The sequence below is a fragment of the Pseudorca crassidens genome, chromosome 9 (assembly GCF_039906515.1).
Source record: "Pseudorca crassidens isolate mPseCra1 chromosome 9, mPseCra1.hap1, whole genome shotgun sequence".
Taxonomy (NCBI): domain Eukaryota; kingdom Metazoa; phylum Chordata; class Mammalia; order Artiodactyla; family Delphinidae; genus Pseudorca; species Pseudorca crassidens.
Genome location: NC_090304.1, coordinates 37147400 through 37262211, shown reverse-complemented (window position 1 = coordinate 37262211; position 114812 = coordinate 37147400). Strand labels below are relative to the sequence as shown.

The 114812-nt window shown below is 44.1% G+C and overlaps 2 protein-coding genes and 1 long non-coding RNA gene across 7 annotated transcripts; 1 reads left to right on the top strand and 2 right to left on the bottom strand.

Annotated features, from left to right (window-relative positions):
• Positions 1-7239: 7239 nt before the first annotated feature.
• Positions 7240-26892, bottom strand: CSRP3 (cysteine and glycine rich protein 3). 2 transcript variants are annotated; one of them, XM_067749658.1, is made up of 6 exons: positions 26737-26892; positions 17636-17775; positions 13226-13394; positions 11368-11500; positions 9178-9271; positions 7240-7569 (listed from the first exon to the last, which is right to left on the bottom strand). In XM_067749658.1, the coding sequence occupies exons 2-6, from the start codon at positions 17745-17747 to the stop codon at positions 7493-7495; spliced, it is 585 nt and encodes a 194-aa protein (XP_067605759.1). In that variant the 5' UTR covers positions 17748-17775; positions 26737-26892; the 3' UTR covers positions 7240-7492. The 2 variants fall into 2 exon arrangements, with proteins under 2 accessions (XP_067605759.1, XP_067605757.1); XM_067749656.1 differs by lacking the exon at positions 26737-26892 and having other exon boundaries at positions 17636-17794.
• LOC137230368 (uncharacterized) lies at positions 14616-49436 on the top strand. Its single transcript, XR_010946114.1, has 4 exons — positions 14616-16211; positions 20128-20253; positions 20783-20973; positions 49301-49436. It is a non-coding gene; the product is annotated as an uncharacterized lncRNA (long non-coding RNA).
• Positions 48826-66697, bottom strand: E2F8 (E2F transcription factor 8). 4 transcript variants are annotated; one of them, XM_067749651.1, is made up of 13 exons: positions 66446-66697; positions 64573-64700; positions 61890-62168; positions 61387-61543; positions 59149-59463; positions 58768-58929; positions 56980-57117; positions 55284-55487; positions 54892-54979; positions 54112-54643; positions 50442-50574; positions 49930-50324; positions 48826-49573 (listed from the first exon to the last, which is right to left on the bottom strand). In XM_067749651.1, exons 2-13 carry the CDS (start codon positions 64585-64587, stop codon positions 49391-49393), a joined length of 2601 nt encoding a protein of 866 aa, XP_067605752.1. In that variant the 5' UTR covers positions 64588-64700; positions 66446-66697; the 3' UTR covers positions 48826-49390. The 4 variants fall into 4 exon arrangements, with proteins under 4 accessions (XP_067605752.1, XP_067605753.1, XP_067605751.1 ...); XM_067749652.1 differs by lacking the exon at positions 66446-66697 and adding an exon at positions 65884-66141; XM_067749650.1 differs by lacking the exon at positions 66446-66697 and adding an exon at positions 65023-65422.
• Between the last annotated feature and the right edge of the window lie 48115 nt (positions 66698-114812).

The window sequence follows — 114812 nt, the reverse complement described above, 5'->3', positions numbered from 1 at the left end:
TTACAGTCTAGAGGGGAAGCTAAGATACATGAAACTATAGTATAATGTAGAAAATACTAAAAGCTATAAAAGGGGTGCAAATTAAATACGGTTAGAGTTTAGAGGTTGGGGAGAGCCTCGGTGGGTGTAATCAAGGAAGTGTTTATGGATGATAGGGCATTAGAAAGGGTTTTCAGTGATACTGAGTTTGGAAATGGGGAGTTGGAAGTGAAAGGCATTCAGATGGAGAGAACTCTATGAGTAAAGACAACGGGAAAGTCTAAAGTATAGTCAGAACAATGACAGCCTGGGTCTATAGGATGTTGGAAGTGGGGAGCTTGGTTAATAAGTTGGAAAGGTGGACGGGGGCTAGATCACCAGGGGCATTGAACGATGTTAAGGGAAGGAACTGTAAGATTAAAGTGAGCAATAAGGAACTATTTCTTTACCCTTGTAGGTAAAAGTTCTTGAAAACCTTGTCAATATCTCCAAGTCCTCTCTCCCATCCTCCTCCTAACCCATCTGCAGTCAGGCTTTCACCTCCAGCACCTCATGGAAACTGCTCTTGTCAAGCACACCGGTGTCTTCTGTGTTGCTAAATTGCGTGTCAGCTCCAAGTCCATCGTACAGAACCCACCAGCAGCATCTGACAGGTGCTTCCTTAATATACTTTCCTCACCTGGCCTCCAGGAGAGCACCCCTGAGTTTCCTCCTCCTCTCGCTGGTTGCTCTTGAGAGCCTAACATCTCCTTTGCTGTTTTTCCGCCGCCCCTACCATTTAATTGTGGAATGTCCCAGAGGCGACTCCTTGATCTTCTTGCCCTTTATCTAAACTCACTTCCTCTTCCTTTGTAATCTCATCGGATTGTGTAGTGACGTATACCATCTATGTGCCCAAACGCACCAGGTTGTTAACTCCAGTTCGGACTTCCTTCTCAAACTCCAGACTGTGTACTTGACATACCCACTTAAACATCTATAGACATATTAAATTTAACTTGTCCAAATTGAAACTGAACTTCTGATTTCTACCCTAGCCCCATGTGCACAAATAAAACATAGATTTTAAAAATCGATTAAAAATAAAACATACAATACATTTTAAAGTAAATGAATAAAAAATACACAACCCTGTTCCCTACCCTCAGTGTTCCCCATATCAGTTGATCAGAAACTCCATCCTTTCCATTACTCAGGCCAAAACCTTAGAATCTTTTCTTGATAACTTACTTTTTCTCGTAATACCACAGATTCATTTCTTTGAGAAATCCTACTGGCTCTGTCTTCAAAATATATCCAGAATTGAATCCTTTTGGCCACCATTGCTGCTGTAGTCCTGAGTTACCAGCGCTTCTTGCCTGGATTACTACAGCTTTCTTATTTGGTCTCCTTGCTTCTACCCTCACCCTGTTACAAGCAGTGGGGTGATCCTCGTACAAAGCAGATTGAATGACGTCACTCCTGGGCTCAGGAACCCTCCAGTGGCTCTTCATTTCACCAGAAGAAGAGCCGAAGCCCTGACAGTAGCCTGCAGGACCCTATAGGATCTGACCGCTTCTCTTGCTTTTCGCCTTGCTGATCCCACATACCTCCCAGGCATGCTTCTGCCTCAGACCTTTCCCTGCCTGTTCTCTCTGCCTAGACTGCTGTAACCCCAGAAATCCATAGTGCCTTTCCTCACAGCTTTCTTTGAAATGTCGGTTTCTCAATGAGGCCTACCCTCATCCACATTTTGGAAGTTGTAACATCCTTTTCTTTCTTTTTTTTTTTTTTTTTTTTGCTGTATGCGGGCCTCTCACTGTTGTGGCCTCTCCCGTTGCGGAGCACAGGCTCCGGACGCGCAGGCTCAGCGGCCATGACTCATGGGCCCAGCTGCTCTGCGGCATGTGGGATCCTCCTGGACCAGGGCACGAACCCGTGTTCCCTGCATCGGCAGGCGGACTCTCAACCACTGTGCCACCAGGGAAGCCCGTAACAGCCTTTTCTTGCCCTTTTCCTCTTCTTTACCCTACGCTACCTTTTCCCCCATAGCACTTACCACCTTCTGACATACTGTGTGATTTATTTATTGTCTACTGCATACTGTCTCCCTCTCCATCCTGTCAGATTATAAGGTCCATGAGGGATCTTTGTTCTGTTCACTGATGTATCCCAAGCACCTAAAATACTGTCTAACGCGTAGTATGTGTTCAATAAATATTTGCATGAATCTGCTGAATAAGTCTGTTGAGTGGAATTGAGGGATTTTAAGCAGAACACGATGTGATCAGAGTTGTGTTGAAGGCTGATTCTCAGTCTGGGGGCAAGTGGACTTTTTCAAGTTATATCCTCTCTTATTTTCTCACCAACCCCTGCCAAGTTAGTGTTCTCAAATTGTGGTCCACAGACCATTCACATCAGAATCAGGGGCTGGGGGGTGGGTGTGGAGGGTGGTGTCCAGGGATAATGTGTTTGCAATTCAAATTTCTCATCTCAGACCTTTTGAATCAGTCTCTCAGAAGAGAGTCCTGGAGTCTGAATTTTGTCAGGTTCCCCAGATGCTCTTACATGTATGTGCTACAGTTTGAGAATCACTTACTTTGGGAATTGCACTCCCATTATTCTATTGTGGCTTTTCCCTCGGGTATATGTAGGTTTGAAAGGCACCCTGGGTATGCATCCTGGATATGTCAGTTATAAGCTACTTTCATCTCTGGGCACATGAGTTAGCTTTCTGGTGCCTCCGTTTCCTTATTTGTATTGTGGGTAATATTGTGGGGTGTATACACCTCCAGGTGCTGTTAAGAGGATTAGATGAGTTCATACATTGAAAGTGCTTAGAATTGGCACATAGTAAGGGCTCAATAAATGCTGGCTATTCAGAAATCTTTGGAAAATTGACCAGAGAGAGAGAAGCTAGTGGTAGGGAAATGTGCCACATCTTCCCCTTCTACTCTGCGTTGTGTGTCTGGGCTAGGACTCCGAAAATTACAGTCTCCTTGTCAGCCGACTTTCCGTTAAATTCTGCCAGTAGACTGGAAGCAGGAGGGGAGAAGGGACTTACTCCATCCTACTTGCCAGCTGTTCCCCTCAGTGCTCTTCAAACAATGGCCCTTCACCCCGACAATGACAGTTGGAATCAGTGTCCAGCTATTTCCCTAGATCAGCTCCATGGTGCCCCTTAGAAGCACCAGCAGTTAGGCAGGGCGCTTTCCTCAGAGGTCTGACTCCTAGCCCCCCGGAGAGCTGTCCTTGAGGCATGTAAATGAGGGTACCCCCATCTCTTCTCTTTGTTTCCCCAGCCCCAGGGGTGGTGTAGCTACTTGCTGCAGTTTGTATCTCTGTGTTAAGTCAGTGTGTCCCTTGTTCCTTTTTCAAAAATTTTAGCACCAATTTCCTCTATTATTTTCTCTCTTAAAAAACAAAACTAGTGTGATTTCTGTTTTTCTGACTGGACCCTGACAGATAAAAAATGTTAGAGGTAAACTTTTAGTTGTGGTCTAGGCAACCAGTAGTGAAGGCACAGGAGGGAAGGGCAGGCCCCGTTGCTGACTGAGGCAGAGGAGGAGTCAAGGATGGCTTTGCAGTGTTGAACCCAGTGAATGAGGGGGCGGTGGTGCTGTTCTGAGAAGTAAAGGAAACAGTGTGGAGAGACTGGGTGGTGAGTTTGGTAGTTGGGGCCTGTTTGAGATACTTAAAGCTATCCAGTGGAACAGTTAAGACAGCTGGAAGGAGGCCAGGGCATGGATGGGAGTCACCGGCACAGGGATGAGATTGTCACAGGAGACACCTAGAAAAATGAGATGAAAATGAAAAGGGAGTTCCCCTCCCCAAATGGGAAGATCAATTCTAAAAATAGACCAAAGATGAAAACCAATGCAAACAAAAAAAAAAGTGAGAGAGGAGAAGGGCAGGAATGTGACCTTATGGAACATGGATCTAGGGAGCTGGAGAGGAAAGGGAGGGGGCTGGGAGGAGGTTGGGTATGAGGGCAGTCGGGAGACGGAGTCATAGAATTCAAGGAGAGGAACTAATTTCAGAGAGAAAGCAGTGGTCAGGAGTGAAGGCAGGGCTGAGAAGAGCAACTGAGGAGAGACCGGAGAGTTTGTGCTCAGGAGGTGCGGCGGTGTGGCGGCATGGGGGGATCGGAAGCCAGATGCCGAGGTGCTAAGGAATAAATGGGACCTAGTCTTACAGTTTGGCTCTGAAAGGAGAGGGGAGAAGGCAGTAGCTTGGAGGTAATAGCAGGGCTTTGTTTCTGTTTTGTTTTAAAGTCAAAGCAAGCCCAGTCGTGTGACTCGTATCACCATGCCGTAACTTCATTCCTTTTCCCAAATGCCTGTATCGTCACGTTGGAGAGCACACATTTGAATTGATCTCACAAACAGTAGGCAAAATCCTGATGCTGCTCCCTGCGACTTAAATGAACGGGATGGACACTGATAGCAGCTCTCTTGGATGCAGCACATCCACTATTTCAGGTGCACGTTAGTCAAGGAAGTTAACACGATAGTAAACATCCCCCAAATCTTGGTGACCTAACACAACATCAGACTTATTTCTCCTTCTTGTCACAGTCCATTTAGAATTAGCAGGTGTTCTTCCATGCAGGGACCCACGCTCCTTCCCAATTAATGGCTCCACCATTTCCTAAGGCCTCAGTGTCCACTGGGCCTTCTGTATCCACAGATGTGCAAAGAGAGAGTGGAGATTTTTCTGGGGGTCTAGGGGGCCGGGCCTCCATTGGCCAACTCAGCATGTGTCCTGGTCACTGGTAGGGAGGCTGGGAAATGCAGTAGAAGAGTGTGCCCAGGAAGCAGAGGAGAAACACAGACACTGCTGAACCACAGTAAGGTTCTTTGTTTTGTTTTTCATTTCCAAGCCCCTCCACTCCAGTATATAATAATCTCTTCTTTTATATTCTAGTAGAATTTGCGTTTAGTCCAGCCTACAGTCTCTCCCCCTTCACTCACTCCACAAATGTTTATTAAGTGCCTACTATTTTTCGAGCACTGTGAATACAAGTGTGTCACATTCTAACAAGGAGGCAGATGGGGGTTTAAAAATTTAATGCAATGAGATAAGTGCTGTGTTAATTATGTACTGGCTATGAGAATACAGAGGTGGATTAATTCTCCTCAGGTAGTTCAGGAATAGATTTTGCAGAGGAGATGGCATTTGACCTGTGACTTGATTACTAGGGGTTCACCAGGCTAAGGAGTTGGGAGGAGGTTCCATCTTCCTGACATTCCAGGCAAAAAAATAGCGTTCACAAAAGCATGATGGGGTGAGGGTACTTGTAGTATTTGGAAAGCTTCAGGTCTTTGAATGTAGCTGGGGCTTGTATGGAAGAGATTGTCTAAAGCTAAGTTGAATGGGTTAAGTCCAAGACCAATTCGTGAAAGTCCTTATATGACATATTGTTATGGGCAGAACTGTGCCCCCCATACCCCCAAACTCCTATGTCCAAGTCCTAACCCCCAGTATCTCAGAATGTGACTATAATTGGAGATAGGGTATTACAGAGATAATTAAGTTAAAACGAGGTGATTCAGGTGGTCCCTAATCCAGGATGACTCGTGTCCTTATAAGAAGAGGTAATTACAACACACACACATACAGAAAGGGAAGACCATGTGAAGACACAGGGAGAAGGCAGCCATCTACCAGCCAAGGAGAGACTTCAGAAGACAGCAACCCTGCTGACACCTTAATCTCAGATTTCTAGGCTCCGGAACTGTGAAAAAACGATTTGTGTTGTTTAAGCCACCTATTCCGTGGTACTCTGTTATGGCAGCCGTAGCCGATTGATACACATACCGAAGAGTGGGCGTGGAGGAGTCAGAATCAGGGAGGCTTGGGGAATGAGGCAAGGGGGGATGTGGGAGAGGGCAGAGCTAAGGATGACTGAAGTTTTTTGCTTGTCTCCTGGGTGTGTGGTAAGTGGGGCTGGTAACTGAACTGCAGTGGAGGAATAGGTTGCACTGTCTGGTAGTCATTTCACATGTATCTTACCCCTCAGCAAGCCTGGAAGTCCCTAGTGTGGGGGACTTCCTAGTGAAGGGCCAAGGTAGCATATTGCTTTTAAAGTCAGTGCAGGTTAAAGGGGGTTTGGTTTAGTTAATTCATTTCATCCCTGGTGTTATTAATTGTTCGATCGACAATGATGGGATCTCTTATATAGCTCTGGGAAAAGGTTTACAAATTAAAAATACGTTGTCCTAGGCTTCCTTCCCCAGAGATGTGGAATGTACAATATTTCCATCCTCAGGCCGTTTGAGTGGAACTCAGTGGCTGAATTACCCCAGCGAGAGTCTCTAGGCAAGTAAAGCATATTTGTATATTATCTCTTTGAAAGTGGGATGGGACACAACCTCTGCCAGCTGTTTTTTTGTTGTTGTTTTTTTCTGAACCATTCTATTAATGCCAATCAGAGAGAGAAAATGATTAAATGTAATTGCATTTTGAGCATCAAAAAATAGATAGATAGATAAATAATGAAGTCAGTGCAAGGCCTTGTCCATGACAGCAAGTAAGCAACCCTGAATAAACGCTCATTTTAAAGAACACCTTTTTGGGACTTGGAGCATAGAAAAAGCCACGGTTTAGTCAAGTGTTTCACAATTTTTGTCAGTAGATTTTCGTTTGCTCTCATTTTCTGCAAATAATGGAGAAGTGCATGGTGGTGGGAGAAATGCTGTGGTTGTTAAAAGCAGAGGCGAGAAAATACACACGCTTGAGCCGTTGAGATCTCGCCGAGGAGGCAGAGGAAGACATTTTTAATTGGCTGCGTTTCATTCGTGAGTCAGGCAATCTGATGGAGGAGAAGTTTTAAGACAATTGCTAAACCTTAGGGAATTGTCCCAGAATAAAAGGAGATCATCCTCATGTTGTTTATAACACAGAAGCAAACTCCACGTTTTGTTGCCATTTCTGAGTTTTCATGAAATGTGTAATATTGCAAAGCCCATGATACGGACAGAAGGATCAGCTCGTCAACAGTTTTATTAGTTTGATTTTCCTTTGAGAATTTGCTACCATGTTGTCTGTTTCCTCCGGGACCCCCTGTTTTCTTCTCCATTAGCGCTAACTAGAAAGAAGCTTAGCCAACAGATTCTAGGAGACGCCTTCCCTTTGCCCGTGGCTTCCTCCTCCTCCTCACTCTTTCCACAGCTGACACCAAAATTCGTTACATCCTCTGCACAATTTTTTTTTAAACTATCTCTCTGTTTTTTTGAAAATTTCCCCCTATTTGAAAGAAAAGATCCAGAGACGTAGAAGTTACCACTTAAACTTTTATTTATGGCCTCTCCCACCCCAAGTATCGTAAATAATAAAGCATTTGTTACGGATTAGACTTTTAATAATTTTCTTCCAAAGATCTCTTCTAACTTCAGGTAAAGACTGTGATCACTTCTGAAGAGAAACACTGTCCAACTACCAACAAAAGGATGTTTGGGGAGGGGTTTCCATCTGGGTAGGATACTTGGCAAGTGCTTTAGGCCGATGAGAGACCTGAGAAACGGTGCACTTTTCACTCTTTCTTTTCCACTTGATGTGTAAGGCCCCCAAACCCAATACCTGTAGGGCCAAAATTTTTGGCATAGCAAACTGTGAACGAGAGAGAGGAGGACAGGGGAGAGAAGGGGTTGGTCAGCACCATCATTTCAGTTCCCTCTGTCTGAGCACAGTCCTTTTACCTGGGAGAGGCATCCTTTTGACAAATGTGTTTGTAAGTTAACTTTCAAACACATTGAACTGTATTTATTTTAGATCTGCTAATAAAACTGTTTATACTTCTTTGCACTTCCCTAGGTGTGTTCAGAGACATTTTCTCATTTGAGTCAACATAATCTGGCTGCCGACTGCCTGCCCAGCCTCATCCCCTCCTGCTTCCACCTCCGCCTCCGCCTCTGCCTCCCTGCCTGCCCTTCAGATACACAAAACTGCTTGCAGTTCCTGGAACGAGCCATGATGGCCTGGCCTTGGTGCCTTTGCACTCACTGCTCCTTGTTCCTGGAACGCCCCCTCCCAAACCCACGTTCACCCTTCAAGGCCCAGAGGAAGCTTCTCTTCTAAGAAGCTTTCCCGACACCCCCAGCCAATCACTTGCCCCCTTTTGCACCCTGCATTGGGTAGCATCCTCTCCTAGAGCTCGTACCACTTGAGAATGCAATTACTTCTCTATAGGTTGATCTCCCTACTGGCTGTGGCAACATTTTAGAATTTTATAGCCTGTGAATGCTGAGAACCCTCTGTACCCTCTACTGCCAGAAGAAGGCAGCCCCTGTCAGATAGTGCATCAGTTTCCATCCTGTCTCATCCTGGGAGAAGCTGGACCACCTACAGTCTTGATTAGTAGCGTCCTCCCCCTTGCCTCTCCCCAACTCTTACACACATTTGGGGATCCTGAGGCACCATCATTGAGTGAAAGGGTGGGAGGACCCCGCTGAGAAACAGAAAAGGCCTGGGAGAGGCTCTGAGGGTGAGGACACATTGCCCTGGCCCTAAAGCGTCCCTTATTCTTTGTAGCATCAGGAAGGAGCTAAGCCTCTATTGCCTCTCTGCAAGACAAAGGGATGATGGAGGCAGTTAGGGGCAGAGCTGTGAGGACCAGAAGGGAAACCAGCTTGTCAGTTCGCTTTCTGTGATCATGAAGTGATGTGCAACGTCAGAAACAGAAATGTCAGAAAGGAAGGAGGGAGAGAGCAAGGGAGGGAAGGAAGGGGGCTGGGAAAGAAGGAAGGGAGGGAGGGAGGAAGGAGATAGATGTGTCTTGATAAATTCAGGAGAGGCAGAACACAGTTCATCCGTGCACCCCGCAATGCTGTCACCCTTATCTGCCAGTCAAATGGACAGAGTGTTCAGGTTTTTGAAAGGAAATGTGATGTTTTTGTCCAGACCTAAGGCCTCTTCCAAGGCCAGTCAGGACACTGCTTCCTCCTTGTCCTCTATCCCCCCAGGTGCTCAGGAACCACTGGGCATCTATAAGTATCAGGTCCCCCCAGATGTCCCTATGGAGGGGATCAGAGCTGGGTCAGGCGGGAGGTTACTTTCCCTTAGGTGGCTTTGCTCCCCATCCTGTGAGCTCAAACCTGGCTCAGGCTGAGAAGCCATGCCTCCGGGCAGACACAAGCCTCTCGGCAGGAACACAACTTCCCCTGCCAAGAACCCTCCCTGGGAAAACATCTCAAGAGAGTCTTCTCTGGAACCACTCACCTTTGCAATAAAGTTCCCCATCTTTGTCAGTAACGTTCGTGGACTCTAGACTCTTCCCACAGATAGCACAGCGAAAACAGGTCTTGTGCCAAGGCTGCAGGGCACAGGAGAACAGGCAGGTGGATATTTAGTAGGGCAGGCAGGGCATTTATTTCCGTGTTAAGTCCCCTGACCAGCAGCATGTAAAGGCATGCCCTTGTCTTAACAGTTCACCCACGTAATTGGCCCCCGGAATAATTATTCTGGCTACGGGCTTGGCCAGCGACTCTTAGGACCCCTAAAAACGAATAGATCAAGGTGATTTCCATATGTATTCCTTCAGAACAGACTAAATAGAATAGGGCTTCCCATTTCTAGAAGATCCAAAATACTGAAGAGAGGGGAACTTGGACTTGAGGCAGTGGGTAACATATTGAATATAAAATGAAAAAAGAAAAAAGGTGAAGAAATGGGCAATCATCCAGGGAATTCAACTTCATTTTAATTCTTTGTGTATTTGTTTTTAATTGAAGTATAGTTGATTTACAATGTTGTAGTAGTTTTGGGTGTACAGCAAAGTGATATATATATATATATACTTTTTCAGATTCTTTTTCATTATAGGTTATTATAAGATACTGAATATAGTTCCCTGTGATATACAGTAGGTAGGTCCTTGATGTTTAACGTGTGTATACGTTAACCCCCAACTCCTAATTTATCCACCCCCCCCACTTCCCTTTTGGTAACCATAAGTTTGTTTTCTATATCTGTGACTCTATTTCTGTTTTGTAAATAATTTCATTTGTATCATTTTTTTAGATTCCACTATTAGTGATATCATATGATATTTGTCTTTGTCTGACTTACTTAGTACGATCATCTCTAGGTCCGTCCATGTTGCTGTAAATGGCATTATTTCATTCTTTTGATGGCTGAGTAATATTCCACTGTGTGTGTGTGTGTGTGTGTGTGTGTGTGTGTGTGTGTGTGTGTGGTATATATAGCACACACACATTTATATACACCACATTCTTTTTTTAAATTTTTTTTGGCCACACTGTGTGGCATGTGGGATCTTAGTTCCTTGACCAGGGCTTAAACCTGCACCCCCTGCAGTGAAAGCATGGAGTCTTAACCACCGAACTACCAGGGAAGTCCCTATACACCACATTCTTTATCCATTCCTCTGTTGATGGACATTTAGGTTGCTTCCATGTCTTGGCTATTGTAAATAGTGCTGCTATGAACATTGGGGTGCATGTATCTTTTTGACTTAGAATTTTCATCTTTTCCAGACACATACTCAGGAATGGGATTGCTGGATCATATGGTAACTCTATTTTTAGTTTTTTAAGGAACCTCCATACTGTTCTCCATAGTGGCTGCACCAGTTTACGTTCCTACCAGCAGTGTAGGAGGGATCCATTTTCTCCACACCCTCTCCAGCGTTTATTATTTGTAGCCTTTTTGATACTCTTCCTGTATTTCTGATGGAAGAGAGTTGTGTGACTTGGATCATCCAGAAGACTGTCTGCTTTCTTATCTGCGTGTCTTCTAGGCACAGCCCGGGGTCCTCACCTGTATTTAAATGGCCTGTCCTGGGGTGGAGACTGCGCCTATATTTGGAGTCAGACACTCTCTGTGGGCTTCCTCCCCCTACTTAGTATAAACAGGATTTTTGTCTTTCTTCAGGCTCAGATCCTTTGGTGAACACCTTGGCTTCAGGCCTGAAACTGGAGCTTGTAGACAGTGTGTGTTACTGTCTCAGACATCAGATGACTTTCCCTATTGCCAGGACATTTGTGAGCGAGGATGCTTCTCACTGCTGTGGGGTGTTTGCTGTGTGCATCAGTGTGATGCCAATATCAGGCTGAGTTATGCAGTGGTGACAGCTCCCAGGGCTGACACTTTTCTGGAAGGACTGTGGACACAGGATAGGGGAGCCTGTGTGCCTTTGTTTCTCCAGAGCTCCTAGCTGGGTGCCTCCCCCTAGTGGGTTAACGCTTATTGCATCGAATTCCATCCACCAGTTCCAGTTTCCTAGGGCACTGCAGGGTGACAGTCACAGCCCAGGAAAGTGGGTAAGGATGGGTGGCTCCTAAGTGGTTCCTGGGAGCTAAGGAGGGTCTGGCCTCCACCCGCCCTCAGTTCCTACTTTCTTCTCTCATTCCTCCCAGCATCCCATCTGACTCATATAGAAGTCCTTACCTTGCCACCTCCCATCACCTTCTCAGCAGCATAGACTGACTTTCTGCATCGAGGGCACTTCTCCGACTCTCCGAACTTCGAAGTGAACTTGGAAGGGTTGCTGGTGGTGGCAGAGCGTGCTGGCTTTGGGGACCTGGTGGAAATTGACAAATGAATGAAACCTATAGACTTCCCTTGGCAAACAGTACTAGCTGTGTGACTTTCAGCAAGTTACTTAACTTCTCTGTGCCTTAGATGCCTCATCTGGAAAGTGGGGGTAGTCAAAGTACCTTCCTCACAGGTTGTTGAGAAGGTTAAATGAGGCCACATGAGTAAAGCACTTAGAACAGTGCCTCCCTGGCCTGTTGTAAGGGCTGAGGAATGTTAGCCAGAATTCACTTACCTCTTTCCTTTCTGTTGTAAAGCACTTCACAAGTGTTCCACATATGTTAGCTTGTATAATTACCCTTGTCTTGTTGTTATATTGCTGTGATTGTTCGTTTAGGGTTTTCTATACCATCTTGAAACCCACGGGTCTGCTTTCCAAAATGAGTAAAAATATTACAGGGCAAGATGGGATCTTGACAGTTGATACTAAACAAACCATAGTCCAATGAGCTGATGCTTATCACAGTTCAAATTGTCACCCTGCATCCAAAGGTCCCCTGTCCTCTTGAGAGCAAAGTCTAAGAAAGAGGCACAATAATAACCCTGTGATTCCATATCTTTTGGCGTTTCCTTGTACGTTTATCGTTTGAGCCTCACCATAACCCTCTAAAGGAGGCAGGGCTAGCTGGAGGAGAGCATGGGCCAGAGGGGTAAGTGCCCAAGGTTAGCAGCTCATAACTGGTGGAGCTGGGATGAAACCCAGGTCTCCAGACTCTTCCTGGCTGTGCAGCACCACAGGAAAGCCCTAACGTAGAAGAGTGAGCTTTGGGTAATGTGAGACAGAGAATGCAGCTGGTATCATCTTTCTTTTTAAAATAGCATCTCCAGTTGGGCTTGAGTAGTGAGAAAAATTTATATGACTAATCACACATCCCTGCAGTTTTCCAGGCTCTACCATGGGCTACTCTCTTTGGAAGGGACCAGATGACTCTTCAGATGCTCTCACTATTCTCTGGGGGACACTGCCTCAGTTGGGCTGGGCCTTTCTGCCAGTCCCGCCACAGAGCTGAGCCCGGGTACCAGCTGGCCAGGCAGCAGCTGCAGGCCAGTGACTGTCAGTGTATATATTCAGTTTTGGACTGGAGGTCAGCCTGATCATCAAGTAGAGCAGACTGGTAGATGGAGGTGGCACAGTGTGAAATCCTGGCTTCCCTAGGATAATGTTGGGGAAACCTCAACATTGTACTGGCAACAGGCAGCATGGGAGACCTACAGAAAGTTATAATTGTCTACTTCTGAGGCACGGCCCATCCCCACAGAGCCACTCCCCACTGCGATGCACACGTTAGTTATCTTACAACCCAAGGGAAGAAATCTTTCAGTGACAAGCACACAGAGGATGGCCATTGCGTCCCTGCCATATTTATGTGATTTACACAAAAAATGCTCAACGAGGAAGAAAAGAGACTCCATGCAGTTTTGCGAAGGTCAAACAATAGAGCATCTGTACATTCTGGGTTTTCTCTTGACATGCAAACCAAGAGCCATGGTGTAAAAGTAATTGCCCTTTTGAAAGGCAGATAATTTAAAGAGAGTCTTCTTCGGAGAGATGACACATTGTTAGAACTTGGTCAGACTGAGTATTCCTATTGTTGGCAAGTCAGCAATAGAGTCCATTCTCCCACTTCCAGAAAACGTTGCCATGGGAACAGAATGAACTGTCCTGATAGCTGGGGCTCTACGGGCTGGGAGAAGCGGGACAGTAACTCACTGTTGGAACTGGAGGCCCAGGTGTTCACCCGTGTCCGTGCTGAGGCAGCCGGCACCTTGCCCATACCCGATCCCCTTGGGGCCGTACTTGCGCCCGTAGCAGACCTTACAGTAGATCTCTGACTCGTGAGCTGCCACTGTGGTGCTGTCCAGAGCCTTCCTGCAGGCCACTGTTGAGGAAAGGATGGTCAGGGGGTTAGCATTGAGATTCCTCCCCGCCTTCCCTGCACCCCCAATACCCTGACTGGGGCCAAGGGACTCAGCACAAGGGCCCCCCCCACCAGCCAAGAACACAACTTTGATTCCTGACCAGAGCATCTGTCCTGAGTCGTAGATTCCAAGGCAGTCCTGTTTCACAGATGAGGAAATTGGAGCACAGAGAAGGGAAGTAATGTTTTCAGTGGTACCCAGCTAGAAAGAGGTGGAGGCCAGGACTGGAACCTGGTGTGTGGTCTTGGACCAGCTAAGAATATTGTCCCTGAATGGGGACAACATGCACTCCTGAGTGTCTCACCACAAATGACATCGGGAAGTGTGAGTGTATTTGTGTGTGCGTGAGTAGGGGGTGAGGGGCTGAGGCAGGGGAGGAACTTATTTTTTTCTTAATCATATCAGAATCAGCATTGAGCAGTTTCTCTACTTAAAATGGATTTTGAAAAGCACTTTGATATTCAAGGAGGTAATTATGGCCGAGACTTCTTTTGATCCACTTTTGGAAGCAGGGGAGGCAATGAAGACCTGCTGTTAGGCTTATATTGGCTCAAGCCCCTTGGTTACTGTATCACCTAATGTAAAGTACCCCCCATACTTTACCCTAGTATAGTTATTATACACATGTTGTGTATATACATTATACATAGTATGTAAGACAATCGCCTATTTTTCCAAAGAGAAGATTAATAGAAAATCTTCTATTAATTAGATTTTTCTATTAATAGAAAAATTTTTGCCAACTTGAATAAATAAACGTTTAAGGATATAAATGAAAGTGTCAAATATCTGCTTGTAACATTTAATTTAATAATATAGATCAACAATATATGGATTTGGAGATGTTACTTTTTTCTAATCTGACACAAATTCAGGAAACAATTGTATCCAAATTATTCCTCTGCATCTTCAACATCAGCATCTCCCTTCTCAACAGTGTCTTTCTGAGGCAGCTGACTCAGCTCTCCAGAGCAGCTCATCCCTACTTCTGTCTGTGTCTTTTAGAGGCAGCCCTGTTTACCTGAGAAGGAGGCTGTCACCTGGAAATTGTATCTCAGCAAGAAGTACCTATTAGCAATAATATTAGGGCAGCATTAAAAAGTATGTAGGATCTCCACAGCCTAATACCTTGCTATGTCGCTTTGTAATGATGATCCTTAAAGATTGTTTAGGGTGCTACTTAGTGCTTGTAATAGTGAGGTCATATATCCACAGGAATAATAATATATGGCCATTCAATTTATTTTCTCCTTTTTAAAAAAGCAGTTCCGTCAAGTGATCTCTATAAGCCATCCAGCTTTGAATGAGGTTGTTTCAGTCTAATATGCCTTTCTCAAGTGGTTATTTATTTTTTTTTTAAAAAAAGTGTTATTGAATACAAGAGTGGGAGAAGAAGATAAGGTTGTAGATGAGGTAGGATTGGCCAGAGGTTGATGGTTATGTGGCTGGGGAAACAGGCGTATGGGAGTTCATTAAATAATTATGTCAATATTGTTTGTAAGAATTTCTATTAAAAAACAGTTTAAATAAATGGAGTAATTGAGAGACTGTCCTGTAGCATGAGAGACTTTATAAGACTCTGAAGCCAAGGCAAACCCTTTTTATGAGGAATAATTTTGGGGGGAATTTGCCTTATATTTGAGCATGTAAGGTATATACCTGTCTCTGCCCTTCCTGTAGCTGTCAGTTACTAATCTCCAGAACAACTTGGTTTTCTTTGTTTTTTTTTTTCAGAACAACTTGTTGACTATTCATTTGTGTTCTATACTCTGAGTTCTTTGAGGGCAAAACAGTTTTAATATCCCCAGAATGTAGCACAGAGCCTAGCCCAGAGTTAGTCCTCCGTAAACATTTGTTGAGTGAATGAATGAATGAATGCATGCATGCATGCATGCATGTGTGAATGAAGATCAGTGACTTGTCCACGATTATACAGTGGTAAATTGCAGAGCCATGACTGGCCTCAGGTCCTTTGACTCCTACTCCAGTGCTCATTCCCATCATTCCAGGACTGCCTATACCTTGTCTTGTCCTGGCCAATTCTATAGCCACTCCCTGGCTTCTGACTAGCTTTCACACACACAGGCACAGCAGAGCTGTGCTGTGTAATACCATAGCCACTCACCCGCCACATGATGTTATAATGTGTATATTGGTGACATGTTGAAATTACAATTTTTTGATATATTGGGTTAAATGTTTTAAAATTAATTTCACCTGTTCCTTTTCACATTTTAAAAAATAAGTTTACTAGAAAATTTAAGTTTCCATATGTGGTTTGCATTATATATCTTTTGGACAGCACTGGTAGGGGGGTTAAGATTAGTATAGAAGTTTGGAGAACACTGGCCAGGAGACAAACTAAGGTAGACTCTGCCTCTCTGAACTCTATTTCCAGCAACTACAGGTTGACCTGTGGACAGACCACTGTTGTGACGATACTACAGAAAATCACGCTCCTCTCCAGGATCCTTCTGTCCACCACTGCAGAAACCTGTACTGCTCAGACCCCCATCCCACCCACAGGTTCTAAGGAGAATATCCAGGGGTTGAAAGGGATGCAGCAGCAAATGCTTACATCGTTCTTCCATGGCTCCGTTAAACAGGGCATCCTCCTGCTGCCTGGGAAAACAAGACACCCCTCGCCATGGAAAGCATCCCCACCGTTGCCTGTACCCACTCAGACATCCAAGTTGATGAAAGGAGAATAAAGGCCTAGAAAACTGGATCTCAGATGAAGAAACCCAGCTTTCTTCTTACATCAACTTGTGTGGCAGGTATAACCATCTCTATTTTATAAATGGGGAAATTGAGGCTCACAATGGTGACTTACCCAAGGTCACACAGTTAAAGTGCATGGTAGAGCCCATACTCAAACCCTAGTCATTTTCACTCCAACTCCAGCGTTCTTTCCAATATTCCTTTCCCCCACTCTTTTTAAAGAGCACTAACTATATTTGGACAAGAGCCAGAGGGTTATGGAATGAACTCTCTTGAGCAGTGACTCTGGATCATTGTGATGATAGTGGTGAACCTGATGAATGTGTATGATGGCTTAAAAAGAATTACGCATCATTAAAACCTAAAACATTAGTAAATCCACACACCCAATCACTCACAGCAGTTTCCCCCTATTGCTTGGTGACAGTTATGTTTGTTGTGGGAGGTAAGGGATAATGGAAACTCCTGCAGCAGAGAAAGTGCTACTATTTCTGGAGGATGAAGTGTCTCCATGCCCTAACAGATGGAGCCCAACCCTTGAAGTTCTGTTTGAAACAGCTTGAGGCAACGTGATGCCTTGCGGCTGCTGGGCTGAAACATGGGGGCGGATGGGTCACGAAGGGTTGGGGAGCGCGCATCTGCGAAATGTCCAGTAAAGCTAACCCTTAAGCCAGACCTACTGGAGGGGAGCAAAGAAGGCAAGTGGCCAAGACAGAACTGCTCTCCTAAAATAGGATTAAGCTGCTAGGAAACTCTAGAATGCAGTCGTGTTGAAGAGACTGGACTGGGAATCTGAAGGTACAGACTCTGCTCCTGGCTCTGCTGCAGATGCCAGTGACCCAGGCTTAGAGACGAGAAATGACTTGTCCAAAGTCACGTGAGTTGGGTAGAGCCTGACTCCCAGGTGGACCACGGGGTTTTAAATGCCCCCCTAGTTTTGACATTTGTGAAACTGTGTCCAGCAGGGGACGGTAAAGATTCCCCTTGTCAAGTTGATGGTGCCCCAAACGCTTCCCTTTCCGACGCTTCCAGAATTGTCATCTGTTGCCCCCCAGCCTGACACAGGTTCTTTCTTAGGAAAGACCAGTTGCAGCTGGCTTCAGTGACCGCTGGCCTGTGGGGACAGCACATCAAGCCAAGTCCATCCTGGCTGCAGATAAGTGATGGCTTTCTTACTCTGTCAAGTCACACTTTGTAAATGTCGCCACTGGGTCAAGTTTTCACCACTGGGAGCTTGTTCTGACTTTGAGCTTCAGGGAAACGGCCTCTGAGCTGGACAAGTGGTTGGAGAGGGGGTGCTCAGGAGAGCACCATCCCTTCTGTAGGTGGGGCCCCAAAGTGATACTCCTAACAAGTTCCCAGGGGATGCTGATGTTGCTGGTCCCCAGACCATACTCTGAGAACTACTGATACACAGTATCTGTGACTAAGTGTGAACTTCGAAGTGCTGAGGGGCCGTCATGGCGTTCACCCAACTCACTGCAGTGGAAACAGGTCTTGTGGAAACTCCTTCCGTTGCACTGGATTTCTTCCGCATGGTAGACGGTCTTTCCGCAGGCTCCGCATTTCGCTCCTCCGCCCCAGTTTGGCATCTTGAAGACTCTCTGGTCAAGGTCAAGTCTAACAGGACATAAAGCAAATACCCTAAATTTAGGCAACCTCCAGAGTGAGCCAATCCCAATCGACATATACACACTAATATATATAAGATAGGTAACTAATAAGGACCTACTGTATAGCACAGGGAACTCTACTCAGTACGCTGTAATGGCCTAAATGGGAAAAGAATCTAAAAAAGAGTGGATATATGTACATGTATAACTGATTCACTTTGCTGTACAGCAGAAAGTAACACAAAACTGTAAATCAACTATACTCCAATAAAAATTTTTTAAAAAAAGAGTGAACCAATCCCTAGTAGTGCTGTGGTCTGAAGGCCAGGATCCAGCCCCAGTTTGTTGGTGGTTCATTCATTCCTTCAGCAAATGGTTATTGTGTGTAAGTCACTGGATAAGCTCAGACACTCAGAGCAAGCTCTGAGCAAGTTACTTTACCACTTGGGGACTCAGTTTCCTCTTTTGTTAAATTTCAATAGCCCCTGCTCCTGTGTACCTCACAGGGTCCTTAGAAGGAATGGATAAGCTAGTTTTGTGTATCTGAAATTGTATGCAAATATTCAGTATTGTTATTTTCTTCCACCTAAAGTTTTAAAAATTATTCCATCAGAAGTGGGAATAACCTATGAAAATGGTATTCTTATCTAGCTCAGCGCTGCTTGAGTCACCTTGGGTCTTGTTAAGAGGCAGATTCTGGTTTGGTAGATCTGGGGAGAGGCAGGAAATTCTGCACTTCTAAGACTCCAGGCAGGGCTGTTGCTGCTAGGAGGGCACCACCCTTCGGTTAGCAAAGCCTTGGCTCATCTTGCTGATAAAAATACATAATATATAAAAACTCTATTCAGATTTATTTCATCTATCCATTCATTCCTTTTTAAGAAATATCATTGCCCAGGCAATGAGCTATGTTGGCACTGCACTAGATCAGTGGTTTGGAAGCCTCCTCCTGCTTTCGGGGCTACCAGCAACTTGCCATGTGCATCGAGATGAACTTCAGAGCTTCTGTTTACCTCTGTTTTCCCACCTATGATATGAAGAGGGTCATTCTTTTCCTTGTTGCTTCACAGTGGAGTTCAGAGGATGTGCAGGAAGGTACTCGTCAGAGCTCACAGGGACAGGTGATGCTCCTGCAGGTCCTTGCACACCTTCAAGCACCCCCTGCCGCCAGAAGCTGCTGATAGCCAGCCCCAGGCCATCCTTGTCTCCCCACTAGAGAATTATGTTTGAGAGATACTAGGCAAGGAGGGACATCAAGAAACTTTTTTCTCTTTCCTCTGTGTCTGTCTGTAAGTATGAATCCAGTTTTCAGTTTCCCCAGAGCGGAACTAAAATAAGTCATCAGTACTCAGTGAAATCTGAAATCCTGCCAGTCCCAGGGGGGCTGAATTTTCTCTGAGATCCTTTGGTTTCTAAGAAGCCTGGTGTTCATCTTGTCATTGACACCAAGCACTATCAGACAATTCCAAGTGGCTGCCTCTGACCTTCTCTTTCCCTTCTGGGAAGCTAGTCACCTTCTTATAATAGTTGGCAATTAACACTAAGCCTCCTGGGTCACCTGGTCTGGATTGTGTCTCCCAGCCTCGTAAGAAAGACAGGTTTTGCTAAGAAACAGAAGGTAAATAGCAAACAGACCATGGAAACCGATACTAGGACCAAAGGGAAACGCTCCACCTAAATGTCCTGCAAGGAGATTTTCCTGCTTCCAAAAGCAGGTTAGGTTAGCCAGGAACATCCTACCCTTCTCAGAGAAGCAGGTTCTTCTTTCTATTCAGTAAAATCTTAGGAAATAAGTTTTTTAAAAAGGAAACATTTAGTGCTACTATTTCTATAGTTCAGATTGCTTAGTTTAATGGGAAGCGTAATGGATTTTGAATTGAAAGGCTTGGGATCAAGTCTGCATTCATTTACTCATTTATTCATTTAATCACCATGCATTTACTACCTACCTATCATGTGTCAGACACTGCACTAATTACTCGGTGAGGAATGAAGGAGAGGAAAGCTTATAAAAATAGGTAATTTGTGTCCTGTCCCCTAGCCTTGAGAAGCCTACATTCTAGTGAGAAAGATAGGCAGGAACCAGAATACTCTGTACCAGAAAAGAGGCTTATGAGAAGTGCTATGCAAACTCAAAGGAGGGCATGGCTACCGACATTAAGATTGGGGAGGAAAGCAGTGAGTTATTGGAGGATCACAGAAAACATCACATCTAAATGGGGTTTTGAAGGGTGAATAAGAGTTCACCAGATAGAGAAAAGGGAAAAGGATATTTCAGGCAGAGAAAAGAGCACACAGAAAGGCATGGAGAACTTAATATGCCCTAAAAGAGCCCAAATTGTTTATTTTTTACTTTCAGGGGCAGAATAGATTTTCAAGATTGCCATCTCATGTACAAACAAGGTGAGGCATAAAAAGTGACATTTGGGGGTAATTTTTTACCCAATTTCTTTTTCCAAGATCCACCCTTCTCTGACTAAAGATGGTATGTTTTTCTGGAAAAGGGTAGAATCATAATTTTCTTCGTGTTCATTTTGGTCCTGAGTTTCAACATAATGTAAAATAGAGGAGAAATGCAGTATATATCCAGGAATGTGACAGTGACACTTGTGAAATTAATGATGTGAAAATTTTCAATGAAAACAACCCCAGGTCAAATTTCTCATTTCAAATCTTCAATGGAGATTTCATTGGCATGTCCTGCAAGTTAATGGGAAAGAGATATGCTTCTTAGGGGTGTGTGTGTGTGTGTGTGTGTATTCAGCAATTGTCCACACATGATACTTTCCAAAGTGCGTATAAGATTACAGATAATAGCTTTTTCACAAGGTAATGGAGCCTGGCACAGGTTGTTATTAAGTGACCATAAATATCTGACGTACATTTATCAGGACTTGAAACTCAAAATAGAAATCCATAAGCATTCAATTAAACAGGTGCTCAGTTGCACTTCTAAAGATGGAAATGTAGCTATGGGGGCCTAACACAGACGACGTCTCTGATTTCTTCTTCAGATGCTCAAAGGCCAAAAGGCAGCGTGTGTTGTAAAGCATCCTGAATTGGAAGACACAGGTTCTAATCTTGACCCTGCGGCCTTAACGTGGGTCAAAAATGACGATTATGTCCTGCACTTTCCTCACAGGATCACTGTGAAGGTCATGGAAAGATGATGGAATTCAAAGCAGCACTGAGAAGCTGTTCAAAGGTAAGTCATTGTTCTTCACTTTATTTCAGTTTACTCAAATAGCACCGATCTGCTAATTAAGTCACTATGATTTGAAAGCACACATAGGTCCTGGCTTACATATCTAACCTTCTCAGCCTCCTGCATTGCTTTGGAATTCCTGTGTCTCAACACTCCCCTAGCCAGGCCTGGAATGCGAGTTTACGCAGGCAAGATACCAAGGGGTGGGCCATTTGTTTATCAGCGTTGCCTGACACAGGCAAGGGTCATTGAAGGTGGGACACCAAATATAGGCTTGCCCGTCACTCAGCCCCATTTGTCACCTGGATCACAGTCTCCATCACATCACCTGGCACTACTCCCTGGGCCAGTCCCAGAGATGGCTGTGTTGTCACAAAGTCGTGTGTCAGGACTGAAAGGGGGGACAGTCGAATTTAGGAGGATGAAACGGAATGCAGGACCCTGTGATGTCAACTAGGGAGAGGGTGGACTCCAGACTTTTAGATACCAGATCCCAGTGAGAGACTTACCTGGGTGGATTTCGTAAGGAGTAGTGCTGTGGAAGAGATTATACTGGGAATGTGCTATAGTAGGGGCTGGAGAAGGCTGTAAACCAGATGCAGGAGGCCACAGTTCTAGTTCTGTCTTGCCTCTGCAAAGCTGTGTGATCTGAGAAAACCATGCAGGCTCTCTGAACTTCAATATCCTCTCTATAAAACAGGCGTCCTAGTCCCATCTATTTCACTATTGCTGGGAGGACGGTAGCTGTTCGTGTGAGTAAAATCACTTTGTAAACCGCAGAATGTTATAAAACGTAAGAGCTAATGAGTTCTGCCACAACTCTAAGTTGTCACGTATCAGTCTGAATTTTTAAAAGTATAACTGTACTGTGTAACTTGGGCACATTCTTCCTAATCCAACACTCTGTTTTTCTTTTTTTAAACTACCAACTGTGGAGCTGAAAGGTGATACCTTAGGGCAAAAGTGGGTGGTGTAGATAAAATGGGTGCTCAGTGATTCTGTTCTTTCTTTGTTAGGGGTCCATTAAAGAACCAGGGAGGGAACCTTAGGCTATGGCTTTGAGCAGAGACCTCCAGCGACAATGCTGTTTTCATCTCAGTGTTGGTTTATTTGGTTGTCCTATTAGGTGCCTGATTCCACATAGTGAGTTAAATTGTCTACACTGACTGAGGCAAAGATTTTGGATCATAGAAACACATATCTGGAATCTACGTGATAATCACAATTATTACTAATATAATAATATTGTTATAAAGCCATGGCGTCTGATGCCCAGCCTTTGGGCCAGGCCCTATGGTAAATCTCATTTAAGCTTCACAACAACCCTTCAAGGTAGGTGCTTTTACAACATTCACTTTAGAGATGGAGACATGGAATCTCAGGGAAATTACATTGCCCAAGGTCACGTGGCTAGTGTGTGTCACATGGCTAGGTTGGAATTTAGGTCGCTCTGACTCCAAAGCTGTGTTCTTCTGTTAACATTAGCTTCTATTTATTGTTTACTGTGTATCAGTTGCTATAGACATACTATCCTTAAATACAACAGCCCTGCGTAGCAAATTTTGTTATCCCCATTTTGCAGATGAGCAAAATGAGGATCAGAGGGCTTAAGTGACTTGTCTGAGGTCCTACCACCAGTAAGCGGCAGAACCACAATTCAAACCCCAGTTTAAGCTGGTTCTGTGTCCCGTGTTCCTGCTTACAACACGCTCGAGAGGGCACAAGGGTCAGCACCTCCATTAACCAACCTTCCCAGCTGATGGGAATTGGGATCTGATTGACCCATTGTCTCTCCATGGGACAGAGAGAATACTCATGGGTGGGAGTAAAAGAGGGAGGCGGAATTCAGTTCAGTAAAATAAAAGACTTTCTCAGAGTCAGTGCTCTTCACACATGGAAAGGGCTCCTTTGGGGCTGGAGAGTTCTTTCTCACTATTGATTTAGCCTGGCAGGGGATGGGTGTCCAAGTGGCTGTAATGTAGTGAAGGCCCCTTCAAGGGTCCTTCAAGCCCTGAGACAGGTTTAGGGATCTGATCGCTGACTAGAGCCTCACCTTGCAGAAAAGCTGCCCAGTAGTGTCTCCTCTCAAACACTGCCTCTTCTCTAGTCTCTTAATCCAGGTAGAACAGATGATGTGGGGAAAGAAGGGCTTTGGAAAGAACTAAGCCAGGTTTCAAAAAACACTATCTGGGGCTTCCCTGGTGGCGCAGTGGTTGAGAGTCTGCCTGCTGATGCAGGGGACACGGGTTCGTGCCCCGGTCCGGGAGGATCCCACATGCCGCGGAGCGGCTGGGCCTGTGAGCCATGGCCGCTGAGCCTGCGCGTCCGGAGCCTGTGTTCCGCTACGCGAGAGGCTGCAACAGTGAGAGGCCCGCGTACCGCAAAACAAAAACAAAAAAACACTATCTGTTCAACCACGGGCAAATTACTTAAAATCTTTGAGCCCATGTCGTCATGCACATAAAGAGAGAATGAGAAGACTTGCCTTAGAAGGTTGTTTTCAGTTAAATGAGATAATAATAGCTAACATATTACACATCAATGCTTATACGTAGCAGGTGTTTAATAATTTTAGTTGCTTTCACTATTACTGTTATTATTTTATCTCCAAAATGGTTTTAAAATCCATTTTCTTAAAACAAGTAAATCTTTCCAACTCCTTCTCCATGGCCCTTCTCTTCAGAGTGTGAACCAACTCTGTGTCTCAGCCTTGAGAGTGTGCTGTACGCAAGAACAGATGCAGCCAGGCCAGGGAAAGAGTCAGCCTCCTTGGGGGGATCGGGGTGCCTGGCACCAGGGACGGCACATCAGGCAGGGTCCTGAGCCTGTGCCCCGGGACACCCGCTTCCTCACTTTGGCGGCTCTGGTGCCTACCACCATCTGACCTCTCTGGTGCTCTGGACTTTGAAGGGAAGCAGTGAACCCAAACAGAGTCACTGTGGCCCAGGGAGACCATGGCCTTCAGCTCCCCGGTGTAGGACATTCAAGGTCAGCGGCTTCCTCCTAAGCTTCTGAACAGATATATGAAGTCCCCCTTCCAGAGGCCCTTTCACAAAGCCTGGGGAGATAGGTTGCTTAATCCCAGCACAGAAATAAACCCAGCTCTCATCGCTTTAAAATTCAGAGTAGACACACCTGCCCCTTAAACTAAGGCTGTAATGCACAGGTCATATTATATCTTTCCTGAAATTATCTCTGAGGTGTGGCTGACTTTTACTCTCAGAAACTCACTTTGTTCTATCCTGGCCTTTATAATTGTTTTTAAGACCACGTTGCACCCTGGTTTACATCCTGGCTCTGCCACTTCCTAGCCGTGTGATCCTGAGTAATTACTTTGCTTCTTTGAACTTTCATTACTTCCTCTGAAGAATGACTTCTTGCAGGACTTTTGGTGACAGTTAAATAGGCTAATTTTGTTCTGAGCTTGCACAGGGCAGTAAACGACCAACAAATCACGATCTACGCTTTCCCGTGATGAGGTCCGTGATGAGGCTCCGAAGCTTCCATCTTCCTTGGTCCCAGTAATAAGACAATTATTCTCTCTTCTCCTGAATTCCTTCATTGTGATGAATAACTGAAGTTTTTCGCATTTGAAGGCATCACATTTCTCTTTGGCCATGAAGGCCAACTCTGGATATAGTATTCCCAGACATCTGAGTGGCACAGTTATGATTGGAAGTTTGCCTGCCTCATGAGTTATATTCCCTGTGTATTATATTCCTTGTCTGTGTCCTTCCTCTTGTAAAACAAATTAATCATCTTCTAACTCCTGGTCAGCTTGTTATTTGCTCTGACCTCTGGACTTTTATCATCACATTTGTACTTAGCAGGAAATCCTCCTGCAGCCCATCAGGTTTGGCCCTGTGCCTTTTCTCCAAGGCCTTGAATATTTGTACAGTTTTATTAGACTTACAAAGTACTTTCTTATACTTTATCCCATTTGATTCTAACAAATCCCTTTGGGATAGGTGGCCTTACTTTAATTTTACTGCTCAGAAATGGAAACTCAGAGCAGTGATGCTCAGAGCTAGAATTTGAACTGCCTCTATGACTGATGCTCTTTGCTTTCTCCTATTTCCTTCTTCAAGTTCCCAGGATTTCTGAATTTGTATTCTACTGAGAGTCTGTCTCCACTTCTTCCAAGAAGTCCATGGCAATTTGCCTGTTGAAGGACCCTGTTCGCTCTTTCCTTCTCTCTCCCCCCGCCTCCTGGCCTGCCCCCTCCATCTCCAATGGACGGCTTGTGCAGGGGCTGCAGAGCACCTGTCTGCCCGCTGAGAGGGCGCTGAGCCTGAGGGTCGGCTGTACGCTCTGCCAACAGCCAGGGCTCATTTTATTTTTTTATGTTTTTTGACCGTGCTGTTTGGCGTGAGGGATCTTAGTTCCCCGACCAGGGATTGAACCCACGCTCCCTGCAGTGGAAGCGCAGCATCTGAACCACTGGACTCACAGGGAAGTCCCCTGGGCTCATTTTAATGACTGAGTTGTTCAGAATGGAACCAAAGCCAAGCCAGAAGAATCCCGGACATTTTCTGGATCAGAAAAAGCAGTTTTACATAAATTGTAATGAATTGGATGTACCCAGCATTGAGATTCAGTCCCAAAAGTCAGCTGAGGACACAGGCTCTTCCCTATTTTCTTGTCCTGTCCATGTTGATGCCCAACCTTCCCTGCATTAGTGATGCCTCTACTTCACACCAGTTCCGACACATGAGATGGTCAGTACAAGCTCATTGAATTGCATTGAGTTGTACTACAGAGAGACAAGGTTCCTCAGACCTGTTCCCCAACCCCTCCTTCTTGGGGAGTCACTTCCCCAGCTCAGTGAAGGGAACAGAAATTAGAGGCAGTGGCTTTGATCTGAAGGCAGCAGCTCCACTCAGACTATTGTTTAAAACCACTTCTTATTATCAGTCACACTCATGCCTGTCATTCACTGGGATGTAAAAAAAAAAAAAAAAAAGTCCTTTACTGAAACCTAGAGGAAACACTGGGAATCACCCCTCAGCCCCGGCTTGGAATTATCTTCCCGGTAAACAGAGCTTTTAATGGGTTTTCAATACAGCAATGTCTGTTTTGGGTCTTGCTTTGATTAGTTTCAAATTATTAAAAGCAAGCCAGTTGCTGAACACCCTTGGGATATAAAATCAAGTTTAAATCAACAACTCCATTGAGTATTACCTATGTGAGAGACAGGGTAAGGTGAAATATAGACATGAGTCATTCACCCACACCTTTGAAAAGAACAAATCCTTGTATTTTGCGCATTGGAAAGCTGGCTTCTGCTGTATCGTATCTATTGCAACCACTTTGTAACTGTGCAGTGCTTTACAGTTTAGAAAACTGTCACCACGTCCACATCCATCATTGCAGAGGAGACCAAGACCCTGAGGGCAGGAACTTTCTCAAAGTCACGCATCCTTTCATTTATGTGGTCCTAGGACTAGAATGCAGGTCTTTTGACTAAGACGATAAGAAACATTATTCCATGAATAATGGAAATAGTTTTAGACCGAAAATAATCCCTTACTCATTCTCTGTGGATTTTCCTTGAGCCCCCAAATGCTAATCACCCTTTTAGGAATGTTCTAGACAACTAGGTCCACCCAGAATCAAGCATAACTTGAGCCTCCCCACACGGAACCAGAGTGGATGCTGGTACTTGGGACGTGAAACACACCCTTGCTCTACGGGACCCTTCCGAGTCCCAGCTGGCCACCAGGCCAGCCCACCCCCAGCCCTGATGCCCTTCGCTCCACTCACCTGCCTGTGCGGTCTCTGTCGGCTCAACTGCCTAAGGGGGCTCACGTCCTCTTTAAATATATGGGGGCTGTCACCAGCCTTGGCCTGCGGAGGGGAGGGGAGGGAGGCCGAGGGGAGAGGGTGAATGAGACATGAGTAACACAACTGCTATCAGAGGCTGGAAATAGCCGGTGACCAAAGCCCTGAGTGTCGTCCCGCCCACACCAGCTGCGAGGCCCTTGGAGAACAGTATCTCTTGGGTTCTGTTTTAATTGCCAATCGTCTATGGCGCCAAGGGATCAATTCGTGGAGTGTGTGTTTCTGATCAAGTGGTGGGAAAAGGAACAAGAGCAAAGAAAGGTTTTACACCTAAAATCATTTTTCCTGGCTCCTACCCCCCTAACCTTCCTGGAAGTCAATGCAAGGTACCTGCATATGAATCATGAACCATATCTGGGAGCCCTTTGTAACTCTGAGACGCAGGTCACTGTGCTCGTGAAGAAAACTCAGAGCTAAAAATAGGAGTCATGGTTGTCTGAAATGATAGTTAGATAATCTCTTCAAAGGAGCTTGGGAAAAAAAGGTCAGTTAATCATTAGGGTCCTGTCACTTCATGGCCCGCTATCCTATGAAGAAAACCTTTCTTTCCAAAGGTTTGAGTTACTTTGTTATCTTTTTCTGCTTAAGAATTTAACACGGCTGTGCATCCTATTTACAAGTCTTGGTAAGTCTCTCTGAACCCACATTGTTTTTGGAGGTCTCATTTCTCTTTGCCTGAAATGCGCATATATTTTGATCAAGCATCAAGGACTCATATAAATTATAAAATTTGATAGCTGGCAAGAAGTTCAGAGATTTACTAGACCAATTCTTCATGTTATGGCTGAGGAAACTGAGGTACATAACTTGCTAAAGGCCAAACAATGAGTCTTGGTAGGTCCCAGATGAAAATCCAGGTTATCTGTCTCTTAGGGGAAGGCAGTTTCCACTAGTTTTGACCTAGCTGTTGAGGTTAGGTGTAGGTAATACCCAACCGAGGGGGATATGAAATCCAGCCCTTCCAATCAGCCATATTAGGCTGTTCATTACATAACCACAAAGCGGTTGAGTGATGGAAATAACTGTAAAGAAGGTTGTGCTAATTTCACGAATATGAACACAGCAAAAACCTAATATGCGATTTTCCTAGTCTATGTTTTCATGCAGAAGTGTATTTGTTGTAGAAATGGGGAAATGGCGAGTATTCTAGAATGTTAAAGTTAGAAGGTACTTTAGAAGTCTTCCAGGATAGCAGCTTTCAAACTTTCAGGATAGCAGCTTTCAAACTTTTTTTTAGAATGATAATACTATTTTCTATAAATAGTCTTAAATGGAACATTGATATATAAAGCAAATAAAAGAGGAAATTCACTGCTTGAAATAAATAGGTGGTCTATTATAATGAATAGGTGGTCTACTCACATAGCCTTTCTCGGAACCCCCAAAGTGGCTTCTAAAATACTTTTTTGAGACAAAATTTGAAAGTCACAAATGTAGCCCACAACTTTCATTTTATAGTACAGATGTTAAGGCCCAAAGAAGGGGTTTAGTTCCCTTAAGGGGAAATGCAATGTGTATAGTAGAATTATTTCTGGAGCCAGAAAATCTGGGTTTGACTCTAATGTTTCTGACCTTTAAAAAAATGTTGTCTGATTATACAAGTAATACAGGAATGCATTTTTATCGTGAAAGACTAAATGATAAAGATGTATTTACAGTAAATTGTAAAAGTTCCCTCCCACAATCCTACTTTCTTTCCCAGAGTTAACACCTGACAATATTTTGGGTTTTACATAACTTGAGTCACCTTTTAAAAGGATACTTTAGTCACATTTATTGTGATTTTTGATATATATGGGCTTATTCCTTTCATCTTTTTTTTTTTTAAATAATGTTTCTTTTTTCTTTTCTGGACTTTTATTAGATTTAATAGTTTTCCTTGTCATGTTTTCTTTTATGACTTAGAAATGATCCTCTTCCTCTAATTTAAAAGCTATGCACAGATAGATAGATATAGATTTAACTGGTAGCCATATTTTATTTCTGCTATGAGATGAGAAACTAAGTGGCACATATATACAATGGAATATTACTCAGCCATAAAAAGAAACAAGGGACTTCCCTGGTGGAGCAGTGGTTAAGAATCCACCTGCCAATGCAGGGGACATGGGTTTGAGCCCTGGTCTGGGAAGATCCCACATGCTGCAGAGCAGCTAAGCCAAATAAATAAGTAAATAAAGAATTGCTTTAAAAAAAATGAAATGAAATTGAGTTATATTTAGTGAGGTGGATGAACCTAGAGTTTGTCATACAGAGTGAAGTAAGTCAGAAAGAGAAAAACAAATACCGTATGCTAACATATATATATGGAATCTAAAAAAAAAAAAAAAAACAGGTACTGATGAACCTAGTTGCAGGGCAGGAATAAAGATGTAGACATAGAGAATGGACTTGAGGACATGGGGTGGGAGGGGGAAGTTGGGGCTAAAGGAGAGTAACATCAACATATATACACTACTGAATGTAAAATAGCCGGTGGGAAGCAGCAGCATAGCCCAGGGAGATCAGCTCGGTGCTTTGCGATGACCTAGAGGGGTGGAATAGGGAGGATGAGAGGGAGACTCAAGAGGGAGGGGATATGGGGACATGTGTATGCATATGGCTGATTCACTTTGGTGTACAACAGAAACTATTACAGTATTGTGAAGCAATTATACTCCAATAAAGATCTATTTAAAAATAACAAAAAAAAACCCTAATTATAAATTTACTGCTTTCTTCATTCAACTACTGTTACTTATATATTTTTTGTATCTTACTTTTGTAACTCTGTGTATTGTGTTGTTTGTGTGTGTGTGAGTGATAGAATGTATTCTTGATGAATTTATTGAGAAAGTCTGTTGTAAGTGAACTAGAAGTGAAAAGGTCTTTGTATTAGTTTGCTAGAACTGCCGTAACAAATACCATACACTGGGTGGCTTAAACAACAGACATTTATTTTCTCACAATTCTGGAGCTAGCAGTCTAAGATCAAGGTGTCAGCAGGGTTGGTATCTTCTGAGGCCTCTCTCCTTGGCTTGTAGATGGCCATCTTCTTCACATGTTTTCAGATGGTCTTCTGCAGTGTGTGTCTGTGTTCTAATCTCCTCTTTTTATAAGGATACCAGTCACCAGTCATATTGGATTAGGGCCCAGTCATATGACCTCATTTTAATTTTAAAGGCCCTATTTTCAAATACAGTCTCATTCTGAGGTTCCAGGGGTTAGGACTTCGACATACGATTTGGGGAAGACAATTCAGCCTATGACAGTCTCAGCTTTGCCTTACACGTGAATGCTAGCTCAGCAATCTCTACAGTTGTACTGTCCAATACAGTAGCCAATAGTCACATATGGCTATTTAAATTGAAATTATTTGAAATTAAATGAAATGAAAAATTCGGTTCCTCAGTCATAGCAGCCATATTCCAAGTGCTTACCACCCACTGTGGCTCATACATCCACCTTGAACAGCGTAGCTATAGCGTGTTTCCATCATTGCAGAAGTTCTGTTGACTAGCACTGCTATAGAGCGGCTTCATCTGAAAAATGATGCACATGCCTTTTGAATTCTATCAGGAATAGATAATGTTAAGCATGTGTTGGACACATGGCAGGGTGTTCAATGAATACTAGTTGAGTATTCACTCAACAGTGAGTGAATGGTAATATTAGGACTAGAACCCACTGTTTCTGCCCCATTGTTCCCCAAGAATAGCCATAAATGAGTCAGCTGTTGTGAAACATAGGACACAAGGAAGATCAGGCGAGAGAGTAAGAAGGGACGATGATATTAAACACACGCCTTAAAACACTGTCTTTATACCCAAATCAGAATAAACTTTATTCTATTTAATTCTCTCAATGACTTTGTAAAGAAGATACTATTATACCCATTGTATGAGTGAGGAATGAAATAAATACAGTTCTTGAAAGCTAAGTAATTACCCCAAGGCCACATACTTAAGTCAACAGTGAGTTGGTGGCAATGTCAGGACTAGAATACGCTGCTTTACCCGCTCCGTTCTCCTAGGATAACTAAAAACTGGAGAGTCATTGGGAAACACAGATGACTAAGGAGACAGGGAAATTCAAACCCAGATTGAACTTCAAATCCCTTCTACAACATTGATTCCCAAATTCATTTGACCGCTGTCCCCTCGGTAAACATTTTTGTTTACACATACACACACAACACACATATGTATGTATATATATATGTAAATTATAAACATTACTGTAATATACACTATAAAACACACTCCATGCTACGCACTAAAAAAGATAAAAATAAATGTAATAAAAGTTCTAATTCTTTTTCTCATGCTCTAGTATTATTTCACATGCTCTCTAGGATGCTGGTGCCCCCTTCCACTTTGGAAACCACTGCTCTAAACCATGCCATACTAAGAGGGAATATGCTGTCGAAGAATTTACAGGCCTGGGAATCTCAGCTTTCATCTGCTCATCCAAACCCCTCTGAAAAGAAACATAATTGGACTATAATGTATTCAACGTCAGCCACATTCTTGGAGTAACTAGGGCTTTTCACTATTTCTATGCACCAGTAGTCTGACATTTTGTCATTGGCTGTTATTTCAAAGAGAGAATTAATTTAAGACTACCATTCAAAGGTTGCTCCTGGCCATGCGGCCCATCCATGAAAGGCAGAGAAATGAGCAAAGCAACACTTCAGTGAACTAAGACGGTTCCTTTTCCCCAAGAGATAAAATATATATATATATATATATATATGTATTTGTCCCCCCTGAAATGGAGTGAGACTTGGAGAAACAAATAATTGATGTACTTGCATCATTCAGATTTTTGTATTGGCCTCTTTGTTCTTATGGCCATACATCACTTGCTGATTACAGCGATGACAGCATTTCTTACATAATGCCCTCAGCTTAAAAGCATTATCAAGTGTTTGATTCTCTCTCAGATGTGATCTCTCTCCTCTCTCTGTCCCTTTCTCTCTGTTTCTCTCAAGCAGTGGGGGGATATAGGTGTTATTATTCCCTTTTTACAGATGAAGAACCTGGCTTGAGAGGTGAGGTCACACAGCCAGTAAATGGTGAAGTCAGAACTTGAACCAGGTGCTCTGCTCCAGAGCCAATGCCCTGAGGGAGGTTTCACGTGATCTGGTCGGCATTACATAGTTGGGAGAGAGGACACTAGGTCTGAGAATCACTACAGGTCAGAGTGCCTCTGCAGCCAAAGTACCAACTCAACTTCATCTTGCCCTGAGAGATTCGCAGGGCTTTATTTACATCAGTGGTCCCTTGGATTCAGTCGAGGCTGTTTCTACATTCGCTATTCAGCCAAGACAAAGCCTCTAGGAGGAGCCTGAAGCAGTGCAAACCCCTTAAGCGGTTATCACGGGGACGGCAAATTGACAAACGCAAATCCACTCACGGAGGTTCTAAAGCTGATCAATGCGATCATCTTAGGAGCTGTTTCCGTGGGTTGGCTAGCATCTATCACTGTTCACCTGTGTCAACAACAGAAATTCTTTTGAATCCAGTCCTTTTTATCCCTGCTCCTCTTATTGCCCTGGCTCAGATGTCTTGCCTAGACTTTTTCAGAAGCTTCCCGCTGAGTTTTCCCCACCTGTCTTCCATCTCTCACACTGCTACCAGAGCTGTCTTTCGAAACACAGATCTTACGATGGCAGCTTCCAGCTTAAAGACCCCCATTAGTGCCCCCTTACTATGTGATCTTACTAAAAACTTTTGACATGGCATTCAGGTTTCTCCTCCTTGCCCCAAATTAACTTTCCAACTTTTCCTCCCACCGCCCCACTTTCCTTTATTCTATCTTCCAGCCTCTCCAGTCTAATCACTGTTCTCTAAAAATAGCCAGCCCTCTCATGCCTCTCTGCTTTGCTCATGCTCCATCCTCTGCCTGGAATGTCCTCCCCCTCCTTAACCTACCCCCTCGATGGAATCTTCCTTGGCCTTCCATGAGCTGCTCAGATGCTACCTCTTCAGTGCAGGCCTCCTCACCCACCCCTTTCCAGGTGGGACGCACCACTCTCTGCCCGGCCCCCAAACACTCCTTTCACACTCCTCATTTCAAGGAATTTTGACTGGTTTTTCATATGTCATTTTGGCTCATGAGATGGTGAACTCCTTAGGGGAACAGAGAGCATCTTTTTCATCTTTGTGTCCTCTGTGTTGGTACCTATAGGCATTTGAAATTTTTTGGTTGAATTTATTCATCTAACTGAGTGGGTTTTTTTTAATAATCATTTTTATTTACTATTTATTTATTTGGCTGCATTGGGTCTTAGTTGCGGCACACAGGATCTTTGTTGCGGCATGCAGGCTTCTTAGTTGTGGCGTGCATGCGGAATCTAGTTCCCCGACCAGGTATGGAACCGGAGCCCCCTGCACTGGGAGCCCGGAGTCTCACCCACTGGACCACCAGGGAAGTCCCTAACTGAGTGGTTCTGAGAGGTCTTGAAAGGGCTAAATTCCTAACAGATCTGAGATAAGGAGCAAAAGAGAAAGCACAAAATCAGCATGAAGAAATTACTTATTTAAGCATACTCCATCTAAAATGTTAAAATAAGGATTGGGTGTACTTTTTGAATAGTTGGAAGCCTTTTACTGGCTTTACCAAAAAGTTCATGCCATGCCTAAAATGGAAATAGCACCAGGTTGGAACAAACAGATTGGGTTTCTAGTCCTTCCTCTGCGATGGACTGAGCTGTGTGCCCTTTGGCAAGTTGGTCCTCCTTTCTGATTTTTTCTTTACTAAAATGCTTGACAAAATGACTTTAAAGGTGTCTTCTAACTGTAAAATTTGAAGGTTATTATCTTCTAGTTAGGAAGACTAAGTCTTTATTTCCCTTTGAGTGTGATGGTCCCTTAGGAACAAGAGCAGACATTCCACATCGTCATAAAAACACTTTTCTCCTACTGTGGCCCCATTACATAAAATTTAGGTATTAGAGGGCTTCCCTGGTGGCGCAGTGGTTGAGAGTCCGCCTGCCAATGCAGGGGACACGGGTTCGTGCCCCGGTCTGGGAAGATCCCACATGCCACAGAGTGGCTAGGCCCGTGAGCCATGGCCGCTGAGCCTGCGCGTCCGGAGCCTGTGGCACAACGGGAGAGGCCACAACGGTGAGAGGCCCGCGTACTGCAAAAAAAAAAAAATGTAGGTATTAGAAAAAGCACCAAATATTTTATGAAGTGAGAGTTCCTGATACAGGGTAAAAAACAAAAACAAAAGCAAAACAACTAACAAAAAATTCCTTACTGCCAAAACATCACGCCTCTGGCCCTTTAAAGTTGAAAGGCCATGCATAAGGCTAAGAAAAAGACCTCAGAAAGATTAGTTGATCTGATGGGTTCACAAAGATGGAGGAGAGAATAAAGTGGTCAGGTCATACGTGAAGATGGTTTGGAGAGGAAGGAGAAGATGCTTGGAGGTGGAGTTTTAAATTCAGGTCTTTAGGGAAGGCATTCTACAACACGTCACAGGTACAAAGGGAGTCGGAAATCCTCAATGTTGTGAGTGCAGCTGTATCCCTGGCACCTGTTAGATGCTGTGACAATTTCCTTTTGTGTAACAGGAAACTTGAAAGCCCTCCAATGTTCTGAAATGCTATTCTACCCATTTTTTTTAAAAACTAGGCTTTATTTTTTAGAGCAAGTTTAGGTTCACAGTAGAGTTGAGCGCAAGGTACAGAGAATTTCCATATACATGCACAGCCTCTTCCAATGTCGGTATCCTGTATAGAGTGGTACATTTTTTGGAATCGATGAACCTACACTACACATCATTATCATCCAAATTCCATAGTTTACGTTAGGGTTCACTCTAGGTGTTTTACATTCTGTGAGTTTTGACAAATGTATAATGACATGTGCCCATCATCATATTATCATACAGAGTAGTTTCAGTGCCCTGTAAATCCTCTGTGCTATGTCTATTCAACCTCTTTCCCCGCTAACCTCTGAAACTTTTTATTTCCTCCATAGTTCTGCCTTTCCTGGAATGTCATATGGTTGGAATCACACAGCACGTAGCCTTTTCTGATTGGCTTCTTTCACTTTGTAATATGCATTTACGCTTCCTCCATATTTTTACATGGCTTGATAGCTCATTTCTTTTTAGTGCTGAATATGGATGGACCACAGTTTATTTAGCCATTCATCTACTGAAGGACATCTCAGTTGCTTCCAAGTTTTAGCAATTATGAATAAAACTGCTATAAACATCCATGTGCAGGTTTTAAAAGTTTTCAGTTCCCTTGGGTAGATACTAAGGAGTGCAATTGCTGGAGCATATGGTAAGAATATGTTTAATTTTGTAAGAAACTGCCAAACCGTCTTCCAAATTGACTGTATTATAGTCCCACCAGCAATGAATGAGAGTTCTTGTTGCTCCACATCCTTGTCAGCATTTGGTGTTGTCAGTCTTCTGGATTTTGGCCATTCTAAAAGGTGTATAGTGATATCTTATTGTTTTGATTTCCAGTTCCCTAACAACATAAGATGTTGAGCATCTTTTCATATGTTTATTTGCCATCTTTGTATCTTTGGTGGTGAGGTGTCTGTTGAGGTCTTTTGCCCATCTTTTACTTGGGTTGTTCATTTTCTTATTGTTGAATTTTAAGAGTTCTTTGTATATTTTGGATAACAGTCCTTTATCAGATATGTCTTTTGCAAATGCGGCTTGTATCCTTATTCTCTTTTTCAGCATCTTCTGCAGAGCTGTTCTCATTTTTAATAGATCCATTCAAGCAAAATTCTACTTTTAAATTGTTTAGCAGAAATCTCACTTATCCAGAAATTTCTTTCTAGCCTATAGAAATAGACTTTGTTTTATTTGTATTTCCTTGATTTAGGAGTTATAAACAGAAGTTAGAAAAATCATCTGTCATCAAATTTGAGTTATAACTTACAATGTGTGTTTCAAATATCCATTGAGGGGATGTCTTGGGGTTGGGAGATTTCAATCCAATTTCTTAAATCCACTTTGCTATATCTGAAGTCATAGACCAAGGGATTTCAACTAAGTTTCCATAAAACCACAGGAGATAAAATTTATTTCTCGCTGAGTATATGTATTGTTATGGCAATGTCTGTCAGCTGGAATGTGGGCTAAGTAGATGGTGAGATGTTTTGTGAGTGAGGAACAATTTCCTGAGAAGATTAGCTGGAACCTAAGAAAGGTCTCCCATTTCCTGGAAGATGAGAAGGTTTTGCCTCATGAGTATATGAAAGAAAAGGGTCAGGGCAATAAGGAGCTCTAGTTACAGAATGACACAGTGCTGGAGGGAGGCCAAGTATACGGGGTGACAACTGTGGATCTTTTTTATAGATGTGGATCCTTTTATAGATGCTGAGATATGGTGCTGGTGGTTGTGTTATAGTTAACTTGCTTGGTGACATTTTGATTCTGTGAATTCCTTCTAGTGAGTTGTCTCCAAATGCTAGAATTTGAAAGTGCTCCACGAACTCTTAGAGGCTTTAGAGCCAGTACGGTTAGATGACAAAACTTGAAGATCATGAGACCCTGTAATAGTTTCAGTCTGCAAAAAAAGATTGTATTATTCATTCTCTGCTGGATGTGTGAAGGCAGATATCATAGACCAGCTTCAATAAAAATGTTTTCCTTGTAGATCCAAGGAACCAGACACAGTTACTCAGAGACGAACTGGTGATTGTGGGAGTAGGAAAACATATAGCAAATCTTCAAATACCTGATGAACTGCCATATATATAAGGAGGGAGTAAATGTGTTTCAAGAAAAAACAAGGACCAATAAGAATAGACATTGTAGATAGGCTGATATTGTTTCAATGTATAAAAAAACTTTAATCCATCTAATAACACAGTGCATCCTTTTTCACTTTATGATAATTATAGAAAATGAAAGAAGTTTTACAGCCCACGGTGGAAAAGAGTAGTCCAATGACTCCCACCTGCCTGAGGGCTGAGATGTTTACTATCTTGGCAACCTGTAATCCATTCACAGCACAGTGATAGGGAAGCTCTGTACTAATAGGATCAGTGGTCTCTGAAAAGAATAAATTCCCCGTCATAGGGAATTTTCAAGCAGAGTTTGGAAACAACCCAGATGAGGTGCTGTAATGGCAATTTTTAAAAATTCTTTAAAATTTATGAACTTTTTATTGTATAGTTTTATACATTCTGACAAATACGTAGTCTCACATAACTACCACAACAATCAAGATACACAATAATTACCATCCTCCAAAATTATTTTGTACTTCCCCTTTGTAGTCAAATCCACCCCCCCCCAACCACTGGCAATTGCTGACCTGTTCTCTACCCCTAAAGTTTTGCCTTTTCCAGAATGTCATGTAAATGAAATCATACAGTATCCAGCCTTTTGAATCATGTTTGTTTCACTCAGCATAGTGTATTTGAAATTCATCCGTATTGTTGACTCATCCAAGGTTTGTTTCTTTTTATTGCTGAGTAGTATTCCATTGTATAGATCTACCACAATGTCCATTCGTCAACCAGTTGAAGAATATATAAGTGACTTCTGGTTTCCAGTATGGCATGTAAGGATCTTGGAAGTCATGATTCCATTCTAACAACAAGTTAAAAGCTGAACAAACTGAAAATTAACAACTCTTCTTATACCCATCAGAGAATTGAGACCACAGGAAAAACTACTGCCCCCCAAATTGGAGAGACAGATAGGTGGATATAGAGAATCACAATTTACTGGAGCAGAAGCCCACAAGTAGAGACCTTCATGGGAACCATTACTGGGTTTCTTTTACTCAGTACCTCATATCTAGCTTTCAACAAAAAATTACAAGGCATATTAATAGGCAAAAAACAGAGTTTGAAGAGACAGAGCCAGATTTAGATATGGCAAGAATGTTGGAATTGTCAGTCCAGGAATTTAAAACAACTATGGTTAATATGCTAAGAGTTTTAATGAAAAAAGTAAACAACATGGAAGAACAGACAGGTAAAGTAAGCAGACAGATGGAAATCCCAAGGAAAAATCAAGAAGAAATGCTAGGAATCAAAGATACCAAAATAGAAATGAAAAATGCCTTTGATGGTCTCATTAGTAGACTGGACACAACTGAGGAAAGAATCAGTGAGCACGAGGGCATATTAACAGAAATTTCCAAAACTAAAGCAAAGAGAAAACAGACTTAAAAAATGGAACAGAATATCCAAGAACTGTGTGACAACTATGTAACATACCAGAAGAGAGAAAGGAGCAACAAAAAAAAAAATTTGAAGCAATAATGACTGAGAACTTCCCAAAATTAATGTCAGACAGCAAACCACAGATCTAGGAATCTTAAAGAACACCAAGTAGGATAAATTCCAAGAATATTTGGGTTGTTTCCAGTTTGGAGTGAATAGGAATAAACTACTAATTCTACAACCAGTAGCATACAGGTTTTTGTGTGAACATAACTCTTCATTTTTTGAAGTAAATACACCAGAGGAGAATTTCTGGGTCATAAAGTAAGTTCATGTTTAATTTTTTAAGAAACTGCCAAATTGTTCTCCAAAGTGTCTGTACCAGTTTGCATTCTCATCAGCAGTGAATGAGAATTCCAGATTCTATATCTACCAGCATTTGGTATAGTCAATTTCTTGATTTAAAAATTTTAGTCATTCTAATAATGGTATTTTAATTAGTTGTTCTAATAAGTGTTTTAAATTTGCATTTCCTCAGTGAATAATGATGTTGAGAATCTTTTCATGTGCCATCAATATATCTTCTTTAGTAAACTGACTGTTCAAATCTTTTGCCTATTAAAAATTGGATTGTTTTCTTATTGTTGAGTTTTGAGAGTTCTTTATATATTCTGGATACAAGTTCTTTATCAGTTATGTGATTTTTCAAAATTTTTGCCCAGTCTGTGATGTTCTTTTCATTTTTTAAACATTTTTCAAGCCTTTTATGACTCCACGATTTTCATTTTGATGGAGTCCAGGTTAATAATTATGTCTTCCATGGATTATGCAAACTTTTGGGGTTGTATTTAAGAACTTTTCCTAACCCAAAGTAACAAAGATTTTCTCCTATGGTTCCTTTAAAATAAATGTTTGATAGGTTTACATTTTATATTTAGGCATATTATCCATATTGAGTTTATTTTTGTATAAGGCATAAGGTGTATGTTGAGGTTCACTCTTTTGTGTATACGGTTGTCTAACTGTTCTGTCGCTACTTGCTGAAATGACTGTTCTTTCTGCATTAAAGTTCTTTTGCACGTTTGTCAAAAAATTGTATCAGATCAATTGACCATACTTGCATGGGTCCATTTCTGGTCTCTCTATTGATTCTGAGCACTACTAAAATCTCTGGGGAATGTTAATTTTTGTTTGTGCTATTAAGTCAGTCCAGTGAATTTTCTTTATTTCAGAAACTGTATTTTTCGGGTCTGAAATTTCCACTTTGTTCTTCTTTATAGTTTCTATTTTTCTGGTGAGAACATCTATATTTCCATTCATTTCAAGAGTGTCCACCTTTACTTCATGGATCATGGTTACAATAGTCACTTTTTTTTTAACATCTTTATTGGAGTATAATTGCTTTACAATGGTGTGTTAGTTTCTGCTTTATAACAAAGTGAATCAGCTATACGTATACATATATCCCCATATCTCCTCCCTCTCGCGTCTCCCTCCCACCCTCCCTATCCCACTCCTCCAGGTGGTCACAAAGCACCGAGCTGATCTCCCTGTGCTATGTGGCTGCTTCCCACTAGCTATCTATTTTACATTTGGTAGGTATATATGTCCATGCCACTCTCTAATTCCAATATGTGGATCGTCTTGGGTTTGGCATCTGTTGGTGCTCTTTTCCTTTGAGAATTGGGCCGATTTTCTCTATTCTGTGTTTTTTGCTTTTTTGTAAGTCAAGTAATTTTGAATTGTATTCTGGAATTTTGAATATTACGCTGTGAGGCTCTGGGCCTTATTAAAATCTTCTGGAGAGCATTAATTTTTATTTGCTTGCTTATTTTAGCAGGCAATGTGCCTGGTTATGTTCATATTCCAAGTTGTATCTTACCTTCTGAGAGTGGTGGGTGCAATGTCAGTTCAAAGCTTTTGCCGTGCTCTGTCTGTCTGCCCAACACATACACCATTCAATTGTTTATCTGTTACTTGGGCAGTGATTGATATCATAGTTTAGGTCTCAAAACTTTTTCTCTTCTTTTTGGGTCTGTGTTGTACATGCATAACTCAGGAGTGAGTGAGATTGGTGCTTGTTCATAGTCAGAATGAAGGGATTTCCAAAAAAAAGGAAAATAAAAAGAATTAAGGGATTTGCTTCTCCAGCTTTCTCATCCTTAGACTTGCCCTGACTCTCTGTGGCTCCCAGGGGCCCTTTTTTGCAGTCTTCTGGCTAGTAAGCCATTGTTTCTCCCAGAATTTTAACCCATGCACTTTCTGAGAACCTGGGGTGCCTTCTAGGCAGCATGAAGAGAAAGAAGAGAGAAAAATAATAGGAATCCCTCCCATTCTCTTCAGGCCATTGGGACTCTTTCCCGATTTGTGCAAACCGAGAGATGGTTGTTTGAGTTTTAGGTACGCACACTACTGCTGCTGCCATCGTGACAGTGAAGCTTTAGGACTGGGACTGGCATTGAGGCCCGGGAGGAAAAAAAAAAAAGAAAGAAAAATTAAAGGATTCTCCCCATACTCTTCAGCTTTAAGGGCCCCTTTTCCCGATCCTCTGGCTAGAAAAGGGGGTTTCTTTCAGATTTTTTGCTGTCTCTACCTGTAGCACAGCTCCAGGACTCAGCCCACCCTCGGATCAAACCCAAGAGATAAAGGTAAGAAAAACCGAGTAATCTCACTGCCATACCAGTTGTGCTTCAGGTTTTGACTTCCCTCTCAGTCTATATGCTATCGTTTACTTTTTGGAGTCCTCAGCTAGTAGCTTTTGAATTCTCTCTGGAGGTTTTAGTTATAATCGATGGGAGAGATAGGCTATCATGGGTTCACTCTGTCTTGATTAGCACCAGAAGTTTTGTAATGACAATTTAAATACTGGATGACCACTCTTACAGATCATTATTCTCAAACCTAGCAACAAATTTGAATGAACTGGGAAACTTAAAAAAACATAAATTCCAGGACCCTACCCTAGACTCATTTCTGAGGATGGGAACCCGAGAAACTGTAGAAGATGTTTCTGAGTTTCTGATATAGCCAACCTGGCACCGGTTTTGGGGGGGCCCGGAGATAGGGTCCAAGCTGGAAGTGTGAGAAGCCCTGGATGAGATGATCTCCAAGGTCCTTTCTAACCCTGAGATCCTCAGACTCTATATTATTCAGAATATCCCGTTCAGAAAGCTGCTTGTTAAGTGAGGTGCCTAGCCACTTCCCTCAAATGTTTAAGCTCTTGATCACATAGGTCATCTATGTGATGCCACATAGCTGCCACAGAGCTGACCAAAAAATATATAGAACTGATAGGCAAAGTCAAGATATTAAAGCCAACAGAAGAACGAATGGACTCCTAACCTATAAGATTAGTTTCATGGAAGTGACAACTTTTTGCACTAAAAGCAGCAATAAATTCTAAATCTGCTTTATGTGGTGTTAGCCAGAAGGGAGACCATGTATGCTCGGGTCTGAGGATTAGTGGTTTCATTAAGCATCTCCTTTTCTCCCTAGGATTATCCCTTTCCCATATATTTGACAAACTTCTTTTGGTTGAGTGCTGTTTCTGCTTATGTGCTAGGAATCGCTAGTGACTTTAAATTTGCTTTTCATAAAAATTTATTTCTAAGGGACTTCAGAAATCATTTCCTTGAGCTTGCTTCTGTAATGATAGAAGAGGAAACCAGGCCTGAGAGGTTATGTGCTTTATTTAGGGGGTCAGAGCTGGGGCCAGAAGCCAGATGTTGGCTCCTAAGAAACACATTTTCTATATGACTGAGCTGAGGCAGGTGAGATCTTGGATGCGGAGTCTCCTGGAGCCCCCGGGAGTCTCCAGTAACTGAGTAACTCAGTAACTGAGCTGGGTCAGATGCTGCGGTGAGTGGGCCGTGGCTGAGTTCCATGCAGTGCATTTGTAAAGGGCATTTTGACCTAAACATGCTTTAGCTCCTGGATTTGCAGTTACTAAAATATTGGCAACCAAAATGGCCCACAGCTTATAAAGTGACCCACAGTTTACTGGCACATCCTATTCTCTGCGCACTGGGAACTAGACAGCCCCTGGCCACCTCTGGAGCTCCCCAAGCCCCATTTACTTTCAAATGTGCTGCACGGTATTGTATAGTCAGTGTTAAATCAGGGAAGCAGAACTGCGATGAGTTATGAAGTCAGGGATTTTTTTTTACAGGAATTAGACCTCACACCATTGTAGGAGGAGCTGGGATAGTGAAGGTTTGAAAGGGTGAGGTGGAGAACCAGAGCTGGCACCAACAAGTCAATTCAAGGAGCCAAGCATTCCTCGTTTGGAAAACTCAAAAGCACAACCATAACACGAAGGGGTTTTTGTGAAATGGTGTTCTGGCTTAGGCAACTTGATACAGCGTTAATCACTGTAGGTAGAGAGCCTTAAATAGAAACAGCTGTCATACCTTGAGAGTGATGTTCCTGAAGCTCTGTTCTCATTTGTCATGAACAATCTGGAAACAGCCTGTTTCACCACAGTCTGAAAACGTGTGATAGCTTTAGTGTGATGGAGCAGTGGGGCGTGGTGCCCTGGAATCAGAAAAGCTTTGTCACCAGGCTGATCTGCACGTGCGTGCTGCCTTTGCACACATACTGTGGGATTGGGACATGCTCCTCACACTTTCTGAAAAGCTACATATTTGCTTCCTCATTTGTAAATGGCACCAATAGTAACCACCTCATAATACTGTTTTGGAGTAGGTATAGTAGTAGATGCTCAATAAAAATGACTCCTTTTATCTCTCCAGTCCCACCCTTCCCCCTAGTACATCTAGGACGTGTAGTATTTCTCAAAATGTCTCCATGTAGAAATGCCCTTATTGGCTAAGGTGGATTTTGATCATGAATATAGAACTATAATTTAAATTCAGCATTCCTGGCACTCCGTCATGCCCCAGATTCCCAGTATCAACAATTTTGGATTTGTGTGGACAGTGAGAAAGACCACTGTTTGGCAAGGGAAACACCTGAGGTGAAGCTCATGGCCTTTATCCCCCAAGAGAGAAACAGAGCACTCTTTAAATAGTTAGAAATCTGTTGAGTGGTTTATAAAAGTGAGTGTGGTGACATCAGCTCCCCTGGAATCCTTCAGTTTTCCTGGGTTAGAAGAGAGATTCATCATGAGGTTAGAGGGAAGAAGCAAGTTGAAGCTGATATCAAAGTTGGAGACAGAAAACCATTAAAAACAGAACTTGGAAAGCATAATATTCTGGAGCCAGTAATTTTAGGAGGATACAGACCTACATACTTAATAGCCCTTGAGGGCATTACTGTATCATAGATGGTCTAAATTGTTTGTTTGTTGAATTTGAATTTAATAAAATAGTGCTCATGAGTTTCTGAAACATGAAGAAAAGTTTAAATTATATTCAGAGTACTCTGTTTAGGAACTGGAAGGGTATATTATCATTTTAGAAAGATTTTAATTAGTAGTAACTAAAAAATTTTTTATTCAGGATAAACTTTTAGAAGATTCATACACAGAGGATATTTTATTATCAAAAGTGGCATTGTTTTGCATAACAGTTCTAAGCATATAGTAAAAATTGAATAAATGCTTTTTTTTTTGGTGACAAAACCTGGGATTGAACCAGAATAAATACTTTCTTTTTTTTAACATCTTTATTGGGTATAATTGCTTTACAATGGTGTGTTAGTTTCTGCTTTATAACAAAGTGAATCAGTTATACATATACATATGTCCCCATATCTCTTCCCTCTTGCATCTCCCTCCCACCCTCCCTATCCCACCCCTCTAGGTGGTCACAAAGCACCGAGCTGATCTCCCTGTGCTATGTGGCTGCTTCCCACTAGCTATCTATTTTACATTTGGTAGTGTATATATGTCCGTGCCACTCTCTCACCTTGTCCCAGCTTACCCTTCCCCCTCCCCATGTCCTCAAGTCCATTCTCTACTAAGTCTGCATCTTTATTCCCATCTTGCCCCTAGGTTCTTCATGACCATTTTTTTTTTTTAGATTCCATATATATGTGTTAGCATATGGTGTTTGTTTTTCTCTTTCTGACTTACTTCACTCTGTATGACAGTACCTAGGTCCATCCACCTCACTACAAATAGCTCAGTTTCGTTCCTTTTTATGGCTGAGTAATATTCCATTGTATATATGTGCCACATCTTCTTTATCCATTCATCTGTTGATGGACACTTCGGTTGCTTCCATGTCCTGGCTATTGTAAATAGAGCTTCAATGAACATTTTGGTACATGACTCTTTTTGAATTATGGTTTTCTCAGGGTATATGCCCAGTAGTGGGATTGCTGGATCACATGGTAATTTTATTTGTAGTTTTTTAAGGAACTTCCATACTGTTCTCCATAGTGGCTGTATCAATTTACATTCCCACCAACAGTGCATGAGGGTTCCCTTTTCTCCACACTCTCTCAAGCATTTATTGTGTGTACATTTTTTGATCATGGCCATTCTGACTAGTGTGAGATGGTATCTCATTGTAGTTTTGATTTGCATTTCTCTAATGATTAATGATGTTGAGAATTCTTTCATGTGTCTGTTGGCAATCTGTATATCTTCTTTGGAGAAATGTCTATTTAGGTCTTCTGCCCATTTTTGGATTGGGTTGTTTGTTTTTTTGATATTGAGCTGCATGAGCTGCTTGTAAAATTTGGAGATTAATCCTTTGTCAGTTGCTTCATTTGCAAGTATTTTCTCCCATTCTGAGGGTTGTCTTTTCATCTTGTTTATGGTTTCCTTTGCTGTGCAAAAGCTTTTAAGTTTCATTAGGTCCCATGAGTTTATTTTTGTTTTTATTTCCATTTCTCTAGGAGGTGGGTCAAAAAGGATCTTGCTGTGATTTATGTCATAGAATGTTCTGCCTATGTTTTCCTCTAACAGTTTGATGGTGTCTGGCCTTACATTTAGGTCTTTAATCCATTTTGAGTTTATTTTTGTGTATGGTGTTAGGGAGTGTTCTAATTTCATTCTTTTACATGTAGCTGTCCAGTTTTCCCAGCACCACTTATTGAAGAGGCTGTCTTTTCTCCATTGTATATTCTTGCCTCCTTTATCAAAAATAAGGTGACCATATGTACGTGGGTTTATCTCTGGGCTTTCTATCCTGTTCCATTGATCTATATTTCTGTTTTTGTGCCAGTACCATACTGTCTTGATAGCTGTAGCTCTTTGTAGTATAGTCTGAAGTCAGGGAGCCTGATTCCTCCAGCTCCGTTTTTTTTCTCAAGATTGCTTTGGCTATTCGGGGTCTTTGGCGTTTCCATACAAATTGTGAAATTTTTTGTTCTAGTTCTGTGAAAAATGCCATTGGTAGTTTGACAGGGATTGCATTGAACCTGTAGATTGCTTTGGGTAGTAGAGTCATTTTCACAATGTTGATTCTTCCAATCCAAGAACATGGTATATCTCTCCATCTATTTGTATCATCTTTAATTTCTTTCATCATTGTCTTATAATTTTCTGCATACAGGTCTTTTGTCTCCTTAGGTAGGTGTATTCCTAGATATTTTACAGAATAAATACTTTTTAAGAAGAATTCAATATATAAAGGGCAAATCAGACTCGGAGCTTAACTCATGGAATATGGATGATTCTCTTGCAAACTTTCAGAAATGTAGTTAGTTACTTGACTGTTGAAGGACATTGATAATATATTCCCTACCTATTTTTCTACAAATTGTTGACAGTCACGACAAGTCCAAATAGTTACTGATCCAACTGAGCAAGTAATTGGCCTGAATGACCTCAATAGAACATTGAGATATAAAATCACTTCTGTAAAGTTGATACTTTTTTTTTTCAACCTGAAATAATGACACTTTTGTTTCCAGCTTACCTCTTGTTTCAGGCTCTCAAGATTTGAAAACTACCAGTCAGTGGTAAATATAGTAAAGAATCTGCAGTCAACCCACACTCTTCTATATAATAAATAGGATTGCTCAGACAGCTTATCTGCTTAAATTCTGAAAATCTCTTTATCCTTTATCTGCAGAAACCCTAATCGCTTGAAAAGGAAAAGGCTGAGGAAAGTTGTTTTAAAGCTGGGTTTAAACAATTTTTTTTTTTTTTCCTGCAGCAAATTCTATTGCTCTAGTTCCCTGGGTTACTTGCATCTCTTCCCCATGCTATTACCCTTTTAGGTATTTTAAATGGCATGTTGCATTCACTTGAACAGATGTGAGTTGCTTGCATTTTCTGGTGAGATAAGCATTTCTTAAGGCCTCTTCTATTCAATCATTGGCTGGATTTCATCAGGTCCCGGGAACAGGGATTTAACTGGTCTGGGAACTGGGAAGCCTTGGCTCTGAGTTTCACTCTGTGATTTGTTAAGAGTCCTTTGGTTACCAGCCACAGGTATGATTGGCAACTTGAAGCAAAGGAAATTTCTTGGAAGGATAGCAGAGGTGCACAGAATCAGGTGACTGAAAATCAGGCTTGAACTTGGGCAGGTGCCATAGCTTTTCCAGAGGCTGGGAAGCAGGAACGCCAGCAACAGTCTTGCAGTGGGGACAGAATGGTAAGAACGCCACTGAGAGGATGAAATGAACATCAAATTCCAGGGAGGTTGGCTTAGACTGGATGTCAACCCCACTCTTGATAGACATGTGCTAGGACCCCCAGTTATAGTCCACTGGGCTCCACCCAGTAATTCCTTAAGAGGAAATTCAGGAGGCAGTTTGAGGAAAGAAATTTCGTGCTGGGCAGATAACTTTGTCCACTACTGTGCTACAACCTGGCATCTTTAAAGTTGTTTCCAGCTTTAAAAATGGACACTTTCCCATGAAAGCCTTTGGGGTTACCATGTGCCAGTGATGCTTGTTTCTATGAATGCCTATAAAACCAGTGAACATTAATAAGACAAACTGGAAGAAGACGTTTATGAACACTAGTGGGTTATGTAGCTGTATTAGTTACCTACTGCCGCATGGCCATATCACTACAAACTTAGCATCTTCAAACAACTCAAATTTATTATGTCACAGTTTCTGTGGGTCAGGAGTCTGGGAGTGGCTTAGTTGGGTTTTCTGCTTAGAATCTCATAAGGCTGTAGTCAAGGTCATGGCTGCGGTCTCATCTGAGGTCCAAGTGGGGAAAGATCTGCTTGCAAGCTCACTCAGACTGTTGGCACCATATTCAGTGTTTCAGTTTCTTGCTGGCTGTTGGTGACAGGCCACCCTCAGCTGCAACAGCTGCTCACAGGTCCTTTGTTGGGCTCCCCAAACATGGCCACTCTGACTCCTCCAAGCGGGAAAGGCAGGCTCTTAATCATGTACACACACACTCACACACACCCCATCACCTTCACTGTGTCCTGTTGGTTAGAAGGAAGTCACAGGTCCCACCCACACTCAAGGGAAGGGAATCCACAAGGGCGTGAACACCAGGAGGTGGGGGTTATGGGGCAACTTTACGAATCTGCCAGTGGCAGAGCTGGGTGGGACAACCCCAGAGCTGTCTCAAAACCTGACACATCTCCTTTCTTTCTGTGCATCTGATTTCCCCAAACCTCCATCCTAGGGAGGTACTTCTCCATGTGTAGACCTGAGAAGGGGGGCAGAACAAAACCTGGCCTGCAGTCTCTCTAGCTCGGCTATCGGGGAGCAGATGTCAGGAGATTCACCTCCTTGGAGCTACAGTGACTGCCTGTCTGGGTTGGTGTTTCTCTCAGTTCTCTGTGCAATTATGTAGTAGCCTCCGCTGAACTGTATCTTTAGTCTATATCTACTACTGGCAGCTTACCTTCTCTGTATTGAATGGATTTACTTTCTTTCATTTATTTGTGTGTACATACTGTCTTCCTCAATGATACTATAAGCAAAGGCAGGAGCCATTTCTTAAATCAGGAACCATCCACATGCCCTCCAAGTAGGTTTATAAAAGACAAGGCAGAGGAACTTTGGGGGAAATAGTTCATATTGGCTCTCTAGTGGTGTGGAGGAAGAGGGATCTCTAGGTCAGCGTGCAAATCTGCCTCTTAGCTGTACTTGGTTGTGCAAACAAAACATGTATATTTGAAAGCTTTGAGCTTGTAAATGCTCAGATTACCCTGAAACAATGTGCTTGGTTCCTGCTGGAGCTGCTGGGCATGCATCTGGAGGCAGATGGGTAATGAACAGATAAAGAGATAAAGACATGGGTTAAGTCCTTGCGTACACTGGCAGTGTGACCCTGGACTTGCTGCTTGAATTTCTGGGAGCCTCGGTGACCTCATCGCCCTAGCTTGTAGAGATAATGCCTTTAAAATGTGTAACAGTGCCTGGCACATAGGAAACAAGCAGGAAGTAGATATTACAATGATCCTTTAAGACCCTGACAAGGGAAGGCATGTGTTAATTCTTAAGGTACAATTTGTTGCATAACCAGGGGATCAGGGAGGTGCACACTTAACACATTATAGCTCGTTCCTTCTCTTGGAGCTCATGGAGGGTTTGCTGTGGTAGTTCCTTGAGTGTGGACGAAATTAGAATCCTTACTGCTACTTGCCCACCCTTGGAGCTGGGCCATTTGGAAAGTGTGGGAAGAGGACTGTAGCTGCAGCCCCTCTTCTGTCGACAACGGGACGGAAGAGGGTGGATGCTGGCCATGCCATGCCATGCCAGGGCAGGAGCATCCCAACTCACACCTCTCATTTCCAACCTCCCAGGGCGTGGTGGAAAGCCCAGGGGACTAAGCTGGCCGTCCTTGGCCAAGCAACGCTTCTCTGAAGCCATTTTCACTCTGTAAAAGTGGGGCCATGTGGAAGATCAAAAGAGGGGAAGAACGTAGGCAATAAACTTGGCATATCTAAGGAAACCCAGGATGTATTCTCCGTACTAAGAATTTGCCTCAGAGGCTCGAGAAATTTTCCTTTTCTTCCAAAAGGCCAAATGCAAAGTTAAATACATTTTAGAAAAGTTTTAATTTGAACAACTTATGATTAAAAATACATTTTATAAATAATTTTTCCATAGACTTGATTAAGTAAGGATTGTTGCGAACTTTACAAAAAGACATACTGCAACAACAGCTGAAAGAAATTACAAAAAATATAGCTATAGCCCTATTTAAAAATACAACATTGTACATCACAGCGTTTTCTTTGTGCAAAGTTGTAGAGAGCGCTGCGTTAGGCCTGTCACAGATTCACTCAAAGGGAAGTAAACTTTAACACAGTTACTAGGCATAATAGTATAGGCACAGCTGGAACAACGAATTCTTTCCCCCAGAAGTTAATATACCTCAGTTCTTTTATTTTGTAGGACTGATGGCTGAACTTAGCTTAATACAAATATATATTTTATGTGTGTATGGATATATATAAGTATGAAAACAAGTGTCTGTTTTGAAATTAAGTAAACTCCCAACGTATTTACAGCATTTTCAGAGAACGTGTTCTCCGTATCAGTCTGAGGATATCATCTCTGTTAAACAACTCTAGAAGATTAAACGAGGCCGAATCTCTCAATTAATGGACATCCTCCGTTGAGACTTCCAGTTTTCGCTGTGGAACAAAGAGAGTTCCTATGGAGGTGTTATTAGCACCGTCGGAATCCACGCAGGAGGAGCCTTTCGGCTTCGTTGGTCCACCTGGGGTACGGAAGAAGCTTTCAGCCACTAATTGGGACCCTTTGGGTGTCACAGGAACAGGCTGATTGGAAAGAGAAGAATGGAGAAAAGTCAAACCCATGCAGACAGGTACACCTGGCAACCTTAGAAAACTGGACTGGAGGGACACGTCACATGATGGGAACCTCGCATGCCCTGAAATCTGCCGGCTGAGCCTGCATGAGTTTCATGTTCTCAATTATTTCTGCTAAGGTGAGACAAAAAGCTCATGATAACCCCATAAAATGGACTCCTTGGTCACTCTTCCTGGGTTTGGAAGGAAGGCAGGCCTTTAATCTCGTCACTCTCCCAAAGGAGAAAAGCAAATGTGAGTCTCCCGTGATGTTGATATTGGGGACTTAATAACCTAAGGAAAAGAATAAATGGAAATACTCTTACCTGTTGTGCCCCTGTCACTGCAACTGATTGTCCATTTGTTTGGTTCTGGCCCAGGACTGATACGTCGTACTTGGTGGCCCTTCCTTGCTGAGTGCCTGCATTTTCTGGTGTGACACTAACAGCCTCTATTCTTGGAGACACAGGAACGGTTCCAGGCCCGGGGCTGGCGGACACCTGCATACCAGGGGAGATGAGGCCCAAGTGCTGCAGAGTGAAGTTTACAACGGCTGAGCTCGGGTTCTGGACGGGAACGGGGTGGCTCGAAGTGAGAGCCGAGCTGTTCCCGACAGGGACGGCTGCCACGGAAGTTGGTGAGACCATTAGCTTCAAAGGTGTTACATGAAAAGAGGGAAAATTAACAGCAGTGAGTTCAGATGATGTCACTGGAATAACACCTGGAAAGAAAAGGGGGGAAAATATCTTAAAAGCACAGGCATTTGTCCGAGAAGCATACAAGGCTTGAGTGAACTTGAGAATGACCCACATTTGAACAGTGTTTTACGTACACTCACCTGCAATCGGGGAGCTGTAGATCCTGTGGTTTGGGGAAAGTGTACCTGAGCTTTCTTTACTAGACAAAATGGACTCTGCCCCCAGGGTTGAGCACTGGGTAAGAGGGATTAGGTATCCTGATGGGAACAAGGTCTAGAAAACAAGGAGGAAGCGTTTATTTTACACACAAATATGGAAGAAAAATGGCCAAGTGCCTCTTCTGGGGCTAGTATCCCTTGGTGGTTCTCTCATCAGACTAAAGCCGCCAATGGTATGGGCCACGGGCAGGCCAGCTATAATGGCTCTTTGAAGACAATAGCCCTCCTTCCCATTCCAGTGCTTGTCCTGAATAATACAAACCATGTGTTTCTTAAATGCCATCTGTGGTCTTCGGAAGTGTCCTAAAGCTAGCACTGAACCTGCTTAAGGACAGGATTTACCCAGCACATCCCCCCTGACCCCCACCACTGACGCCCTAAGTCCTGCTACCAGACTTCTTGGTATGATGTGGTACTGTCAGAACAAGTTTAATGCAGCTGGACACCGTAAAGGCACTGCTGTGTTATTATCTGATTGTCCTTGAATTGTGTGGGATGGTATTTCCCAAGAATATTCTGAGGGACTCTAGTCCTATGGGATGCAAGCAGGCACTCTGCGAATCATAGTCAAATATGTTTGGGAAATTCTGAATTAAACAAAGGAAAATGGTCTTTATGACAGAATTTCTAAGGGACTTTTATGATGGCATGCATTGTTCTCCAAGGGGGCAGCATGTAACATTTCCTAGGTTATTCAGCAACTAAATTTTTGGTAGTATTGGTATTTAAGGAAAACTTTAAGAAATGTTGATTTACAGAAAGGGAATGCCAAACCATAGGCCAAAAATACAGCCTCCTGGCTGTTTTTTTTTTTTTTTTTTTTTTGCGGTGCGCGGGCCTCTCACTGTTGTGGCCTCTCCCGTTGCGGAGCACAGGCTCCGGACACGCAGGGTCAGCGGCCATGGCTCATGGGCCCAGCCGCTCCGCGGCATGTGGGATCTTCCCGGACCGGGACACGAACCCATGTCCCCTGCATCGGCAGGCGGACTCTCAACCACTGCGCCACCAGGGAAGCCTTTTTTTTTTTTTTTTTTTAACAACGGCAGAGTGAATAGGTGCAACAGAGACCATATGGCGCACAAAGCCAAAAACATTTACTATCTGGTCCTTTACAGAAAAAGTTTGCTGACTCCTGATTTAGAGCAAAGGAATTATACAACTATACATTTTTTTCCCCTAGTACTTTAGGTTCAAATGATACCAAACACCCTTATAATATACAAATGAAAGGGCAGGGCACCAGGGTTCAAAAAATTACAGATAAAAAAGAGAACTGATTAATTCGTATTAGATGCCCAATTGTCATGAAGCAAAAGCTTTAGGGAGTAAAGTTACATTCCAAACCGAAATGGCCAGAGTGTTGGGTTGTGTGTGTCTGCACCATGCCTGCTGATCACTGTACTTTTCCAAACAGAGACAGCCTACATGGGTGGCTGAGCCGCCTGAAAAGTCTGCTCAGTCTTACCAGGAGCAGGATTGGTAAAAGAGAAAAAGCAGGTCTTGTAAACTAGGGGCCCTCCTTTTATCTTCCTCTGGATCTTTCTTCTCGCCATTGTCAAAACAACAGTCTATACTTTGATCTAGCTGTTAATAGGTCTGGTCAGAATCCACAATGCTAAAGGGTACCACAGACTTTCAATTTTGTTTCTTAGATGCTTAGTTCTATTCAATATCTTTACTAGTAGGTTCCTTAAAGACTGCAGCAAAAAAGAATTTTCAAGGGGTAGATTTAGGTGTTTTACAAATAGCTGCTCTTTGCTATCTTTAATCGTACTCTCTCATGGTATGAGTTTTTCTGGTTGCCGGTTTAACTCTTTTCCAGCAAGACCTAAAGTACTCTAATAATAATTATCCTTCCATTTCCTACAAACTATATTCATCGCCACATTTTTTCACCTATAATGCCAATTCCTTTTTTTTTAAAAAAATTAGAACTATTAAAATAGCAGGATGAAAGAATTTGACATATTTCAACTTGCACATCTTCTCATTGAGCCTACATTACCACTCTTACCCCTCTTCCTATGACACTATCCTGTTTTATTTTCACCATACTTCTTATCATTCACTACCTGATATGTTTGTTTGTATACTGTCTTCTCTCCACCCCTAGAAGTGTAGATTCTCAGTAAATGTTTGTTGAATGAATTAACACATGAATCTCTCACTTTCTTTGTTCTGCTCAGTCCCTGCTAAAAAGAAATGGTCAAAATGAAGTCAGAGATGAACAAAGAAGCAGGGGACGTGAAAAATCTATCCAGTGAAAACCCTAATCCTGAATAACTAAGTGAGCAATAGGAGACCATTATTAAATCATACCCATTGGCTCAAAGAGATTATGGACCTCCCAGAAAATCGAATCAAGCCAAAGCCTTGTGATTTTCCCCCTCGCATGGACATTAGATGCAAAATGATACTATGCTAAGATAATGGATGTTTTGAATGGTTACCATGAGGCCATCCTTAGGGAAGATTTGACAAACTCTAAAGCCTCCTTAATAACAGTTACAGATAATACCCTTCAGCTTCTACGGTGCCTTAAAAGGACCACAAACCCCTTTATGTAAAACATCATGTAGTAAATGCACTTAACCTCACAAAAACTGTAATATGGCCCTGGGGCAAGTGCTCAAAAGCAACCACCCCCAAAGGCAGGTGCTGGGTTTGGTTTGATCCAGAGCACAGGTTTGATGCAAAGCATATTCTCTTTACACCCAATAGACGATCAGGAAAAACTGGCAGAACAAATTCTTTATAGATGTGGAAAAACAAGATGAAGGGAAGTAAAATAACTTGAATTAACAGCAGGGACAAAATGAGAGATTAACTTCTGCTTCCACGTTTAGTGGTGTTTGTTTATTTGGTGATGCTGTCTTTCATATATAATTGTCCTAAGGGAGGAAAACGAGATAATGTATGTGAAAGTGCCTAATACTTCTGCTGTATGGTATGTGGGTAGGCATCCAATAGATGTTCATTCCTTCCTGAATAAAACTCCATCTAGGAAGAAAATTGTCTAGAACATCAAAATCTCTAGAAACCAATGCATCAAATATACCTAAAATTAGCCAAGCTAAGTTTGATTTTTCTATTTGCACAAAATGGAAATTTTGGTTTAAATTTTAGGTAGAAAGTAAAAACAGGGGGAACAATTTCTCTTCTAGGCAACGGATGCCAGTTACATGACATCAAACAAACATCAAGTAATGACTCAGAAAGCAGGAGTTAAAGGGACCCTATGTGTCCATCCATTCATTTGGGGTCACGGCTGCTTGTAAATTATTTAAGACTTTCATGGCAGGTGTTTGCATTCCAGTGTGTGACGGGAGAAATGGACTTAAGGACAACCACCCGCAGTGCTTTAAAAAGAGAGCAAATAATCCCTTCCTCCAGAGGTTAAAAATGTCCCTGCCATCATCCCAGTAAGGGGATTAGCTGTCTGAGGCCTTGTTTGGATTATGGGATGCTAAGGAACAGTTCCCTGTTTTCTGAGAGACTGCTGTTTGCTCTGGTAAATTTCACAAGCCACCAGATTCTCTCCTAATCAACTGGGGAGCTCCTAAAGCTTTGCATAGTTCAAGGCTGTACTTACTGTGGAGACATTTTCAAGTCCTTTTAGGTCTTCTTTAAATTTCTTTTTGGAACCATTGTCCTCGAGCATGCTTGCCCTCTTTGAGCCTCTTTCTCCAGCAGGCTCCCTGTCTCGGTTCTTTGTACCTTGTCGCTCTAGCCCTGGCAGCAAGCTTCCAGGCCTGGCAGAGGCACTGGACTTCGGTGCATCATTGGCTGCATTCTCTGTGGTGGTATCCGTGGAACCTTTTGATCTCGTGGCGTTAGAAGAGGGGGTGGGGCAGACCGTGGGGCTCAGGCCTTGGGGCGGCGTCATCGTTTGGGCCTGGGCAGGCTGCAGGTAGATGGCATATGATGGGCCCGAAGGGGCCTGAGGTAGGATCACGGGCACTGCCGATGGCAATGGGCTGGGGATGAGGGGGACCACCCCCAGGGGCTGGATGAGGGACGGTGCTGTCATCTCTAGCTCAGCATTTGCTGGAGGGTCCAGAGGGGCCACTGGTTTGCAGTGCCCAGATCTTGCCAGTTGTACTTTCACTTTCTTTCTGGGTTCACTAAAAGACAAGATTTAAAACATGATACGATGGAAACATGTTCTCTAAAATGTTCTACCACTTCAGATTGCCCCAGATCGAAGCTATGCTTTTATGAAACTAGCAGATAGTTTCTGTAATGATTCCGTATAGAAAAGATTCTCTCACCAGTTGCCAAGGCTAGTGCCTATTCTTAAAATAAAGTAAAATAAGTAATCCTATCGATGCAGGTAAAGTAATGCATCCTGTTACTAAAGAGCGTTGCCTACCTTGATTGCTCTTCTAACTGCATTTTGCAAATAGCTGCGAGCTGAGCCATTTTACTGGGGAAAGGCACAGAATTCTGAGAACTCTCAGCTGGTAAAATAAAAAGAAGGTGGGGGAGAGGATTGGTCAAAGCAAAAGAATACATGTTCACACAGATGAAACATCACTGAGGTCAAAGGAACATGCACCGCTCCCCCAAATCACCCAGCAATTAAACAATAAACCCCACAAATCACTTTTTATCCTTTAATTCATATATAGCTAGTCTTCAAGTGGGTTTGGGACTATGGAAGTTGAAACAATTCTCTAGCAAGTCCCGCGGGATCAAGTAAGCTAAAAAGTCGGATAAAAAGGAATTCTTCCGAACAGAGCCCTGACGTGATTGTAAACATACCTTTGTTGGTTTTGATAGGGCTAGTGGGAGCAGAATTTATCTTTCTCCGATCACTTTCTATGCTCTTTACCAGTTTGATGAGAGATGGGTGTCGAGTGAAGTTTGGTTTCCCACGTGCGGAAAAGAGGTTTTTGGCACAGTTCTCTTTAGAAGACCGCCTCCCTTCCAAATCAGAGGGAGCAAAAGGAAGCACTGGGCCAAGACCTGAAACAGGAAAGGGCAGTGTGTTAATACACGGTTGGTTCGGCCTCCTTCTGGGGTATGAGGTCAGAGTGTGATTCTAAAATGATTTTAGGAATTAAACTGGCCATAGTTAATAGAGCACCTACTATGTGCCAGATACCGTTTTAAGGGCTTCACCTACAAAACCTTGTTTATCTTATTAAATAAATTCTGAGATAATATTTCACACTTTAACATCTCTGAAAGCTGTTGTATCTTATAACCAGTGGTGTGCTACAGTGTGACTGTTACTGATTTTTTCTTTCTTATTGATATATAAAACATTGTGCATCTCAGAATCAGTGGAGACTTAATCTGATGAAATATGGTGACCCTCACTACTATGGAGTGAATGTTTGTGTCCCTCCCCACTCCCCCACCCACCAAATTCATATGCTGAAACCTAATGCCCAATATGATGGTATTGGGAGGTGGGGCCTTTGCGAGATGCTCATGAGGGTGGAGCCTTCTTGCATAGGATTAGTGCTCTTATAAAAGAGACCCCCCAGAGCTCCCTAGTCCCTTCTACCACGTGAGGTTACAATGAAAAGACGGCTGTCTAGAAAGCGGGTCCTCACCAAACACTGAATCTGCTGGTGCCTTGATTTTGGACTTCCTAGCCTCTAGAACTGTGAGAAGTAAATGTCTGTTGCTTATAAGCCACCCAGTTGATGGTACTCTGCTATGGCAGCCTGAACAGGCTAAGACACTCTCTACAACTTGGGTAGGTACTTCTCAGGAAATGCATCCCCATTTCAGAGACATTTCATACATTAACTGACTCACGGTCTCTTAGCTTGTAGAATGTGGGCCTGGGATATGAACCTGATCAGTCTAGCCCAGAGCCTACACTGTGAATCCCTGTACCAAAGGACCTCTCTCTGTAGTTATATCCAAAATCACAATAACCTCTTCCCACTTGTGGGTGAGGAAACAGTCTTGGAGAAGTAACCTGCCCAAGGCCACAAGGCTGATAAGTATCAGAGCTGGGACTGGAACCTAAGCCTCCCTCTGCTTCCACAGCCCATGTTCTTCCCACTTTCCAGCACTTCTGTGTGGGGATCTTGGTGGAACACAAAATGTCAGAATCCCAGAGTTGAGAAGGAGACTAGAATATTGATACTGGAATGAATTCACTTCATATTCTCCATGTGCACAGACTCTGTTACGGTCACTGAGCAGCATAATAATGACAGCAGTAGTATCTTATGCTTCGTGATGCTTTCAACTTTCTCAAATCCTTTCACATACAGATTCTGCCTCCTGCACAGGATGTGCAGTTGTTATGGACCTTGGCTGCTGACGGAGCCAAGAGCTAAATTTTCCATATCGGTTCATCTTTAATTGTCATTTCAATCACTTATATATGTTCTTTACATGTGGGAGTGTGGGTAGGAAGGGAAAGGGAGAATATCTCCAAATGTGCGTTAATTCAAAATAACGGATCAATGAATGAAAGAAAACAAATACATACCACTGGGATTTGGACTGATTTCTGGGCCTGTCCATTTAAAAGCTGGTTTTCGGCCTCTTTCCTCTGTAACGTGAACTTTCTTGATAAGATCCAGGCTACTCAGAACATTAGCTATATCATACAACCTCCTAATTTTTGCTGGGGGGGAAAAAAAGTATATACATCCCTTAATGGAATAATGAAAGATCAAAGGACTTTGCTTCATAAGGACATCATGTACATTCAAAGAGCTATCCTAACCATCAGTGTCAGAGAAAAATGCAACTCTTAAGTTATGCTAGGGACACTGCTTTAATTAAAACAACAAAAAATAGTTTTAAATATTGAAAAGACGCAGTTACTGATGATACTGAATTTTGAAATGACAAAAGTACATGTTGGAAAAGGAAAAGTGACTCAACGATATCACCTTATTGGGAATCATGTTACAGATTTTCTAATAAAAATTTACCATTGCTGGGCATCTCCTAGTGAGGATTCAGGATTATGAACAAATAGAAATACAGTATCGATGATAAATGTATTGCTTTCCTGCTTGTGATAGTTTATAAAAAGATTTATTTAATAACATAAAATATTCTATAGCCCATCAAAATTTATAAATTTTCATACTGTCCATATGTAATATGAAAAGTAGAGATTTGTTAATTCTATAAATCTTACATATCTTGAAAAGTTTTGCTACATAAAGTCTGCCTTTACTTCAGCTTGACAGTACAAAGTTACAAATTGAGCCCCTTCTTCATGGCCATGCCAGAAGGTTCTGAATCCCCTGGGGATTCAGGAAATTACACATCTGTAGTTCCTGGAATAGTTTCCACGGCTGTGACTAACCAGTGAAATGGAGAGCTGAAAACTGGTGGCTCAGAGAAAGCGGGCAGCCCATCGGTAGTATCGGGATGTGTTTTTTGAGATGACAGATCTCCCAAGCCCATTGCCAGCATTATTGCCTTAATCTCTATTCATTTTGTCTTTATAGGGACACTGGAGATGTCTGAATATACTTTCATATACTCTTAATATACTTCACCAGTACAGCTTCCCAGGGATGGGAAGGGATCTGTGTGGTAGCTCACAGGCATTCCCCCAGCCTCTGCTGTGGCTCGGGGCAGCTCTTCCTCACAAGTCAGCCGGGTCCCCCGAATGACCCATGTCCAGGCCAGCCTCATGCCCTACTTGGAGGTCGCTAATGCCCTCAGGTGTCTGCTGAGCACTCCCTTCCACACTCTCTACTCCTTTTTGAGGGGCTTCCTGCAAAGTCTGTTCTTAGAGGCAAGGGTAGAGCTGTGTTAGGGACCTAATCTACGGTCTCTTTGCAACTTAGAGCAGACATTCTGGCTAAAACCACTTTCAAAACGGCGAACCATCTGTGCTGCAGGTCACTTCTGGGGACAGTGTTAGAAGTTACTTTCACCCTCAAATATGAGAGGCAGTGGAAAGAGCAGAGACCTGGGTTCCAGTCCCACTTTACAATTTACTGCTCATTTAGGTTTCAGACAGTACAGATTCTACATGTGTAAAATGGAGACAATGTTACAGTAATAAAGGAGGTAACATTTAAGGAACTGTATAAGCCAAAGTGTCAGATAAGAGTAATTATATACGTATCTTTGAATCCCACAAGTCAGCTAAAGCAGTATCATCATGGCTTCTGGGGAGAAGTGAAGATACAAAAGCCTAACTAGATATGATCTGTTTATATAACAAATGTATTTGGAAATCAGTTAATAACCGAGATTTTATTATTTAAGAGTAGGTCCGAAAGTCCATGGCAGTCGTGCCACTTACTTTTAAACTTGCTTTTATCCAAATCTTCCACATGGTCCTCCCCAATTAAAATCTTGGCAGCAACTTCCAGGCTCACTATCTGAGGCGTTGACACCAAAAATAGCATCACAAATTTCTGGCTCATCACTCTTAAAGACTTGTCTTTGCGGCTGTTTACAGAGGCTTTGGAGAAGGAAGAGGATTAGAGAATTAAAATTCATGAAGGGACAAGTGCTTTCTAAAGTAACCAGGCTAAAAATACCACAACCTGATCCCACGGCTGATGTGCAGCATTTTCACATTAAAAGCAGCAGAAGCTTTGAGCGTGGTTCCCTAAGGAACCTCTTCTTTAGACCTCCCAGAGGTGCGCTGCCGCCTGAGCTTTTCAGCAGCAGCTCTCACCTGCCCGAAATTCCACTCCAGGAAGTTCGACAAAACACATGTCTGGGTGTCCATTTTGGCCAGTGTTTGATTTGATGATCGGATCCTCTATACGGTAACTCTTACTAAAGTCAAACTCTTGTTCATATTCTTTCTTTTTGATCATCATAATCTGCTCGGCGTACTTGTTCTCTTCCCCGACGCTCTTCAGAGTCCCAAGGGTTTGGTTGAGGTTGTGTCGGCCGTGCCAAGTGTATCTGTTTTTGGCAAGCCGGCTCACCATGTGCAGACTCTCTAGAACGTTGACGATATCGTAAATGCGTCGGCGCTCAACATCTGCAAAGAACGAGCAGTTGTACCTTACTAGGATCAGATTCTGTAATGTGGATAGAATTGAATACCTTTTCCTTCCAGGGATTACTAGACAGTAGGTTCTGGATTATATTAACTTTATTTATGCTCAACAAAGAGTGTGAAGATGAGAAAGGCATGTCCCTGCTCTCCAAGGGCACAAATAGTTAATATGAATTAGAAAGGTGACATTTATTGAGGGCTTCCACTGCGCCATACACGTTTAGGACATTTTTACCCTAAACTTGTGAGGTAGGCATTATTATCCGCACTTTAAGGATGAGGAGATAGAGGCTCAGGCTGGCTAAGCTGTTCACCTCAAGGCACAGAGCCAGTAAGTGGCAAAATCAAGTCTTCAGTGCTCTAAATCCCACACTCTACACTCCATTTCTTTTTTTTTTTTTGCGGTACGCGGGCCTCTCACTGTTGTGGCCTCTCCCGTTGCGGAGCACAGGCTCCGGACGCACAGGCTCAGCGGCCGTGGCTCACGGGCCCAGCCGCTCCGCGGCATGTGGGATCTTCCCGGCCCGGGGCACGAACCCGTGTCCCCTGCATTGGCAGGCGGACTCTCAACCCCTGCGCCACCAGGGAAGCCCTACACTCCATTTCTTATATTAGTTCCCAACACACACACACACACACACACACACACACACACACACACACACACGGCTGTCATATGATAGGTACAAGGTGCTGAGATTCCTTGCTGTTCCTGGAACTTGCCAGATATGCCCCTGCCTGAGGCCTTTGTGCTGGGCTGCTCCTTCTGGCTGGAATCCTTCTCCCAGATGTCCTCATAGCTCCCCACCTCGATTCTTTTGAGTCCGTGCTCGGATGTCACCCTCTTAACAAGGCCTGACCTGACCACTTCATTTAAAATTAAATTGCAAATTGCAAAGCACACCCCTAGCACTCCAATCCCCCTCTACCTTGGTCTACATTTTCTTTTTTCCACAGCACGTATTACCTTCTAACATATATCATAATTACTTACTTATTATGTCCTTTGCATATTATCTATTGACCCCACTAGAAAGCAGGTTCCACAGGAGCAGGGATTTTGTCTTTCTGTTCGCCAATGCCATCCCAGCTGCTACAACATTGCCTGGCACATAATAGGTGATCAGTAGATACCTGCTGAATTAAAGGGTACATCCTCCATAGCTACAATGAAGTGTATGTGAAGAGATGAATCTAAATAGCATATTCTTAAAATATGAAATAAAGTTGATATGTATAAACACGTATGAGAAGGACAAAACTTTCTTCCCAGGGTGATAGCTAGATATTAAAATATCCTGTATATCTCTTCACAGATCCAGATTATCGTATTTTCATGACTCCAAAGGTATACCAAGTTTGCCACAGACTCCTTTTTAGCTGTAACTAGATTTGAGTCCATGAAGAGAGGAGCGAAAGGGGGCAGGGGAACACAGTAACTTTTGGCAAACACAAAACATTCAGAAAATGCACTGGTTCTCAGAGTAGCGCTGAATGGCAGGGAGGGCTAAAGCCCTGCTCCCATGCCCAGAGGCCGATCCTCATTGTAAACTGTGAAGAAACCATTCCACAGCCTGGCTCCAGTGAGAAACAAGACCCAAGTTCAGAGTTGTAGCTGTTTATGAAACAAGTCATAGAACAATGGTGCCTCCCTTTAAAGCATCAGAGCTTTCGAAATGCAGTCAGAGCAATCTCCATTGTGATTTTCTGCTTCTGTTTTAAGACTTAACTGAGACTGGAAACTGTATGTGGTTATTCTTAAATTAATAGGGCTTTACAGATGGATAACTTCTGTGTGGCCTTGTGTCATTACAAACACTGGCTAGATGAGTGTGGGTCTGAAGAAGTCAGTCTATGAAGTCCCTTTAATGATTAACCATTTCGGTGAGCTCTTTGCATACTTACTAAGTTCCTCGGCTACTTCATCAAGACAGATGTCGTTATTCACAGCAGGGTTGGGATAGTTGGGATATCGAGCTAAGAACTTATGACACAACAGTCCTAAACTTTTCTCTTTTCGACTGGGTTGGGATTTCTCATATTCGTCTCCAGATAAGTGTTCCTACAAAGAAAGATGTAAATAATGTCTTATTCATAAAGATTTATTGGGGGCATCTGCGCTCAATGACTAACACTTATACACATGGTTTGCTTCAATAGCTACAAAATTGGAAAGAAAAGGTGTGGAGCCAGGATAAATTGCTTGACAGATCTGAAAGGGAAGAAGTTCATAAGTAAGTCACAGGTTCAGAATTCCCAGGGCTGTATTTGATGGGGTCCAGACCCCTCCAGGGCTCTGAGGGGGGTGATGCTTTACACTGCTAGTGCTTCTGCAACAGCTTCACACTGCTCCCCCGACCCCCGCTCCCCAAATCCCCCAGTCTCCACCCAGGCCTCTGAAAACCTACATGTAAACAATCTCTGGCCTCAGGTAATCCATTTCCGTTGTCAAACAAACCCCTTTTCTGATCTCTGTAGCGGATCTCTGGGCTCACGGCACTGATTAGCATTTTTAGGTTGGCTGTTGGTGTCCACGGTTCTCCCTGGGAGATCTCCTTGGGCTTGGTGGGTGTGGTTAAAGGGCCAAAGTCAGGTTGGATCTCCGCCAACACTATATTTGCTGCGGTGGATTCTTTCAGAGGTGTTTTCACCAGTCCCCTTTTATGTGGCTCGAAAAAGAGATATTCCTGGTTCAAAACAAGTAAATTATTAAATCCACTGTATAAAAGGATTTATCAGATAGCTTTTGACTCTAGAAATTGTATAAATAGAATAGTGCTAAGAAAAAAATGCCTAGTGAGGTTGTTGAGTTGATTAAATTAGTGACTATATTCCAATGATCACTTTGACACTTGTCCATTCTAATAGCTAAATTTCCCATTTTTAACTTTTCAACAAAGCATGGACTTAAACTTTTCATCTTATGTTCCAAGAATTTAAAAAGAAAACTTTAAGACTTATAATTTTTTTTTTTTTTTCTTTTTGCCGTACGCGGGCCTCTCACTGTTGTGGCCTCTCCCGTTGCGGAGCACAGGCTCCTGACGCGCAGGCTCAGCGGCCATGGCTCACAGGCGCAGCCGCTCCGCGGCATGTGGGATCCTCCCAGACCGGGGCACGAACCCGCGTCCCCTGCATCGGCAGGCGGACTCTCAACCACTGCGCCACCAGGGAAGCCCAAGACTTATAATTTTTAAAAATTTGATTTTGAAATAACTTTAGATTTAGAGAAGAGTTGCAAAGATTGAGCATTCCCATATACCTTTCACTTAGCTTCCCTTAATGGGACTGATAATTTTAAGTGATCCCAAACTCCTCGGAGTGACTTTGACTTACGACACTGTAATAAGTAAACGTCTCCACGGCAGAAACCATGTCCCATTCATCTGTGTATCTAGCACAATGACTGCATGCAGTGGCTACTCAATAAAATACCACTGATGCAGAAAAGTCAGAGAGCCAAGGAAACAAGGGTGAGGGCTAGCATATGGTCAGACTTGCTGGCAAAATCCACTGGGGAGCAAAATCCAGAGTGCCTACGAGCAGCATTTCCGACCAGAAAAGTCTGCTCTTTGAATATTTAACCTTTTCACTTTACAGATGGAGAAATTGGAACCCAGAGAAGTAAAATGAGCTACCTAAGATCACAAAGCTGGTTCCTGGCAGAGGCTGGACTGCCACTGAGAAACAAGGGGGTACATTATTAATAGCTGTTCATACTTAAGACTGATGGAGACTATGTTTCTTCTACTTTTGGCCACTGGTGACTTCACACATTCCTACCACCTGTATCTATTTTATTTTTATTTTTAAAAAGTTTGATTAGGATGTTTATTATCATGTTTTTATTAACAGCAACAAAAGATGTTTGTCTACAATTTACAATGTACAATGACCAGTCAATCCCCCTCTTGCATTGCTGTGCATTAACTGTTCTGTTTTAATGGAAACACTGAGAATACATCTATATCTATAAGAAAATGCTTAGGATGGCAATAAGCGAAAGAATAGAGACTCACTAATTCTTTTTTTTTTTTTTTTTTTGCGGTACGCGGGCCTCTCACTGTTGTGGCCTCTCCTGTTGCGGAGCACAGGCTCCAGACGCGCAGGCTCAGCGGCCATGGCTCACGGTCCCAGCTGCTCCGCGGCATGTGGGATATTCCCGGACCGGGGCACGAACCCGTGTCCCCTGCATCGGCAGGCGGACTCCCAACCACTGCGCACCAGGGAAGCCTGACTCACTAATTCTTCAGTGACTTTAGGAACAAAGATTAACGGGACTATTTTATATGTCTGTGACTCTTTAGGATTTATCAAGTGCTTTTCCATTTGTGTTTTCATCCAATCCTGTAGTTCTATTCTACAGAAGAGGACACCCAGGCTGAGCGAGGTCACACAGGACTTGAATCTGAATCTCCTCCATCCAACTATGGTACCCTTACATGGAAGTCAGTGTGATGGACCCAAGGGGGGGACCCTCCCCTGATGGTGCACTTGAGAGGTGCTGATCCAAGAAGGGGATTTTTCTCAAGGCTGCTGTCCTTTGCCTCTGACCATCAGAAGCAATAGCAATTCTCTTATTTGACTACTATCTAAAACTTTTAGGAAATTTGCATATTTCATTTTTTTTTTAACCTATCAGTATTTGGACATCAATCAAGATACCCCTCACTGACAGTGTCCCCTATAGTTAAAAGAGACTGGTGGTTTGGTAGAAAATGATCTTAACAGGAAATCCAATCTCAAATCATGTCAAATGCCCTTTCTGAATTCCTATTGTTCAAGAATCCTCAGAAATATCATAAAGCAACTAACAAATTTTATTATTCTTAAAAATACCTTCTCTCTCTACTTTATCTCTTTGAAATTTCTACCAAATCATAAAAAACTAGAAAGAGTAATCCTAGGTAATATTCCCATCTTCAAAAATTAAATTTCCCTTCCTTCTGGGTTTTTATAGGGGCTAACCAAAAAAGGATAAACAAAAAAGGATGCGGCATTAGTAAGATATTGGATATTGAAAAATCATGGAGCTAAATCAGGATGATGTTGCATTTAAAACTGCAAGGATGAGTATTGAAGCTAAAAAGGTACCTTTTCGTTCTCCATTCTGTAAATTTCTCATACATTTAGAGTTTCTTTAAAAATGAAAAATCTGGATTTCCTCCCAATATCCTGATGGTTCAAGTAGTCCAGGTAGTCCAATTAAAAATTTTAATATCCTTAAAGAAAAAAGGAAATAGAAAAAGTTAAAAATAAAAGCCGTAGGTCTGTTGAAAATAACTTCATGGACGCCACAGGCTACTGAAACAAAGGCTAAAGAAAACTGACAAACTACATTTACATTTTATTCCCGACCACAGACAGCCCCACGGGGCAGAGAACTCCATCAAACGCCTGTAAATTCCTTCAGCTAACCGATCTGCTGTCATGAGACTTCAAGCAACCCACAGAATTTCCAGTGACAGCCCTCTCCCACCTTTAGAGAAGGCAAACCATTCTCCAGACCCCACCGAATGGACTGTAGCAAGCACAAGCACCCACCTGTTCACAGATCAGAGCTCGGGACTCAGAGCATGAGCCCAGGTTCAGGCTAAGCAGCCACAACCCTAAGTATCTGGATAAAAGTCTGCATCTAGATGTCTGATTTTCTCCCTTGACACACACGTGCATAGGCTCAGCAGTAAAGTCTTGGGAAACAGCTTGATAGGTAACTTACAAATTCAGTCCTTAAGCTCCAAACGTATTCTGGGCATTTAAATAGCGCCTTATGATTAAGACTTTTTTAAAAAAAGACTTCCTTACAGATGCGGCTTCCTTAAAGCGCTATGTACTCGCTATTCAGGCGGCTAGTTCACGCCACAATGTTGGACCCTACCATGGAAGGCTGCATTTGCTCAGCAAGGCAACCAGGTACAGTCCCCCTGCCGCCACCGGCTCCCGCGCCCCGCGCACTTCCCCTAGCGCCAGGCCAACTGCCCCTCCCCCCACCGGTCCCATTCAGCGCGCCGCCCGCCAGGCAGTTCCTGGACAGCATCCTCGCGGTTTCTAGGGCAACGATTCCCGACCAATCAGAGTGCTGGTCGCGGGCCTGCGATTGGTTGGCGGCGCCAGGGGCGGGTCCGGACCTTCCGCCTTCGATTTAAAAATTTGGCGCGGAAAGCCGGACCGTGGTCGGCACCGCCCCTTATCAGCGCGGGGCTTGAGCGCGGGCAAACCCGCGCCCGGAACCACAGCATCCCTGCCCCTCCCCCTCGCTCGCCCCCTCCCCTCTGCGCGGGAGCTCAGCTCCTCCCTCCACGGCCCCGGGAGGAGCGAGAGGCGGGAAACGGCCGCCGCTGCCTTCCCGAGCCCTCTCCCGGTGCCAGGCTGGCCGAGCGCCGCGTCCCTCTGCGCCCCGCTGACCTGTCAGTTCACCTCACGGTTGGAGCCGACGGGAGCTGAGCGGGGACTCCTCGGCACCCCTTCCCCGCTCAGGCCCGGGAGCCCGCGTGTCGGGCAGTCAGTCGGTCCTTACGCTGCGCAGAGGTGGGTGCCGGAGGGAAACGCCGGGACCGGGACTGGCGGGCCGGCGGGCGGGCAGAGGGAACGTGACCGTCCAGGAGCAGTCAAGCCCCCGATTTGAAATTAACCCGCTCCCGGCGCGAGCCGATCCCGCGGGCAGGGAGGGCCGCTCCCCTCCCCCACGCCCGCTCATCCCGGCCCCGGACCTCGCGCGCCAATCCGAGCCTCCAGACTGGAGCCGGCGGCGAATCAGGGTGCAGGCACCGCCCTCCGGTCCTGCCTCCACGACAGAGTTGGGGGAAAAGTTAAGCAACTTTTTTTTTTTTGGTAAACACCCCCTCCCCTAGCTCAAAGTTGGGGAATGAAGTTTAGTCCGCCCGGGGCACGCGGGTTGGGACGCGGGCGCTCCGCAATCCCCAGCCTGGGTCCATCCCACCCGCTGCCCAGCCCCAGATCCGCTCACCTGCCCTGGGGATCCCAGCCAGGACCATTACCCCTTCCACCCATGGCATGCATTATTGTGTTGCCCACCATCTGCTCATGGCCTCTAGAAACTGGGGTGTGGAGGGAGAAGCTTGCCAACCGGTGATCAGATTTGATGGGCGCGGGGTCTCGGCCCAGACTTGAGAACGCAGGTGTGGGAGGAGGAGGAATAAGGTTGAAAACCCGCCAAGCCTGTTCCAGGCGTCCCCCGTCTTCCCTCTCCAGGTCTCCTCCCGGCTCCTCCCTTTCCCCCTCCCTGTCGTCTTCCCTCGCTTTTCCCTCTTTTTCCGGTTTCCGAGCCTCGGGCAGCTTCAGCATGGATTATTGTAGAGTTCTAGATTAATAGGAGGTTTGGGAGACACTGTAGTGCAACGCCCTGTTTTGCAGACGGGGAAACCGAGGCCCGGGGCGGCAGCGCTGCCTTTGCCTGTGCCTGGGTTGTTTGCGCCCGCGTTGTCTTGCTCCGCTGTTCTCTGCTTTAAAGCGTTTCCCTTTTCTGGGGACCTGTGCTGGAGTTGCGGGACCGCATTTATTGCCCAACAGCGCCTAGATCAGGGCGCCCATCTATCGACTGGTTTGAGCTCTTCCTCCTCTTTTGTAATTTCTCATCTTTTAAGCTCCAGCAAAGCGCGGGGCCGCAATCCTCTAGCGTGTAACTTATTTATATTTGTCAACGAATCACCCAGTGCTGACTTGCAGCGCGGGATATTCTTATATTCCCGGACGCGATATAAGGGCGGGGATACAGTGATACTGAGGCTAAGGTCGCCGTGCTGTAGCGACAGGCCGTAGGACCGGGGGTCCCGGTGGCGAGCGGTGGCTCTTTCTGCCGCTGAACGCGACCTCAGGGCGCGCAGGGTGGCTGCCCCGAACGGTTAGCGCCGTGGTGTCTCGGTCCTTCCCTCTCCGCTACCCAGGGAGCGGGTCCTACCCGGCTTCAGGCAAGTGACGCTCAAGAACTCGCTTCCACCTGAAAGCCGACCTTGGGCGCGGTGCTGTGCAGAAGCCAGCGGCCACCTAGAGCTCTCAGATTTAAAATAAAGTGAGGTCACTGGGCAGGGCCCCACCGGGCCCCACCCCCGACAGCACTGAGCAGCTCGTTCTTACTGAGCCCCGGTACACCTTTTCGGGAGGAGGGTGTGTTTATATACACATCAACGAAAGGGGGGCAGTTGGTGCTTCTGCTTTAGCCACTGTTTCACGGATTGTTCCCCCTCTCCCACCAGCATTTACAGGAGTGTGCCTGTCCAGCTCTGCTCAACCTACCTTAAGTTTTTACAACCCGGGAATCCTCTTTAAAGGGAAGGTCTGATGCCACTGTATTCAGAACCGGTGACTGATGCGTTCACATCTGTGGTCTACGGGGGCATTCATGCCCCAGGGGTCTGAGTGCCAAGTACCTGTAAGGCAAATAATGCAAGGAGCAGCCGCCTCTGGTGAGGCTGCACAGATGTCATCTCATTCAATACTCAGCACAGGTGTTAACTGTGAGTTACCATCCAGAAAGTGAAGTAGAACTTTTTTTTTTTTTTTTCCGGTACATGGGCCTCTCACTCTTGTGGCCTCTCCCGTTGCAGAGCACAGGCTCCAGACGCGCAGGCTCAGCGGCCATGGCTCACGGGCCCAGCTGCTCTGTGGCATGTGGGATCTTCCTGGACCGGGGCATGAACCCGTGTCCCCTGCATCAGCAGGCGGACTCTCAACTGCTGTGCCACCAGGGAAGCCCGAAGTAGAACATTTTTAAGTAACAAACCCCAGGTCTCGGGGTAAGTGGCTGGTCTGGGATTTGAAGCCAAGTCTCTTTACTCCTGAGGGCTTTCCACCGAAAGCCATGTTCTGCACTGTGCTTGGGCCAGTCCGTACTTCCTTCACAGGATAGTTGCGCCCCATTTTATAGAGAAGAAAACTGAGGCACAAAAAGGTTTAAGTGATAGCCAAGTTAGCTATAGAGTCAGGATTATAATCCAGGTCTACCTGCTCCCAGTTCATATATCCCATTCCACTGCTTCTGAAAGTCCCTATAAAAGCAATGTTGGTGACACATTAGACCACTCTTGACTACATAACCCCTCCCCCAACATAACAAAATATAGAAAAAGAGGGATCTGTAATTCTTGTTTTAATGACAATTGTCGTGTCTTATTGAAACATGCAAATTATAATCCAGTTTACTGACTGGGTTGAAAAGTGGCCCTATTAAGAGGGAAATGATATAGTTTTAAAGTCTTAACAACCCTTTCATGTAAAGGAAATGAAAAAAGAAAGCAAGCTAAAACAATTCTACTCAACACTGTATGGTGTGTCTGATTTGAAATTCAGCATGAGTGGAAAGGAAAGACACAAGACTAACTGAAAACTTTTATGTTTACTGCACAACCAAAAAGGAAGGATGAAGGGGCAGATTTGAAATCTTTTTTTCTTGTATTGCTATCAGACATGTTTTCCAGTTATAATCCAAGGGAATATTCGTGCATTTGTTGCTGGTCTTTTGTTCACCATGTTGTATAATCTGTGTCTCACTGAAGTAGGCCAGTCTTTCGACTCCCTGCTGCTACCCTTATGCTAGCACAACTTGGAGGGTGAGATGTTGGGTAACAAGTTCAGCATTAAACAACGTAAAAAGATATCAGAGGTAATGGGGAAAGATGGGAGTCACCTGAGGTGTCTAGATTCAAAGGTAACATTCAGGATTTTGGAATCACGGCCCTTTTCATTATCATCAGAACCTCACACACGGGGTGTGAAAAAAGCAGCCTCTTCCCTGCTGACCAGGGCAGGTCAAGGAACTAAGAAAAAAGTTGCTCTAGCCAGTGGGCTCCTAGACCTTTCCCTCTTGCTCTCTCACTGCCTCCACCCCCCATGTGCTTCTATCTATCACCCGCTCTACTTCCTGACCCAGTGGGGGCAGTGCAGGCTTGTGCTTTTTCTGCAGCACACATTGGCACGACCACTACAAAAGAGTCATCTACAGCTTTCAGTGGCACAGATCGCCATGTGCTGGGTTAGGTTGCAGCTGCTCCCAACCAGCTCTCAGCCCTCCCTGGGCTTTTTAACTAGTTGGTTACTCTTCCTGAAAATGAAGCATGCTGAGTCCACTTTGGACAAGGTTTAAAGAGGGTAGATACGGCAAGGGGTGCAGGAGGGTAGGAGAGCCTGGAGGTGGCTTGTGCTGACGGTGGAGCCAGAACTGGTCAGAGCCTGCTGGGCTGTGTGTGAGGTTTGCTCCAGCTCTCCTGTGACTTCCTGTGGGGAACGCCACTCGACTCCGAGCCCTGAGCGGATATCTGCAGCCCTGAACTCAGCTGCCGCGGCAACAGTTGCTGCCATTTATTGAGCAATTATTGCATCTAAGTTTTAAAAATGCTTTGGGGATAACAGAACACAAAATACTGAGGACCCTTTTTATAGAATTGGAGTCTGAGTGCTGTCCTCATTGCGTTACCGCATCATCTGATCTTAAAATTGTCATAGAGCTGAGGATCATGTAGGCTTAGCGCTTATCTTGGATTGGAAGAGCCCATTTTCCAGGTTCTAGAGTACTGAAAATATATACAGATTCTTGGGAGTGGGGGCAGGAATTTAGTACCTGAGAAAGTCCCAGTCAATGCAGGAATCCCATAACCTCCCTGATCAGCGATGGCTACCCTTTGCTTGAAGTCTGGTAGGGAAGGGTAACAGTGCTGGCCCCTTCAGGCAGGTTCCTCACACCCTGTCCTGATCATAACCCTGTGTATGCCTCTCTTGTTATACACACCCCACCCACACCACTGTGAGCTCCTGGATGGCAGGGAAAGGAACTCCCTTATATCTCTCTCCCCGCAGTGCTCATCTGGATGCCTGGCCCAGAGCAGGGGCTTGATAAGTATTGGTTGATTAAATAATTGCCCAGAGTATACCTTGTCGTTTAATCTCTATCTTCAGGGCCAAGTTCAATGCCTGGCACATACTTGGTGCTCAATAATGTTAGAAAAAATGAGCTCATAATTACCATCCTTTAAATTTTTTTTTTTAACTTAGCTAAATACTATTTCCACCCCCCTCCCCGACCCATGACTTCTGTTTTATCTATTCATTCACTAAAACAGAGTATTCTGAATGCCTGCTATGGCCCCAAGCCCTGAATTAGGTGCTTGGTGTGTACAGGTGAGTGAAAGAGGAAAAGACCTTGCCCTACTGGAATTTACAGTCAAGGAGTAGAACAGTGTCTGGCACAAAGTGTTAACTGCTATTATTATTACTACCATCATCTTATTTTTTTCCTGTAAATGTGAGACTTCTCTGCCACCCCTCAGTTTAGCAAATGTCTTTTTTTCTATGTCCTACCTCTATAGTACTTTTTTTTTTTAAGTTTTCTGTAGGTATTTTTCTTCCTTAGGAACCCAAGTTCTGGTCTTTCCTTCTTTCAGCTCATGTGTATGGGTCACTTGCTCTGAGCCTAGGGACTGTGCTGGGCACCTGCTATAGGACCTGGCGGCTGCCGTCGCATCACAGTGACAAAACCAACCTTTCACTTACTCACCACCCTTCTTTCTTTCTTTCTTTCTCTCTCTCTCTCTCTCTCTCTCTCTTTTTCTTTTCCAGGGACATGGACTTCATTTGGACAGGTTGTCTGCTTCTCTGAGGCTTTCAGACTGCTGCTTCAGAGTCCCTGGAGGCAACCCGGTTTCTTCTGGAATGATCATTGAAGTCAGATTAAGTGGGTTAGTTAAACCTCTGCCGGCTCTCTGTTGCCAAGTCTTGGAGCCAGGAGCCAGGAAGACAGAACAGGCTCTTAATCAGCCAAGTTGGGCTGGGGGCATCTCCCCCACTGGGTTACAGGCAGTCACCAAGCGCTCTAAGAACCCACTTCTTCCCCTTACACGTTTCTTCTAACTCACTGGCTCATGTGAATTCTCCTTCAAGTCATGGTTTTCAGGATCTGACTTGATCTAATATACCCATGATATCCAGACATATTATGGTAGAGTTTAACGGCTTACTACACTGCCTCATCATATAGTACAGAGATTGGATAGGACATACATAGTTAATTTTGTTGACAAAATACTTAGGATCTTCTGAAAGAAGTGCATAACTGTCTTCTCAGTTTTAATTGCAAATGCTCAATAAAAGCTCACAGTATTTTTCAGTATGGAAAGTGGTTGGAGTAATTGCATATGAATCTGCCCACAAAATGGATAGTTCTACATATGTGTTTAAAATAGAGCTAAGCTTTAAAGTTTAACTCTTTCAGTAAATAAATAAATAAATAAATAAATAAACACATAAATATAGAGCTAAGCTTTATTACAAATTCAGTCTTTGGAATAAAAATGTATAATTGTTTTAAGGTTAGTTTGAATAATATGAAACATTACTTTTTTATTAAAAAAGGGAAAGGTATTTGCTAACCAAAATTTTTAGATACTGGTTATCTTGGTATCCTTGTGATAATAATGTCCTATCTATGTCATAGCATCTGTGGCCGCCTCTTAGAGAAACTCGGGGTCTGGAGAATGGAGAGGCATCTTCTAGTCAGTCCTCTTCCTTGAGAGAGGATAGGGTGTGGATACAAGTTAGGACTTTGGAGTGAAATTGACCTTGGTTCAAAGCCTACCTCATCATTACAGCCGTGTAACCTTAGGCACATTACTTAACCTCTCTGAGCCTGACTTTCCCTTCCTCACTAAAATGGGGATCAAAATACCCACCTTGAAGGGTTGTTGTGAGGATTAGATGAGGTAATAGCTGTTACCGAGTACTGTAACGTGCTTAGCACAGTGTTTAGCACGTTACAGTAAGTACTCGATAACAGTTATTATTACATGTTATTGTAACCCACACAAATCCAGACAAAGCAATATTTGTTTTTGTTTCTTTGTGGGGTTTAATCACTCTGGGGAAAAAGATTCCCGGTAACCAGGTGGTTTGGCCAGGAAATTCCTCTTGACCAACAGAGTCTGCATCTTCCCACCCTCTTCCCCTTCCTCCTGCCGCCCCCTGCAGGAGGTGCAGCTGGTTCAGTGCACAACTTCAGGGGGGCATGTCCAGTGTCCTGGAAGCATAACAACTTGAGGCCTTTTTTTAGGACATAATTTACAGAAATGCTTGAGAAAGATACTTTGAAGAGGAAATAAATGCTCGAACATAACATACTCTTATCTCTTATTAGAATTAATAAGTACCTCATAATTGAAGGTTTCCTGTCTAGTTTATGGGCTCTATTAGTACATATTGCCTCTCCTGCTCTTTGTTCTCCTTTCTCTCTGCTCCCAGCACACAGACATCTTAAAGGCTGTAAACCTAGGCCTGGGCACAGAATTTGCCAACTGGCTTAGAATACAAGGACTCGGCTCTAGCCCTGGCTGTGGTGCCTTCTACCTCTGTGCCCTAGCGTAGACCACTTACCTCTTCAAGCCTCAGTTTCCTTCTCTGAAAGGGGTTGGTAATGTTTGTAGCATAAATATGTCACTGATTGTGTGAGACCAACCAAAGCAACATAAGTAAAAATAATAATGTTTGAAAACATGAATTGTGATTTGATTATAAGGAAATAGTCTTATTCATATGATCAGATCTCTTGCTAGCTTATTGATTTCCACAGTAGGAACTGCTATGTGCTATGTGATCTTAAACAAGTCACTCAACTCCTCTGAACTGTAGTTATCTCCCCTGTGATACAGGGAGAGCAGACTTAATTACTTAAATCTCCCAACATTGTATAATTTTATGCTGGTGTTAGGCTTCCCTTGGAAATTGGAAAAAGCACAGACTTTGAAGTCTGACAGAGTGGGGTCAATCCCCCACTTCACAGCTCGCTGTCTTTTTGTCTTTCTGGACCCGGAAAGGTCGTCTCAGAGGGTTCCAGGTATTCTGGAAAACGAACCGCAGTTTGGTTGAAGAGCAGTTTTGCTTGCAGGAAGACGTTAGCTGTGAGCAGAGCTCACAGCTCTGTGATGAAACGGATCAGGCCAAGATTCAGGTCTAGAATTTCCAAACTCCAGTGGCCCATTTGGTAGAACCAGTTTGCTTTTGCATGTTGAATTTTTGTTGAATGAATAACAGTGCCCCAAGAGCTGGGATGGTTTACTGGCGCCCTTGCCTTTGGTTCTGCGGCTCTCCAGGTGTGACCAAGCATTTCAGACAGGCCTGCCTCCCACCACTGGCCCCCCGCCCAGGGATGTTCCTGCAGCTGTGTCTCAGCAGGCTTTGGAAGTCCACACATGCCCACTGACTGGTCAGCAGCCCCTGGGATCATCTCCATAACCTTTGTCACAGGACATCAGAAATAGCGTGTCAAAGCTGGCATTGCCTGAGAGGCAAGAGAAGGAAATGGTGAGGTCCTTGATGAAAACGGGAGAAAGTTACCCAAATTCATGGTCTGATTCCATCAGCAGGATCTGGGATTGTTGCTCACTGCTTTCTCTCCTTCCGCCTCCAAATCAGTACAGTGAGCTAGGTTTATCTTTATTCTGACCCGAATATGTACCAACCAGTGCTTCTGTGGGACTACAGCACAGTGATAGTGTACTGGTGTTTCTGCAAGTTCTGGAAAGAGCTTCTGAATACTCAAAGCGTGAACAAACCATGTTCAGGGGAATTTTAGTGCAGAGTTACTTAGGGCTTTTTTTTTTTTTTTTGGATAGTCTCTACTTTGAGGCCCTGGTTTTGTTTTTTTCAGCATTTACTGAGAGGTCCCCAGGGGGGCAGACACTCTCTAGGTGCTTCACGTTATCGGCACATTATCTCATTTAATCTTCACCGTGTACCTGAGAGGTAGGTTGCTCTTATCCCTATTTTGCAAATGAGGAAAGCTCTGGGAGGTGATTGGCTGAGGGTAACACAGCTAGCAAGCAGCAGGGCAGGGATGTGGGCTCTCAAGACCATGTTCAGAACTTCTACTCTATGCTGCTTCCCACTGGTAGAGCTTCACTGGTATAATATGCTGGGGAACTAGGAATCAGAATCCTGGCTTGACTAGCAAGCCTCCTTTTCTGTCCATGCTCCCCAAGTTCAAAACCTTCTCTTATCTCCTCCTTTCTATCTGTGCTTTGCACATCCTCTTGGTCACTGAGTCCTGTTAATTTGTCCTTCCCTTGCATTTCTTTTCATACATATCCTCATTACCGTGCACTTGGACTATTGCAGTAGCCTCCCAGCTCCCATTGTCACCAGCCTTTCCCTTTTCTATCCTTTCTGCTCCCCTTGCCAGGTTCATCTTCCTTTAACACTGCTTTGTCCTAAAATGTTTTATTTAAAATGTCCCAAGGACTCTTTATGGTTCACAGGACGAGGTTGATACTCAGGGCTTGATATCAAGACCTCCCCACCCCACCCCTGCCACGATTGACCTCAGAGCTCCTTCCCAGCCTTACCCATCACTTCCTGCAATGACTTGATGTTGCCTTGAGTTTCCTGACTTGGGCATCTTTGCCCATGACATATCCTCTGCCTAGAATGTTACACATTTTTCCACCCAGCCTACCATCTGTTAAAATCTCATCACGGCCTACCTCAAAGTGGCCTGTCTTCAGTGAAGCTTTCTCCAGCTGCCCTGCAGGAAAGATGCACCCTCGAGCACTTCATAACACTTCAGCAGTGCACCTCACGTGTGGCTTCACTGCAGTTATCTGTGTGCCAACATTTCCTCCCTAATCCCGATGTGAGGGCGGAGCCCGTGTGTGTATGTCTCCCACCCCACCTCCACCCCCATGGTCATTATCATTAGCATAGTGCCTCACCCCACGGGGCCCTTACTTGGTTGAATGAATGATCTAATGAGTAGGGGAAACCAGAGGGTAAGAAACAAGGCACTTACTGAGTGTCTATTATGTGCCAGACAGTGTTCTGTTATCGGTCATAACTCCTCTAATCCTCGCAGCTACCCCAAGAGGTAGGTGATATTATTGTACCCATGACAGACATGAGGAAACCAGGACACAGTGAACTGAGCCAGTTTGTCAAAGAATTAGTGAAGGACGCAGGATTCAAAGCCAAGCTGTCTGCCTCTAGAACCTGGGCTCTCACTGTGGCTGCCTCTCCAGGACTGTTTACCCATCCCTGAAAGGTCCCAGCAGGCTGATATGCACATCTTGTGAGAGCTACTTCATGAGCTTATAGATTTATGACTTGGCGGCAGGTTCAGGAGAGTCTGAGAACCAATAGGATACAGCTTTTCTTTGAGCCAGCACACGAAGCCTGGCCCACCTTGGCCATGTGCATTGGGCATATTGATGGGCCAATGGACCTGAGTGCTGGGGTTCCCTAGGTGACAGGTGACAGGTGACAGGTGCTATGTAAAAATGAAGCATGTTTTCCATGTCCTGTGACACATGGTAACCAGTACACGGTAGTCCAACTATGGGCCTGGGACTTCTATAACGCTTTTGGTGTGTGCTGATTACTTGGTTAATAATCCTAACGGGCCTAGTGCACATACACTATGTTTATCACTCCCATCTCATAATTAACTTTATATTTTCCTTAATTTTACCACTCAATCTGTGCACCAGTGTGACTGCAAACCCATATTTATCTAACTTAGCAAACATTTGCATGTGCTGCAATTAGACTCCCATGTTGTGTGATCAACGTCCTTTGCTAATTGCATAATTCCTTTTGCATTTAATCGTCGGATGGCAACCTTCTTTTTTTTTTTTTTTCTGTCTCTGTGGTTTGCTGCTGCTTGTGAGCTGCATGTGGAATCTCTGGCTGAGGCACCTGCAACCACAGAACCAAAGACATTCTCGAGCTGGGGGGAACTGCCTCCCTAGTTTACAGGTGAAGAAACAGAGGCCCAAGAAAGTGAAGGAACTCCCCAATCCAAACAGCTCATTATTGAGTTCCTGCAGCCGTGAAAGGATGAATACATCTGCAAAGAACATCTTGAAAACCATTCCAGTGTAGAAATTCCATGAATAATTCAAGCCGGTCTTGGCAATTAACATGGAGCCTGAGTCTGGACAGAATTAAGCTGAGCCTAAAAGAAATCAGGTTACGGGCAAGGAAGAATTTTAGGATATTCTGCAGTTATAACACTTAGCATTTGTTTTTTAGCTTCAGACTGCTTATTGCCAGCAGATATTTCATTATAAGGAAAGTTGGTGAAACTCTTCCCTCTCTTCTGCCTCTTTGGGGAAACTTTTATTCCTCTGTAAAGCTAGATTAGGAGAGGAGCATTCATCCAGGAATTCGGGATTAGCATAGAAAGAATCAGAATATTAGAGTTGAGTGGGAACTCAAAGGTCTTCTGGGTTATTCAGCTTGTTTTACAGGCCATTGCTAAAGTCACAAAGTTTGTTGATCGCAGGTCTGGGACTCAAGTCTGGATCTGTATCTGCATCCAAGTTTTACTTACTACAGTGCTCTGCTAATGAAGAGACCAAGAAGACAGAAGTGCCTTGACTCCCCTCCCTCCCTCTCTCCCTCCCTCCCTTCCTTCCTTCCTTCCTTCCTTTCTTGGCACATTTACACAGAGCCTGGCCATACCAAGCTGGGAGTGTGAGGATGCAGAGGCCCAGACCTTGATTTTGGCTGGGATGAAAGGGCTAAGGAAGCGGATCCACCCACATGGAGAAGGCACCTGCTCCCCAAAGTGGAGATTTTTGAACTCAGAGAGGATTTAAGAGAATGCAGCAGTGCCCAACATAGTGCTGGCCCATTGTAGGAACTCTACCGATATTTGTGGAATGAATGTGTGTGTGACGAGGGGATGAGAATGGGGTGAAGAGGTTAGACAGATAAAAGCAGGCTAGCTGTTGCCACCTGCAGTTTCTAAGAAACCATTAGAAGCCTGTCACAGTGGACTTCATCTCTTCATCTGCCTAGGAAGATATGGTCATTAATGCAGAAGCACCACAAATTGTCAGGGCTGGAAAATATAGTCCAGTGGTTTGCTCAGAAAGAAGAGGCGAGTGGCTAGTGGCCTCCGCCACATCTCCTGAACTGAGAAAACTTCCCATGCTGCTGACAGCAATAGGAATGCCCTACTCTCTTAGCCTCTACTATGGCATTTGCTACCCGCCATCAGATATACCCTCTGAATCTCCTGGTTCCTAACACAGTGTCTAGAGAATAGCAGGTGCTCAGTAAATGTATATTGAATGAACAAATGCATGGATTGTACACTGTTGAAATGTATGGCTCTCACCAAGTCAGCAGGGAGATAGGTAGCCGAAGCAGTATTAAAAATATTTTAATAGCTTATATAGGTAGACCAGAGCAATAAGATTAAATTTACCTAGTGTATGTGTAACACAAAGTTTACACTTAGTTTCAAAAAATTGCCCACATAAGGAGTGGATGGTGCTCCAAGGGGCGCAGCCCATATAAAAAAAGCCAATAGGGGGAAGGTGTTAGTGGGCCATAATTGTGATGTAGCTGCTGAAACAGGATTGGATTCCATAAGAAGCAGCCAGGCCCAGATCAATGCAGGTGACGCAACTTGTAGTTTGAGCTCATGCAGGTCACTCAGGCATGATGTTCATCTAGGGTTTTATTAATAGCCACACCTTAACCTGGGTCCAGTGCTTTAGATTACAGTGTTTTCCCAGGCATTATCTTGTTACACTGTCCTAATGAGACTTTTTATATACCGGCAAGGGCAAGCAGACTTGCTCAAGGTCACCTAAGTAGTAGGTGGCTGAGCCCAGTCTTCTGACCTCTTGTCCGTACTCTTTCAATTGCATCAGGCTGCCTTTCTGCAGACCAGAGCCCCCGCTGGGCGGCATCTAAAAGCAAGGCCGGCGTGATGCTTGTCAAGCGCTGTCACAGTGGACACGCTCAGATGGGCACCTTGCCATCAGGCAGCCTGACAGTGGCTCAGAAACCACTTTTCTTAACTCAGGGAGGGCTTTGACGGGCCAGCTCACGTCCGCAAGCACAGTGACCCTGGCCTGTTTCAAAAACTGACAGCAGACAAACATTGAACGTTACCTACCCTCTGAGTGAGCCCCCAAAAGAGCAAATCTCTGCTCTTAGCCCCTCGGGTCCTGTGCAGGGATTTGTGAACTGGGCTGCAAGGAGGAGGAGGAAAGGGAAAATAGCTACAAGCTGTCAGGTGCCTGTGGAGTATCTGGTTCGAGACATTTCACATTTCTTTGAGCTTCCTGTTTTTCACGCAGTACCTGTCTCTGCAGCCTCACTGCTCACTCTGGTCACCACTGGACTCCTCCACCCCCTGGCGTTGGGTTGTCATAAAAATCCCTCACGTTCATCTGGCCTCCCCCAAGGGCTGTCTTATTCACTCTCCCAAAAAAGCCTCTGAGGAAAGAAACAAATTGCATTCTCTTACTTACATGTGGAATCTAAAATAGTTGAACACAGAGAGAGTAGAACGGTGGTTACTGGGGGTGCGGAGGTGGGGGGAATCGGGAGACACTGGTCAAAGGGTACAAGGTTGCAGTTACGTGGGATGAATAAGTCTAGAGACCACGATGGCTAGTCTAACAGTGCTGTGTTGAATACTGGAGATATGCTAAGAGAATAGAATTCAGGTGTTCTCATCACAAACAGGTAACTGTGAGATGATATGTTAATTAGCTTGACTATGGTAATCGTTTCACTCTGTGTATCAAATCATTTTTATTAAAAACAAAATAAACCAAAAAAATCCTGTGAGCTGGGTAGGGCAGAGATTATTTCCTCATTTCACAACAACGCACAATAATGTCCATCTGTTTATCCATCCATCCACCATCCAACCGTCTATCCATCCTTTCGTTCATTCATTCAACAAACTGTTACGTGCTAGGAACTGTGCAATTCACTATGGAAGCAAATGTGTCTGGGAAGCTCTTGGGAGAGATATATAAACTCATAGAAAAAAAAAGAGGTATTATTTTGAGGCTTCTCAGTAGGAAGGCCATACATTTAGATAATGGGGTGGCGGGATGTTATTACAGACTGTGACCAGTAGGTGACATTCTGGGTCACAGGACGCTCAAGAGCCCTTTAGCCTTCCACATGCTAAGCTTTCATTTTATATTCATTACTGTATTTAAAATCAGATTCTAAGTCATATCATTGAAAGGCTGTATTCAATTTGATTTTAATTCCATTTATTTGCTGTTAATTGTTCCATGCTCTTCTAAAATGGTCAAATTAAATCTACTCGTTTCACGGCTTTCTGGGTAAGTGAAAGACATGTCCAGGAAATTCAGGCTCCTAAATAAATTAGCACCTCCAGTGATTGGTTTTAGGTCCCAAATTCCTTTCTTAGGAAATGCTACTGGGAAAAGATCTGGTAGGATACGCTCTAAGATGTTAGTGGTGATCTCTCCCAGTACAGATGGTTTGGTTTTGTTTTTTTCATACTTGTTTGTACTTTATTCAGTTTTTACAATGGGCATCTATTAACGTTCTTGTTTGTATTTACTTTTTCACTGAAGTATAACCTACAAAGGGAAAATATGTAAATTGTAAGCAAACAGCTTGGATTTACATATTTAGATACATAAGTAATCTCCACCCAGATCAAGATATACATTACCCAAGCCCCCAACATTCCTTTGGGTCCCTTCCCAGTAACCCCTCTCCTGCTAGGAACGACTCTTCTATCACCATGGATTAGTTTTGCCTAATTTTTTACTTTATATATATATAGAATCATACAGGATGTCTTCTTTTGTGTCTGGATTATTGTTCAATATTATTTCTTTAAGCTGATGTGTATAAATACATAAAAACTCACCAATCTGTTCTGTTGTTTTGTGTAGCAGAAGTCGGTTCTTTTTCATTGGTGTGCAGTATTAAATTGTGTGAACATGTTGCCCGTCTGTATGTTTGTAATCAGAAAAAGATTTACTAAAAATGATTACATATAGACATAGAAACTTGCTGGAGGCCAAGGAGACATCTCAACTGCAAGATCACCTTCACAGTGCGTGGGTTTAGACAGCTATGCAGGGATTGGCTTGGGCGCAGAAGCACAGGGTCTCTGAGAGAGGATGAGGATGTAGCTAATTGTTGGACAGCAGATAAGGCGAGTTCTGGTTCTCCCACTGGCTGTGTGCCCTTGTGGCCTGTCACTTATGTCAGTTGTTCTCACTGAGCCTCAGTTTCCTCATCTGTAAAATGTGTCATGTTACCAGATTTAGAGGAAGAAAAGAAGGAAAACCCCAGAACATCCAGTTACATTTGAATTTCAGATAAACAATGAATAATTTCTTAGAATAAGTATGCCTGTAATTGCATGGGACATACTATCCTAAAGAATTACTCACTGTTTATTTCCAATTCAAATGTATTTTTTCTGGCAAAAACAGGTGTAAAAAGTTCCCTGCTTACACGATAACACTTGATGAAGTGTTTGCAGGCAGAAAAGCAGGTACAGGTGAAAGAAACTAGAAAGGGCCAGAAAGGCAGGGAGGAGGAGCACCGCGTTTGGAAATTGAGCCCTGTGAGCCCCCGTAGGACAGAGACTTTGCGTCTCTTGCCCACCACCGCGACCCCAGCGCACAGCCCGATGGCTGACTCAGGAGGAGACGCGGAAACATTATCTGATGAACGACTGAATGGATTTGCTTTCCAGCTCCTACACTTGCTTGATTTTGACCTTAGGTAAGCTAGTTAACCACTCTTTTTTTTTTTACTGCGTTCCTTCAACACATCTTTCAGGGAGCCTGACTCTGTGCCAGGTACTAGGGAGAGACCGATGAACCGAGGAGGTTTCTGCCCTCCTGGAGTTTCATGAAGAGGGAAGAGGGAAAGTAGACAAGTAAACACGTTGGAAAAAGAAAGACAATTTCTGGTAGTGATGAGTACCGTGCTGGTAATAAATAGGGTGTGTTAACAGAGCGGGTCAGAGGTGGTATCTGGCGGGGGGTGGGGGGGGGGGCTGGAGGGGGTGGCTGGCCAGGGGGCGCTCTAAGGAAGTGATGCTGAGCCGAGACGCCAGGGCTGATGAGGGAAGAGCCCAGGGAAGGGGCCTTCTGGGCAGAGGGAAAAGCAGGTCTTCTTACCTGAATCTTGAGGATGAGAAAAGCTACCTCCCACCTCACAGAACTGCAGGGGTCAAATGAAGGAAGGTTGATTTGTGAAATTTTCAGGTTCCCTACATGGGAAAGGGATTACGAACTTTTCTCATGGAGTCTCAGCCCCAGTCCCCAGGCCACCTGGAAACTCAGGACTATTTGGTTCTTTAGGTGTACGTGCAGAGCTGCTCAGTACCGTCTGGGTGGAACTGTTTCTACCAGTCTGTGGTGAGATAAATACAAACACTGCAAGTGTTTAAAACTTTAATATTGCTGTGCCATCCAAGTGCAGAGGGTATCTTATACTTTTTTCCACTTTATTTTTCTATTATCAGTCTGGGATGGACTGAGAAAAAAAACACCCAACTGGTCCTTCACCACAGATAGTTTGAAAAACATTGGTGTAGAATCTGTAGAATTAGAAAAATCTGGCCTTTATTGCAGCCCAATCTCAATAACTGGTTGATCTTAATTGAAGTGTATTATCTCCCTGTGCCTTGGTGCTTCCACTTATAAAATGGGCAAAAGAGTGCTCACCTGTTAAAGCTTTGAGACACCAACGAAGAAACGTGTAAAGCACCCAAGTACGGTGAGTGGTGCAAAAATGTTAATTCCTATTACTATACTACTAGTATCTGACATTCATTTCATTCATTTGATCAACAAATATTTATTGAGTGCCTAGTATGTGCTAGGCCTTCTTTTAGGAATATGGGGTTAAAAAAAAAGATAAAACCCCCTTTTCTCAGCTTTTGTGGGGAGAGATAACAATAAATGAACAAGTGAAATGAATAAGTCAGATGATAACAGCTATGAAGACAAATAAAATGGGAGAGAGAGTGGAGAGATGGGTGGGGGCAGGCAGAGAAAGCCCCACTGAGCAGAGAGGAAAGAGGTGAGGGAAAGACCCAATTGACTCTCGGGAGGAAGAGTTCTAGGGGGGGCAGACAGCAAGTGCAAAGGCCCTGAGGTGGGATCATACCCTGCCTGGTGCGTTCAAGTAAACAGCAAGGAGACCAGTGGGACAGAAACAAGTCAAAGTGAGAGGGGGCAGGAGGTAAGTCAGAATGGGAGAAGGGGCCTTGATCTCCAGGCCATTACAAGGACCATGGGTTTGGCACAGACTTGAGAAGGGCTTGGTCCTTAGTGGGAACTTTTCCCTGAGGACAGAGCCTAGAGTCTGTGAGGAGGCAGAGGAGCCTGTGCCTGGCTTTGTGATGCTCCCCCTCCCCAAATCCAAGTGGGGGGCCTTTAATCCTCCTTACTGCAGTTCTCAGCCCGAAATGCACAGTACTTACCAGTCAGGCCCCAACTCTGTTTCAGAGGGATCTTTTTCAGCTGCAATAGGATCAGGTCAGAAGGCACTTGTGAAATCGAGTCTGTATTTGTGTCACCTGTGTCCTTTTCAAGGCAGCTGAGCTTTTTAGGTTCTTAATAGATACTGTGGATCCTCATTTTTCGCGGATTTGCAAATTCACCTACTTGCTAAGATTGATTTGCAGCTTCGAAATCAATGCTCGCTGGGCTTTTACAGTCATTTGCTGACATGCGCGGAGTGGAAAAATTTGAGTCTCCATCATGCACGTTTCCAGCTGAGATGTTCTGCCTCCTCATTTCCCTTACACTATAGTGTCCTTCACATGGTCTTCTCAGGGCCATGCTCTTTGCATTTTCTGTGCTTTCTGTTGGTGACTTTGCTGTTTAAAATGTCCCCCACGTGTTGTGCTAGAGTGCTGTCTAGTGTTTGTAAGCACGAGAAGGCTGTGATGTGCTTTACACAGAGAACACGTGTGTTTGGTGAGCCTCATTCAGGCCTGGCTTATAGTGCTGTTGGCTGTGAGTTCAATATTAACGAATCAACAATATATAGTATATTGAAGTGGTGTTTTTAAATAGAGACACATGTAAAACAAGGTACGTATCGATTGGTTGACAAAAGTGTTGTGACCAGAGGCTCCCAGTAACCTAACCCTGTATTCCCCCTAGGAACTACGGTTCAGTATTCACTGTAATTCTGTGTTCGCGGGGACTTTATAAAACGTAACTACAGGGAATAGCAAGAATTGACTGGACACGGCCAAACTGTTCTCCAGAGAAGTACAATCAATGTGCACTGTTCCAGCAGGATGTAAAAATGCCTGTTTTACTCCATACCTGCCAGCATTAGATGTTATCATTTAAAAAAATCTTTTCTAATTTGACAGGTGAAAAGACTATCTAATTCTAATTTGTGTTTTTCAACTCCCGGCAAGGGTGAAAGTTTCTCCTAGTTTGTTAATGTCCCTTGGTGACTGTTCATCACATTTTAGGACACATTTCCTTGAGTCCTTTGTGAGAGGAGGGAAGGATGGAAGCGCTTTCCAAGATCAGGAAGCCAGACCAGGGCTGCAGGTGGTGAATTTTCTTTTTCCTCATATTTCCTTTGGCAGAGAAAAAAAATTTTTTTTTAATTTTTAAAAATTTACTTTTTCGTTTTTAATTTTTATTGGAGTATAGTTGATTTACAATGTTGTGTTAATTTTGGGTGTACAGCAAAGTGAATCAGTTATACATATATCCACTCTTTTTTGGATTATTTTCCCGTATAGGCCATTACAGGGTATTGGGTAGAGTTCCCTGTGCTATATAGTAGGTTCTTATTAGTCATCTATTTTATATACAGTAGTGTGTATATGTCAATCCCAATCTCCCAATCTATCCCTCCCCCTCCCTTACCCCCGGTAACCATAAGTTTGTTTTCTACATCTGTGACTCTATTTCTGTTTTGTAAAGAAGTTGATTTGTTCCCTTTTATTAGATTGCACATATAAGCGATATCATATATTTGTCTTTGTCTGACTTACTTCACTCAGTATGACAATCTCTAGGTCCATCCATGTTGCTGCAAATGGCATTATTTCATGGTGAATTTTTTTTATCACAGGATTTTCTTCAGGTCAAGGGAAACCACAATCGATTGCGTCCCTGGCCTGAGCAAGCCTTGTGCCAAACTTCCCTGGGGTAGCACAGCCAGCTTTGTGTGACACAGCACTTCTCAGGTGGCTAGAACAGAGCTTTCCATTCAGATGCCTCAGTAAAGAAATACCACCAACCTATTGGCTGGGTGACCTTGGGCCGGTTTCTTAACTTGTGCCTCAGCTGCCTCATCGGTAATAATGGAGATGATAATAATAACACTTTACCTCATAGATTTCACAGGTGGACAAATGAGTTAGTGCAGGAAAATCACTTAGGACAAAACCCAGCACCCTGTAACAGCTCCGCACATGTTGGCTTTGTTCTTAAATATTCAACTGGTGTCAACAGTCCTTTCTCTGCTTTGTTTTTCGCACTGTCTGGTTAATGCACTTGCCCTATGGCTGGTGCCAGCCTTCTCTGCCTGCCAATTTCCAGGCAAATTTAGTGCAAAAATCGAGTATGTGTGGGGGTAGGGTGGGGTGGGGAATCTGAACCCTTCTTAAAAAGATGGCCCTTTGAAAGCCTCAGCTACGTCCCCTACATTCCTTGTCAGGTAACTTCCTCCTTTGTAAACCCTCTGCCCGCTGGTTTGAGCAGCTACCCATCCAGCCTACAGGATTTCTCTTCCATCATCAATGGAAACCGTCTTCTTTGTCCTTTTTAACTTGGTTCCGCACTTTGAACATGCTGTGCTCTTTGACTAGAATATGTCCTTCTATCATTCATTTGACAAATACCTGCCATTCATCGTTCTAGGTTCTGGGGATGTAGCAGTGAACGGACCAAGTCCCACCTCATTGTGTGGATATTCTGTGTTGCATGTGTGCTCACTTGCACACACATGCTTGTGTAGAAATTACATATTTACCACTTGCACTGGTAAATATGTAAGAATCAGAATGTAGTAAGTGTCTTTAGCTGGTGAACCTCTGCTCATCTTTCAAAGTACAGACGAGAGGCCACCTCCTCCATGAAGACTTTCTGGACTGCACCACTGCTTCGATTCTTTGTCCTGCTCCATGCATAGGCCTAGATCATCACTCTTTTTTTTTTTTTTTTTTTTTTTTAAAGATTTACTGGGCTTCCCTGGTGGCGCAGTGGTTGAGAGTCTGCCTGCCGATGCAGGGGACACGGGTTCATGTCCCACATGCTGCGGAGCGGCTGGGCCCGTGAGCCATGGCTGCTGAGCCTGCGTGTCCGGAGCCTGTGCTCCGCAACGGGAGAGGCCCGCGTACCGCAAAAAAAAAAAAAAAAAAAAAAAAAGATTAAAGATTTACTATTTATTTATTTATTTTATTTAATTTTGGCTGCATTGGGTCTTAGTTGCAGCATGTGAGGGCTTTGTTGAGGCATGTAGGAGCTTTCGTTGTGTCACACGGACTCTTTGTTGTGGTGCGCTGGCTTCTGTCTAGTTGTGGCACACAGGCTCCAGGGCGCATGGGCTGTGTAGTTGTGGCGTGTGGGTTCCAGAGCGTGTGGGCTCTGTAGTTTGCGGCATATGGGCTCTCTCGTTGAGGCACGCAGGCTCAGTAGTTGTGGCATGTGGGTTTAGTTGCCCCGCGGCATGTGGGATCTTAGTTCCCTGGCCAGGGATCTAACCCGTGTCCTCTGCATAGCAAGGTGGATTCTTTACCACTGGGCCACCAGGGAAGTCTCTGACCATCACTCTTGACATGCTACATTGTAACATATTTCTCTACAGGCTTGTTCCTCACCTGACCATGAGCTTCTTGAGATCAGATACTAAGTCTTACTTTCATTTTCCTAGCATTAGGGAGAATGCTGGCACAGTGGGAGCTTAATATATGTTTGTGAATGAATGAATGGGTGAGTGAATGAATGAAGCAGAGGGTGGGTGCTCCCTCTGTGTGTCTGGGTAAGTAGTTCTGCAGCTTATTCCCTTAGTAGTCATAGCCAAATCTGAATGTCATCTACCAAATGGATAGTGACTTGCAAACATACTGGAAAAGCACAGTGTGACGAATGTCACTTGCTCAGCCAAACCCCATTACAAAAGGCCAGGGAACCCCAAATGTAACACACCCTAAACCTAAACCAGGGCAAACAATCCTCCTGCTTGGAAGCTTAACTTAACCCAAGTGTCTGCCATCTATTGGAATTTGAACTGATTTAAGGTTGTCTCCGTGCCCCCATCTTCCCCGACAAGTCAAATCTCACTTGATAAACTAGTTATAATGGGAATCAAACCTTTCTTTCATTCCAGAACAAAACAAGGAGTTGGAACCTATTTTCAACTCTGCTTAAGTCAAGACTTCATTTCATTGGCATCCTGCCCTCCTGAGAAGTCTGGTTATCTTAGAGGTCAAACGATGCCCCATTTGACAAATTATTACAGACACTGAGGTGGGCAGGACCATGCCTTCATATTCAGAGGATGAACCTGAAACCGACCATCTTTGCCCCTGACACCAGATGTCAGCTGGTGCTGGTGGTTAGCGCCTCGTCCTCTCAGCCTCCCACATCCACGGGGAGCGTTGTTTCTCCCGGGACATGTGCTGAGCCACCATCTCCTTCAGTCCCAACAATGGCCCCTTGAGCTGAGCAGGCCCAGGATACGATCCCTGTTTCGAAGATGAAGAAACGGAGGCCAAAAGAGAATAAATGCCTTGCCGAAGTTCACACACTCACTTAATTTTGGGGGCTTCAGGTCAGCTTCTCTCACCTCTGTGGTTCAGCCACATCCTGTGATCGAGGACCAGTGGGGCACCACAAGCTTCCAAGCCCTCTGCTCACTGGCATTCACAGAATTTGGTTCCCCAAACCTTTATATCTTCCCCGCATGAATTTGTACTCCAAGTTAAAGAAAACTGTTCAGTGGGGGACAGTTTCGTTCCATGCCATCCATTCCCCACTTTTCTTCCCTTCCACTGTCAATACAAGACGTCCTTGTTTTATAATAAAGAGCCTGGCACAGGGCAGGGGGATGAGTGGTGGGACAAACACCGGTCTGCAAAGTGGTGCAGCTGCAGAAGTGTGGTTTACGCCCATTATCCTGAGAATTCCTCTCTGGCAGGGGCCCAGGTAGCAATGGCAGGACCCACCCTCGCCTACCCCTGCACCTGCACTTGGGGCTGGCGTTCCCTGAAGGGTCCCCGTGGAGCGTGGACAATGGCGAATTGTCCATTACTCTGGCAGGAGGTTGGACACACCTCCAGTGGGTTGTCTTTTGAGAAGGCAGCGTGCAAAGGGATCCTCGGGCTGGGGCATCACCAACCCCTGAATGGGTGCTTCACATGCGGGGGAGGAGGCAGGTGAGTCATCAAAGCCTCGAATCCCCTGGAAGTCCTCAGAGTGTGCGTGGCTGAGTGGCATCCTGTGGGCGGGAGAGGGGGGCCAGAGAGGAAAGGCCATCTGCCTCTAAGCTTCTCCCCAGGAAGCCTGCAGGTGCCTTGAAGTGACAGAAGATCACTGTGTAATGGCTCTCGAAAGGCCGTTAGCGCATCCTCCTAGGTGTTCCTAGGTGTCCTCTGGTGGTCTGAGATGATCTTAGGAGTCACATGGAGAAATGTTGAGTTTTTAAAAATTGAAGTAGAGTTAATTTACAATGTTGTGTTAGTTTCTGGTGTACAGCAAAGTGATTCAGTTATACACATATATATATATACATGTATATATTCTTTTTCATATTCTTTTCCATTATAGTTTATTACAAGATATTGAATATAGTTCCCTGTTCTACACAGTAGGCCCTTGTTGTTTATTTTATACACAGTAGCTTGTATACTGTGTCTGCCAAACTCCTAATTTATCCCTCCCATCACTCCCCCCACTTTCCCCCTTGGTAACCATAAGTTGGTTTTCTATGTCTGTGAGTTTGTTTCTGTTTTGTAAATAAGTTCATTTGTATCATATTTTAGATTCCGTATATAAGTGATATCATATGATACTTGTCTTCCTCTGTTTGACTTACTTCACTTAGAATGATAATTTCTAGGTCCATCCATGTTGCTACACATGGCATTATTTCATTCTTTTTTATGGTTGAGTAACATTCCATTGTATGTACATATATAGAGATTTATATACCACATTCTTCTTTATCCATTCATCTGTCAGTGGACGTTTAGGTCGCTTCCATGTCTTGGCTATTATAAATAGTGCTGCAATGAACATTGGGGCGCATGTGTCTTTTTGAGTTAGTTTTCTCCGGATATATGCCCAGCAGTGGGATTGCAGGATCATATGGTAGCTCTATTTTTAGTTTTTAAAGGAACCTCCATACTGTTCTGTAAAGTGGCTGTATCAATTTGCATTCCCACCAACAGTGCAAGAGGGTTCCCTTTTCTCCACACCCTCTCCAGCATTTATTATTTGTAGACTTTTTAATGATGGGCATTCTGACTGCTGTGAGGTGATACCTCATTGGGGGAAATACTGAGTTTTAAATGTAATAGCCATACATTTTTTTTTTTTTTTTGCGGTACGTGGGCCTCTCACTGTTGTGGCCTCTCCCGTTGCGGAGCACAGGCTCCGGACACGCAGGCTCAGCGGCCGTGGCTCATGGGCCCAGCCACTCTGCAGCATGTGGAATCTTCCCGGACCAGGGCACGAACCCGTGTCCCCTGCATCGGCAGGCGGACTCTCAACCACTGCGCCACCAGGGAAGCCCTAGCCATGCATTTTAATGTGTCTCTTCTATTTATGGCAAGTCATATAGCTTTTCAATTGATGGCCACGATACAAAGTTTTTAAAAAAGAAGTTGACATAAAGATGAATTGGTTTAAAAAACTATTTAGAGAAGCAGCATACTATAATAGTTAAGAGCATGAACTCTGAAGCCAGATTTCCTGGGTGGGATTCCCGGTTCCACCCTCACTGGCTGTGGAGTGATGGGCGGAGACTTCACTCTGCGACAGCTTCCTTATCTGTAAAATAGGAGCCATTTCCTAAGGGTGTTTGGATGGTTACATGAGTTAATACTTATAGAGCGCTTAGAACATTTACCAGCTCATACTAAACACTGTATAAGTAACTGTTAAATAAAATTAAGTGAATTGAAGGTGGAAGGGGTATATGGGGCAAAAGTCATGAGGATGGTTCCAGGACAACTGAAGGTTTAAGAAAACTTGGCTTCTGCTGCCTTTCCTGTGACTGACTGGGAACCTGGAGACCCAGAGGGCAGAAGGGATGTGTCCAAAGTTACAAACTGACCTGGCATGGTGGAACCAGGACGGAATCCCTGGTCGCCTGGCTTGCTGTCTATTGCTGGGCTGCAGGGATGGGCGCTTCTATGGAGAAAGGTGATTTGTTCCACGGGCCACTCTGCAAAATGGCAAATGTGGTCTTTAAGAGAGGTGACACAGACATTTCCTCAGAGGAGCCCTAGCCAACCCTGACCCCGTGGATGGATACGGTCCCCCAGAGCTCCCTGAGCGCTGATAAACTGACCACAGCTGTAAAGCAAATACTATTTGAGTAAACGCCCCATAGGCCAGGGCCAGGCCTGTCTAGTTCACTGATGGAGCTCCAGGGCCTAGCTCAGAGACTGGCCCACATCAGAGAAGTCTCTAAACCAATATTTGATGATTGACTTACTGAGAAAAACAAATGATCCTCCATTATCCCCATGATAAGCAGATGACAAGGGTACATCACTCCATAGTTTACCTGAAGCACTGTCACACCGGCTCCTCACTACCACATGCGGTTAGCAGAGCAGTGGTTACAGTTGCCATTTAAAGACAGAGACAGCCCAGAAAGATTAAGTAACTTGTGCAAGGTCACACAGCTATTACATGGCAAAGCTGGACTAGAACCAGCTCCTGTGGTCCTGCATCTGGTACTGTCTCTGCTAAACCAGGTTTTCTTCTGGCTGTTTATCTGAATAACCAACCTCGGATATGGTGCAGTGCCTGGCATATGATGGTCACCCCCCACCTCCAGCACTGTTTGCTGATGGGTCGGTGACCAAGTGAGAAGTGGGAATGAGAGACAACAAGAGACTTCATGGGGGTGGGTGAGAAGGGTGTCAGGTGAGGCTGGAGGGTAAAGGAGGAGGAAGAGGCTGGAAGGAATTCTCTGAAGACAGGCTGCCTCTTTTATGACTATGTGGCTGGTCAGGCCAGGCCTTAGCTCCAGCCTCCCCTTGCTTTTGATTGATCAGAAAATTTCTTATTGGTTCCCTAACCACCCAGAATAAATCCACAGCCCTCACAATTGTCCACCAGAGCCACATGAACTGGCGGCCCATTATCCTTGCTCTTTCCACTCTGCAGCCCATCTAGGGCTTACTACATTGGCCATTCCTAAAACATTCCAGCATGCTTGGGCCTCAGGGCCTTTGCACCTGCTGTTCCCTCTCCTCTGCCTGGAATGCCTTTCTGTCTCAAATGTCACCTCCCCAGAGAGGCCCTCTCTGCCACCTTACCCCCTTGTCCTGCTTCATTTTCATGACACCGTTCACTCCCTGGCATTATATCGTATATGCGTTTGTGTCTGTCTGCTAGAAGTCAAGCATCATGGGGGCAGGGGTTTTGCTTATTTGTTCATTGCTGTATGCCCAGTGCCTCGCACAGTGACTGGTGTCTATCAGGAACAAATTGAACTTATTTGCTGAGTGAATGAATGCGTTTGGAAGCTTTTACTGCTCTGCAGCTTCCGGGTATGCAACCTCTAGCTTTTGGGAGGAACAACGATCCCAGCCTAGCTTGCTGGCACCTGCCAGGCCTCGGGACTTGTACTTTGTTAGATTCACTGGCTTCCTAGGGGAGAGGAGGCATGTATGGCAGGAGGCAGCCAGAGCCCCGACATCCTTTGTCCAAACCACGTGCCCTGGTCCCGGAAGAAGATTCCAGTAGGTGAGGGCGTTGGGGGGGGAAACCCTGAGGCTGGACGGTGGACCCCGAGGCCAGAGCAGGTGAGGGTGGGCAGGGCTGGGAAAGGTCAGAAGTGAGAAGGCTGGGTGGGGTCAGGGAGCAGGTCTGGGGTTTGGGGGTGGCAGGGAGGGGAAGAGCCAAGATGCCCCAGGTGGCCGGCATGTCTGGAATGATAGTGGGGTGCCAGTTGATGAGGCTCCTTGGGGGCACTGATGACGTAGGGCTTCCCAGCTGGCCCTGGTGGGGCCTAAAGGTCCATTTCTTGGCAGAAGCAAGGACAGCAACAACATTGGAATATGTCAAGAGCCTTTATATCTGTTAACTACGTGTGGTATTGATACGTTCCTTCCTTCAGTCAACAAACACTTCGTTGATCCCTTACCAAGAACCGGGCACTGTGGTCGTCGCCTTAGTCACGCACAGCAAACCTCCACATTTACAGGGTTAACACTCCTTCAGCGGAATTGACTAGTTATTTGTTAAAGCGCACCATCAACTTTATCATCACTGCTAAGAATAGCACAGAGTAGTGCTTAAGTGATATTTTTGAATTGCTGGATTAATACCTAGGTTAATCAGTTTCACCACTTAATAAACAAGGAAATAGCCCAGAAAAATCAGATTTGGAAGTCTTGAGGCTGAAAGGCTCTGGTCTAAAAGCAGAGGTTCTAGGACCTTGGTTTTCACAGACTGATCAATTTCTAAATGAAAAGTGCCAAAAAAAAAAAAAAAAAAAAAAGAGTTGGCCAGTTTTTTGTTTTCTAAGTAAGGAAAGGGAGAACAGGATGACCAATACTCATGTCACAAAAGGATGTTTTTAACACTCCAGTTATGTGAAAGATGATCCCAGAATTTTTTTAAATTGCGGTGCATTTTGGCTTGGTGGGAAAGCTACTACATTGTTTTTATAGTTCTCATTTCACTGAGGACTAGTGAAAACTTCACTGGTCAACATGGAAGAGATAGGTTGGGATGCAGATGGGCATTTGGGAGCCTCTGGCCTGGAAGAACCCTCAAATTCTTGCCTCTGTCTTTATGTGTCTCTCCAGCTCCTCTCTCGACTTCTCCCTTTCTCTCCTCTTACCTACAGACACACAGAGGCACATTTCAGAGCTCCAGAGAGAAGCATGCTGTGTATCAGAATTGGATCTTGGGCGGGGGCGGGGGGGGGTGCGGGGACGGAGAAGAAAGGCAGTCTCTCCTATTCCAAGTCCGGAGTTCCTAACTCTGAGAGGAAAAGGAGGGAGGGGACGGGGTGGGGGAGGATCTTTCCCGCCTCCCCACGACCCTCTTTATTATACTCTCAGTATTCGTTTATGATTCCTATTAATCACATGGAGTAACCCTCCCAATTATCAAATGATAGAGACATGCATTCCTTCAGCCAAACAAAATAATTTACTAAAATGAATTAACATATAGAAAAGCCTCAGTGCTATGGGGGCTGAAATTTAGCATAATGAGTTTATCAGGCTTAAAAGCAGCCCAGACAGGCTTCTTCTGGGTGAAATAAATACACTGGCTACAGTGAGGCTCATCCATGCTGGCATCGTGCCGTTTGTTATTTCTTTAATAAACGCAGCTCGAGGTGATCATCTGTTTTCAGTATAATTTATTGCCACTCTCCTTTGCAATTAACAGCCAGGGCGGGGGCGGGGAGAACACGTTCTTACCAGTCTCCTCCTCCACGTCCCCAAAGTTGCTCACCTGGGGCGTTCTTTGTGGTTTAAGAGGCTTGCCAGTCAGCCTGGCGCACAGATCTTATCTGGGTTGACAATATACTCGTCACTGGGAAAGGCGTCTCCAGGACATCAGCCCTAGCAGGGAGGGGAGCCAGCGGAGGGGAAACAATTACGCAAATTTAAACTCTCGCGAGCCCCCTCCACGGCCTGGCAAGAGGGTAAAGGTCTGCCTTCTGTCCCTTTCTCTAGAGGCAGTGGGCTCTCTTGCCACGTGTCTTCCAGAGGGACTCCTCAGTTCTTGAAGCATCTTCTAAATGGCCTCGTGGACACACAGTTGGGAAACAGGATTTATGGGCGATTAGGACTGAAAAAATCTTAATTGTTTATGGTACCCACTAAGCCACTCAGTCTGTTAAATTTATTTTTAATAGTGACAGTGTCAAGTGTTCACCAAGGGACATTCAGATCATTCATTCACCCATTCATTTAACAAGCATGCATTCTACAGTGCAGCGCTGGGAACACAGAGCTTAGAGCTTACCTCATTCATTCATTTAAAAATATATGTCGAGCATCTATTATGTGTCAGTCTCTGGGGCAGGGAGGTGAACAAGGCAGATAAGGTACTTGCTGTCGTGGAGCTTAGCTTTGGGATGGGGGTGTGAAGGAACATGACAGCTGTGACTCCTGGTGGTCCCAGCCCTGTGTGATTCCCAACTCTTCTTGAGTGTGGCTGGCCTAGTGACTTGCTTCTGAGAAAGGGAACAGAGCCCAGGTGGTGGGATGTCACTTCTGATTAGGTCAGAAAAGACTGTGACTTCCATCTTGCTAGCTCTCTGTGTCTCTTGCTCTGTCTCTGTCTCTCTCTCCCTCTCACTCACTCCGGTGAAGCGAGCTGCCATGCCATGAGATGCTCTATGGAGAGACCTACACTGCAGGGAATAAGGGTGACCTCCATCTAGCAGCTCCTGAGAAACGGAGGCCTCAGCTCCTCGCCGTGAGGAACCGAGTCCTGCCAGCAACTACACGATGGAGCCAGGAAGCGGACCCTCCCTGTTGAGTCTGAGGGGTCTGCAGCCCCGGCCAGCACCTTGGTTGCTGCCAGTGAAACTCACAGCTGGAGGACCCCAATGCCCCTACATTCCTGACTCACAGAAATTGAGATAGTAAATGTTGTTCTTAAGCCTCTGAGTTTGGGGACAGTAAATGATGATAGTATGAAGAAGAAGTTATAAACTAATAAATGAAGGAGGAAAAGTATCAGCTGGTGATAAGGCAGTGCTGAATATTAGTGAAGGGTGACGTGCTGAGTATTAGTGAAGGGTGACATGCTGAAGAGTGTCAGGGCAGCTGGTGAGAATTGGTGTCTCGGGGAGGAATGGACCCTAAAGGTCCTTTGGTCCAGTGCCCCAGGTGAAGCTTCTGTGTGCTCTGCATGTCCCTTCCAAGAGGCATCCAGCCTTGGGTCAAATAAGCCTCAGTGAAGGGAAATATACACCTTTCTAGTTACTCTGTACCATCTTTGGATGTGAAAAATATTTGCTGCTGTGCTGAAATCTGCATCCTTCTGGTTTACCTCCCTGGTCCTGGTTCTACCTTTTAAGGCCACATTTCTGCTCTTGTGTTGTGAGCCCCTCTCTCCTAGATGATCATCCAGCCCTTCCCTCGTTGGCCTCTCATTCCTCGAGCTGGCTCTCGCTCCTTCCCTTCCCAGGCTCCTGGCTTCATCTGTTTTGACGCTGCTTTTGGCTACTATGATGTGACGGCCTCTCCAACTCCCCTTCCTCTGCTCCCTGGTCTTGCTCCTGTGGTCTTGGTGTCCCTGTAGCTTTAGTAGGAAATCCTGCACCCCTGGGGTGGGTTGACTGCCTTCAGATGCGTCATGCCAGACCGCGCACTCACAGGGCAGGTCCTTCCTTTAGCCGAAAGTGGCTCGTCTCCTGGCCAGACAAGCCCGGCTCCTTGGTGCTCCGCCCCCTCCCCGGTGACTTCCTCCCCCTCTCCTGCCTCCCCTAGCCTCAGTGATCACTTCTGCAGATGACTCACTGAGGATGACTTCTGTCCAGCCAGCTACCTGCTGGACAATTTCCTGTGACCATCCTTGCAGTCTCTTGAGCATGCCTTCCCTGTCCTCCTACAGTAACTATCCTCTGATCTCTCATGCTGGGCTCTTGCCCCTTCCGGGCAGCATCCCCTCTCCTCTGCTACCCGATGGGCCAGGGCCTCCTGCACCTTCTGGTATCCCACGCTCTGAACTTAGGACAGCCTGGCCTCTTTCTCTTTCCTCCACCTTCGATACCAAATCTATCATGTAGTCTGCCCATTTTTCCTTCCCAGGGTCTTTTTCGTCTGCCCCTCCCTTCAGCCACCCCTGGGACCTAGGTCCCAGGGACTATAATAACCACTGACCTCCAAAGAATGCATTACAGGGGACAGTGCTGGGCCCTGGGAGTGCAGTGATTGACAAAGCAGAACTGGAGTCCATCCTCATAGAGCTTAGAGTCTAGTGTGTTCATCCATTCAAATATTTTTTTGAGCACCTACCATGTTGACTTAAAAAAAATTATTTATTTATTTTTGGCTGCGTTGGTTCTTTGTTGCTTCGCGCAGGCTTTCTCTAGTTGCGGTGAGCGGGGGTTACTCTTCGTTGCGGTGCACGGGCTTCTCATCGTTGTGGCTTCTCTTGTTGCAGAGCATGGGCTCTAGGCATGCAGGCTTCAGTAGTTGTGGTGCACGGGCTTAGTTGCTCTTCAGCATGTGGGATCTTCCCGGTCCAGGGCTTGAACCCACGTCCCCTGCATTGGCAGGTGGATTCTTAACCACTGTGCCACCAGGGAAGTCCCTGCATTGGGTCTTTTTTTTTTTTTTAAAGAAGCTGAAAAATTATCTTTATTCATACATAATTCTAAGGAATCCATAAAAAGTAACAAAGAATAAGACAGTTAATTAAAAATTTATAAATGCTTTGAACAGAAACTTCACTAAATATGACATATTAATTGCTTTAAGAAAACACATGAAAAGATGCTCAGTATTACTAGTCACCAGGAAGATGCACATAAAATCTACAATGACATACCCACTAGGCATCCATCAGAATGATTAAAATAAGAAAGACTGTGACTATATCAAGTGTTGGTGAATATGTGTAGTAATTGAAAACCTTAAACATTTCTGATAGGAGTTTATGTGATACAACCAGTTGGGGAAATATTTTTGCAATTTCTTAACCTGCATTGGGTCTTCGTTGCTGTGCGCAGGCTTTCTCTAGTTGTGGCGCGCGGGCTTCTCGTTGCTGTGGCTTCTCTTCTTGCGGAGCACAGGCTCTAGTTCCGTGGGCTTCAGTAGTTGTGGCTGGCGGGCTCTAGAGCACAGGCTCCATAGTTGTGGCGCAGGGGCTTAGTTGCTCCGTGGCATGTGGGATCTTCCCGGACCAGGGCTCGAGCCCGTGTCCCCTGCATTGGCAGGCGGATTCTTAACCACTGCGCCACCAGGGAAGTCCCTACCATGTTGACTTTGTCAAGCTGACCTAGATTGTTGATAGTTGGAGGTAACTTCCTTTTAGCTTAGTTGTATGAGGGGGGCAGTTTCCAATAAACAGCTTGATAATTGCTTTGATGGTGGCAGTAATTGAGAAGGACTGTCTGGAGAGTCAGGCACACTGTCATTCTACACCCCAAGAAACATGGTTCTGAGAGGTTCTGGGCTGGAGCTTTACCCCTGGGTCTGCCAGAAGCCCCATAGTGACATCCCAGGAGAGGCCAGGGCTGGGAAACCTGCCCTCAGGGGCTACCTCTACATCCTGTGGATACAGTGAGTTCCCTTATCCCAGCCCATTTTCTTTCCATCACCTGTAGCTGGTCCACTTTAAGGACCTGTGTCATCCCAGGTAGCCTGGCCATTGGGTAGAAGGGTGTCCTGGCTGCTGAGTGGGTAGCAGGCAGCAGTGGAGAGATCTGTGTCCAGACAGCTGCCTGCGGGGTCTCAGGGAAGGACTCCAGGCCAGAAGGAGGAGGGAGGCAGTGGGGAATGACCTGGTGCAGCTGCAGGCTGTGGGGCGGGTGTGTGCATTCCCGAAGGCCAAGGAAAGTAACATGGTGTCAGGGTGAAGAATGTGCAGATTTTAGGGGTCCCAGAGCGTTTGCCACTAGCTTGTTGGTACAGTGGGCTTGTGTCCTTGGGCTAGTGCCTTGATTTCTCCAAGTGGCACGTATTTCATCTTAAATGGGACCATTGGTACCAACCTTAGAGGATTGTTGGAGGTTTACATGCGGTAATGTGAGCAAGTGCGTGGCATGAAAGGTCCATAAGTGGTAGCTACTTTTTATTAGTATGGTTGGGCTGGTGTTGAGGTGGGGGTTAAGCAGAAAGAACCAGAAAAGGGGAAGGAACCAGGGTCCTGAGAGAGTGTTTAAGTTTAAGCTGGGGAAGCCAAGATCCTTTTACAAATGCAAAGAGCAGATACAGAATGAAAGTGGGCCAAAGCTCAGGGCAGGAGCAAGTGGGCGGTCAGAGATGTGGGGAAGCCCTAGGCAGTTGCCAGGAGTTTTTCTGGATTCTCAGCAGTGGACTTTACTAGCTGTCTACGGGGGAGGTTGGACAGAGTGGGCAGAAAGTGGGGCATCTACATTGCACTTCCCCTGGCTCAGGCCAGAATTGTTTCCAGAGCAAAGGTGAAGCTCCAGATGACTGTCAAGTAGCCCCTGGATCAGGGACTTCAGGGCCGTGGGTGCAGGTACTCAGGCAGGCCCATCCAGACCTGGCCCACAGAGGGGTGCTCCAGAGAGATCACCCTCTGGGTCTACCTGGAACTCTTGCACTTTCTCTTCTCCTGTCCTGACTGTTTAGGGCCATTCTCATCTCATCTCTTTCAAGGATGTTTGTCTGATCCCTCTGCCCGGTCTGCTCACAGCAATTTCCCTCTGTTTCCAAAGGTACCGGGCTAGTTGCTCTATATACACACTGTGGCATTTATTCCTTAAAGCATTCATGTGAGGTAGCTGTTATTCCCATTCTACAGAGAGAAAAAGTGAGGCTCAGACTGGTCAAGTAACTTTGCCAGCATCTCACAACTAGGAAATGGCAGGGTGGGGATTTAAAAACAGGTCTGCCTGGCTCTAAAAACCCAAGCTCTGCTCAAGAGACTGAGATATTCCAGTTACTATAAATGTGTAACAGATTTCTCTAAAATGTAGTGGCATAATACAACCATTTATTTGGCTCACGTATAAATTCAGAGAGGGCACATCAGGGATGGCTTATTTCCACTCCACAGTGTCTAGAACCTCAGCTGGAAGACCCGAAGGCTGGGGCCGCGCTCATTGGAAGTCTTGTTTGTTCCCAAGTCTGCTGACTGAGGCTGGCTTGAGGCCAGGGGCCTCAGTTCCCCTCCACATGGGCCTCTCCGTGAAGTCTCTCTGTGTGGACTAGTTTGGGCTTCCTCACAGCATGGTGGCATCACCTTCCCCAACCCATGAGTGAGGGTCCAAGAGCCAGAGAGAACCAAGATGAAGTCATATCCGCTTTTATGGCCTACCCCCCAGAGATGGGCTTTATCAGTTCTGCGGCATCCTGCTTGTCAAGGCTGTCACAAAGGCCCATCCGGACCCTAAGGGTGGGGAAATAGACTCCACTTTTAATGGAGAACTGGCAAGGTCTGGTAAGGAAATGTATGAAAATATACTTAGCCACATGAAGGAACCTGAAGGAACATATCCATGCGATGATGACCTCGCCAGGACTGACCTTGTCCCCATCTCTGTAATTCTTGTAGACCCAGCCCATGAAGACACAAAGAGTGTTTGTTGAGTTAAATGAATAAATACAGAACATCCAAGTCAAGCTGTTTTGGGGGGTTTTATTATTATTTTTCTCATTTCCCACTCACTGCTTTCTCTTTCACTTCTGCAGCTGAAATGGTTAATTTCATAGTTGTTTTGCTTCAAGGTTTGTTTCTTCACTCAGAGATTCAACAGGATGCCATTTCATTACGGGCACCCGCTCATGGCTTGTAGGGGTCTCTGGAGGAAAGCTCTTGAAAGCCCAAAAGGCAAACTTCCATCAGAACCTTCAGCTCTTAGGACAGTATCACTCCTCTGCTTTGTCTGGCCATGCTCAAAGCCTGGGGTTTTTTTCCCCTTGGGCTTTCCATGGACTGTGCATGGAGGTGACAGGGGAACCTGAAACCATAGCCTTGAGGCTTGTCATGGAACTAGTTTAGGCTTGAATCATATAGGGATAGTGTGGGTAAGATCTGGGTATAATCTTTGACCATGTGTGCTTTTTGCTTACTTGCCTGTCTTTCTTCTTTTCCTTCCTCCTTTCCTCCTTCCTTCCTATCTCTGCTACAGTGCAAGTCTGGTTTTGTTTGTAGCTCAGTACTTCCCAAATTGATCCCAAATTCTGTGAAAATTCACACTTCTGTTTTTATCTTATTGTACAGTGTGCTGCTAATGAGAGTTGCTGCAGAAGGAACTCTGGCCTGGCAGCCTAGCTCAATGGGAAGGGCCTGGCATCGAGTATCAAGAGACCTGGGTTAATAGACAGACAGATGTAGAGAACAAACTTGTGGACACCAAGGCGGGGGAAAAGAGTGGTGGTGGTGGTGGTGGTGGTGTTGGTCGGACGAATTGGGAGATTGGGATTGACATATATACACCAATATGTATAAAATAGGTAAATAATAAGAACCTGCTGTATAAAAAAAAATTAATTAATTTAAAAAAAAGAGAGACCCGGGTTAATATCTTCACCTCTCAGCCTCACTTCACTTTCCTCATCTGTAAAATGGGGAGATAACACTACCTTTTTCTACACCAAGGGCTGTTGTGAAGATTGAAGGAGACCACGGGTAGAAGAGGGTTTTGCAAACTACACAGGGCTGTGTAAAAGTCTGTGGTGGGCTTCCCTGATGGCGCAGTGGTTGAGAGTCCGCCTGCCGATGCAGGGGACACGGGTTCGTGCCCCGGTCCGGGAAGATCCCACATGCCGCGGAGCGTCTGGGCCCGTGAGCCGTGACTGCTGAGCCTGCGCGTCCGGAGCCTGTGCTCCGCAACGGAAGAGGCCACAACAGTGAGAGGCCCGCGTACCACAAAAAAAAAAAAAAAAAAAAGAAAGTCAGTGGTTACTCCTTTGAGTCAGAGGTTCTATCTGTCCACTGAGGTGGAGGGAGGAGAAAATTCATGGCTCGAACCTTAACCTTGCTACAGTGTCTTAATTGACCACTGGACCTTTCAGAACTAGGATAATTAAGTATCTGTAAGAGAAGAAGTTCCCTCAATCTGTGAGGTAGCATTCTTTGCTGATGCAGATACTAGCATCAGGACCAGATTCCAGCACAAGTAGAGAAGGTAGTTGCTTATGGAATATTTGGGGGTTCTGCAGGCTCCCTTCTGACCAAGGCCTTTTTGCTGGCTTGCAGCGTTCCGAAGGTGGAGGTTGAAATCTCACGTATTTCAGGGCCCAGACAGGTACCATACATGGGTGAAGCAGGCTTGGTAGGGACTAGGGAACTCAGGTGCCTGCCCCTTTCCAAAGTGTGCAGCCCCTCTCAGCAACAGCCACGTGTTGTCACATAGGAAGACAAACTGGTGGGATATATTTTTTTTTCCCCAAAAGAAGCCAGATTTCACCTTTTATTTTAAATGCAAAATCTCTTGACGTTTGTTTCTTGGCAACAAATCCAAATTTTCAAAAAATAGTGCTAGGACCAAACAAAATACTTGAGCATCTGAATTCAGCCCGTGGGCCACCAGTTTGCCGTCTCTGAGCTAAAAGCCTGGGAAGTCCCATGGGCTGGTGAAATATAGCCCTGTGACTCTCCGATTGCTATAGCTGAGACTGCAGTAGTGGCTATAAGTGATTGACATCAGATCTGTCTTTCCCTGCCAGGAGGGAGTGGGGTTTTTTTTTGGGGGGGGGTGAGGAGGGGGCAGGAAAAGGCATGCTGGTTCCTGCTCAGAGCATAGGGCATGGGCTGAGGAGGACTGGAGGGGAGAGGGGGCTGCAGCCCTGCAGCAGCATTGGGTTTGTGTAGGCAGGTGGCAGCTGAGGGCTGGGGCAAGGGGGGCGGGCAGGATGGCAGCTCAGTCCTGCCTTCCAGCTCCCAGGGAGCTGACTCCTTCCCAGAGGAGGAAAGGAAGGCAACAGGCAGCACATAGGACCCCTGTCCCTCCCCAGAGAAGACAAAAAACAGCAGGTATGCTCAGCAAACAGACCCCAGCTCCATCGCTGGTGACCCCAGTTAACATCAGTGTGGAATTATTTCTTTCACAGGAGCTATTGCCTATTAACCAGGGGGAGGCACAGCAATGGCAGCTTTTGTAGAAATCATTGGGAAACCAGGCTGACAACTAAGGCCTAGAAAACTGTGCATTTTCTGTGTTGACAGAGCTTCCAGACTGGCTTTAAGTCATTCAAGGGTCACATCCAGAGAGCTATGAGGTTGAGCAGAGTTAAGACATCTATGGTTCCTTTTATGCAAAGTAAAATAAAATTCCAGAATTTTTAAGTCACAAAGAGTATGCTCATTATAAAGAAAATGTTAAATACAGATGGTCAAAAGAAGAAAACCAATACTCAAAAATTTCTGATCATACTTCCAGAAATATTTGTATATGTGCATATATATATATATATGTACACAGACACACAGGTAGAAAATATTTTGAACAAAATAGACATGGCTTATACTTTACAAACTGGTAACTGGCTTCCTGCACCTTGCCACCCCCCACCCCCATATTTCTATCGATAACCATTCTCCTTTGACATCCACTTTGAAAAATGATTAGTCATTTTATGGGTGTACCATGATTTATTTTACCAACTTAAATTTTAGGAATTTAAATAGTTTCCTTTTTTCTATTAGAACCAACAGCATGATGAACATTCCCACAGATAAATGTCTTCATCCAGCTCTTGTTAAGTCTTTAGTATGTGTTCCTAATATAATATAATACATTTAGTTGAAACTACTTAAGAACAGCTTTTGAAAGAGCTGAAAAAACTTTGCTGAAAATTTATGACTCCTAAAATAGCAGCTGTGCTTGGTGCTAATAAACCATCATCCACACTTGGTATTTTCCATGTGACAAACACATAAAGGTTTTACAGACATCTCCTCACTCAACCGTTCCACTGACCTTATGAGAGTATTATTACCCCCATTTTACAGATGGGAAAACTGAGGACCAAAGGGACAAAGTAACTTGCTCAAGGTTATGCAGTGGGAAATAGCAGAGCTGGGATTCGAGCACAGCTCAGACTGACCCCAAATCTCTTGCTTATGTTCTTATGCTATCCCACCAGCCACTGGCACATTTATAAAAACTGCTGTCTTGAGAAGTACCTGATTTTTTTTGACTACCAAACTTAGTGTTCCTGCTCCCTTTTGGCTGCTGTTTTCATTGGCTCAAGAGGCTCTGAATGACTAGGAACAGTTTTTGATTAATTAGATTTTTGTTGCCAAAGAATTAATTTGGTCCCCTTACCCCTCCCTTCTTGCTCAAAAAGCACACGAGAAAATGATTTTAACAGCGGGGATAATTACAGAAAATGCGGTGTTAACTAGAACGGAATGCAAATATTTTAGTTTTTTTTTTTTTTTTTTTTACTCCAAGACCGCCAGAGTGGAAAGAAAAGAGTGAAATAAACCTCAGCAGATACCAAGCTGGGAACCTCAGTCACTTTCTGTGCCTGTCCCGCTGACAATCTCAAACAGAAGCCTGGATTATAGCAGGAGGGCTGGGGCCCACTGGAATCCCTGGTAGACTCATACAGATAAGAAAGGCCCAGCAAAGGCACGGAGAAGCCAAGTCTCCTTTTCTGCCACTTTCCTTGCCTGGTTGTTGTAGTTTCTCTGATGAGTGCACACATATATCAGCCCCATTGTAGGAACACACCTGTGGGTTTAAACTTGGGAGACACCTGTTCAAAGGGAAGAGAGTGGCTCCGCAAGGGGGCCGTTCTCCCATCAGCGGTCCAGGTTGGAGTAGAGAGGCTGGAGGACTCGATTGTTCATTCTCTACTGCACTTGTCTTATACTTTCTTGATTTACTCCTTCATTTTGTGTGAACATCTCTTAGTACCTCCTGGGAAAGGAGTCAAGATTATTGTCTTCACTTTTGCAAATCTTAACATTCCATTATTCTGCTCTCATTATGACTGATAGTTTGAGGATAGAATTCTGGGCTGAGAACTCAAATCTTGAATGTATTTTGTCTACCACATTGCTACTTAAAGTGGGGTCCATGGACCAGTGTCAGTCTGCAAACTATTTGTCTTCATCTGGGATGAAATCAGTGCAGAAATTGAGAGTAAGCATTTCAAAACTTTTATACTAATTTGTGTCATTACATGTTTATTGAAGCTGATAATAATATGTTGATGGCTTTTAATTTGTATGTCTTTTTCAAATTTTATTTTTTCTACTAATTCTTTTCTAGTCTCTTTTTTTTTTTTTCTTTTGACCACGCAGCACAGCATGCGGGATCTTAGTTCCCCAACCAGGGATTGAACCCATGTCTCCTGCAGTGGAAGTGCAGAATCTTAACCACCGGACCACCAGGGACGTCCCTTTTCTACTCTGTTTTATAAAAGTAACAGTCAGTGACAGATTGAAGGCAATTCCTTCACATATTTTGAGAAGCGCTGTTGTAGTATGCTGTATTCTTGAGAAGTCCTTTGTCAGTCTGAGGTTGGTATTTTTCTAAGTAGCCCATTTTTCGGGTTTTCTCTTTATCCTTAGGGTTCAGAATTTCACTATGAGAAGACTTAACGAGGGCCTTTTGTCACTCATTGTGCTGGACCCACAATGGGTCCTTCAGTCTGGAGACTCATTCATTCATTCATACTAGTTTCATCCCTCTCTTTTTTCCTCTCTTCTCTTTTTCCAGAATCCTTAGTGGTTAAATATTGGGCCTCCTGCTTCATGTGTTGAATCTTATATTTTGTCCCTATACTTTCAGTCCCTTTTTGTTTTACTTCTTATAAGATTCTTCAATTTTATCTTCCAACTCATTTGTTTATATAGACTATCATTTATTATTTATGTATACGGTCATATTTTTAATTTCAAAATCTTATTTAATTACCTCTCTTGTAATCTCTTCTTGTTTTTTTGTATGCAATATCAGTATTTTTGAGGAAACTGACCAGATGTACTTTTTTCCTAGTCTTTGCTTCCTGCGTTATATCTGTTTCCCTGTTTCCTTTTTTCTACTGTTTGAGTTTAGCCTCTCTTCACATTGATGACTCTTGTCAAAGATCCTGGTTGGGTTATCCATTCCTATCTAATAATAAGATTAAAAAGCCGATGGGTAGCTCTGTGTATTAGTGTGGATATGGGGGTTTCTCTGTTGGCAGGTTTCACTCTTGGGCGATGGGGTGGGAGGCTGGCACTTGGGGGAAACCCAAATACCAGGAATGTGCCAGTCTTTTCTTTGGGACTGTTCAGATTCTCCAGAGAAGAATTTCCTGATCTCCTCCCTGGCGAAGGGTGGTGATGGGTGAGGGTGGCGTGCATATATAGCTGCTGGTGTTCTGCATATCTGGGGGGGAAGAAGGACTAGGGATTCCAATGTTCAGATACAGACGGCCTGCAGCTCTGCACTGCCCCTGCCTCTTCTGCATGGCAGTTTGGGTCAAGTCTTGAGCTTCCCCAAGTTTCCATGAGGCAAACGGGCAATCTTTTTGCTTTGGCCTCCTCTGCAGACATTTTAACTTGTGCCTTTCTCTGCCCTGCTACCTCATTCATCACTCTTCTAAAAGCTTTTCCTCTTCCTAAGGTTTGCTGAAATCTCTCATTCACTGATGGCTCCATTCCCATTCTCTCTGCTTGGGAGGGAATGGAGATACATGTCTGATCCACTGACAACTTTTAACTAGAAGTCTACATCCTGTATTTTTAGAGTTGTGCCAGATTAAATATTCATATTCAATTTCTTCTCAGCCCATTCATTTCTTTCAGCCCATTTTAGACTCCATTGTGTGATGCATAGGCTGATAGTCATGCCTTTCATATCTTCATCCTACTCAGTGAGGCTGAACAGGATAGGATCAAGGAGAGAGCCCAATGGCATATTCCTAAAGACCTCCACAGACTTAGGCACTGTGTCTGTCTTATTCACCGCCATAGCCCTGGCATGAGAACTTAGTTGTTGTGTAATAAACATTTGTTGAATGTAACCATCCTATCAAAGAAAGAAATGAGGGTGATGCTGTGAGATTTGTTCCAGCAACCCATGCTGGTTGTCATGCTCACCATTTCCCTCTTGCTCATGAAATGTTGTTGTTTAAATTATCCCTTATAGGATTTTTGTAGGGACTGATATTCAAATCATGAGTTGTGGCTTTTGGAATATGCTTCTTTACCTTTTCTGAAAAGAAGAGCATTGCCTTTTCTGGCTCCTCTCTTGGTCTCACAGATCCCAGTTCATTATCACACTGGTCCTAGAGATGCCTCCCCGTCCTGGGTTTATTGGTGTGGGCCTGGCCCTTCCATCTCATTTAAAATAGCTTAAGACTGTCTTGCTAGTTCTCTCTGCCTTGTATTTCAGTATATGTATATTCTATGTTTTCTGCTTGAAGATTGTTGTCCTTGATAGACCTAAAGGAGTTAAGTCATTTTTTCTTTTGAACATGGCCCTGAAGTACCCAGCCATTTGCTTCCTTATTCTTCTTGGTCTGAGCATTGATTTTAAGAAAGAGGGATGCTAAGAAGCCTGATCAGGTGCCTAGAATCTCACTGCTGCCTGAATGTACTTTCATCTGTCTTCTATTGGCTCCAGTGAAAATAGGTGTGTTCTCCTTGGTGGGGAGCCTGTCCCGTCTAGCATCTGTAGAGCACCTCCAGGACTAGCCACGCCCGATGGATGCAGGGGAACCGAGGATGGCCCATGGCCTGAGAGCGCCCAGGTGAGGTTACAGCGAGAGCCAAGACTGCTGGACAGTGGCAGTGTGAGTTCAAGGCAAGGCCCCGTGGCTCGGAAGGCCCCGCCTGCCTCAATCCTCGGCCACCTCTTCAGCCTCATCTCAAACCATACTCTCCCTGTTCATTATGCTCCAGTTAGGCCTTTCTGTTCCTCAGACCCACAAAGCCTGTTCCTGCCACCGGGCTCTTTGTGTTTGCCATCTCTCCACCTGGTGGCCCACTCTTCACACAGGTCTATGCATTTACAGCTGCTTCTCTTCATTCTGATGTGGGCTCAAAAGCACCTTCCTCAGGGGCCTTCCCTGACTTCCTCATCCCCTCCCCCACCAAGGAAAGCATTACCTTTATTTGTCATCTTTATGTCACTCACCATTACCATTTTTATGAATAAAGTTTTATTGGAACATGGTCATGCACATTCCTTTCCTTATTATCTTGGCTGCTTTCACCCTACAACAGGAGAATTGAGTAGTTGAGACCAAGACCATATGGCCTGCAAAGCTGAACCAGTTTTACTATCTGCCCTTTACAGAAAAGATCACTAACTGCTACTCCAAAGGGAAGGCTCCCTGGATTACGTCAGACCTTTCTTTCATATGAATTGATGCCACAAATGGCAAGAGGCTTTGTTCTCAGCTCAGAGGCCTCTTTCATGCCTGTGTCTTTAGATATGGGACTAAATCTTTCTGTTCATGAAATGTTGGCCTTGGCAATCTGCTTAATTCAGGTGGAAAACTACTTTGACTTGAATTATCTGGAGAACAGAGATCACTGTGTTTTCTCTAATTGTTAATTATCAGGGTGACACATGTTATGAGCCACTCTGCCTGTCTGTCTTTTTATCTAGAGGAAAGGTTTAGCAGTGCGCCTTGGTGGCATGAAAGATAGACTTCGACTGTAAGATTTTATTATTTTTATTATTTCCCTTTGCTTAGATCTCTATAAGAATCATGATGTTTCCAAGGCAACACATGGCTTGGGGAAACTGGAGAGAATACTCTCGATGCAAAGGGATAACATCACAGCTACCACAACAATGCTACCCAGTGCGCAAATGTCGGGCGTTCAGAGGAAACAAGTCATCTTGATTAGAATCTGGGCAGCATGAGTTTCAAAGTGGAATAATCACGCTATGTTCCATAAATTTGCAAACCCTCGTTATAGTGCAGTGGAGAAGGGAACACGCTTAAAACAGTGCATGGGACTTGGCTCCTGGCATGATTGTCAGGGAGCGTTTTATTACCTTGCCAGGATGGGGCAGATGCTTTTGAATCCCTTTTCTATTGTACCTGTCTATTTAAAACACAAGTTTCTTTTTCTTAACTACCCAAAATATTAGAAAGCTTTTCAAATTGTCAGATCATTTTCCCTAAAATGACACACATTTCTTAAAAAAAAAAAATCTTAAAATACTTTTTACAAATGAACATATTTATTGTAAAAAAAAACCCAGAACATACAGTTATTTAAAAATAAGAAAGCAAAAAATCAAACTACCACTCTGAGATAACCAGTGTTAATATTTTATTATAAACCCTTCCAGACTTTCCCTTATGGGCTAAAACACACACACACACACACACACACACACACACACACACGTACACATACGCATAGGGCAAAATACTATACACACTAGTCTGTAACCTGCTTTCTTTTTAAAGAATGGTATGTCATGAAGATTTTTACACTCTGCTGGAGTCAGAATAGTGTGGTGTCAACATCATGTGCTCTGCAGCCTGACTGCCTTGTTTCAAATACTGACTTGGTCAATTACTAACTTGGACAAGCTAGTAATATGACGTTGGACAAGTTATGTAACTCTCTGGTGCCTCAATTTCCTCATCTGTAAAATGGACAGAATAATGATGGAATTTACTACATGGGGTTTTCGTGAGGAGTAAATATGTTAATACAAAAAAAGCCCATAATACAGTGCTCCGCACATGGGAACCTCTCACTGAATGTTAGATATTGTTATCTTTCCATGTCAGTACGTGTATTTCTACAACATAACTTTATTGTCTGCGTACTGGAATGCAGGTACGCTTTTCTGCTTTTCCTTTGGTTTTATGGTTGTGCTTCACTGCTGTGCGTGTTTGTTTGTTTTGCCTGTGCTGCACAGCATGTAGGATCTTGGTTCTCCGACCAGGGATTGAACCCTCGCCCCCTGCATTGGGAGCGTGGAGTCTTAACCACTGGACCGCCAGGGAAGTCCTAATACTATATTTTTATATTCCACCGAGTTGGAGTTGTACAGTGCATCTGAGTAGAGAACACTGAGAATCTGTTAGCCCTTTTGTTGCAGGAGCTCCTAACAATGTTAGTGGAAGGAGAGGAGAAGGTGGAAGACTTTGTAGTCATGGTACCCAGTAGATAAGAGGTGATGCGGAGACTATACATGAGTTTTATAGTGTCTGGTCTTAAATCTACTACTTTCTGAGCATCATAAGCTACTTAACTTCTCTAAACCTTAATTTGCGTATCTGCAAAATTAAAATTTTTTTTGTATCTACCTCCTTGTGTTTTTGTGAATTAGATTAGTGATGTGGAGAGTTTAGCACTTGCCTTGTACCTGGCAACCTCTTAGTGAATATTAGATACTATTATTAGAAATGGGAAGCCACCATCAAACATAATGTATCATATGCAGAGATACTTACTATACCCATACACTCATACATGCCTGTAAAATCACACAGTTGATCTATGGAATAGTCATTTGGTAAATTATAAATTTACATTTCTTCTTCCTTCTGCTTCTATTATTATGCTGCTGGGTCTCAAATTCACACCTACTTTGTATACTTGTTTTGTGTTGCTGGCGCTGCAGACTCTGCAAACCCGTCTCCTTTGCCAGCTGGGTGGAGTTCAGGTTCTGCCAGTAGGGGGTGCTAGATGGAGACTGGAAGGCAGGAGGAGCGAAAGGAGATGTGCTTCTTGCTGTTCACCTCCAGTTCCTGCCAGCATCACCCGACTTACCGCGGCAGTGGTAGATTTCAATATGGCAGCTGACTCTGGTTTTCATTTTTTTCTCACAGTCTCAAAACCAGTCTCGTTGTCCCTCCTTGGAGATCCTAGCCCTGGCCCGTTGGCATGCCTTCCTCAGAGGCCTGGGTTCCATCTCTGGGGGGGCCTCCTTTGTGCTTCTAGGTCCTAGCAGCCCCAGACTCTTTCCTTTGTTCATTCCTCCAGCCGTGGTGGCAATAGCTGCTTCCTGCTTGCAGGAACCTCTTTTCCCTCTTTGCTTTTTAGTTCTCTAATTCCTGGTGCACAGAACATATACTATTGTATAAATCTAAGGTTTACAATGTAATGATTTGATATAAGTATATATTGTGAGTTGATTACTACAATATGTTGTGAACAATTCTTTACACTACATTGTCTCTGTGAAAATTCCTGATGTGGGTTCTGCTTTCTGACCAGACCCTGTCCAATACCACACACAACTCCACTTTCCCTAAAGAAGGCAGTTGAGAAGGACACCTTCATTTTACAAGTGAAGGTGTCAGCATCGCTCTGGATGAAGGATGCTGGGATTCTGGTCTTTACCCTGATGCCCTGGGTGGACTCTGCAGAAGCACCTGGGCCCTGACTATACCTCGTGGGCAGGGCTGCCCGCCCTGGGGGCGGGGTGAGGGTGCTAAGGCTTCAATGTGAGCGGCTGCATTTGGGAAGTAGAGTAATGCTTGAAGATAGGCCGACAGGAGAAGAACAATGAAAGGAGAGTGCGGTAGAGAAAGGACGGGTGGAGGAGGTGCTGAGGGTGGAAGACCAGGGCTGACAGAGGCTGGGGGTGGGGAGAGCAGAGAAACACGCAGACTATTAGTCCCTGCGGAGGACGGATGGGTCAGGCTTTCATTTATTTACACATAGTGAAAATGGCCTGTACACTTCATTGGTCAACACCACTTTCTGGCTTCATTGGTTTGCAAAAGGGCTCTCTGCTCCCCTGCTTAGAGATTCTTTCTTGGAGCCTGTTTCAGGTCACTCACCCTAACCCCCTCCTCAGTGCTCAGTTCAGTCTGTCTCCCTGTCTGTCTATCTCTCGTTCTCTCTCTCTCTCTCTCTCTCTCTCTCTCTCTCTCTCTCGTTCTCTCTCTCTCTCTCTCTCACTCTCTCACTCTCTCTCGTTCTCTCTCTCTCTCTCTCTCGTTCTCTCTCTCTGTCTCTCTCTCTCACACACACACACACACACACACACACACACACACACTTTGTTCACAGCGAGCCCTGGAAAACCCCTGGCCTCAGAGGGGACACCCCTCCCCATCCCCCTCACTCAGCAGTGGTCCTCCCCAGAGCCCATCTGACCAGTGGGGCTTCAAGAGAGCAGTGGAAGAGTCTGCCACTGCCCGAAGACCCTTGGCTGTCCGGATCCATACGTGGTCAGGATGCCTTTACTGAGTTCAAATTGCCGCTGGTGCTGCTGATGGGGGAAAAGGCAGAGGAGCTCTGGGGGGGAGTCTGGTGACTCCCTCTTCCAGGCTGCCCAGCGTAGGGTGTTGTGAGTCAAAGTTCCTGCCCTTGGCTTGGAAATTAATTCTTGGCTAAAAAATGAAATATATTCTTTACTTCTTAGGAGAAGATTTAACAAGAGGAACAAAAGCACCTAGGACCTCCACTAAGATTTTTTTAAAATAAATTTGAAATGATTCTGGTGTTACAGAAAAGTTGCAAAGTTAGTACAAAGAGTTCTCATCTCCTCTCCTAGTCTTCCCTGTTGTTAACATCTTACGTCCCTGTGGTGCTTTCATCGAAACTAAGGCACCAGCATTGGTACATCACTTGTTAACTAAACTTCAGTCTTTACGCAGACTTCACTAGTTTTTCCATTAATGTTGTTTTTCTGTTGCAGAATCCCATTCAGGACATCATATTGTATTTAGTCATTGTGTCTCTTTAGTCCCCTTTGGTCTGTGACAGTTTCTCAGTCTCCCCTCCCACCTTTTCTTTAATGACCTTGACAGTTTTGAAGAGTACTGGCATTTAATAGAATGTTCCTCAATTTGGGTTTGTCTGATGTTTTTCTAATGATGATGGGTTTTCTAATGATGGGGTTATGGGTTTTGGGAAGGAAGACCACCAAGGTGAAGTGTCCTTCTCATCACATCTATTAACCCTTCCTCCTCCACATTCCCTCATGCTCCTTTGTCCTCAGCCCTTTCCCCTATCCCAGCCCCTGGCAACTGTTGATCTTTTTTTCTTTGCCTCTATTATGCCTTTTCCAGAATGCCATATAAATCGAATCATATGGTATATAGCTTTTTTTCAGTTTAAAAAGCAGCACTATTGAGGTATGATTGATATATAATATACTGTATATACTTAACGTACACAATTTGATAAGTTTTGACATACACACACACACACACCACACACACACACTGGTGGTGTCATCACCACAATCAAGATAGGGCACAGAGCCATCACCCTAAAAGTGTCCTCATGCTCCCTCATAATCTTTTCCTTCCTTCTCTGATCCTAATGTACTTATATACAGCCTCTCGTTGTCTTGCTTATCTACTTGTACAACAACGTTTGTATCTTACTGTCCTAAGATAAGGTGGCCCAGTGGTTGGCAGCATGGTCTTTGGGGTTGGATACCTGGGTTCATATTTTAACCTTAGGCTCCACTTAAGCTCTCTATGCCTCATCTTTCTTATCTGTAATATTGGGAAGATAATAGTACCCACCACATAGGGTTGTTGTGAGGATTAGCTGGATTTATCTACAAAAAGCACTTGGAAAAGGATTTTTTTATATAAAGAGCACTTAATAAATGTCACCTCTCATCATCAGCCTCGTTATTGCTGAGAACCCTTGAAGGGCAGCAAGTACAGCTCTTCCTGCACTCATATGACCATGGTGGTAGGCTTATGGAAGGGGTTCGGATATCTGCTGGATTTTTGACCCAGTGACCCCTTTGGTGAGTAAAAAGTTCCCGTGACCACTTAACATACTACATGCTTGTTTAGATCTGTTGTTAGACCAAACAAAACCAAAACAAACCAGACTCCCAAACCAAAAAGCTGTGACAATTTTGTCTTGGTAAATATAGCCAAGGCCTGTGTATTTCCATGGTTTAGAATATCACCAGTGGACATCTACAGTGGAAAATTGAGTACGAGGCTTTCATCACTTGGCTCGTTTTGCTCATATTTGGGTATGCCCCTGGCTTAGGAGCTGGGCAGCTAAAGCCCATACAGTGAGGAGCCTGTCGTAATGCAGTTTGCACAGAAGGCAGGAAAGGATTCAGACATTTAGTGAGCATCTACTTCAGCGGTGTGCTAGAGCTGGCTTGCTTGGTCAATTTTCAGGAATTTTACAAGCTAGTTATTAAATGCAACCATTATAAAAACGTAAATTATATAGACTTACAACGAAATAAATTATGTTAAAAACAAAGGTAATAAGTACTCAGTTGTACTCACATTGAGAATAGTCAACCAATTATTTTACTACTATCTATGCTCTTGGGGTTATTTACATTGGTTGCATCTGTGTGGTGAAAATACTGTATAATGGTGTGCTATTTCTCATCTCTTCCCATCTGTGTTCAGTGATGTCATGTTGGTAGCTTGAAAGTGGCCATGGTAGGAATATTTACACCACATGTATTGGCAAGCACTTCAAATCAGGGCTTACTGTTCCTAGAGAGTTGACTGTTAAGCATTTACCAGCCCACCACTGATAACTGCTTACCAGGCATGACAGTTGCATGGTTTTCGTTGCAAGAAGCAGGGGCTCACTCAGGTTAGTTCAACTAAAGTGAAGAAGGGTTTATGCTAACGGTATTTATTGTGAGAAAAGGGAGATAGAATATCATGGAGATTCAAGAATAGACCCCACTCCAGGGCCTTACGGAGCTGGGGGCTTAGAGGGTGGTTCTGGATCCAAGGCTACTCTGTGGACCCCAGAGCGTGGCCTTGGGCGTTATGCCCTGGTTCATTGCTATTCGCATAATACCTGCTTCTTTCTGTCCTGGTCTCAGCTGCTCCCCCTCCCCCCACTCCACCTTGTATTGTCTCTTTGTTATTGCTTCTGCTTCTTATAATTTCTCATGTCTTTGGCTTGTATTGATTTACCATTGCCATTCCCACTTTCCATTATTTGCTCCCGTTGAAGACTGTTATTCTCTTTGTTTTGTTGCTTTAATTTCTGAGCGAGGGGATCTAATTGGTACAGCTCATTTTTTCATGAAAAGTGGTATTAGTCGATAGCTGGCCTATGGCTTTTGGTCAAATGGTTGTATCTGGCCACCACTGGCCAGGAAGGAAGGTGGGGTCACATAGTACACATTTTGGCCTAGTGCATGAGGGGTAAGAAGATGAATTAGCTAAAGCGAAAGAAGCCAAAGAAAGACAAACACTGCATGACGTCACTTAGATGGGGATTTTTTTTTTTAAAAAAAGAGTCAAACTCATAGAAACAGAGAATAGAAAAGTGGTTGCCAGGGGCTAGGGGGTGGGGGAAATAGGAAGAGGTTGGTAAAAGGGTACAAACTTTCAGCTGTAAGATGAATAAGATCTGAGGATCTAATGTATAGTATGGTGATTATAGTTGATAACACTGTATGTATAATTGAAATTTGCTAAGAGAGTGGAAAAGTTCTCACCAAAGGAAAACAAATATGTGAGGTGATGGATGTGTTAATTAACTCCATGAAGGGAATCCTTTCACAATGTATATGTGTATATCAGATCACCATGAGGTGTACTTTGAATATCTTACCATTTTATATGTCAATTTTACCTCAATAAAGCTAGAAAAAAAAGATGAATTAACTACTACCAGAATGACTAAAATAAAAAAGATTGACAAAGTTTGGTGAGGATTTGGTGCATTGCTCCAAATTTTATGCATTGCTGGAGTAAGTGACACTGTGTACAACTACTTAGAAAATGGTTCAGCAGTATCTACTAAAGCTTGTTATATGCACAACCTTGTGACCCGGAAGTTGTGATCCAGAAATTCTACTCCTGTAAATACCCAACAGAAATGAATGATTTTTTCCATGGTAGAACATGTACAAGAATCTTCCTAGTAACACTAGCTGTAATAGTTCCAAACTGGAAACTCCCTAGGGTCCATTCACAGTAAAGCAGATACCTAAGTTGTGTTAATTTCATAAACAGAAATTGTGTTATTGCTACACACAACCTCATGAATAAATCTCAGAAACGTTATGCTGTGTTAGAGAGGCCTTATTCAAAAGAGTATATACTATACCATATTCAAGAACAGGCAAAACCAATCTATGGTAGAGGTCAGAATAATAACTGGGAAGGTATCGACTGGGAAGCGGCATGTGAGAGACTTCTTGGGTGATATGTTTTCTCTCTTGATTTGGGTGGTGGCTCCCCAGTTGTAAACATTCTTTGAACTATACACTTAAGATATGGACACTTGACTGTATGTAAGTTAAACCTCAATAAAAAGTCAATAAAAAGAAAAAAAAAGAATGAAGTATGGTCATTGCCCCCCAAGAAATTTAGAGCCCACTAGTAGGGAGGAGAGAGTGACTGACATCAAAAACACAGGAGTAAAAAATAAATAAATAAAAAGAGTGAGTACAACTTACCTATGTATATTAAAAAAAACACAGGAGTATATATTTGAGAAAGGTAAGTGCTAGTTAAAATATTTATGAGGTGCCATGGGAACTGAAAGGAAGGGGCAGCTGATTCTGCTGGGAGAAAAGAAAGAGGAATTCACATGCAGGAAGTATAGAGTATATGCCAGGTGCTTTAATTAAGCTACCTCATTTAGTTCTGCATGCTCTTCCCGTACCACAATTTATAAGACAGGAAAGCTTTGAATGGGCTTTTGAGTGACATGTGGGTATTCAGCACAAAGTAATGAAAATAATTATGTCAGGATTGTGGGACTGTTTATAATAAAACCCTTTTGTAATGGTGTATTAGTTTCCATAGGCGCTGTAACAAATTAACGCAAACTGGGTGGCTTAATGCAACGGGAATT

What these genes read in the sequence shown, in the direction of transcription:
- CSRP3 (XM_067749658.1), bottom strand. Translation starts at nt 17,747, where the DNA reads ATGCCAAACTGGGGCGGAGGAGCGAAATGCGGAGCCTGCGGAAAGACC. An exon ending in AGGTGATGGGAGGTGGCAAG is followed by an intron (nt 9,272 to 11,367) that starts GTAAGGACTTCT and finishes TGTGCCCTGCAG; the next exon opens with CCTTGGCACAAGACCTGTTT. An exon ending in TGGGGAACTTTATTGCAAAG is followed by an intron (nt 7,570 to 9,177) that starts GTGAGTGGTTCC and finishes TCTCGTTCACAG; the next exon opens with TTTGCTATGCCAAAAATTTT.
- E2F8 (XM_067749651.1), bottom strand. An exon ending in TGGAGTGGAATTTCGGGCAG is followed by an intron (nt 58,930 to 59,148) that starts GTGAGAGCTGCT and finishes CCTTCTCCAAAG; the next exon opens with CCTCTGTAAACAGCCGCAAA. An exon ending in CAGTGACAGGGGCACAACAG is followed by an intron (nt 49,574 to 49,929) that starts GTAAGAGTATTT and finishes CTTTCCAATCAG; the next exon opens with CCTGTTCCTGTGACACCCAA.